Raw genomic sequence first — 126,702 nt, 5'->3', positions numbered from 1 at the left:
CATCATCACTCCAGTTATCAGGGCCAGATTAAGGGATTCTACTGTATTATGTGAAGTTGTTCTTTTTGTGGCACTAGGGGATGCTTTTTTAAACAGATCCTAATTAACTCAATGGGACCTTTATGCAGTGAATTTCAATTAGTTTCCATTTAACAGAAATTTTTGCTCTGTTGCTCAGCTACTTTTCCCACTATTTTTCCAGCTCTGACAGCAGTGTCTCTTGTACTGCCATGATGGGGCTACTCTGGTCTGATCGCTGAGCATTCCTCTAATTCTTATAGGTGGTACTCCATCACCAGCAACTTTCTACGAGGATTTATTGAGATCTCAATATTTTATACTGATTGTCATATATAGGCTTCTGACTTAGGTTATGGTCACATTAGTCAGGCTTTTGCATGCAGTTTTGGAAGCCAAAACCAAGAGTGAATGAAAAAAAGAGGAGAAGCAGTATCTGTCCTGTATACTTTCTCTCTTTTTATGATACACTGCTTAATTTGGCTTTCAAAACTGCATGCAGAAACCTGACCAAGCAACCGTACCTTTATGGATTTTTGCTTTCCTTTGGATCTTTACTGAAAGAAATAGGTTGAACGTGATAGACTGCCATTTTTTCCAGCCTTACTAACTACAACTATCTCCATACACATTAACTTTTTAGTAAATGCTATATCTCCAAACAAAAAGACTAAGGCCTCTTTCACACGGGCGTCGTGTGTGAGGGCCGGATAGGATGCGGGTGTGTTGCGGGAAAATGTGCGATCTTTTCCGCGCGAGTGCAAAGCGTTTTAAAGCGCTTTGCACGCGCGTAAGAAAAATCGGCATGTTTGGTAGCCAGACCCGAACCTGGACTTCTTCACAGAAGTTCGGGTTTGGGTTAGGTGTTGTGTATATTTTATTATTTTCCCTTATAACATGGTTATAAGGGAAATAATAGCATTCTTAATACAGAATGCTTAGTAAATTAGGGATGGAGGGGTTAAAAAAAATAAAAATAAAATTAAACTCACCTGATCCACTTGTTCCCGCAGCCAGTGGCGTGATAGGGGGGGGGGGGGGGGGGGGCGGTGCGCCCCGGAGTGCCGGCTCTGACGGGGGGGCTAGCAGGCCCAGAAGCAATGAGCGCTTCCATCAATACAGATGAAAGCTCTCATTGCTGAAGTGCTGACACCCGTGACCCAGTCCCGCATACTGCGGCGGGGCAGGGAGCGGAGCGCATAGTTCCCTGCCCCGCCGCGATCACCGCCATAGGCTTCAGGCCTAGTAGGCCTGAAGCCTATGCGGTAGTGAAATCCCGGCGCAGGCGCGCGTGATGACGTCATCGCGCGCGCCTGTGTCGGGACTCAGCAGCACAGTGCTGGGACTCTGCGAGCAATCGCAGGTAAGTATTTAGCTTTTAGGTTTTTTTTTTGTTATTTTTTCATTTATGTGCCAACTTTGGGGGACATGAGGGGGCCGGGGTGCACACAGGACAGAGGACATGTGGGGGGGAAATATGGTGGGATACTGTGTGGGGGCAAATTTTTATTTTATTTTATAATGTGCCAACTTTGGGGGACATGAGGGGGGTGCACACAGGAGGAAGTGGGGGGGGATATGGTGGGATACTGTGTGGCACAGTCGGGGGCAAATTATTATGGGAGGGATGGCAATGTGGGGGGCACTACTGTGTGGGGGCAGCGTAGGGGACACTACTGTGTGGGGGGCAGTGTGGGGGACACTACTGTATGGGGGCAGCGTGGGGGACACTACTGTGTGGGGGCAGCGTGTGGGACACTACTGTGTGGGGGCAGCGTGGGGGACACTACTGTGTGGGGGGCAGCGGGGGGGAATACTGTGTGGGGGGCAGTGTGGGGGCACTACTGTGTGGGGGCAGTGTGGGGGACACTACTGTGTTGGGGGCAGTGTGGGGGAAATTACTGTGTGGGGGGCAGTGTGGGGGACACTACTGTGTGGGGGACACTACTGTGTGGGGGCAGTGTGGGGGACACTACTGTGTGGGGAGCAGCGTGGGGGAAATTACTGTGTGGGGGCAGTGTGGGGGACACTACTGTGTGGGGGACACTACTGTATGGGAGAAGTGTGGGGGACACTACTGTATGGGGGCAGTGTGGGGGACACTACTGTATGGGGGCTGTGGGGGGGACCCTACTGTATGGGGGACACTACTGTGTGGGGGACACTACTGTGTGGGGGACACTACTGTATGGGGCAGTGTGGGGGACACTACTGTGTGGGGGCAGTGTGGGGGAAATTACTGTGTGGGGGGGCAGCGTGGGGACCTTTCTATTGGGGAGACACTGTAGGGGCCATTCTATTATTTCTGGGGACACTATACAGGGATTATTGCCTGGAGCACAATATAGGGTGTTATTATTACTGGGGGCACTCTAGGGGACATTATAGCTGCTGTAGACACTATAGGAACATTTGGGGTCATTTATCAAACTGGTGTAAAGTAGAACTGGCTTAGTTGCCCATAGCAGCCAATCAGATTCCACCTTTCATATTTACACCAGTTTGATAAAGCACCCCAATTATGTCTATTAGGGTCACTATTTTTTCAGCAGTATAGTACCTGGGGCATTGGGGGGCACAACGGGCACAGGTATTGGGAGTGGCAGCAGGATGACACTGTGGGGACACCAGGATGGGGAGGTTGATGAAAAAATTTAGAAATCTAATGTGTCTGTGTTACAAACTCTGTAGAGACGAGATGCGGCTGAAAGAATTTCTCATGGTGGTCTAACAGAGGCGAAGAGGAAAGAGAAGGTCTACATGATGTAAGAGATATGTGGTCAAGTATTGGAGGGGTGCCAGAGAAATGACCCGCCCTGGGTCCTAAACACCCTGGGCACGCCACTGGATGCGGGCAAAGTGGCGATAAAAGAATGTTTGCTTTCCTATATGGCCCATAGGAAAAAGAATATATCTAATCAGCTAGCTCAACACAGCCTCCTGCTGAGACAGACATATACTACTTCCACCTCCTCTCCTACATTAATGAATAAGAAGGCCTGGCAGGATGCTAAATCCCAATTTGAGATTTGATTGCATACAAAGGAGGACCCCTACCGCACTCAAAGGGAAGCCTAGTAATACAGGTTTGGAAATTGTTCTCTAGATTTGCACATGGCCCTTTTACTTCCACACCAATCCTAGCACTAAAAGCAGAAAGAGGCACCCTACATCATGACCCACAAAGGATAAATGATAATAAAGATGTATTATCCTGCTAGACTATTATAAACAACTATATTCTTATTCTATATCGACTACGAGGATGCTCCATACCTTTACCTACATTGACTAATGATCTGAGACAGTCTTTCAATGCCCCTATAACCATAGAAGATATACAGAAAGCCATTAGATGCCTGGCACTAAGCAAGGCGCCTGGACCAGATGGCTAGACGGACGAGTTCCACAAAATCCTGAATGAGCAACTTTTGCCCTTATTGGGAGATGGGAAGGAATTTTTGTTCCCTAAAATGAGGAAAATGAACTTTTACCTCATGAGGTTTTTGCCTTTTTCTGAACTGGAACTTTGCAGGATAACAGTCTGAACTGGATGGACGTTTATCTTTTGTTCAGCCTTACTATGGGGGAAGTTATCATAAGGGGAATATTTGAAGTCAGTTTTGCTTGAGTATGTGTTGGAGCACTTTATGCCACATTTATCAAATGTCACATATTGCTTGATAAATTTGTTTTATTCTTAAACTTAACACTTTTGTCTAGAAAAGCTACTCCAGTTTTCCTACTCTATCTGTAACGAGACGCCGGCTTCACGTTCGCGCTCCTCAGTGCCGCTGGCGCCCTGCGGCTAGTACGGAGTGAGGACGTGTGCTGCGTCCTCGTCTCCACAGCAATGGGGGGAGGGGAGGGCCCGGCCGCACTCACCTCCTTAGCGCGGTCGGCGTCCTCCACTCCCATGGCAACTGTAAGGAGTCCGAGCGCCGAGCTGAGCACTCGGCGCTTGGCTGGTTGCAGGGGAATGAGTCATGTGGCGCTGGTCACGTCACATGACTCCTCTTGCTGGGGAATGAGTCATGTGGTGCTGGCCACGTCACATGATTCCTCTTCCCCACTATATATACAGGCAACCTGCTGGCCACAGGTTGCCTGTGAATAAGGTTCTATTCAGTGTTCCTTAGGTTGATTCCGTGGCTTTTGACTCCCTACTCGGTTATCGTCTCCGTCCTTGCTTGCTCCTTGTGTCTGCTTCGCTTCTCCAGGTTTTTGACTTTGGCTTGTTTTTGACCCGTCTTTGCTTATCCTCTGGTACTGTAGTTATCTCCTGGTTCTGACTCGGCTTGTTGACCATTCTATGTTTGTCTGTCTTGTTTGTCCCTCCGAACTTACCAAGGCTAGGGAACGCTGCCCAGTTGTGCTCCGTTACCTAGAACGGATAGTACAGGTAGGCAGGGACAGGGGTGTGGGTGGAGTCAGTTGTGCATCATCCCCTCCCCCTCTTTGTGACACTACCTTCCTAATGGAGTGAGATTGCAACTTCTTTTGTGACTTTAAAGAAAAGTCTCAATGATAAATCTGGAGTGGAACTTATTAACATAGCTAACCACACCTACTTTTCCATCATCTACTTTAAAACCAGAGTAACTGGTGTAAAAATGCAAAAATTCACAAAATCTTGGGGCAAATGAGTGAAAAGGTCTTGAAAGCCCTATTTTGCACATTTTAGAATCCAGAATTCTGGAATGAAGGCATGATAAATCAGGGCCTATGTTGCTATGTTTTATGGTGGTACCTGCCTGAGCCATTAGGGATTTTTATTTATTTTAGTTCTTATGTCTGGAACATGGTCCTCTCCTATTGCCATTTTATGATATATTGCTAAACTGCTACTTGCATATTATGTTGTATTTTTTTTCTGTTTCTGAAAAATATAATAACCATTGGTTTACCTTGTTTGCCCCCCCCCCCCCCAAATCAGCTTCAATCAAGTATATTGGATCCAGGGCCTGGGACATAACTATCTTGTGAAAATCCAGTTCTCTAATCCTAAGAAATGTTTCATTTGAAACATGTGGTATTCCCTGTGTCATCACTACAAGATCAGACACTAGTGAGGAGGTGCTGAGCTGTGTTACTGGTGGAGAAGTGTTGCACCAAATGGAGCGGCCCTGCCCACGTTGTCCTGAAAACCTTAATAGCATAAAAATTTTGTATTTCTCAGGATTAGAAGATTTGATTTTGACAAGAAAGGTATAGTTATGTTTCAGAACAACAATTGTACTTGGTGGTATGCTTAGTTTAAAAAAAACAGTTTTGGAGGTGACTGACTCTCTTTAAACAATAATTACCAACCACCATCTTCTGAGAACCTTAGGCTGGTCCAAAACACTTTATGTAGCACTTTTAATTGATTTCAACTATTGTGCTATAGCTGTAGTCCAAAGAGGTATTTTGGCTTTTGTGCAATCTTGTGTCTACAGCTGTCACTTGATCAACAATCTAAAGTGCTATAAACCGTCTAAAAGGGAAAGTTTACTTTTGATGCGCTGCCACCTATATATTAGGGAAATGTAAACCTTATCTTACAAGATAGCAGTTGGTTATTATTTAAGGAGAAAGTTGAGGATAAGAGTGGCCTTTATTATTAGATAAGTGGCAGTCCGATTCCCAGCACCCCCAATGATTAGCTGTTTAAAGGGGCCGTGTCTCTCCGATTAGCACAGTCCCTTTCATTGCATACATCGGTTTAGAAAGATGCTGTTCATAGGCAGAATGCTGTACTTTTAGTAGCAGCTGTTTTACGTACTGCAGCTTTGTCGCATTCACTCTCAAACAGTGTAGAGGCTGCAGTGCTCATCTGAGCGCCATGGCTCCATCAAACATCTGATCAGCAGGGATGCTGAGATCTGGATCCGATCATATCTAATATTGATGGCCTATCATAAGAATAGGCCATCAATTTTAAAGGGCTGCATGGATAACTTTATGGAATTTACTGCCATATGACATTATGAATGGAACTTTAGTGTACTTATAGTACAAGTGGTCATCACGGATTTAACAATAGCATGGAATGAATGGAGCAGTTGGTACACATCAGCCAGCACACACATAAAAGACTATAAATTTAAGTATAGCTGATCTATAATTTGAACCTCAGCCACCTGAGCTGGAAAACCTCTTTACTGCCAAAAGATCCTGCAGCTGGGATTCCCCATAACCCCCTTTATGGCCAGGGCAAGGAATAATAATATTCTGTGTAGAGAAGGATTAGCAAGCATCTCTGGTCCCAATGTGACCATTACAGACCACCAGTCTCCTCAATAAAGAACAAAAACACATTAAAATATCACAACAAAGCATGAGGGGAATGAGGTAACTTAAGTCACATGGAGACAGATAGGAGTTCTTGACTGATTTATATCCTGAAAACCATAAGTAAAAACCTGGTCCAATTCAACCAAACAAAATTGAAAAAATCATCCAGAATAGTTACAGCTAGGGATGGGGTCAGTAACAGTCCACTAGACTTCATGGGTTCATGGCAATCATACTCTACACTTTCTTTTCAATTTTCTTTTTATTGATATTTAACATCATCAAGTAAAAAGACAACAGGCATCATACATGTAATGGTTACATAACAATCAATCAAATATGTAGTCTTGGTATTGATGTAGTGACCTAATGGTCGTTGATTCATGATAGCCGGGTCGTTAATTTTCCAGTTGCAATGTCCCATATTAACAATCCTTATGAGAACATAATCTAGAAATTGGTGGTCTGCATTGAACTCAAAAATCCAACATAAAAAAAAAAAAGAGAACCTGTATAGGAACTATGCGGTATGTACTGGGGAAGGTATATGGGAATGGAGGAGTTTGTTGTATTGGAGGAAATTTAATGGTCCCTCGTCTATGAAATTGTTTAGTTCGCCAAGGGGTTTATTTTCCATTTTCTATTATGTTGTCTCGTGGCGTGTTTAAAGTATGCAATCGATCTGGGGAATGGAGTTGCTGTTGTGCATTACAAAGCTTCGGAAGATCTCTCACTGTAGCTAACGGAGAAGGGGCAGGTAGGAGATGTGTTGCATGTGCTTTCCATAAGTGTGCTACGACGTGAGTTAGAGCATTCTTGAAAGTTAATGTGTCTAAGTAGTCAGCTGGTGCTACCAGTAAGGTCCTAAGAGGTATCGGAGAGTTCTTCGAGTGCTACATGTAATTTGTTTGTCGTGGGTGTAGTATATAAACAGGTCTGGTGTGCTCAGTCCACCTAACGATTTGGGGAGTGTCAGTGTGAAGAAACCTAGCCTGGGCTGTTTGTTTTTCCAAATATAGTTCGAGAACAAATAGATGACTGGAACAAATAGATGACTCTAGGCAGGATGAGCCCCTTTAGTAGGTTTTTCCTTCCAATCCAGGATATGAAGGGAGCAGACCAGGATTCTATTTCATGGAGAGAGGTTTGTAATAGTGGTAGGTAGTGGAGTTTGATCAAGTCGGACCAACGTGTGCTGAGTTTAATCCCTAAATACCTTATGTGGCTATTTGGCCATTTAAACGGGAACTGCCTTTCAAGGGTGTTCTTAAGGTCTTGAGAGATATTTATGCCTAATGCCTCTGATTTTTCTAGGTTTATTTTGAAGTTGGAGAGGGAGCCAAATGTGGTAAATGTGTCCAGCACGGCTGGTATCTCTTTTGTAGGATCAGTGAGAATCAGAAGAAGGTCATTAGCAAAGGCTGCCGCTTTGTGATCTACTGCATTTACTTTATAAACTGCTATGGCAGGATGTTGTCTTATGCTCTGAATCAGAGTTTCCATCACTAGGATGAATAGTGAAGATGATAGCCGGCAGCCTTGTCGTGTACCATTTAAGATGTCGAACGAGTCTGACAGCAGGCCATTGGCGCGAACTCTCGCGTAGGGACTGGAGTATAGTTGAGAGATGGGTTTGATGAAAGAGTTAGGGATCTTAAAATATTGCAACGTTTCAGTCATGAAGGTCCAGTCCACCCTGTCGAAGGCTTTCCCAGCGTCTGTGTCAAGGAAAAATAGAGGGGAGCGGGATATGTTAGCGTGTTGCATGAGATGAAGAAGTCTGATGGAATTGTCCTTGCCCTCTCTGACTTTTATAAAGCCGACCTGTTCTGAGGAGACAAGACTCGGTAACAGAAGACTCAGACACTGTGCTACAAGGCTGGCAAAAACTACTGCATAGTTCTGAATCTTTTCCCTCTTTGTGTATAAGGGAAATATGTGCTTCAAGTCTCGGTAATGCAGAGGCCTGCAGCACAGCGTTACAAAAGTGTAGGAGGTGGGGTTGGAGAATCTCTCGTAGAGACTTGTAGTATGAAATAGGGAGACCATCAGGACCCGGGCTCTTACCCGTTGGGCTCATTGACAGGATGGACTGGAGTTCGGATAGTGTGAAAGGTCTACTGACCTCTCTTTGCTGGTCCTCTGACAATGTTGGGAGGTGGAGAGAGGAGAGGAAGCTTTTGATCAGAGGATCTGGCACTCTGTAGGATTTTTTCTTTTATGCCAAAGTCCACCAATTTGCAGATTAAATCTCTGGGGGGTTCAGCGGGTTTGGGTTTCAGCCTCAAAGCTCGGTGTGCTCTTTCGATGATCAGTAACTGCTCTTCTGAGTCCTCTAGAAGGCTACTGCCTCCGAGTGGTTTATGACGGATGTCTGCATTTGTTCGCGCGTGTCAATTCTGTGGCCCAGGTGTTGGAGGTCTTGCTTAATCTCAGAGATGTCTTTTGCAATGGGGGCCAGGGATGAGGTGGGGAGGCGGGAGATAAATGATCTGGAGATTGGTTTGCTTTTTTCAAAGTGTTCGTCGCCATCATGTTCTGAGTCTGAAGCTCGAGTGCCCCTAGGCGACAGAACTTTGGATATTGCCATAGTGCTTTGTTTAGTCAGGTACTTATCCATATCAAAATGGGTAGATGAGGTAGTCATCTCTTGCTCTAGTCTAGGTGTTTTGCGGCCAATTTTCACCATAATGATCTCCTGAGTGTTAGGAGTATGCCTGAGGTCCCCCAATAATAGGGTGGAAGGTTCACATTATGTGGAGCCCTTAGGGTTCAAGGAGAAAAGGAATTTGGACAAGTCTCTTGTAAAGTATAAGAGGTATAGGCGAAGAGGGTAGGGGATCCGAAAAATTGTAGCGGTGCTCCTATTAGCGGATACAGTGCGATTGGCCTTGTGAGGCATGTGGTAGTTGTGAAGTCGGATAGGCCCCTTCAGCCTGACCTACAATTGGGGTCCAGTTGGTTATTGGGCCTGGTAAGTGATACAATCTCTGCCTTGTATTCAGGCTGGCGGTCTCTCCCACCCCCCCTGAGGTATTATAGCTCTGGGAACCGATGTTTTAAGGTCTGCTGCCTGCCTGGGAGCTGTGGGGCGCTCTCCCATCCACACTCAAGTGCTGCGGTATTATTATGGCATGGGGGTCTGCGCCTCAATATATTCCTCAGCGCCCGACTTGCAGGACTGCTGGTGTAGTGGGAGAAGAGTGGGTGCTGTACTGTAGGCTCCGGCACCACATGCGGTCAGTCTGTCTAACCTGGGGTCAAGCTGGCCTGCCGGCATCTGTAGAAGATCGAGTCCTGGCGCTGCAAACTAGGCCGGGCTTCTCCATCTTCACTGCCGTTGTGATGGTCGTCCGCCAAGCACCAGGCTCCAGCTGGTGGCACTTCCGCAGGGTCAGGATAGGTCCGAATTGAGTGGGACAGCTCCACCAAGTGAGTGCGTCCGGGCTCCGCCGAGAGCACAGGAGACCTCCGGCACTCGATGTCGGGGCCTCAGCCGGGTGATAGGCCGCAGCCGGGTCAGACGTCAAGACACTCCAAAACGGTTGATATAGGCTAGTCCCCTCTAATATACTAGGGCCTGGTAGAGAAGGATGGAGGTCTCTAGAGCACTGGATGGCGATGGATTAATATGCACTTGAAAGAGTTGGGTTTCCAGCAGCCAGCCACTAGCGCGCCAGGCTGACTCGACAATCATACTCTACACTTATCAAAGAAAGGGTGGGGAAGGCAGGAAGTTTTAGTCAACCAGGGCTTCGACAAGGGGTATGCAGCTAAATACAGCGATAGACCCCCCCCCCCTCCCAGTTCACAAGAGTGTCCTCTTGGTCTCCTTTGGGTCAGTGTATGTCTATTTACCTTTTATACATTTCTATGCATAGTGTACTTTATTTTATTTACATGCAAGCCTATGAGCGATGTATGCCATCTTATTACAGTATCTCACAAAAGTTAGTACACTCCTCACAATTTTTGAAAATTTTTTATTATATCTTTTCATGGGACAACACTGAAGTTATGACACTTTGATACAATGTGAAGTAGTCAGTGTACAGCTTGTATAACAGTGTAAATTTGGTGTGGGCTCAAAATAACTCAACACACAACCATTAATGTCTAAACCCCTGGCAACAAACATGAGTACACCGCTAAGTGAAAATGCCCAAGTTGTGCCCAATTAGCCATTTTCCCTCCCCGTTATCATGTGACTCGTTAGTATTACAAGGACTCAGGTGTGAATAGGGAGCAGGTGTGTAAAATTTGGTGACACTCTCAAACTGGTCACTGGAAGTTCAACATGGCACCTCATGGCAAAGAACTCTCTGAGAATCAGAAAAAAGCAATTGTTGCTCTACAGATGAAGATGGTCTAGGCCAGGGATGGGCAAACTGCGGCTCTCCAGCTGTTGTAAAACTACAACTTCCAGTATGCCCAGTCTGCCTACAACTATCAGCCTACAGCAGGGCATGATGGGATTTGTAGTTTTACAACAGCTGGAGAGCCGCAGTTTGCACGTCACTGGTCTAGGCTATAAGAAGATTGCCAACACTCTGAAACTGAGCTGCAAGACCAAGACCATACAGCGGTTTAACAAGACAGGTTCCACCGTATACTGTATATATACATTGGCATATTTCAGAGCATTTGATCTAGGTATACGTCAGAAAATCCTCCTAACATATACGTCTGACACAAGGTTCGTACGCCATCTGAACAGGGCCCAACATTGCACTGCAATGTTAGCAAACAAGGTTGGGGGGGGGGGGGGAATAGGCATAAGGGTCATGAAAATGAGATGTATCACCATAAAGGTGGCCTTACAATGTGGGGTTCCTCTATATTTGCTCTTGATTATATCCTGTAAAGTTATTACATTATGATGCCCATCCCTCTCCAACTAAAGTCCACTTACTGACTACTGTTAACTGGAGATGGTTGGTAATTTAGCATATCATGCCGATATTTAGAGTTATTCTCATATGCATAGCATATATTATCCAGTGAACTTTCATTACCACCCTTTTTGTTTCATGCTAATTTTCATAAATGCTCTCCTCTTTATTTAACTGGAGACCAGAGGAGTAGTTGCATCAATATATTATTTCAGATATTTGCCTTGTTATGTTTTGCTAGGTCCTGGTCTACAACACATTATACGTACAGTAGTTTTTGTAGACATGTTATTATTATTGTAGATTGCAGGCCCTCGAGGGCAGGGTTTTCTCTCTATCTCTACCAGTCCATCATTCATTAGGGCACACATAAGATGGCATTATACTGTAGTAGAAGAAAATGTAGTGGATGCAGCTTTACATACAATATGTAAAAAGGTTGTCCTCCTTGTCTGTAAACCTTCTAGGCTAGGACTACACAAAGATTTTGGATGCCACACACATCAAATGACCAAAGATCACAGTATAGCACTGCTAGCATAGTAAGTAATGAAGCTGAATGGAGTCGCACTGCCCCCTACAAGCTGCTATGACAGCTGAATTCTATTTGCCAGTCTCAATGCCAAGGTCGCCGAGTAGCATTAGCCTTTTGCATTCAGAAGCAGCAAAGAGATTCAAATACTAACTCTATCTTGGTCTTAGACAAGTTTGAAGCAAATCTAAGAGGGTGATGTGAGCCCTCAGAATTTTTCACTAGATAAAGTCATTTAATATTTGGCTGTGTACACATCATACTATATGAACATGTTAAGCAAACAAGCTAGTAAAGTTCCTGATGCATGCGGCCAACGTAGCCATAGGCGCCCATTCAACGAATAGGTCAAGAAAGTGTCTGTTTGGCCTAATTCAAGGTGGCATGTACACTGGTCTATGATAAGCAGAAACGCTGATGTTAAATATTGTTGAGCAAGTGGTGTTAAAAAAGTCGCAAACATGTAAGGATATAAAATTCCAAGCACACCTGTTCTTTTTAAATTTTATTATATTTAAGAAATATTTGAACACTGTTAGAGTCAGCATCAGCTATACCTTAAACCAATAAGGACATGTTAATTGCCAATAATACGTTAAATACTTGAGGTTTTGAGGTAAATTATGTTGAGGCTCTGACAAAACAGTAGATCAAGCAAAAAAAGAAAAAAATTCAGTTCATTGAATGACAATACAAGGCTTTATTTGAGAGACCACCGCTCATGGCACTTTACTTCACCGTCCTTATGCTCTCTTTTTCTTTACATATCCATTTGACATGTTTTGCCTGTATAAAAGAGGAGAAAACAGCATGTTAGTATGTATGTAAAAGATTTATAGAAGTGTAAACATATTATTCCAGTCACCATAAATTTATTAGATGGAGCCAGAGATGAGGAGACATCTTTTTCATTGCATACCTACCTTCCTTTCTGACAGATCTGACCATGTACAGTACATATCTGCTCAGGATATTACTTGCTTTAAATAATAATGATGAGAAATAACCTGTCTGGTTTTTAGGCAGTAAACATAGGACATTGCACTTCTGGCAAGCAAGGGGCCCCTAATACAGGTTTCATGAGTCTACGCCTACTGAGCAATATTACCTTATACTATATTACTTTTCTTAATAAAATAATAATATTCTTCAGCTCAATATACGTTTCTTTACAAGGGTTAAAGAAAATTGTACAACACAGTATATTTAAGTATATCATATCGTTTTACAGTCTTTTTTTTGTTTACACAACAGATATAGCCCTCACTTAAAACAAATGAATATTCACAGGGCAGTTCAAATGCACATCAGCACATACAAAAATTTAGGCAAAATCATTGCATCTACAATAAAAAAACTAAAAAGATTTTAGACTTCTACTCTCTAGGCAAAAAAAAAAAAGTGAAATACACAAAATTGCAAAACTTGAATGTACTTGAAAATGTCTCCACAGATACACAGAATTTGTTTCATGTACTTTACATCGACACACATCTTCCAAAACCATTCTTCAAATGCTTGTATCTTTGTTCGTGGCAGTGCAAAATAAATCAGTTGGTAGAGTACCAACAATCAGAAAAATGTCACGACCAATTTCTAACATATGGACGCTAGCAATATTAAAGGGCATGGCCGTCACTATCTGATAGGGGGTTGGACACCCCACAACCCTTGGGAATACTCAATTCTCCTCATTCCTGCTGGTTTGGAATCTATATGAGTTTGAGGTGTCTGGTGTTTGTATTGGTTTTGGACAAGATAATTTAGCACTCAGATACCAATAAAACGTAACTTTTAAACCATACGGTAAAAAAACAACAACAATATCACAGCCCAGGAACATAGGGGGAGTATTACCAAAACGTGTGCATAGGTTCCCCTAGGAACCAATCAGATTGATCCTTTTATTTTCCAAAGGAGCTCTAAAAAATGAAAGATTGAATCTGATTGCTTGCCATGGGCAACTAAGCCAGTTTCCCTTTTGACCAGTTTTGATAAATCTCCCCCCTTATGTCCAAACTCCTCTTATGCGTTTCAGACCGTACTCTTTTACAGTCTCCACCCCCAGCAGGCAACAGGTTATTTAACGCTTTCTAAGTCAGAGAAGCGCAGGTATGAGTTATCATGTGTTCTTGCATAAAATGCTTTGAGACATTTGAAAGGTTTCTCGTGGCTGTGCTCGTCATTCCTACTGATTCTTATAGGGAACAAGTTCAACAACCACCCCTTTTATCCACAGTTGGGATTGTGAGATCCATTAAGCTTGTTAATTTTTTTAATAGATTGTTGCTCCGCAGGGGTCCACAAGTTGACATACCGTACTTGTGTGTATTACGATATAAATGTACAAGATTCGTTTATTCATTTTCTTGGAACTCCTCTATGAACTCACAGCGCAATTGTAGGGGATAAAAATAGGGATTATGTATCTGATATTATGTTCACATATTTCAGACTGAACCTCTGTCTTCAATTGCAAGACCTGTAAATATTTTATCAAGAGTCACAAACTTGAATGGAAGCAGTATTATCAAAGACATCATTGTTTTGTGGTTTCTGTCTATTCCGATTTTCCATCTTGGAAGAAAAAAAGTGTTTTTTCACCATTAACAATCTTGTAAGTCTGTTAACATATTTAACAGTGTTATACAAACCAAAGTGATAAGTAAGGCTGGGTTCAGACCTGAGCGTTTTTGACGAGCGTTTTTTGCAATAGTAAACGCGCGTTTGCCGCGCGTTTGTGTGATTGACTGCAATGTCCTATGGCCACAAACGCGCGTCAAAACGCCCCAAAGAAGCTCAAGTACTTGTTTGAGCGTAGGGCGTTTTACAGCGCGTTTTTCAGCGCTGTAAAATGCTCAAGTGAGAACCAGGGCCATAGGGAAGCATTGGTTTTCATGTGTTGAGCGTTTTACAGCGCGTTTGAACGCGCTGTAAAACGCTCAAGTGTGAACACAGCCTAAGTGCAAACCATAGTATGTTTTTAGCACGGATTTTGGTGTATTCCTTTCCCACCTTGAAAACTCATCTACAATGTTGGTTTGATAACCTGAAAGGTTTCTCTTATTTCGAAGTGTTTTTTGTTTTTTTGTAGCAATATTAGAAGCCCCCAAAGAAGAAATGGTTCTTTAATTGTGTATCAAAATGTTGGAACTCTTCAGATGTAACAAGTTCATGGAAACATTGTAAAGATTTTATTTTAATTGTTGTATCATTCAGGAGCTGGCCCAAGTCCGAGCATCTACAAGAGGTGAGCTGAGGAACTAGTCTGTTGTTTGTATTTATCTAGGATGCCTGGGGTCTGTATTCATTTAAGGGTCTTCTCTGTGGTCTGTATTTGTCTATGGGGGTCTTCTCTGGGGTCTGTCTTTCTTTACAGAATTTGTACTAATTTAGAGAATCTGGTGTCTATATTTATCTAGAGAGTCAGGTCTGGATTTGTTTGCTCTGGAGACTATATTAGTTAAGGGGTCTGGTCAAGGGCTTGTATTCATTTTGGGATTAAATGAAGAGTGAACAATGTCGTATGACCTATTTGTAGATCAAATTTCATTGGTTGGGGTTGTGTCCTATAAAAATGGGTGAGGCATAAGGGAAAAAGACACTTGACACATTCATATGTTCCTTTTCAAGATCTTCTTTATGCCTTTTTTCAAAAGTTGGCAAGTATGATTAATCCAGATATTAAATGGGTATTTCCATGTTGTAAGGTTTCAGTACACTGCGTGCAGAATTATTAGGCAAATGAGTATTTTGACCACATCATCCTCTTTATGCATGTTGTCTTACTCCAAGCTGTATAGGCTCGAAAGCCTACTACCAATTAAGCATATTAGGTGATGTGCATCTCTGTAATGAGAAGGGGTGTGGTCTAATGACATCAACACCCTATATTAGGTGTGCATAATTATTAGGCAACTTCCTTTCCTTTGGCAAAATGGGTCAAAAGAAGGACTTGACAGGCTCAGAAAAGTCAAAAATAGTGAGATATCTTGCAGAGGGATGCAGCACTTTTAAAATTGCAAAGCTTCTGAAGCGTGATCATCGAACAATCAAGCGTTTCATTCAAAATAGTCAACAGGGTCGCAAGAAGCGTGTGGAAAAACCAAGGCGCAAAATAACTGCCCATGAACTGAGAAAAGTCAAGCGTGCAGCTGCCAAGATGCCACTTGCCACCAGTTTGGCCATATTTCAGAGCTGCAACATCACTGGAGTGCCCAAAAGCACAAGGTGTGCAATACTCAGAGACATGGCCAAGGTAAGAAAGGCTGAAAGACGACCACCACTGAACAAGACACACAAACTGAAACGTCAAGACTGGGCCAAGAAATATCTCAAGACTGATTTTTCTAAGGTTTTATGGACTGATGAAATGAGAGTGAGTCTTGATGGGCCAGATGGATGGGCCCGTGGCTGGATTGGTAAAGGGCAGAGAGCTCCAGTCCGACTCAGACGCCAGCAAGGTGGAGGTGGAGTACTGGTTTGGGCTGGTATCATCAAAGATAAGCTTGTGGGGCCTTTTCGGGTTGAGGATGGAGTCAAGCTCAACTCCCAGTCCTACTGCCAGTTTCTGGAAGACACCTTCTTCAAGCAGTGGTACAGGAAGAAGTCTGCATCCTTCAAGAAAAACATGATTTTCATGCAGGACAATGCTCCATCACACGCATCCAAGTACTCCACAGCGTGGCTGGCAAGAAAGGGTATAAAAGAAGAAAATCTAATGACATGGCCTCCTTGTTCACCTGATCTGAACCCCATTGAGAACCTGTGGTCCATCATCAAATGTGAGATTTACAAGGAGGGAAAACAGTACACCTCTCTGAACAGTGTCTGGGAGGCTGTGGTTGCTGCTGCACGCAATGTTGATGGTGAACAGATCAAAACACTGACAGAATCCATGGATGGCAGGCTTTTGAGTGTCCTTGCAAAGAAAGGTGGCTATATTGGTCACTGATTTGTTTTTGTTTTGTTTTTGAATGTCAGAAATGTATATTTGTGAATGTTGAGATGTTATATTGGTTTCACTGGTAAAAATAAATAATTGAAATGGGTATATATTTGTTTTTTGTTAAGTTGCTAATAATTATGCACAGTAATAGTCACCTGCACACACAGATATCCCCCTAAAATAGCTAAAACTAAAAACAAACTAAAAACTACTTCCAAAAATATTCAGCTTTGATATTAATGAGTTTTTTGGGTTCATTGAGAACATGGTTGTTGTTCAATAATAAAATTAATCCTCAAAAATACAACTTGCCTAATAATTCTGCACTCCCTGTATATTGCTAGCATATTCCATAACACTATGATCGGTGAGGGTCTGACTCCTAATATGCAGGAGAATGAAGGAACTAAGAGTCATGTGAATGAGGTTGTGTTGTAGTTCCCTTTGCAGCAGGTAGAGAGTGCTGCTATGCAGAAAATATCAGTGAAGGTTAAAGAGGACCTTTCACCGCTCCTGACATGCCTGGTTTACTAGCTTCATGCGTTCTCCATGTAATAACAATTCTGGAGCATCTATTCTTATGGCTCTATGTTGTGCCATTCCTTTATTATTTCTACTAGAAGTTATGAATGATTTGTTATTAGCCTTCAGTAAGGGTACAGAGGGGAGGGGGGGGGTGTACCTGAACAGACTGACTCTATCCAATCAGTGCTGCTATTTTCATAAAAAGCTATAATAAAAATAAAAAAACTTTTTAATAAGAATTAGCAGTTTTCCCCAAATCAAACCTAAAAGAAGGAAAAAAAATATTAATAAAAAGTCCTAAGTGTCAAGTAAAATTCATTGCAAAAATATTTTTATAGTCAAATAAAAAAGTTAGGGTCACTAAACCACCACGTGCACAAAATCACGAAAAATTGCCTGGACATTCAGGACTTTTTTAGGCCCGGTCATGAAAGGGTTAATAATACTATGGGGCACTAATGGAGGAACTAATAATACTGGGTGGAGGGGGAGCACTAATTTGGTATTTATCAGCCTGGTGGCACTGTGTGGGGATTTGATGTCCAGGGGGCAATATGGAAGACATTATGTATACAGATGGCACTGCCGGGTTTGGAATAAAAAAAAAAAAAAAGCCAATAGAATTCATCCGTTTTTAATGGCCGTTAAAAACATGCAAAACGACCATTACAAATGGACAGAAAATGGCTGCAAAAAGGCCACGAAAAACTGACAATGTGCATGTTTTTCATGGCCATTTTTTCTGTCGTGTGAATGTAGTCTAAGTAGTACTGCAGCCCCTCCATTTTAAGAATTGGTGGGTGTCTTTTTTCAACCGTACTAACAATGCAACTATGTAGATTTTCATCTATGCAATGTCCGTAGAAGGAGCACTTGTGTGCTACAAGAAAACAACTGGTAATTAAAGACACCCGGCCTAAACTGATTACTGTGTTAAATACAACTTCCATCTTGCATTCCCACTTACTGTCACAGGTGGTTGATGGCATCAAGACACTGACAATTCCATACAATATTTATACAGACATTTGTGGAAGAATACTGGAAACAAGTTATCTAGTTACAGTCTAGAGAACATATGGCTACGCTGTCCCTTACAATGATAAAAAAAAAAAAAAACATTCATAGGTTAATTTGCTTGTGAGACTGAGATGCTAATGGCTAGAATCTGTGTCTATCAATATGGAATATGTTGATGTTATATTATGACAGTAAATACATAATAACAACCAAACTAAGACCTCATGCACATGACCGTGTCCGTATGTCAGTCCGCAAACAGTGGATCCGTAAAATACAGACACCTTCTGTGAGCACTGTCACTGCGGAAAGAGGTGCTAAAATAATAACGTTATTGATACATAGAAGATAAAATAAAATAAAACGGGGTGATACATATTACCATCACTAATTGTGTACATGCAATAGATATTGAGGTCAACTACTACTGAACACATAGAGGACTTGCACCAAATAGGTCATATGTGTCAGATGGCCGTGGTAACCATGGGAAGGTAGTGAGAGTCAATTTGGACATTTCACTAGACTCCTCCAGACGAAACAAGAGAACAATAGTCACGGATGGTTATCACACCCATTATAATATAAAACATCTGTTGGATTTGTCCGTGCTGACTGTGACAAGGAGGGCTGGGGGTACTGGAGGGTAATTAGTTAATACTGAGAGCTAGTTAATAGCTTACTCGGTCTTTTAGAAAATTGCCTCCAAAAATTAACACACATATAGGGCAAACTGACACCTTGGTTATGATACCCAGTGTTCTAATTAGTGCAAAACCCCTGTACTGCCTCCTAACAAAAGAAATAATAACCTCTGCTAGCTAATAACCCCACATCAGCGTCCGGCTCGACGCGGTTTTTTATCACAAGGGTGACTCATCAGGAGCTTACTAGGCACGTGGTGGTGAGCTGAGAAGACGCCGCCACATTGAATGTATCTGGCAGCACGTCCGGCATTTGGGTGGCCATAAAGCCGCCAGCCGACTCGCTGGGTTTTAAAGAGGGAAGTAAGGGTGACATGTATGCCGGTCCGGAGAAGGGAGGGCAGGGCAAGCCAGCAGTTTACCTCCCACATGCCGATGTGTCACCAAGCTCCACAAAAAAGGGTAAAGAATAGGGAACACAAAAGGCAGGACCAACTGTAGAAAATAACAGGTATAATAGTGGATGGAACGGGATACAGTGATGGCTAGATACGCGCCTCGGAAGACACATTACCTAATATAATGATTGCAGATGCCCAGTGGGCCAGCCTCAGACTAAATAAATTCTAAAGCCGGTATCCTCATATATTGGCACCCACTAAAACTGGAAGCATGTGTGCCGACTGTATGTGTAAACAGATGGGCATCATTATTATTGTCAGCAAAAGACCCCAATTCTGGGGCACCATCCTCGCAACTGCCAGATAACATAAAAGCCGATCAATCACTGATCATTATAGAGGTATCCGGCTTTAAAGCAGAAATACTTGACAGTTAACACACGCAGATATACAGTGCGCATTCTGATAGTAGCGTCAATGCTGAATATTAATTGCAGTCATAGAATACCATTCTCATCTCCAGATGATGGCTGTAGTGATATTGTTATGAGCCCCAGAAAAGATACAATGGGGATAGCCATTCAGATGATACTGGCCATCCAGGTGATGGCTGTGGTGGTAATAGTTGTAAGCCTCTAAAAGAATAAAATGGGGACATAGATATGTGATGAACAAAGTCACACTGGAAGCAATTGTGTACATACTGTACGTCGGGAATCGGTGATAGGTCGATAGCTCTGATGCTCAAGGATAACTGACTGCTCAATTCAGAAAGCAAGATATTAAAAACTCAGAATGTCACCTGTGGTGTGATTGTCAACCCACCAACCGAAGGATGGTATATTTGTATTTTTTACACACCCCTAACGATTGTTCTGTGCATGTGGATTAATCAATAAACCAAGCATACGAGATGTAATCATTCAGTCCTTGGGGGCGTACCGTCCTCAGCCGGAAGGTCCATTGTGCTTCCTTTTTAAGGACCCTTTGGTCCAAATTGCGCCCTCTAGGGGACGGTCTTAGAACCTCTATGCCTTGAAATAGAATTGACCGTGCATCGTCCGAATGAAGGGAGTTAATATGACGTGTGATGGGAGTATCCGCTTTTTTGCGGACATCGTTTAGATGTTCTCCTATCCTACGTCGAAACTCTCGGATCGTCTTGCCCACATATTGAAGGCCACATGAATATGTGGCCAAGTAGACAAGACCCGAAGATTTGTAGTTAATGAAACTTCTGATTTTATATGATTTCGAAGTGGTAGTACTGACAAAATTGCTTCCTTGTTGGATCAAACCACAGGCCACGCAACTGCCACATCGGAATGTCCCCATCATGGGGTTCACCAACCAAGTGGTAGGATGAGGTGTCTGAAAGAAGCTTTGAACCAACCGGTCCTTTAAATTCCGACCCCTGCGGTATGTAATCCCGGGGGCATCGCCCACCAGATGGCCAACGTCCGAATCCATATGTAGAATGCCCCAATTCTTGGACAGGATGTTGTGTACTGCATTGTTTGCAGCATCAAAAGTTGCTATCAACCATACTTGTTCATTCTTTTGCTCTCTAATTCTTGGGTTGAGCAGTAATTTGCATGTACATGACAGGGAGTACTGATATGCCGAGGTTAGTATCCTTTGAGGGTAACCCAGTCGTAAAAACCTTTTTTCTAAATCAATAGACTTCAATTGGAAGTCAGAGATGGAGGAACAGTTATGACGGACCCGAATGTACTGTCCTTTAGGTATCCCCTTCTTTAGGGGAAATGGGTGGCAACTCTCCCAGTGCAGAAAGCTATTGGTTGCCGTGCTTTTCCGAAAAAGGCTTGGTGGATGTTACCATCACTAGGCTTTATTATTGGACCTAACAATAGTCCCCTTCAATGCTGCCCTGCCTGGCTGTTCCTTCAAACATTCATTGCACATTTATTGTAGTGGTGGGCAGGGCAACACTGAAGGGGACGCAGCACTCGCATGAGTGCTGCGGTTCTTCAAATGACTGATCAGGGGTGTGACAAGAGACGGACCGTAACCGATCTAATACTGATGACCTATCCTGAGGATAGGTCATCAATATCATGAAAGCTGACACCTATTTAGGCTATGATACTCCGAAGCGACTGGCACTATAAAAATGTACAGCCATGCTCCAACATGAAACACCTTGAGTCTGCTTGCTCCGTCTAAAGGCGGCCGGCAATAAGAAGATCAAATCACATGATGGAATGTCATGTGACATCATTGATTTGTCCTCTCTATACTGTCAAGTGACCACAGGCCTTAGGGGGCAAGAGGAGCCCAAACTAAACAAAACTTATCATAAGTACCGTAAGTAGCTTGTAGTATTAAGTAGTTATATTCATGGCTATACATTTCTATATGACTGCACAACCTCTTTAGGACACCTTCCATAGTGTAGGTATGTTTTATAATTTTTATTAGGGTGGTAAGGACCATCAAATTCAGAATATGCCTTTACATTATTTGTTATGATGCAGTTATCGTGCGATAAATAGCATACATATTTGGAGATTTGTTTTTTAGGGCCATTTTTCCCACGTTGGTGTTCTAGGGATAGCAAAAACAGGATGATATATTGTTGCAAATATATTTGTATGTAATACTTGATAAGATGTTTCCCATATTTAAATTGTTTGTATACTGTATATTGCTTGCTATATGGTTATTAGAGATGAGCGAATTTCATATTTTGAAATTCGTTGACGCTTTGTTTACTGTAAAAGGTGAATTGCGTTATGGATTCCGTTACCACGGACCATAACGCAATTCTGTGCTGGAATGCTTAACGTATTGCTTTTAGAGGCATTCTGTTATTCATTCTGTCATAATAGAAGTCTATGGGATGCAAAACGGATCCGTCCCATTTCCATTATGCAGGGGACTCCTCTGCTGCAGAACGGAAATGGGACGGATCCGTTTTGCAGCCCATAGACTTCTATTATGACGGAATGAATAACGGAAAAAAATTCACCTTTTACCATCAAACGAAGCGTCAACGAATTTCATAACCTGAAATTCGCTCATCTCTAATGGTTATATTTGTGACTGGTTATATTATCATATTGCCATATTTGTGACTATTTGATAATTGGAATTAATAAGATTTATAACTGCAAAATATGACTCAAGGGACTAGTATGGACAAGAATGTCCAAGACTGGACATATGAAAAGACGGCCTCAAAAGGAGTCTGTTCCATAGGATATAAATCAGCAAGTGACATATAGACTGGATTCATGTCGCACACTTGGCTATTTTTGAAAGTCCCTTAGAAATGAATGGAGAGTGCACAATGCAAGCATAGCCTCCGCACCATTAACTTCTCTGGAAGTGCAGGAAATAGCCAAGCCAGCACTCGTCATTTTTCGACACTCCCATAGAAATGAATGAAAGGCGGCCACGCATGCGCAGTGTGCTCCTGTTCACTTTGGGAGCTCCATTCTACAGATAAGTACAGGTCCCAGAGGTGGGACTTGCACCTATCTGACATTGGTGGCACATCCTAGCCAAAACTGGAGGTGAGACAACCCCTTTTACCATGCAGTGCCACTCAATCTAAGAGGCACATCAATTTGCCAACTGAAATTTAAGCCATCTCATAATCATTTATGTCACAAAACTGGTGTATGAGATAATATACACTCACCTAAAGAATTATTAGGAACACCATACTAATACGGTGTTGGACCCCCTTTTGCCTTCAGAACTGCCTTAATTCTACGTGGCATTGATTCAACAAGGTGCTGATAGCATTCTTTAGAAATGTTGGCCCATATTGATAGGATAGCATCTTGCAGTTGATGGAGATTTGAGGGATGCACATCCAGGGCACGAAGCTCCCGTTCCACCACATCCCAAAGATGCTCTATTGGGTTGAGATCTGGTGACTGTGGGGGCCATTTTAGTACAGTGAACTCATTGTCATGTTCAAGAAACCAATTTGAAATGATTTGAGCTTTGCGACATGGTGCATTATCCTGCTGGAAGTAGCCATCAGAGGATGGATACATGTTCTCATTCTGTTTACGCCAAATTCGGACTCTACCATTGTAATGTCTAAACAGAAATCGAGACTCATCAGACCAGGCAAGATTTTTCCAGTCTTCAACAGTCCAATTTTGGTGAGCTCGTGCAAATTGTAGCCTCTTTTTCCTATTTGTAGTGGAGATGAGTGGTACCCGGTGGGGTCTTCTGCTGTTGTAGCCCATCCGCCTCAAGGTTGTGCGTGTTGTGGCTTCACAAATGCTTTGCTGCATACCTCGGTTGTAACGAGTGGTTATTTCAGTCAACGTTGCTCTTCTATCAGCTTGAATCAGTCGGCCCATTCTCCTCTGACCTCTAGCATTCACAAGGCATTTTTGCCCACAGGACTGCCGCATACTGGATGTTTTTCCCTTTTCACACCATTCTTTGTAAACCCTAGAAATGGTTGTGCGTGAAAATCCCAGTAACTGAGCAGATTGTGAAATACTCAGACCGGCCCGTCTGGCACTAACAACCATGCCACGCTCAAAATTGCTAAAGTCACTTTTCTTTCCCATTCTGACATTCAGTTTGGAGTTCAGGAGATTGTCTTGACCAGGACCACCCCCCTAAATGCATTAAAGCAACTGCCATGTGATTGGTTGACTAGATAATTGCATTAATGAGAAATAGAACAGGTGTTCCTAATAATTCTTTAGGTGAGTGTATGTGCAGTGGCATATGGCCATGCCCACAGCAGACCCCCTGTTCGGAAAGTAGCAAGGATGGGGTAAAATTGCCACCTGTCCAGGTGCAGTAGTGTTATAAAACCTTGGTTCGGGACTTTAATATTCCCATAAGCCATGCATGTTATTATCAGAATTCACCTGCACATAAAGTACATTTATCAGAAATGTCAAACCTGTCTACCAAAATAAAATAAAAATGTCAGACGAGATATCCTTTTATCAGCAATTACATTTATCTTCCACATGCAGTTGAAATACAGACTTCTGTAGATACTGGGAATTCGGAACTCTTGAAGTCCCTACTATATATGCAGGACATAAGAGAGAAGAAGGAATACAGCAAAAAAAAAAAAAAAACATATCAGAGAGAAGCTTAGTTACTCAAACTGGAGGACCAAAGAGGCCTATGCTTTACACAGATAACCTACTGATTTCAATGAAGGCACGGTAATGCTTCATATTTCGGACCCGCGCCAAACTGATATTGATGACCTATCTTGAGGATAGGTCATCAATATTAAAAGCCTGGAAAACCCCTTTAACTCCAGTTTCAGCTGTAGGGAGTCATAATAAATGACCCCCAAAATGTGAGACACATAGATTATCTGCTTTCATGACATGACCCACCACCCACTGGTAAAACAGTTTTGTTCTTACTTGCTATTCATGGTATCCTTATGCCTTGGGGGTGTTTTGCTGTGATCCTTGACACCCATTTTCTGATCTTCAGAAACATCATATTCTCGGACATCATTAACTTCTTTAACCTGGCCCGTCAGCACTTTCCCAACAAACATTACAATGTACTGAGAAAAGAAAGAGAAATACTGTGGAAAAGTGGAAAATGCTGGTTAAAGACACTCACAGAAATCTCTGTAAGGCTACTTTCACATGGATCTGCAAAAACGCTTGCGTTACAATAATACAACCGCATGCATCCGTCATGAACGGATCCACTTGTATTATGTCTTCTATAGCTATGACGGATTCATCTTGAACACTATTAAAAGTCAATGGGGGGCGGATCTGTTTTCTATTGTGTCAGAGAAAACTGATCCATCCCTATTGACTTACATTGTGTGTCAGGACGGATCCAACTTGCTCCGCACCACATCGCGGACAGAAAAACACTCTGTCCACGAATGGGACGCAACCAAACAGAACGAAATGCATTTTGGTGCATTCCATTTCGTTCAGTTCAGTTTTGTCCCCATTGACAATGAATGGGGACAAAACGGAAGCGTTTTCATACGCTATTGAGATATCAATAGCGGAATTGAAAACGCAGATGTGAAAGTAGCCTAATCTAAAGCTGTTGGTAAAACATATTGGGGCCGATTTATTATTAAAAAGACACCAGTCTTTGGTACAATTTGTGCTTTGCAATACATTTATCAAGAGTTTTAGAAACTTTTCTAACCTCTTTCTGTCTTGTCCAACAAAAGAGCGTGGTTTATTAGGAAGGCGGAGTGGCTTAGTGTGAAACAGGGTGGGTAATAATTTTGGCACATTTTTGGAGTAAAACTAAGCCAACTCATAGATTGAGAAAAGCTGCAATAGAATTATCAGCCAGCCTCAGCCACTATGATAAATCCGGTGCAGTTTTAGACTGTCTAAGTTTATACTCTTATTCAGACCCATCCATTTCAATGGAGCTGCAAAAAATGCAGACAGCACACAGTGTGTTGTCTGCATCCGTATGTCCGTTCCGTGGCCCTGCAAAAAAAGTTAGAACATGTAGGACATTTCTACAAAAGTTTGAAAAAAAACCGGAGGAATGCACACTGCTGGAATCCGTGTTTTGCGAATCTGGCGTAAATCTGGCAGATATATACATGCACGTGAAAAGTAAATTTGTCTGATGTTAATACTGGAATTTGTATACTTAAAACAGTGCAAAGTTCAACAGTATTAGGCCTCATGCACACGACTGTAGTTCGGGTCCGCATCCGAGCCGCAGTTTTTGCGGCTCGGGTGCGGACCCATTCACTTCAATCGGGCCGCAAAAGATGCGGACAGCACTCCGTGTGCTGTCTGCATCCTTTGCTCCGTTCCGTGGCCCCGCAAAAAAAATATAGCATGTCCTATTCTTGTCCGTTTTGCGGACAAGAATAGGCATTTCTACAATGGGCCGCCCGCTCTGTCCCGCAAATTGCGGAAGGCACACGGACGGCTTCCGTTTTTTGCGGATCCGCGGTTTGTGGACAGCAAAAAACTGAACGGTTGTGTGCATGTAGCCTTAGTCAGGGGCGGACTGGGAACTTAAAGTAGAGCTGGAAAAAAAAACTAAAAGTAGCCCCATGTTTTAGGCGGGTCCAAAATGACAGAAGGTGGAGCAACAAAAGTAGGTAGGGCCAGCAATACTGTAGTGCAGGTCAAAACACCACTCCAGCAGAACCAAATACCACAGTGTAGCACAAAATACTGTTTCAGCAGAACCGGATACCACAGTACAGCACAACATATGCTCCAGCAGAACCAGATACCACAGTGCAGCACAACATATGCTCCAGCAGAACCGGAAACCACAGTGCAGCACAAAACACTGCCACCCGCGACACAGTATGAAACTGTATAATTGTTCTGAGGATGGCAATACAGTTGAATTCAGGAGGTCACCTGCGGCCACTGGCCAGGTGCATAAGTGCCTGATGCTCCTAGCAATAATGCTGAGAGCATTAGATCTTTAAATATCTGGCTGTCGGCCAAGAGGAAGGCTTGGACAGCGCTCTGGGTATCTGCCCACCGAAAAAGAAAATGACCTATTGTTTAAATCATGTTTTTATGCTAGACATATTTTAAAGGGAACCTGGATTTTGTGAACAGAGCTGAGGACATGGGTTGCTAGATGGCCGCTAGCACATCTAGAATACCCAGTCCCCATAGCTCTGTGTGCTTTTATTGTGTAAAAAAAAACGATTTGATACATATGCAAATTAACCTGAGATGAGTCCTGTCCCTGACTCATCTCACATACAGGACTCATCTCAGGTTAATTTGCATATGTATCAAATCGTTTTTTTTTTTTACACAATAAAAAATGAAAGCACACAGAGCTATCGCAACTGGGTATTGTGAATGTGCTAGCGGCCATCTAGCAACCCATGTCCTCAGCTGCAATGCTTCATTTCCCTGGTAGTCACACTGCAGAGGAAACAAACACCAGACTCTTCTACAAATTATCCTAAAAAAGGACTGTCCACAGTACACAACCCTGGAAATCTACTGTAATTCATTATTCCCAGTTGTTTACAGCTCATCGTGGTTTGTATATTTTTTTCCCTAGACATATGTCTTTTTTAAACCATTACGATTGGTAAAAGTACCATAATAATCAATCCAAATGAGATGGCCATGCATTTATGTGACTCTCTCCAGTGAAGTCTATGGGAGATGCTGGCTCGTCTGTCTATGTAATTCCTACAGACTTTAGTGGATAGGACCACATACATGCACAACCACCTCTCCTACATGTGGTTACAACAGGGAGTTAATAAACCACTGAGTTAAAAAGAGGTGCCAGCCCCTTCATAACTTCGGCGGATCCACCGCAGCTTCTAAATGTAAAAAAAAGCCTCCTAGCTGTCTTACATTTAGACCTTTTTCTACGCCCATCCTCTCCCCCACCATGCCCACTTTTTTAGACCTGGTGTGAGAAGGGTGAGATTGCATATTGTGGCACAACTAGCCTTTGTGCTGCAATCTAAACCTAAATACACCTATTAAATGGCCACTGCAGCCAATCACAGGCTGCAGCAGTGACCTGCTTCCCTTGCCAGTTGTTGCGATGCAAGGGGAGTAGGTCACCACTGCAGGTCTGTGATGTTGTTTTCAGCACTGCAAGGAGAGGAAGAGGTAGGGTTGACAGACATGGACTGCGGGTCAGCCACTCTAGGAGTTCTTTATTATAGATTATTCTTGGATAACGCCTTTAACTTAGCCCTGCTGTTATACAAATATGTATATGTAATAAGACTGATATAGATGCTGTTCAAAATTCATGTAAGCACTAAAGTCTACAATGTGTTCAATATTCTTCAGGAAAAAAATTTACACATAGGAGTTCTGGAAGAAGGTACAAGGAATCATCGTGGATGATAGGTACGTGTCACCGAGGTTCATCGCCTCGGTGGAGTAAGAGCCGGTTTTTATGTGTCAGCAGCAGTTGCTGTCTGACACTTTGGTACTTAGCATGGCTGTAATAGCTGATCCGGGACGGCTCTTACTGGGAGTAGTGAAAGTGCTGGGTGGGTGATTACTCCCCACGTTCCAGGCCGGGTTTTGCCAGGCATAAAAACCAGCCAGCACTGCCAGGTGGAGAGAATTACCTCCGTCTGACAGCGGAGCTCAGGAGGTCTGTGTGCTGGGATCTGAGGCCTGTGCTGGGCTGGAGAGCGGAGACCCGTGTGTCTGGGGAACAGGCCGTCTAAAGTTTTGTTTTTGGCATCATGTGTGAATAAACACTGAAGTTTGAATTACGAACTTGTATTTTGCCTCTGTACTGCGCCCGCTTATCCTAACTACCAGAGCGAATCCCCACAATTGGTGGAGGATGCGAGCATTAGCAGTGAGGCTGGCGTGAACGCCGAAATATTTTTTGGTTTGCATTTTTGGGCAAGGTGGTATGTCATACATCAAATCAGAGGTATTACAACCCGTGTCCCAAGACAAAATGGAGGCTGTTGTGAAGGCCCTCATGAAGGCTAATCTGCAGCAGCGAGAGACAAACCTGCAACAACGGGAGGCTAACAAGCAGCAGCAAGAGACCAACCAATTGCTGCTACAACACGTGATGGCTTTACAAACAGCAGGAGCAACCCCAAACGTCCACGATGCCCGGAAGGCAGTCCATGCGGCGATTTCTAAGATGATACCAATAAACGACATTGAAACCTACCTGGCGATGTACGAGAAAGTGGCAACAAGGGAGAAGCTACCCCGAGACCAGTGGGCTGAAGTCGTCGCTCCGTTCCTGGCATCCGATTCCCAGCGGGTGTATTTCGACTTGCCGGACGATCAAGCAGCCGACTACCAAAAAGTGAAGGGTGAGATTTTTGCAAGAATGGGGGTGAATGTGTTGGTCCGGGCCCAGCAGTGGGGGTTTAAGCCAGTGAGCCTGCAAGACCCTAGTATTATGACTTACTCCACCTTTTGCAAAAGTGGCTACAGCCTGAGGTGCTGAGTCCCATGGCTATGCTGGCTAGACTATTGGCTGATATGTTCTAGAGGGCTTTGCCACCCCCTCTCCAGCGATGGATCGGCCAGGTCTCTCCAGGTAATCCCATGAGATGGTCGACCTGGTGGAACACTATGAGGCTACCTAGATTCTACAGGGGGTTCTTTTGAGAGGGAGGCAGTTAAATCCCGTAAATCTCCACAATAGACCCGGCGACTTGTGTCAACCAAACCCGCCCGGATGTACCCCCTATGGATCCGGCTCCGATAGTCTGCTGGTGGTGTCGGGAGCCTGGCCATGTACGAGCTGACTTTCCACATCAGGTGGAACCCATGGACACGAACTATGGCTTCCATTAGTCGTTATATGCCAGGAAGCTGTGTGCAGCGGGTACCCCAGAAATGTTAAATCACTGGTGCCAGGTGGAAGTGGGAGACACTCCAGCGGAGCACCTGCTGGACTCAGGGAGTCTGGTGTCCCTAGTAAGGGCTCCCCTGGTACGGTCCGCTGAGTATACTGGCCGGAAAGTCGGGGTCATGTGCATTCATGGGGACTTAAAAGACTATCCCACCACCCTGGTGTCTCTAACCACGGGGGCCGGCAGGTGGATTCACAAAGTGGCAGTTGCTACAAACTTACACTATGAACTTATAATAAGGAGAGACTTCTTTCACGGCACTGTGGCCTGCTACGAAAGTGACTGATACCCATGAGACAGGGGTAACCCCAGCAGAGTGGCCTTCGGGGGAGGCCAGAACCCTGGGAACCCAAAGCCAAAGGGCCAGCGGTAGGGGTGACCACCACTTCGGTGGAAGAGGGGGAGACAACCCCACTGAGTGTAATGGTGGGAGATGTGGAGGATTTGCTGCCGGGGCCTGAGCTGGCAGACCTCAATGTCTCCGGGGATAATTTTGGTACTGCACAACACCGGGACCCCATCCTATCCTGAGCCTGGGAAAATGCATTAATAGTAGATGGTGAACCACAACAAGCTGGGGCAGACTCGGTGTTCCCCCTTTTTGTGGTTCAGCAGGATATGTTGTATCGGGTAAACCAGCTGCAGGGTGAACCCATTGAACAGTTGGTGGTGCCCCAGGCTTATCGCAAACTCGTGTTAGAGTTAGCCCACCAACATGTTCTCGGGGGTCATCTGGGAATGCAGAAAACACAGGACCGGATTCTACAACGATTTTACTGGCCCAGTGTGTTTAGGGAGGTGGACGAATTCTATAAGTCTTGCCCGACCTGCCAGGCAACTAGCCCCCAGCACCTTTTCCGTAGTCTCTTGGTACCTTTCCCGATCATCGAGGTACCGCTTGAGCGTATCGCTATGGACCTCGTAGGCCCAGTACCGAAGTCCACTAGAGGACACCAAAACATCTTAGTCGCCCTAGACTACGCCACTCGGTACCCGGAGGCGGTGCCACTGTGACATACAGCTAAACTGATAGCTAAGGAGCTAATGGAAATGTTCTCCCGAGTGGGGATACATAAAGAGGTTCTGACTGACCAGGGGACCCCTTTTATGTCCAAGGTGATGAGGGAACTCTGTAGGTTGCTGCACATAAAACAGACGGTCTGGTATTAAAGGTTTAACCAAACATTTAAAAATATGTTGAAAGGGGTGGTGGCTAAAGATGGGAAGGACTGGGACCTTCTTCTTCCCTATCTCATGTTCTCAGTGCGAGAGGTACCTCAGACCTCTTCTGGGTTCTCGCCCTTCGAACTGCTATATGGCAGACACCCTCGCGGTCTCTTGGATGTAGCCAAAGAGGCATGGGAACAACAGCCCACTCCGTATAAAAGTGTTATTGAGTACGTTAACCAGATGCAAGAACGGATAGAGACATTGTTGCCTCTTTTTAGGGAGCATATGAAGGCAGCTCAACAAGCACAGAGTCAGGTCTATAATCGGCAGGCTCAGGTCCGTATTTTTTACCCGGGTGATCGGGTTTTGGTTCTGATACCGACCATGGACAGTAAGTTCCTGGCTAGGTGGCAGGGGCCCTATGAGGTACTTGAGAAAGTTGGAGAGGTGAACTACAAGGTACACCAGCTAGGGCGGCGAAATGCGGAACAGACCTACCATGTTAATTTACTTAAGCCGTGGAAGGATAGGGAGACCTCTACCGAAGACAGCCCGAGTCCAGGTTTTCTAGGGGAAGAGGTTCCGGCCCCTTTTTCTGATGCAAGGGAAGCGGTTGCCGCCGTAAAAGTTGCTGACAGCCTCTCCTCTAAACAGGTAAGGAGGCCAGAGAGTTCATTAGTCGAAACACAGATGTGTTCTCGGACCTCCCTGGATGCACTACCACAATTCCGAATGACATTGTCACGGAACCTCAGGCCAAAATCTGGTTAAAACCATACCGGGTACCCGAGGCTCGGCGACAAGCCATCTCGGAGGAAGTGCAGTTAATGCTGCAACTAGATGTCATTGAGTAGTCTAAAAGTGAGTGGGCCAGTCCTATAGTATGAATACCCAAGCCAGACGGGACGTTTCGGTTCTGTAACGATTTTCGTAAACTGAACGAGATTACCAAATTCAATGCGTATCCCATGCCCCGGGTTGATGAGCTTATCGAGAGGTTAGGACAAGTCCGGTATTTTTCTGTTTTGGACCTCACGAAAGGGTACTGGCAGGTGCCCTTCACAGAGGCTGCCAAAGAGAAAACTGCCTTCATCACACCTGAAAGGCTGTATCAGTACAAGGTGCTACCCTTTGGTCTGCATGGTGCCCCCGTCACTTTTCAACGGCTTATGGACATTGTGCTGCGTCCACAACGTCGGTACACTTCGGCTTACCTGGACGATATTGTCATCCACAGTACCGACTGGGAAAGTCACCTACCCAAAGTGCAGGCTGTAGTGGACTCCCTTCGGAAAGCTGGCCTAACCGCTAACCCCAAAAAATGTGCGATAGAGTTAGAGGAAACTAAGTACCTGGGGTATGTCATTGGGCGCGGAGTCCTCAAACCCCAAGTGAACAAAATAGAGGCAATACGAAATTGGCCCCAACCTGTCACCACTAGGCAAGTAAAGTCACTTCTGGGAATTGTGGGCTATTACATGAGGTTTGTCCCCCACTTTGCTACAGTGGCCGCGCCATTGACAGGGCTCTTGAAGGGACACAAGTCAGTGATGGTTCGCTGGGATGATCGGGTGGAAGAGGCTTTCTCCGCTTTAAAGTTGGCCATTTGCGGGTCCCCGGTTTTGGTAATGGCCGACTTCAAAAAGGGAGGTTATAGTACAGACCGATGCCTCCGAAGAAGGAAGTCAACGGGGTGGAGCATCCCATTGTCTTCCTCAGCCGTAAGCTCACCCCAGCCGAGATCCAGTATAGTATAGTGGAGAGAGAGTGCCTGGCTATCAAGTGGGCACTCGAGTCTCTCCGCTATTATTTGTTGGGGAGAACATTCCGCCTGGTAACTGACCACTCCCCTGTTAAGTGGATGAGCCAGGCCAAAGAGAAAAATGCCTGAGTCACCAGGTGGTTCCTGTCCTTACAAAACTTTAAGTTCTTTGTAGAACACAGGGCAGGCCGGTTGCAGGGAAAAGCGGATGCCCTGTCCCGAGTATACTGTATGGCATGTGTTCACCCCCTCAGGGTTGAACAAAGGGGGGAGGTATGTAAGAAGGTACAAGAAATCATCGTGGATGATAGGTACGTGTCACCGAGGTTCATGGAGTAAGAGCCGGTTTTTATGTGTCAGCAGCAGTTGCTGTCTAACACTTTGGTACTTAGCATGGCTGTAATAGCTGATCCGGGACGGCTCTTACTGGGAGTAGTCAAAGTGCTGAGTGGGTGATTACTTGTCACGGAACCATGAACCAGACGTACAACAAGAGATAAGTGAAAATAAGAAGGCTTTATTGAAAATAAAGCTGTAAAGCAAAAGTCCAAACGGATGGTGAAACCGAGCAGAGTCTTTGCGAAGCCAGAGGTCAGGAACCAGAAGGGTAGTCAGACGAAGCCAGGATCAGGAACCAGCAGGGTAGTCAGACGAAGCCAGGATCAGGAACCAGCAGGGTAGTCAGACGAAGCCAGGATCAGGAACCAGAAGCAGCAGCAGTCTTAGAAGCATGTGAACACAAGAGGACCAAGCAAGGAACTGAAGCCACAGACCTCCTATATATATGAGCTAGGCATCCAGCTCCTCCCAGTGGGAAGGAGGAGCCGCAGGGTGGAAGGCTACAAGAAACCCAGAAACCAAGATGGCCGCCAGCACATGTCAAACGAAGGAGAACAGCAAGAAGGTAAGACCATGACAGTACCTCCCCCTCAAGGGCCCCTCCTCCGCGGAGCACAAAACGGTTTCTGAGGGAAGCGTGCGTGGAAGGTTCGGAGCAAGGCAGGAGCATGGACATCTGCGGAGGGAACCCAGGAACGCTCCTCTGGACCATAACCACGCCAATGGACCAAAAACTGCAACCGACCGCGGACCAGGCGTGAGTCCAGGATATTGCTCACCTCATATTCCTCACGATTGCCCACTTGGACCGGACGAGGCCGAGGAACCGAGGAAGTGAAACGATTACACACCAGTGGCTTCAACAGGGAGACATGAAACACGTTGGAGATCCGCATGCCAGGAGGAAGCGCAAGGGCATAGGCTACCGGGTTTACCCTGCGAAGCACTCGGAAGGGACCAACAAAGCGAGGCGCCAGCTTGGGAGTGGGCACTCGAAGGTTGAGGTTGCGGGTGGACAACCATACACGGTCTCCGACCTGGTAGGAAGGAGCAGGCGCTCGTCTGCGATCAGCCTGGAGTCTCTGGCGCTGCGCAGAGACCTCAAGGGACTTCTGGATCTGTACCCAAGAAGCACGTAGGACGGAAAGGTGATCCTCCACAGCCGGAATATCCTGGGGAGAGAATACCTCCGGTAACACGGCAGGTTGGAACCCATAATTGGCCATGAAGGGAGACGTCCCAGAGGAAGAGTTCACCGCCGTGTTCCTGGCAAACTCAGCCCAAGACAGGAGGTCAACCCAATTGTCTTGGTGATCGGAGACATAGCAACGAAGGAATTGCTCCAAGGCCTGATTGGATCGTTCTGCGGCCCCATTGGACTGAGGGTGGTAGGCCGAGAAGAAGGAGAGATGAATCCCCAACTGGGAGCAAAAGACGCGCCAGAACCTGGACACAAACTGACTCCCCCGATCCGACACAATCTCCTTGGGCAAACCGTGCAACCGGAAGACCTCCCTGGCAAAAATCGTGGCCAACTCTTGTGCAGAGGGTAACTTCTTGAGAGGAACACAGTGGCACATTTTGGAAAACCGATCCACAATCATGAGAATGACCGTATGGCTTCGGGATGCAGGGAGGTCCACAATGAAATCCATCCCCAGGTGTGACCATGGGCGCTCCCCGGTGGCTATGGGTTGCAGAAGGCCCAACGGAAGGTGCCGAGGGGACTTACTCTGGGCACAAACGGAGCATGCCGCTACATATGCGGCGATGTCGGAACGTAGGGAAGGCCACCAGAACAGACGTGAAACAGCCCAGGACAGCTGATTCTTTCCAGGATGCCCCGCGGTCTTGGAGTTATGGTAGGTTCGCAACAACCGAGTGCGCAACTCCTCAGGCACAAAACATCTGCCGTTGGGTCTCCCAGAGGGAGCACCAGATTGAGCCGCCAAAATCTGCTCACCCAGGGGAGAGGTCAGGCTGGTGCGAATGGCGGCCAGGATCTGATTCGGAGGTATGACCGAAGTCGGAATCGACTCCTCCCTGGACAGCTCGGAGTACTGCCGTGATAAGGCATCCGCCCTGATGTTCTTGGAACCAGGTAGGTAGGAGACCACGTAATTAAAACGTGACAAGAACAGAGCCCATCTGGCCTGACGTGGTGTCAATCTCTTGGCCTCAGAAAGGTAGGTCAGATTCTTGTGGTCCGTCAGGATGAGAACCGGAACCACCGAACCCTCGAGCAAGTGCCTCCATTCTTTAAGGGCCTGCACGATGGCCAATAACTCCCTGTCACCAATCTGATAGTTGCACTCCGCGGAAGACAGTTTCCGGGAGTAAAACCCACAAGGAAGCAGAGGACCCTCTGGTGTTCTACGCTGAGACAGAAGGGCGCCTACTCCCGTCTCAGACGCGTCCACCTCGAGGACAAAGGGCAACCCAGGGTTGGGATGCGACAGAATCGGAGCCGACACAAAGGCGGACTTTAGGGCCTCAAAAGCTCGGATGGCCTCGAGCGGCCAGACCTGGGAATTACTGCCCTTCCTGGTCAGATCCGTGAGAGGCTTGGCCAGCATGGAAAAGTCCCTGATGAACTTCCGATAATAATTGGCGGAGCCCAAAAAGCGCTGCAGGGAACGAAGACCACTGGGCTGGGGCCACTGTAAGACAGCCGAAACCTTCTCAGGATCCATGGAGAACCCCTCAGCGGAAATGATGTAACCTAAGAAGGTTACCTGGGATCGGTGAAATTCGCATTTCTCAAGCTTACCGAACAGCTTGTTCTCTCGTAACCGTTGCAACACTCGTCTGACATCCAGAATGTGGGCCTCCATGGATTCAGAATATACCAAGATGTCATCCAAATAGACCACCACACACTGCTGCAACAGGTCACGGAAAACATCGTTGATGAATTCCTGAAAGACTGCGGGCGCATTGCACAACCCAAAGGGCATAACTAAGGATTCGTAATGACCGGTCCTGGTGTTAAACGCGGTCTTCCACTCATCGCCCGCCTTGATCCTTACCAGGTTATATGCCGCCCTCAGGTCGAGTTTGGTAAAGACCGTGGCCCCTTTAAGGGGATCGAACAGCTCGGAAATCAAGGGTATCGGGTAAGCGTTCTTGATCGTGATGCGATTGAGACCCCTGTAATCGATGCAAGGCCTCAACTCACCGCCCTTCTTTTTCACAAAGAAAAATCCAGCCCCTGCCGGGGACGAAGATTTGCGAATGTGTCCGCGTGAAATCGCCTCCCTCACGTACTCCTCCATGGCCTCATTCTCCGCTACCGACAGTGGATAGACTTTGCCACGAGGAGGAACGGCACCAGATTGTAACTCTATGGCACAATCGTATGGGCGGTGCGGAGGTAGGGCAACCGCGCGCACCTTATCGAATACATCCCGGTACTCCTCGTATTCAGGAGGCAACAGAGAGTCCGAGGAAGTACACAGCAACTTGACAGACCCATGGATGCAACTAGCCCCACACTGCGGTGACCACGAGAGGATCTCGACCGATCTCCAATCGAAAGTCGGATTATGCTTCTGGAGCCAGGGGTACCCCAAGACCACCGAGTAGTGTGGAGACGAAATAACCTGGAGGCAGACCGACTCTCTGTGAACGGCACCAATGGCTATCCCCACTGGAAGGGTCTCATGAGTCACGTGTGGCGGCAGAAGGGGTCTGCCGTCTATCGCCTCAAGAGCCAGTGGGGAACCTCGAGCCTGCAGAGGAATGGAATTGGCGGCAGCGAACACACTATCAATGAACAAACCACCAGCACCAGAGTCCACCAACGCCTGGGTCGTCACCGAGCCCCCGACCCAGGAGAGGACAACAGTGATCAGTGGTTTGTCAACACGGGAAACCGGGGACGAGGAGACTCCACCCAAGATCTGCCCCCGACAGGATCTCAGGTACGAGCGTTTTCCCGGACGGTTCGGACATGCCAACCGAAAATGCCCACCGAGACCACAGTACATGCCTCGGCCCTCGCGTCTCCGGAGTGCCCTCTCCCCCTCGGACAGGCGAGCAAACCCCAGCTGCATGGGTTCACCCCCAGACAAGTCATCCCCAGGAGGCGTGGGAGGAGAGGGAGGCACGGGTGGGACAGCAAACGTAGGCACCAATCTGTTAGAAGACCTCCGCAGGTTCTCCTTAAAGGAAGGTCTCTCCCTGAGTCTGGTGTCAATCAAAATCAGGAAAGAAATAAGAGACTCGAGCTCAACTGGTAGGTCCTTAGCTGCAACCTCATCCTTCAAGGCATCCGAGAGACCATGAGAGAAAGCAGCGACCAGAGCCTCATTATTCCAGCCCACCTCTGCTGCCAGGGTACGAAACTCAATGGCGTATTCAGCTACGGATCGTGAACCCTGTCTGATGGACATAAGGAGCTTCGCAGCAGAGGCAGCACGAGCCGGCACATCGAATACCTTCCGAAGAGAAGCAACAAAACTGGAAAACTCGGCAACCACCGGATTGTTGTTCTCCCATAAAGGCTGGCCCAGGCCAAGGCCTTGTCCGAGAGCAGCGAGATCAAGAAGCCCACCTTTGATCTCTCAGTGGGAAAGGCATGTGGCAGCAACTCGAAATAAATGCCCACCTGGTTAAGGAAACCTCGGCACTGAGTTGGCTCTCCCCCAAAGCGCTGTGGAAGAGGGGCAGAACCGGTCATACCCCGAAACACAGCAGGCGCAACAACAGGTGTCGGGGTAGACTCTGGCGCAACAACCGGAGCGGCAGTAGGAGCGAGCCCAGGAGCGACAACCGACCCATCGGCAACGGGAGCGAAATGAGCCGTGCGTTCAAGCAGGGTTTGCAACGCCACAGCGAACCGACCCAACAGGTGATCCTGCTGATCAAGTCTGGCAACCAGCGTGGGTAGCGAGGATGGCCCTGTACCGTCAGAATTCATGGCTTGGTCCTAATGTCACGGAACCATGAACCAGACGTACAACAAGAGATAAGTGAAAATAAGAAGGCTTTATTGAAAATAAAGCTGTAAAGCAAAAGTCCAAACGGATGGTGAAACCGAGCAGAGTCTTTGCGAAGCCAGAGGTCAGGAACCAGAAGGGTAGTCAGACGAAGCCAGGATCAGGAACCAGCAGGGTAGTCAGACGAAGCCAGGATCAGGAACCAGCAGGGTAGTCAGACGAAGCCAGGATCAGGAACCAGAAGCAGCAGCAGTCTTAGAAGCATGTGAACACAAGAGGACCAAGCAAGGAACTGAAGCCACAGACCTCCTATATATATGAGCTAGGCATCCAGCTCCTCCCAGTGGGAAGGAGGAGCCGCAGGGTGGAAGGCTACAAGAAACCCAGAAACCAAGATGGCCGCCAGCACATGTCAAACGAAGGAGAACAGCAAGAAGGTAAGACCATGACATTACTCCCCACGTTCCAGGCCGGGTTTTGCCAGGCATAAAAACCAGCCAGAACTGCCAGGTGGAGAGGATTACCTCCTTCTGACAATGGAGATCAGGAGGTCTGTGTGCTGGGATCTGAGGCCTCTGCTGGGCTGGAGAGCGGAGACCCAAGTGTCAGGGGAACAGGCCGTCTAAAGCCTGTATTTGAACTTTCTGAGGCAGAACTGCCACCAAGGTGACTTTTGTTTTATTAACTTGCTATTGGGTGTGAAGTAAAACCAACACTGCAAAAGTGATGTTTTGTTTTGGCATCATGTATGAACAAACACTGAAGTTTGAATTATGAACTTGTATTTTGCCTCTGTACTGCGCCCGCTTATCCTAACTACCAGAGTGAATCCCTACAGTTCACAGAAAACTTTGGTACTGTACAAGTGGAAAACTTAAGTGAAAAGATTAATGTTACAGTTTGCACAGTCTGCGCACTACTACTTTAAAGCCACATACCAGATTCAGAATTCAAAGCTTGTAACCACATCACAGAATAGGCATTGTTCATGTAGGATGTACACAAAAAAGAAAAAACCCGTCCCGATGAATCACAGCATTGTTTCCAGCATTGGCAGTTCCAGTGAGTTCATGCATATACTGTATATTGTTGTGTACTGTCAATAGGCTATTAAAGCATGGTGAATGTGTTGTCACTGGTGCCATAAGAGTTGTAGATGTCAGTCAGCAATCACAGTCCTGTCCCACAGGAATGGAAGGTTTGTGGGAGGTCAACAAAGAACGTACAATAAGTAGTTTATTTCCAAAGACTTTATGTAGATAGAGAAATGTGTGTGTCTCAAATTGCACAAAAGCTATACCAAGTGACAAGGGTTGAACGACTTGTCTGAAAAGTCTTACAACGACTTGTCGTCCAGTCTTAATCCAGTACTACTTCACCGATAGACCAGTTTATGGTCTTCATCAATAAATGTGTGAAATGTACTACTGTAGTATATGTAGGTGGTAGACAGATAAAAATATAATAAAGTATGTTGAAAACAAATATCTTGATAAATAGTTACATTTTATATTAGTAAAACTATGGCAACCAGGCCAAACTGGGAATTCAACAGAACATATGTATTGGAAAGAAAACCCTTGTTATGTAAAAGAATACTTGCACTCCATGGGGAATATTTATCAAGCTATTTGCACCATAATTTGTAGCTTTCTCAGCTTCCTGCCACTTTTCTGAAATGGAGAGAAAAGGTGGTGAGGCTTAGTGGGAGTGAGCCTACTGCCGCCCACCGGATTTTCTATAACTTATCCCAGAAACAAAACAAACAGAGTGCCCGGGCACTTCCTAGTGAAGCACTGCCAATATCAATGATGGCTGACAATGTAATTGCACTTACCAGAACTAGAACAGGCTCTATCGTAGGGACGGGCTGCACCTCAATGGGGAAGGGGCAGCTGTGTTGGGGAGAAAGATGGCTAGAAGGTTGGAGGAGTGTTTAAACTAGGGACTGGGGGTAGGGAAATTACATTATAGGAGGGGAAGATAGTGCAGATAGAGACCGGGGGGCAAGGTAGTGGGACTGGGGGAGGAATGGAAGGAGGGACTAGAACAGTTCAGAAGGAAAGGTGTAGGGTAAAAAATATACATAAACCTCTCAAATGTATGTATACTAATGCCAGAAGCCTGACTAATAAAACTGGGGAACTGGAAGCAGTAATGTCTGAGGAGGACTATGACATAGTGGGAATAACAGAAACATGGCTGGATGATAGCTATGACTGGGCGGTTAATGTACAAGGCTACAGTCTATTTAGAAAGGATCGTCAAAACCGGAGGGGGGATGCCTTTATGTAAAGTCCTGTCTAAAGCCCACACTCCGGGAATATATAAGTGAGGGACATGAACATGTGGAGTCAGGGGCGTAGCTAGAAATAACTGGGCCCCATAGCAAAAAAAAATTATGGGCCCCCCCTCCCGGATCTCCCACTCCCACATACCTCTCGGACCTCCCACCCCAACATCCCCACACCACACTATTAAAGGGATTCTGTCATCAGATTTAACCCCTCTAACCTAAACATATGCTCATGTCCAGACTAATAAGAAGAATCCTAAGCTGGCCTTATTAAACCTCACTGTGGCCCTATTTGCCCAAAAAACAGGTTTTTATAACCTGTCAATCACTTACTTAAGGTGCCCAAGGGGAGGTCCGTTAATACAGGGTGCCTGGCCGCACCCCTTGCCGTCCGTTGCCCAGCGCCGCCTTCCCTGTCTTCAGCGCCGCCTTCTACAGCTCAGCGACGCCTCCGCAATCCTCCCCGTCCCTCTGCCAGATCCTGAGGTTTAATAAGGCCAGCTTAGGATTCTTTTTATTAGTCTGGACATGAGCATATGCTTAGGTTAGAGGGGTTAAATCTGACAGAATCCCTTTAAATAATGCAGCTGCCCCTCCCAGACTTGAGCAGGTATATGTGTGAATATGGATTAGGGAAGATGCTGAGATCTGGCTGTACCTCACTGTGAGGTACTGCCGGATCTCAGCATCTTCCCTATTCACACATATACCTGCTCAAGCCTGGCAGGCACAGCTGAATTATTTAAAAGTGTGGTGTGGTAATGGTTAATGGCATTTTGGCGAAGACACAGCCACCTAATCCTATCTGAGGGGTCTGTATTACTGGAGTTATTTCATCTGTGTGTGTGAGCTACCGCCGGATCTCAGCATCTTCCCTATTCACACATATACCTGCTCAAGCCTGGCAGGCGCAACTGCGCCCGCATTATTTAATAGTGTGGTGTGGTAATGGTTAATGGCATTGGCGAAGACACAGCCACCTAATCCTATCTGAGGGGTCACAGTAATAGGGACAAATTGTGCACCAACAGGAAAATAATTGGGGGAAGATGCAGGATGGGGAGTTTGTGTAGATGGGAAAAAGGTAGGAGATGCTGGAAAAGAGTGAAGTCAAATATATATGGCCAGCAAACTACAGATGTAAGTGATGGTTGGAAAAAGTCACAATGAATGTCTAGGCCATAACGAAAGAAAATGTCACAGAAACAGAATTTGAACTGTCAACTACACACTTCCCTATAAATCATCTTTAATAACATATAGTTTAGGATGCAGATGACATATTAAAAGAGTTGTTGCACCATATAGTTTAGGATGTGGATCATATATTAAAGGGGTTATCCAATTTCTCAAACAACTTCCCCCCCCCCCCCCCCCAATGTGCCGGACCCCTCACAGGTAATATACTTACCCCGCTCCTCGCGGGTGATGCTAGGGAGGCTCGTCCCCGTCCCCGTCTGCCATTGGCTGCTCCCCCCGACACAGGATGTTTTCATCTTTCTACAGGGAGAAGCAGCAGTGGCAGTGCGGGGACCAGGAGCGGGGTAAGTATATTACCTGTGAGGGGCCCGGTACATGGGGGAACTATTTATGATATTGGATAGCCCCTTTAAAGGGGTTGTCCTACCATAAGAGCTTTTCACCTATCCACAGGATAAGTTCTAAATATCTGACGGTGCCTCTCTATTCATTCTCTGTGGGACTGTTTGTGACAGAAGAGTACAGAGCTCTTTATATTTAGGGTGTGTTTCTAATGAAAACTCACATACTCACCAAAAACCAATAAATATTCATAAGTGTCAATAAGAATAGAAGGACGTTAAAGAAGAAATAAAAAGGGATGTCTGGATTAGATTCAAGACTGGAACAGCAAGTGACATAAAGGACCTTTATAGGAAACCAGTACAGTCGGAACCAGAACCTGAGGGAAGAGGAACATGAGAAGTTGTAGAAGTCTGTGCTCACCATTACAGTATAGGGTTTGGATAGATTATATGTCAGAGTAATTACCTACCAGCTTACACTGAACAAAACAGATCCAATATCTGTAATAATGGCGTTGATTTTGTGATATGTTCCACCTCGTGTCTTGAAGTAGATGTTGAGTTTGGTGAATTCCAGCAAAATGTCATTAAAATCATGAAGAAAAAGTACTACAATTCCAATGTTGTGATATCTGAAATGGAGAAATATATACATCTATTGAATAAAATGGAAGATGATATGGGTAGATTACTATTAGTTATTTGTAAAATAAAAAAACGTATATATACAGTACAGACCAAAAGTTTGGACACACCTTCTCATTCAAAGAGTTTTCTTTATTTTCATGACTATGAAGGCATCAAAACTATGAATTAACACATGTGGAATTATATACATAACAAACAAGTGTGAAACAACTGAAAATATGTCATATTCTAGGTTCTTCAAAGTAGCCACCTTTTGATTACTGCTTTGCACACTCTTGGCATTCTCTTGATGAGCTTCAAGAGGTAGTCACCTGAAATGGTCTTCCAACAGTCTTGAAGGAGTTCCCAGAGATGCTTAGCACTTGTTCGCCCTTTTGCCTTCACTCTGCGGTCCAGCTCACCCCAAACCATCTCGATTGGGTTCAGGTCCGGTGACTGTGGAGGCCAGGTCATCTGGCGCAGCACCCCATCACGCTCCTTCATGGTCAAATAGCCCTTACTTTCAAAGTTTTCCCAATTTTTCGGCTGACTGACTGACATTTCTTAAAGTAATGATGGCCACTCGTTTTTCTTTACTTAGCTGCTTTTTTCTTGCCATAATACAAATTCTAACAGTCTATTCAGTAGGACTATCAGCTGTGTATTTACCTGACTTCTCCTCAACGCAACTGATGGTCCCAACCCCATTTATAAGGCAAGAAATCCCACTTATTAAACCTGACAGGGCACACCTGTGAAGTGAAAACCATTTCAGGTGACTACCTCTTGAAGCTCATCAAGAGAATGCCAAGAGTGTGCAAAGCAGTAATCAAAGCAAAAGGTGGCTACTTTGAAGAACCTAGAATATGACATATTTTCAGTTGTTTCACACTTGTTTGTTATGTATATAATTCCACATGTGTTAATTCATAGTTTTGATGCCTTCAGTGTGAATCTACAAATTTCATAGTCATGAAAATAAAGAAAACTCTTTGAATGAGAAGGTGTGTCCAAACTTTTGGTCTGTACTGTATATATATATATATATATATATATATACGCCCCAAATTCCGGTTAACTACAGTTTCTTAAATGGGTCTTATGTAGAATCGGGGCCATGTTATTGTAGCTGGGGACTTTAAACCCTTCCAGACATGTGCCATACCTGTATGGAGCACGTCAGGTCTTTAAAGATGAAGCCCACTCTGAAGCGAGCACCATAGCTGCTGGATGCCTGCTGTTTAGCAGACTCCCAGAAGCAACGGCTGTGATAGGCGATAACGGCGATCATGGGTATTTAACCCCTTAGATGCCATGATCAAGTACGACCACCGCACCTAAGAGGCCAAAGGGCAACCCGGCACAGAGATCAAGGGAGCTGTACGGTTGCCAAGACAACCTTGGGCCCTCTGAAGGATCGGAGCCTTTGGAGCCTTGCCTGTGGCAGGGCTCCATGGGAACATAGTGATCCCCCATAAATTCTCCCCATCAATGTTAAAGGGGTTGTCTGGGTTCATGGCTGTACTCAGATATCGCCTCTTCTGTAATCACTTATTATGTATGAGAGGAGCATCGGAGCATTTCCTTTTTCCGATGCTCCCCTTTGATTCGCTGCATCATGCAGTGCGAGCCCCTGTTTGTTGTGAGCAGGTAACTTACTGTGCTTCATAACACTATGCTAGGCGGAGGCAGTTAACTCAGTGATGTCACGACATAGCTAGGCGGTGTATAGCGATGCCCTAGGCTCTTTTCGGGGTGGGTACTACTATGCAAAGTAGAATAGTACCCACCTCCTATAGAGACTATGGCAGCACTATACATCGACTATCTGTGCCGTTAATGTCACCGGGCTCACTGCTAGCAGGAAGCCTCTGCCTAGCACAGTGTTGTGAAGCCCAGTATGTCACTGGCTCACAACAAACAGCGACTTGCTCTGCGCAATGCAGTGAGGCAAAGGGGAACATCGGAGCAAGGAAATGCTCCGATGCTCCTCTCATACATATTAAGTTAATACAGAAGAGGTGATATCCGGGTTCAGCCCTGAACCGAACCCGGACAACCTCTTTAAATCTTTGCAGTCTATGTGAGAAGCAATCCAATGATCACATGTTAAAATCCCCTAGGAGTACTTAAAATAAGTGTCACAAAAAGTAGAAAGAAGTTTTTATTGATTTATTTATATTTTTTAAATATTTTTAAAAATCTAAAATTACAGCACAGGCTGTTGTCTCTAGAAGAAATCAGAAGGAAAATTTGGAATTTACTGTAAGAATATTTTACACTGACAACCAGGAAGTATCATCTTACAGTCTATAGCAGTGATGGAGAACCTTTTAGAGACCAAGTGACCAAACTGCACACGAAAACCCACGTATTTATCGCAAAGTGCCAACACAGCAATTTAGCATGAATACTAAAGGCCAATATAGTATAACTTCCATGTACTTTATTATTTAGCTATAATAGCCTGCCTACATTCAGTGAACTGCCTGTGCTGTTCATAGAGCGCCCTGCTGATGAATGACGGGAAAAGTCTAAGGCACGTTGGTACACCATAGAGTTTTTCCAGGGCATGGGTGCCCATAGAGAAGGCTCTGAGTGCCGTATCTGGCACCCGTGCCATAGATTCGCCATCACTGGTCTATAGTGTACACAAGGGTATTGTATTAAAGGGGGTATTGTATTAAATTAGCTGCTTAACTAGAGAAAGGTGAAGCTGGGTGTACACCTCAGATTAACTGATCTGCCAGGCTGTTCCAGCAGAGATAAGCCTACCGGAGTTCACTGGATCCGACCTAACCGGATACTGCTGTTCACCTCTGAACCTCATTGACTTTTACGGGATCCATCCGGTTTCCGGCATGAGTGCTGGGTTTCGGACAGCCAAAAACCGCTGCATGGACCATTTTTTGTTAATCCAAAACCCTGCACTCATACCAGACAGATCACCACTGGATCCCATTATACTCAGTGGGTTCCAGCAGTGAACAGCTGTATCCGGCTAGGTTCTCAGCCTGTCGGATCAGTTAAAAGGAGGCTTGAACCAATGCAGAGGATGAAAAAACTGTGAGGTCTAATTCATATTCAAAAGACAATAGTTTGACCTATCATCCAAAAGCTACAGATATAGAGGGTTTTCTAAAATAGTATTAACTTGCCTAACTTAATGGTTGACCACATGAAGATTCTGAATGCATCAATTGAATAGTCATAAGTTCTGACTATTTGAATAGTTTGGCTTGTTAGGATTTTCAACCATGCATGTGCAGGTGTCCCATTCCCAAATGAAAATGTTAACTTGGTTAAATTATAACTATCCCAAAAAAAGGATAGAGGCACATTCCCCAGAAAGGTATAGGCTGATTTCTCTATTGCATGGACAAATAAGCATTTTCACCAGTATACTGACTAAGCGGTTGAACTCTGTAATCAGATATCTCATTTCAGAGGAAGGACCATTTTGGCTTTAATAATTAAGGGATGCCACTCGGAGGATAATTGATCTTGTGGACTGGGCAGGAAGAGGGAGTAGCCCCAGTGCACTCTTAGGGTGGGTTCACACTAGCGTTAGGGATTCCGTTATGGCTTCCCGTTATAACATGGTTATAACGGAAAATAACGGAATCCATAAGACGGAAGGACGGATCCGTTCTTCTGCTCATAGACTTGTATAGTGACGGAATGCAAAACAGAAGCCTTTAAAAGGCATTCAGTTTGCTTTCCGTCCTAATAGAAGTCTATGGGAATCAAAACGGATCCGTCTGGGTCCCGTTATGCAAGACGGAAAACAAAGTCCTGTCGACAGGACTTTGTTTTTCGTCTTGCATAAAAGGACCCAGACGGATTCGTTATGCTTTCCCATAGACTTCTATTAGGACGGAAAGCAAACGGAATGCCTTTTAAAGGCTTCCGTTTTGCATTCTGTCTGGGCATTCCGTTATTTTCCATTATAACTATGTTATAACGGAAAGCCATAACGGAATCCATAACGCTAGTGTGAACCCACCCTTACCTTTACAAGCAGAGAAACTGTTTACCATGCACTGGGGCTTCCTCCGAGCAGTCTTAAAGAAATATGGTCTAGAAGAACCAATTATTAATGCAATTCTTACATTTTATTCTAGGCTCAATGACTTGGTGCGGTACAATGGGTTCATCTCTAATGCTTTTAAAATTTCAAATGGAACAAGGTAAGGCTTGTATCCTTGCAGTATTGGGAATAGCTGGACACTGCCAAATCTCCATTCATCATAATGGAATCCGGTGGGTTTACAGCATGAATGCCAGTTTTCTGCAGGAAAGCACTGAAAAGCATACCCGTCGGACCCCACTATATCAACTGGGATCTGGCGGTGCCCAGCTATGCCAGATACAGTAACTCTGGTAGTCTGCTCATCTGCAGGAATAGATTACTGGATTTAGGTGCAAAAGATGTGAACCTACCCTAACAGATAGAAAATGAAGAACTGTACTCACCGGAAAGCATATGAGAAAGAAATTAAAGTAAAAGTGACCACATGATGTATAATCATTACAATTGAGTCTTTTCTCCATGCGTCCATGTACAAAGTTGCATAAGTAGAGTGTGCATAAAAGCTGGCTTGGATGAGATACACAAGGGCGATTTCCTTGGGAACAGCTACTCCTGACTTCCAACCTAAACTCCACCAAAGAGAAAACGAAATTGTAAAAACGTTATCAGCAAATGAGTTGTAATTTACAGTGGGAAAATAATGCAAATAGAAAACCAGATAACACATTCATGTGACATAATTCATAAAGGTGCCATGCTTAAAGACTATGGAATTTAGTTTATTATTGCCTTTTACACAATTTGGGCTAAAAAGCATTTTTTCAATTGGTCGTTATTAAACATTTTCAACAGTTTTTGTTCTACAGCCTTCAGTTTCAAAGTATATCTGCAGACCATTTCTTTCTGCTTTACAGTTAATCTGTCAGGGAGCTACTCTGAAGGCTGAATGTGTAGCCCTTATCTCTAAACTCCTGACAGCTCATAGACACTTATTTAAGACATATTCTTACAGTCCCTAAAAGAAGTATTCATACCCCTTGAACTTTTCCACATTTTTTTCCACATTACAGTCACAAACTTAAATGTATTTTACTAGACTTTTATGTGATAGACTAACAAAAAGTAGCAAGTATGCATGAAGTAAAAAGAAAAAAAGAAAATGATACATCGTTTTTCAAAAGTTTTAATAAAAAAAAAATCTTCACATTGTGGCATGCATTTGTATTCAGCCCCCCTGAGTCAATACTTTGTTGGACCACCTTTCTCTGCAATTACAGCTGCAAATCTTTTGGGGTACTAGCTTTGCATATCTAGAGGCGGAACACACTTATTTATTCTACTCACTTATATAGCACTGACATATTCCACAGCGCTTTGCAGATATTATCATCACTCACTGTCCCCAATGGGGCTCACAATCTAAATTGCCTATCAGTAAGGCCCCTTTCACACGGGCGAGTATTCCGCGCGGATGCCATGCGTGAGTTGAACGCATTGCACCCGCACTGAATCCTGACCCATTCATTTCTATGGGGCTGTGCACACGAGCAGTGATTTTCACGCATCACTTGTGCGTTGCGTGAAAATCGCAGCATGCTCTATATTCTGCGTTTTTCACGCAACGCAGGCCCCATAGAATTGAATGGGGCTGCGTGAAAATCGCAAGCATCCGCAAGCAAGTGCGGATGCGGTGCGATTTTCACGCACGGTTGCTAGGAGACGATCGGGATGGGGACCCGATCATTATTATTTTCCCTTATAACATGGTTATAAGGGAAAATAATAGCATTCTGAATACAGAATGCATAGTAAAATAGCGCTGGAGGGGTTAAAATATATATTTTTTTATTTAACTCACCTTAATCCACTTGCTCGCGCAGCCCGGCATCTCTTCTGTCTTCATCTTAGTTGTGTGCAGGAAAAGGACCTGTGGTGACATCACTCCGGTCATCACATGATCCATCACCATGGTAAAAGATCATGTGACGGACCATGTGATGACCGGAGTGACGTCACCACAGGTCCTTTTCCTGCACACAGCTAAGATGAAGACAGAAGAGATGCCGGGCTGCGCGAGCAAGTGGATTAAGGTGAGTTAAATAAAAATTATTATTTTTTTAACCCCTCCAGCGGTATTTTACTATGCATTCTGTATTCAGAATGCTATTATTTTCCCTTATAACCATGTTATAAGGGAAAATAATACAATCTACAGAACACCGATCCCAAGCCCGAACTTCTGTGAAGAAGTTCGGGTTTGGGTACCAAACATGCGCGATTTTTTTCAAGCGAGTGAAAAACGCATTAAAATGTTTTGCACTCGCGCGGAAAAATCGTGCATGTTCCCGCAACGCACCCGCACCGCCCGTGTGAAAGAGGCCTAAGTCTTCAGAGTGTGGGAAGAAACCCACACAAACATGGGAGAACATACAAACTCCATGCAGATGTTGTACTTGGTTGGATTTGAACCCAGGACCCCAGCGCTGCAAGGCACCAGTGCTAACCACTGAGCCACTGTGCCCACACTTGGTTTCTAACTGGGGCTGAAGAGGATGTCGAAAAGGTTTACTGATGCCTCACAATAACCTAAGACATAGGGTGATTGTTGCTTACAATATATTCAAATTAGAGCTAAAAGTGACTTTTAGGGACCTGGCAACTAAGCAGATTTTAGAAAAATAACACATTATAAATATACTGTTACATGATCATATGCCTATTCATTAATTTTAACAACATGAAAGACCACACACCAAACTTATTTCATGAAAAGGAAGATGATTGTCACAGTTGATGAATTGTATATGTGTCAAAACATTGTAAATGGTGTAGACCTCATGAAAAGTGACTAGTGATATACTAGAAATTAAGCACTAGGACTCTCTGGGTGAATTTAACTTGAAAGCTCTATGAAAGAAGCAGTGGTAAACACATTCGGCTTTCTCAAATGTGTTTTCATAAATGCATATGACAATAAAAGCTCTAATATAGAATATTGAATTGCCCAAAAGGGGAATGGAGGAGGCTACTAAGAGGCACAGTATTTTCCAATATCTGTCCAGACATCAACCAGCGATTTGCTGTCTCCAAGAGACGCATATGACTAAACAAAGATTACACATGCTGCAAAAACCATGGGTAGGTTATTCTGTGCACTCAGCCTTCTCCGCATATTCTAGGGGAGTTAGCATACTAGTACATAAGAACATTAGATTTGAATGCTTCAAGGAATATATAGACGGGGAGGGTAGGTTTGCTTGTATACACTGTGCTATTAATGGTGTACAATTAGTGTTGGCGACAATATATATTCCACCGTCATATACGGTAGTCCCTCTGCGGATGGTTCTGGAGTTTATGGCAACGTTTCCTGACCTACCGACACTCATAGTTGGTGATTTCAACACTGTGATAAATGAAGACTTAGATAGATGCAGAGCGGTGCTGGGGGTGGGGGGTGTTGCAGAAACCTCTTTTGGTAGATTGTTAAGGGAGGTGGGACTATTGGATGTATGGAGAGAGACACATCCCAGTGATAAATGTTATTCCTGCTGCTCTTCCACATATATAACTCTCTCTAGATTGGATATGGGTCTAGTAAATGCCAGGATGTATTCTTATATGGGGAATGCAGAATACTTGCCTAGGTCGGTGTCTGACCATTCTCTGTTTAAGGTAGAACTGGTAAATATACCAGGGAATAAATGTTGGCGGCTTAATGCCTTCTGGCTCACTCTAATGGGAGATAATATGGAAGTGATTACACAGTTACAAGAATATTTTAAACAGAATGAGGGAACGGCATCTATACATACAGTATGGGAGGCTATGAAAGCCTTTCTTAGGGGACTCTTAATAAAATCGATATGTAGGATTAAATCCAAGTCTAAGGAAAAGGATATACAAACGCACGATAATATGCGAGCAATGGAGGAAGCATTTGCGTCTAATCCTTCCGTAGAAAATAGTAATAAACTGAGAATTGCACAGGAAGAATTTAGGTGCTATCTGCTTCAGCTATCAGAAAGAAAACGGGTCTTTTATAAACAGCAGTTCTTTGCAGAAGGGGAAAGGTCAGGGCATATGTTATCAATGATCTCCAAGGCACAGCGGGGCTCCTCGTGCATTACAGGATTGATAGACTCGGGGGGGAATACTTAGGAAAAACACTAGCCAGATCCTTATAATATTGGAAACGTTTTATGCGTCGCTATACGAGTCTAAAATAACGTGTTCTGATGTAGATATAGGAAATTTCTTGCGAGAAGCTGACTTTATCACGTGAAGACTGTGAGTCACTTGATGCCCCCATACAACTTGAAGAACTACAGGAAGCGGTGAGATCTATGGCAAACGATAAAGCACCAGGGTTGGACTGTCTCCCTGTGGAGATTTATAAGAATTTCGCGGACACACTTCTACCTGAATTGCTTAAAGTACCGTATTTAATTATTCCCTTGAAAAAGGTAATTTACCTGCCTCCATGCAGGAAGCATTAATTGTAGTTATACCCAAACCAGGCAAGGACCCACAGTTGCCGGACTCTTAACGACCCATATCGCTGCTATCGGTAGATGTTAAAATACTTGCAAAGGTCTTGGCCATGCGTCTTTCCAAATTAATATTGTCCATCGTACATTCGGATCAGACGGGATTTATGCCCCAAAAATCCACGGCGATAAATATTAGGAGGGTGTTTGCTAGCCTACAGGTACCAGGCAGATAATATGGGAGACAGGGCGATCTTCTCTTTAGACGCGGCCAAGGCCTTCGATAGCATAGAGTGGAGATTCTTGTGGAGGACATTGGATCATATGGGATTTGGACAGACATTCATCTCGTGGGTAAAGGTTCTTTACTCTAGCCCTAAAGCGTGTATCAGGGCGAATGGAGGTGTGTCTGCGAAATTTCAACTCCGAAGGGGCACCCGTCAGGGATGTCTCCTGTCGCCGATGCTGTTTGCATTGGCAATAGAACCACTTGCGGCCACGATTCGTAAAGCCCATGACATACAAGGATTCAGATATGGTGGAGTACATAACAAAGTGGCTCTGTATGCAGATGACACACTGCTGTTTTTAGGAGACACTGAACAATCTTTGTCCGCAGCGATGAAGGTCATTGATAAGTTTGGCCAACTTTCCGGTTTGACAATTAACTGGTATTAATGCTGATAGATAATCAACCCAAATCGCAAGTGTTGGTAGAGAGTCGGATTCCCTGTGAGGAGAGGATTAAATATCTGGGTATACATATCTCACCCAACATTAGAGAATTTAAAGATATGAATCTTGTTCCACTGTTGAATAAATTTAGGGATAAATCTAAAGCCTGGTGCAAATTATATCTATCTGTAGTGGGGAGGGCGAATTTGATAAAAATGATAATGATGCCGCAGCTCTTATATATTCTGCATAATTCTCCAGTCTGGTTACCTAGGGACAAATTTGGGAAAATGAATACAATATTCAGAGAATTAATTTGGCGTAGGGGGTCAACCCAGAATAAAATTAGAAACATTGCAGTGCGGAAGGGGGCTTGGCGATACCGAACCCCTGGATATATTATTTAGCTGCTCAGTGTCAACACTTCAAGGGCTGGCTAGACCCTGAGTCTACGGACATGACTAGCCAGATTTTGAGGTCAGAGTTGCAAGGACAGGATATTATGATATTACTGGAGGAAGCGGACATAAGAACTGAACGGCTATCTAGCTCTCTGCGACGTGCAATGTATACAGTATGGAACAAGGTAAAACAACTTAGAGGGATCAGTGGACTTACGTTGAATACCCCTCTATGGGGAAACCCGACGATGCCATAATTTAGCTCCCTGGAAGGGTTTGAGGATTGGAGGAGAAAGGGGGTGTTGCGTGTGGAACATTTATTAGAAGGGGGGGGGGTTTTCGAACATTTAATACTTTGCGAGACATATTTGGTATTCCCAAAGCACACTTTTATAAGTATCTGCAAATAAGACATGCATATGACACTATGATTAAAAATGGCTCCATGATACCACAACGCGATATGGCGCTTCAACTTACTCTCTCTAGAGGAGAGAAGAAAGGGTTAATTTCCGCACTGTATGGACTTCTGTTGGATAAACAACTAGAATTCCACCCGCTATCCAGAATGCGTAGATGGGAGCGAGATATAGGTGAGATCTCAAAAGATCAATGGGAAGACATATTGGAAGCAATACCTCTATCATCTTTAAGTGAGGGAGGGAAACTCTCGCAATTATTCATAGTCTATAGAGTGTACAAGACGCCAATATTTTTATACCGTCTAGGGTATAGATCAGATGCTATGTGCCCGAGGTGTTCAGTAGACTCTGCAGTTATGTTATGGCAATGCACATATGTTATGGCAATGTATAGCATTATCACGGTTCTGGGAAAAAGTGCTGGAAAGCGTAGAAAACGCGTACAGGGTACAAATACCAAAGGACCCGAAGGTCTGTATCTTGGAATATACTACAGAACTGACCACTGATAATGTAATTTAGATAGCGATAGGGCGTCTTTTAAATGTGGCGAGAAAGTTGGTGGCGCAACATTGGATACAAGCTGAGCCGCCGAGGTTTAATGAATATATAACCAAGGTTAATACCATGCTCTCATATGAAAGGATTATCTTCCAGAAAAGAGGATGTCCCGCCAAATTTGATAAATTGTGGGAACCTTGGAGGGAATACGTAACTTCTACAATGAATGATAGATAGAACAACCGGCACTGGAATGGGGGGGGGGGGGGGGATGGGGGGAGGTTGAACAATTATATTGTAAATTTGTGTATTAGTGATATTGAACAGCAAGGGATGATCTATGCCATTAATATGTGCATTGCCTTAATTGTAAATTGAAAATTGAATAATGTAATGTTTATCAAAATGTTCAATAAAAAAGATCTGAGACAAGAAGTGGAAGCTGTTCTTCTTCCACTAACCTTTGTTGCAAAATATAAATATCAGAGTGCCACTGTTGTCTCTACTCACAAATCTGGCAGCCTCTTAAAAGACCCTGAGTACGCAACATGTGTCCCTGATGAGCTGCTACTGCCTGAGCTCGAAATAACACATACTCCCTGCTGTGGTGGTCTGGTGCATGATGTAATCATTGACCACTTCACACTGCTTATACAGATGGTCCAGCATATGCAGGTTGGAATTACAGCGAGTTGGAAAGTTGTAGATCAAGCAGTGTAAAAGGCAAACCATTCTGTCACTGCAGTCCAGGATGGCATTCTTAGCCATATAAGAATGGCTGGAATATGCAGACACTCTCCTGAACATAGTCAGCATCTTCTGTAAGGCACCAAATGTTTTTAAAAAAACGTTACACTCACAAATCTATCACATGTGCCATACAAGGCATGTGTTATATTCCTCAAATGCAGTGTAGCCATGATGCTTTTGCCATTGTCTCTGACTACGCTACCCAGTTGTAGTGGTCAGGGGGATCCAAAGAAAAATGTGCTGCTTGATGCAGAACAGCAACTGATCCGCTGTGTGGCCTCTCTTGCCCAGGTTCATCGGGTATAAAACAGCATGGCAACGTTACAATTCATATATGAAAGGAGGGAGGGGGAGTGGGAGTACCTCTCTCCCCTGTTGCTGTTTGGGGTGGGAGGATGTCCATTGAGGAGAAGGTGGATTAGAAACTGGAGTCAGAACCAAAACTACCAAACCAAGGAGGTGTCAGAAGCATGGATTTGTTGCGGGGGTGCATCATCGTCACAGCAAACACCTGCCCCAGTGGGCTATGGAAGACATGTACTGTCCCTGGAGTAATTGCTGCTGTATGGATCAATGGTTGTGAACACCTTGCTACACAGTGACAATTCCAAGGAGCAACCCATGTTCTACACCACGTAAGAGTACAAGGCAGAGACAGCTTTTTTTTTTTTTAAATAATGGTGGCTAGGTATCCTTTATTGAGGCTAAATGCATTCTCCACTGTCTTTTATTGTCACTGGTTTAGAGGGAGCGGAGGGCTTCTGTAAGCAATCCAGCTCTACACATGAACTGTAACTAACTGCTGTGGTTCTTAGGACAGCCTTTTGCTCTACATCCAGAATCGGCGCTAGGTCCAATCCCACCTGTTAACTCTCCGATTGCCGGAGACTGTGACTGTGGCGTGATCAAAGATGATTTCCCCCTCTGATTGGGTCCCAGTGATCTGATTGGAGAATGGGCAAGCATGTTGCAGTCAGACCTGGGACCTAGAAAGCACTCCAGTACTCTAGGTTCAGTAATCGTACTATTATGGGCACACTAGTGTTGCCCTAGCCATAGTCTCTGCTATAGAGATACAGAGCATAATATATTAGCATACAGGAGCATAGCAAAACATTCTAAGTATAAAATAATTTTGTAAGACTGAAATTCTTTAATGGGATTATAAAAATATATTAAAACAATTGAATAAATTTAAAAAAAGCTTGCACAAATAATAAAAAAACACGCCGTTATTTTTCATAAAATACATTTTATTGCACATACTTTATACAAGAGCAAAAAAAACACTTATTAGGTATCCACACAACAACAAAAAAAAACTGAACAACTAATTTAACAGGTTATTCAGTGTGAAATATGTACATAAAGTAAAAAACGAAATGTCAAAAACAGCAATTTATAAGTACCCTCAAACATAACCAAAATCCAATGTCTCATGCATAAAACTAGACCTTATACAGCCATGTCGATGAAAAAAACAAAACAGTTATGATTGCTTAAACACTGAGAAAAATTAGCAGTTTTTTAAGGAGCGAAAGGCAGTGGAATCGATGTAGGGCATGAAGGATTTCTGCCGCAGTTCTTCACTTCAGAGGCTGCAGACCAACTGAGCAAGCGCAGAGACCTGTCTGTCATCTTGCACCGTCGCCAAATCTCCTTGTCTCAGTGCTTGCTCACTTGGAATCTGTGCTGTTTAAAGCACAGCAGGAGATCCACTGAGCAAGCACTGATACCGGGAGACATGGAGCAGGTGCGAGAAGACAGGTCTCAGCACTTGCTCACTTGGAATAGGCGCTGCTTGGAGGGCAGCCGCCAGCAGGAGATCCACTGAGCAAGCTCCAAAATCAAGAGACATAGCGCAGGCGCAAGCAGACTGCCCTGTCAATCCAGGGGAAGGGGAAAGAACTGAAGCTGAAGGGGTGTAACAAACTGGTGCCCCAAGGGCTCTAGCCAGTCCCTCGGTGCTCCGATTAGGCCATTTACATATGAATAAAAATACAGTTTTCTTAGCAATGGGGCAATGGACAGTGTATCATTTTTATTTGCATGATCAACCCTACCAGGGTGTATGTCTGGTTTAATAGGGTTGATCATGCTGACAGATGTTATTTGTGCGTATAGATTCTCTTTCTTTTGGTTTTTTGAAGCCTGATAAAGTTTTTCTATAACCCAAAACATTACAAAACATTACAAAAATATATACACTGTCAGTTATCAGCTGCACCATATTGCGTCTTTCAGACGTGAGTGTCCAGTGCGGAAAACACACTCTGTGTGGGAGCCTGATTTCCCGTTAAGGACACTGCTGGTTTCACAGGATCGCACTGGCATTATAATGATTTATAATATTTATGCCTCTCCCTGACCTTGCATCTACTAAATTATACTGATAGCATTAAAGGGGTTATCCAATTTCTCAAACCCCCACCCATGTGTCGGGCCCCTCACAGGTAATATACTTACCCCACTTCCGCCGCTGCTCCTGGTCCCTGCACCGTCGCTGCTGCTTCTCCCTGTACACGGATAAAAACATCTGGTGTCGGGGGAAGCAGCCAATGGCAGGCAGGGACGGTGACGAGCCTCCCTAGCATCGCGGGTGATGCTAGGGAGGCTCGTCCCAGTCCACGCCTGCCTTTGGCTGCTCCCCCCAACACCGGATGTTTTCATCCGTGTACAGGCGAAGAAGCAGCAGTGGCGGTGTGGGGACCAGGAGCGGCTCAGGGAGCGGGGTAAGAATATTACCTCTGAGGGGCCCGACACATGTGTTTTTTTTATTTTTTTATTGGATAACTCCGTTAAGTCAGTATAAGGCCTCTTGCACACGACCGTATGGCTTTTTCAGTATTTTGCGGACCGCAAAAAATATGGATGACATCCGTGTGCATTCTGTTTTTTGTGGAACGGAACAGCTGGCCCCTGATAGAACAGCACTATCCTTGTACGTTATGCGGACAATAATAGGACATGTTCTATCTTTGAACGGAAAAACGGAAATACGGAAACGGAATGCATACGGAGTACATTTTTTTTTTTGTGGAACCATTGAAATGAATGGTTCCGTATATACACTGTATACGCAACGCAAAAAACGGCGCGCAAATGGAAAAAAAAATGGTTGTGTGAAAGAGGTCTAATTCTGTAGAAGCAAGGTCATGCAGAAAAAACAGCATTATAAGGGGTTGGTTCACACGACCGTATGTCGTTTTGCGGGCCGTTTTTCCCGGATCTGTTTTTCCTTCAGTAATGTTTCCGGTTCCGTATGTGTTCCGTTTTTTTTGTGCGGACCCATTGCCTTGAATGGAGCCACGGAACATGATTTGCGGGCAATAAGGCTCCATTCACACGTCCGTGTGTGTTTTGTGGATCCGCAAAACACAGACACCGGCAATGTGCGTTCCGCACTTTGCGGACCGCACATCGCCGGCACTTAATAGAAAATGCCTAATCTTGTCCGCAATTGCGGACAAGAATAGGACATGTTCCATTTTTTTCGGGAACGGAATTGCGGACCCGGAAGTGTGGATCCGCAGTTCCGGATCCGGGAAGCACATAGTGCGGCCCCCATAGAAATGAATGGGTCCGCAATTCCGTTCCGCAAAATGCGGAACAGAATTGTGGACGTGTGAATGGAGCCTTATAGGACATGTTCTATATTTGAACGGAACAGAAAAACAGAAATATGGAAACGGAATGCATACGGAGTACATTCAGTTTTTTTGCAGAACCATTGAAATGAATAGTTCTGTATACGGACCGTATGCGGAACGCAAAAACGACCCGTATACGGAACGCAAAACACGTTTGTGTGAACTAGCCCTAAATCATTATAAGGGATCGTTCACATGAACGTGTGCTGCCCGTTGCCGTATTGCGTACCGCATCCGCGGATCCGAAATACACGGGCACCGTTCCGTGTACATTCCGCATCACGGATGCGGACCCAATCACTTCAATGGGTCCGCAAATCCGGACATGCGGAACACTACAGAAGCACTACGGAGTGCTTCTTGGGGTTCCGTTCCGTGCCTCCGCCCTGCAAAAAAATAGAACATGCTCTATCTTTTTGCGGAACTGAGGGATCGCGGACCCATTCAAGTGAATGGGTCCACGATACCCATGCGGCTGCCCCACAGACGGTGCCCGTGCATTGCGGACCGCAAGGCGGACCCTAAGGCTGTGCAATCCTGTGAAATCAGCGGGAAATCAGACTCCTACAAGGAACATGTTTTCCACACTGGACACTCTCATCTGAAAGAGGCCATACACTCAGTAAAGTCTATGTGAAGGATCGGAACTCCTCGAGGGCTGTTGCATTTCTTGTGAAGGAATCACCTACCACTGCATGATCACTGGTGAACTCTTCTACGAAGGGTGTCAAATGATATTTGAAACTATTCAAGGCAACACCTTTTCTGCCAAGAGCACAGGTCTGACAGCTGTCCAGCCATTCACACAATGCTTTTGATACAAGAATGACGTGAACGATGAGTCACAGTTGACTTGCGGCATATCACGGTGAGTTTCTATCTTTTAAGTGCCAGATGTCATGGACACTTGACCACAACAGCCGTGCTGCGTGGGAAAGAGGATTCTTAAATGGAACATGTCACCATGAAAATGCAATATAAGATAAAGGCTGCTTGTTATAGAGCAGGAGATTGATAGATAGCTTAATGGGAAAAGATTTAGTATAACTTGGAGTTAATTCATGTAAGTTCCTATCAATGATTGTCAGCCTTCCCTATAAGACTGTACATGCAGAGATAGCTATCAATCACTGATAGGACCACCTCCTTGACCTCAAATCCCAGAATGAGCACTGGTATCAATGAATAAATGAATCTTTTCCCATAAAACTATATTCGATCTGCTCAGCTCCTCCTGCTTTACACTATATGCAACGTGACATGTTCCCTTATCTTCCAGCTTCATTAAACATGACCACTCAACAGAAAATCAAGACATTTTGAGAAAGGAGCCAATTCTAGAAATAATGAGAACTGAGAGAATATCCACAGCACTAAAACATTTGAGGCAAATAAGGTCTGATTTATTAATCACAGAGTGTGACAGGCAAAAGTGATATAATATCCAATAATATAATTCATATTTAATCCAGAATAACTGAACATCCCTCACCTTTATCATATCTCTATGTGGAAGTTACACTGTGGTATGACATCATAGTGAAGTATAGTGTAGCATAGTGAAGAGGGTAAGGTATACTATACATTATTACATAAATCCTCTGCTCTACTTTTGGGTAGTGTAACTTTTGGTGAGAGATCATTGACTGGTAGACATTCCTCTATGACACACTCGGTACACATTTTGCCCTGTTGACAAACTTTGAGGGCGGTCGCATTATTGGACTGAGAGAAGCAGGATGGTCGTTTCGACACAATGCCCGCCATCTAGGTTGTTCTGACCTGGCTGTTAGGAGGTGCTTGAAGCAGTGGTTACGTGAGGACACACACGTGACGAACAGGCTCCGGACGTCCCAGACAGACCACCAGTAGAGAAGATAATTTGTAGCCACTGACAAGCATGAGCAGCTCCCACAATTTCATTGTCCATAATCCTGACAAAGGTGGCACCTTCAGTACACAACCCTGTCTTTGGCCAGACCATTTCCAGGTGCTTCGCAGAAGGAAATTTGGTGTCATGACACTCATTACTTGTCTTAACATTGACAGCCTGTCGTAATGTTGTGAATGAGAAACCTGGACTGCTATGGACCAGAACCATATCATCTTTAGTGACAAATCCAGGTTCTGTTTGGGATCTGACGACAGTCAGGTTCCAGTATGGAGGCCTCATGGTGAGCATTTTCATCCTCCCTTTGCTGTGGAGCGGCACATGGCCGCTACCGCTGGTTTGATGATCACATACGACAGTTGGTCTCCCCTAATAGTGATACAAAGGACACTAACAGCTAAGCGATATGCGCAGGACATCCTGCATCCATGTGTTGCCTCTCACGACAGGGCTTCCAACTAGCATTTTTTCAGCAGGATAATGCTCGTCCACACATAACAAGGGTTTCGCAGGAATGTTTCCTTAGCCTGTCCGGTCGCCAGATTTATCACCAAATTAGCATTTATGGGACCTGCTGGGACACCAGCTTCAGCATCCTACGAGTGTGCAGGATCTACAAGCCCAGCTGCAACATCTGTGGGCAAAAGTTCCACAGGATACCATAAGGAACCTCTATGTCCAACGACCAACCATATCCCATCTTGTATCCAGGCTAGAGGTGGCCCAACAAGGTACTAGATCCTCCTTTCAATTGTACAGGTTTCCCCAATAAACATATCCTCACTCTCTAATATTGTAATTACTTTCGCCCCTTAAGACGCATTCCCCCCCCCCCCAAAAAAAAGTGGGGGGAAATGCCCCAGAGTCTTATGAGGCGAATAATGGAAGCGCTCATTAGTACCAGGGGACCGGGAAGCAGTAAAGGCTCTGTACTCACCACTTTCTGGTCTTCGGCTATCAGCTGTGCTGTGGCTGTGCACAGCTTGAGGGAGCTCTTTGACCTCACACTGTGTGCGCGGTTCAATACACAGCTGGTGGCAGCAAGAGCAGGAGGGAACGTTGGAGGAGAGGACCGGCGGCTTCCAGAGCAGGAGAGGTAAGTGCTTTTTTACTTTATATGTTGAGAGGCAAATGGGGGCTGATGAGAAGCATTTGGGGGCTGATGAGAAGCATATGGGGGCTGATGAGAGGCATATGGCGGCTGATGAGAGGCATGGGGCTCTAATCTGAGGTCTGATTGGGGGTCATTCACATTGGGGTTTGAGCTGAGGTCTGATTGAGGGTCTGATCTGAGGTCTTATTGGGGTCTTATTAACATTGGGGGTCTGATTGGGGCTGTCAGCTGAGGTCTTATTAACATTGGGGGTCTGACCTGAGGTCTAATGAAAAATATTTTTTTTCTTATTGTCCTCCTCTAAAACCTAGTTGCATCTTATAGGTCGGTGTGTCTTATAGGGCAAAATATACGGTACATATATCATCATTACATTCACACATAGAAAGTTTCATTAAATTCCAACAACTCCTTCTTGGTGCATTATTTTTTTGTCAATGAGTATATATAAAAGATGTTGTGGTTCAGTTGGTATGCTGTGGCATATGAGAATATACGTCTATATACAGACAAATATATATATATACAAAACATGAACATGAAATACAACTATGAAGTCCTTGAATGACATACAGCTACTTTAACGGCTCATATAGCTTTCAGTGGTGTAATGATCACAGTCGCAGGGGATACAACTGTGACCAGACCTGGAACTGAAGTGGGGCCCGTGCCACTGCTGGCAGACTGCACTTCTCAGAAAGCCGCCAGATGGCCTTTCGCTCACATACACACCACTTCGCTGGAGTCGTGCTAATCAGCCAGTAGTGATGGAGGGTGTCAGTTGACCTTCAATATGTGCTGCCTCTCGCCTCTTGAGGGTACTGTATTTTCTGGCTATGAGGTGCTGGTCTGGTCAAGCAGTGTGACTGTTCTCTTCAGAAATCTACTGATGCGGCAGCCTTCAGGAATACTTATCTCTGATCTGTGAAGCCTATATTAAACTGAGCGAATGTCATACTGAATGTAGTTAAGGCCTCATGAACACGGACGTTTTTTTTTGTGGTCTGCAAAAACAGGTTCCGTAGTTCCGTGATCCGTGTCCGCTTTTTCTTCCGTGGGTCTTCCTTGATTTTTGGAGGATCCACGGACATGAAGGAAAAAGTCGTTTTGGTGTCCGCCTGGCCGTGCGGACCCAAACGGATCCGTCCTGACTTACAATGCAAGTCAATGGGGACGGATCCGTTTGACGTTGACACAATATGGTGCAATTGCAAACGGATCCGTCCCCCATTGACTTTCAATGTAAAGTCAGGAGTCCCTATTGTACCATCAGATCGGAGTTTTCTCCAATCCGATGGTATATTTTACCTTGAAGCGTCCCCATCACCATGGGAACGCCTCTATGTTAGAATATACCATTGGATTTGAGTTAGATCGTGAAACTCAGATCCGACAGTATATTCTAACACAGAGGCGTTCCCATAGTGATGGGGACGCTTCAAGTTAGAATATACTGAGAACTGTGTAATAACTGCCCCCTGCTGCCTGGCAGCACCCGATCTCTTACAGGGGGCTGTGATCCGCACAATTAACCCCTCAGGTGCCACACCTGAGGGGTTAATTGTGCATATCATAGCCCCCTGTAAGAGATCAGGTGCTGCCAGGCAGGAGGTGGCAGACCCCTTCCCTCCCCAGTTTTAAATTCATTGGTGGCCAGTGCGACCCCCCTCCCTCCCCTGTATTTAACTCATTGGTGGCCAGTGCGGCCCCCCCTCCCTCCCCTGTATTTAACTCATTGGTGGTCAGTGCGGCCCCCCTCCCTCCCTCCCTCCCCTCTTACAGGGGGCTATGATCCGCACAATTAACCCCTCAGGTGCGGCACCTGAGGGGTTAATTGTGCGTATCATAGCCCCCTGTAAGAGATCAGGTGCTGCCAGGCAGGAGGGGGCAGACCCCCTCCCTCCCGTTTTAAATTCCTTGGTGGCCAGTGCGGCACCCCCTCCCTCCCCTGTATTTAACTCATTGGTGGCCAGTGCGGCCCCCCTCCCTCCCCAGTATTATAATTAAGATCACCTTCCCCCATCATTGGTGGCAGCGGAGAGTTCCGATCGGAGTCCCAGTTTATTCGCTGGGGCTACGATCGATTACCATGGCAGCCAAGACGATACTGCAGTCCTGGCTGCCATGGTTACTTAGCAATAGAAGCATTATACTTACCTGCGATGTCTGTGACCGGCCAGGCGCTCCTCCTCTGGTAAGTGACAGGTCTGTGCGGCGCATTGCTTATAGCACAGACCTGTCACTTACCAGTAGGAGGAGCGCCCGGCCGGTCACAGACATCGCAGGTAAGTATAATGCTTCTAAAATTGCTAAGTAACCATGGCAGCCAGGACTGCAGTAGCGTCTTGGCTGCCATGGTAACCGATCGGAGCCCCAGCGATTAAACTGGGACTCCGATCGGAACTCTCCGCTGCCACCAATGATGGGGGAAGGTGATTTTAATTAGGGGGGGGGAGAGGGGAGGCCTCACTGGCCACCAATGATGGGGGAAGGTGATTTTAATTAGGGGGGGGGAGAGGGGAGGCCGCACTGGCCATCAATGATGGGGGAAGGTGATTTTAATTAGGGGGGGGGGAGAGGGGAGGCCGCACTCGCCACCAATGAATATAATACTGGGGAGGGAGGGGGGCCGCACTGGCCACCAATGAGTTAAATACAGGGGAGGGAGGGGGGCCGCACTGGCCACCATTGAGTTAAATACAGGGGAGGGAGGGGGGTCGCATTGGCCACCAATGAATTTAAAACTGGGGAGGGAAGGGGTCTGCCACCTCCTGCCTGGCAGCACCTGATCTCTTACAGGGGGCTATGATATGCACAATTAACCCTTCAGGTGCGGCACCTGAGGGGTTAATTGTGCGGATCACAGCCCCCTGTAAGAGATCGGGTGCTGCCAGGCAGCAGGGGGCAGTCATGTACACAGTTCGTAGTATATTCTAACTTGAAGCGTCCCCATCACTATGGGAACGCCTCTGTGTTAAAATATACTGTCGGATCTGAGTTTTCACGAAGTGAAAACTCAGATCTAAAAAGCTTTTATGCAGATGGATCAGTGGATCCGTCTGTGTGAAAGTAGCCTACGGACACGGATGACGGACGCGGATGACAATCTTGTGTGCATCCGTGTTTTTTCATGGACCCATTGAATTGAATGGGTCCATGAACCGTTGTCCGTCCAAAAAATAGGACAGGTCATATTTTTTTGACGGACAGGAAACACGGATGCGGATGAAAAACGGTGCATTTTCCGAGTTTTCAACTGACCCATTGAAAGTCAATGGGTCCGCAGAAAAACACGGAAAACGGAACAACGGACACAGATGCACACAACGGTTGTGTGCATGAGGCCTAATGCAAATGAAATTGAACGAGCCTCACGAGATGTAATAAGTATGAGCAATTAAAGAGAACCTTTCACCGGTTTTGACTTTTCAAAATCAGTAGAGCATGTTTACTAGATTTGATAGGGCAAATTTTTTTTTCAGATACGCTGCTCCGTTGCGCCTCCTGTTCTGTTTTGGCACCCTGTATACTAATCAATAGCATCGGTACAGGGAGGAGGAGATGGCAGTGTTTCTCAGGGCGCGTCTTCTTCTCCCTGGCAGTCCGCTGTCATCGCCATGTTCTGACCCCCATAATTTTTTTATAATTATGTCTACAGAGATGTGTGAAGGCTCATTTTTTGCAGGACGATCTGTAATTTTTGCTAATACCATTTTGGGGTGTGTTTGACTCTTTGATCACTTTTTATTCAATTTCTTTAGGAAGTAGTGTTTTTATTGTTTTTTTTGTTACGCCATTCACCGTATGGGATACGTTTTTTTTATATTTTAACAGCACGGATGTTTTTGCACGTGGCGATTTCCATGATGTTATTTTTTTATTGTTTATTATTATATTGGGGTAAGAGGGGTAATTAAAAAAAAAACTAAAACTTTTTTTGGTCCCATTTTGGACCCCAACTTGCAATTATCAAACGGAATTTGGTCCATTATCCTATACAGAAATAGGTATATTATAGTTCAGTGCTGCCACCTGCTGGCCTGAACTGTAATATACAAGTAATGAGCCTGGAAGCCTAGTACAGGCTCATTACGTGCATAGAACGCTTTCACCAATCTCTGCCGGGGAAAAGCGCTCCTGCCCTGTCAGACTCCATGGTTATCTTAGGTGTTAAATGTCCGCAGTTGGCATTAACGCAAATCGCTGACATTAGCCACGAGTGTCTGCTGTATGAAACAGTAGGCACCCGGCAATTATGGCACTAGTTCCGCTTCGGAGCGGGAGCCGTCTTTAAAGACCCGACATCTGCCGTATATGTATGGCGGATGTCGGGAAAGGGTTAAAGTTTTTTTCTGGAGCTCCATTTTGATGACTTATAATTCTCAGGATAGAGCATCAATATCAAAATGTGGTAGGGGTCTGTGTGAGGGCTTTGGCCTCCTTTTAGTTTACCAGTGCTGTACATTGTATAGTGGTTGTGCTTGGTATTGCAGCTCAGCCCCATTCACTTCAAAGGGACTGAGCTGTGTCTAGGCCATGTGACCTATGAATGCGACGTCACTGACCTAGGAGGAGGCCACAACACCCACCAAGTGCCTTGGCCTCTTTAAACAGCTGATTGGTGGGATTCCAGAAGTCAGAGCCCCGCCAATCTGATATTGAAGATTATTCTAAGGATAGGTTATCAAAATCAAACGTCTGGAAAACCCCTTTAATAAACATGGAGGGAGGCACTTGCAGTACAGTGGATTTGCAGTACGTCTTCTGTACCGCCAATCCACAGCCTTCTGCAGTAAAATACATTGGGATAGAGTTTTAACCCTGTCCCATATAGCAGAAAAATTCATTTGGAGCATGCTACAAGTTTTCAAATCCACTGAATTCTCATTTTGAATGTGGAAAAGCCACAGATCTACCCCACTGATCTACCTTTCAATGCATAGAGTGACAATCTGTGGCAAAGTATAATTCTTCTGGAGTAGGAGGGGAAGGGGAGCCCAGTCCAAAGTCTGCCTGTATCAGGTCGCTGATGAGGCCTTCCAGTACACCGAGATAAAATGGACCATACTGCTGCTCTTTGATATTTTTTTTTCCAGAAATTGTACAACCCCTTTAAGTGACTGCTGCAAATGCGCTGGGTTCTAACTTTCTGATGAGGAGAGCCGGGGAGGGGGATGATATGATGTCATACCATGTGACTTCAGCGCTGTAGTAGTAAGCTCCCGCCACTACAATGTTGATAGTGCTGTGTAGCTTTGGCGTCAACTTCCGGTGACACAGCTATACCGAACATCTGATCGGCGAGGGTGGAGGGTGTTGGAACCCCAGATGATCTAGATGTAAACTCATCCTTGCCTGTCACATGCCAAGGTTTATAAATCAGACATTATGGGGTAGATGTATCAAAACTGGTGTAAAGTAGAACTGGCTTAGTTGCCCATAGCAACCAATCAGATTCCACCTTTCATTTTTTACAGCTCCTTTGAAAAATGAAAGGTGGAATGTGATTGGTTGCTATGGGCAACTAATCTAGTTTTTCTTTACACCAGTTTGATAAATCTCCCCCTATGTGCATCAAATTTGCCGTGGACATTGGGGCCCTTTTAGTCCAGCTGCCTCTCGCCGTGCGCTGCCGCACCGCTGCCGGAACTCCGCTCCCATTATAGTCAATGGAGACGGAACGGCAGTCCGGGGGCACACGTGAACTAGCGGCAGGCCGGATCTGACAGGCTGTTCACCTGCCGGAACAGCCTGCAGGAGTCCCCTGCCGCTAGTGTGAAACTAGCCTTAGCTCGCCATTATTTTGGAGTAAAAAAACAGGCACATTGGCAAAGTCTGTCCTCAATTTGCACCTCATTTATTATCCCTAATTAAATCTGGTTTGTCATTGATTTAAAGGGTATTCTTTTTTTATTTGCTAGTTTATTAGAACTAGGCATGTATACCTGAGTTAGTCTGTCAATGATTGTCAAAAGATCTGTAATTACCTAATAACAGCTTTCATTAAAGGGAACCTGTCACCTCCAAAACACATAAAACCGACATCATTACCTTACAGTAGCCCCCAGTGTGTTCGCAATTATGTTTTTCATTCTTACATCGGTTGCTGCATACTGTAAAAAAAACGCATTTTTAATCACCCTTCTCGCTATCTTCAGAGTCAGCTTGAAGTCAAGGAGGCAACGGCCTCAGCGTCAGCGTGATCACTGGCTTCAGGCGCAGAAGAACGCAAGCCAGTGGTCACGCTTCACCCCTGACCTCACCAGCATCAGGTATTACACTATTTAGGCACATTATCCAGGGGCACAAATATTATATTACCTCAAAAGAAACGCCGGGCGCACGCGCACACTTTAAATGGCCTGTGCATGCGCAGTGAGAACAAAGCTGCTGGCTGACTGCGGGAGCCGGAGACAGGATCGCACAGTAACATGGAGCGCATAGGGCATGCGCAAGACTTGCGCGATCCCAGCCTCTAGGCAGGATGTCAATCAAAGTGAAGAGGACGGGTAAGGGGCGGGCTTATTTTTACTTGAAGCAAGGAGGCCGTTGTCTCCTTGACTTCAAGCTGACTCTGAAGATAGCGAGAAGGGTGATTAAAAATGTGTTTTTTTTACAGTATGCAGCAACCGAGAACCTCAGAGAACTGCGGGGGAGCCATCTTGAGAAGGTCCTCATATTGTAAATGTTTAAACAGACGTAACTAAGGGAAAAACCCAAGGAAAACAGTGGTTTGTGAAGAAACTAAATATTGCTTTATGCATAATGCTGCTGCAGCAGTAACTTATGCTAAAATAGATATTTTTGATGAAAACATGACAGTTACCCTTTAAGGCCTCTTGCACACGATCGTATGCCCTATGAGATATACGGTCCGTGAGCAGGCCATATGTCCCGGAGCGGCATTGATCGTGCGCACGGGAGCGCATAGCATCATAGATTACAATGATGCTGTGCACGTCGGGCCGCCCGCGGGGCTATTGTCCCGCACTCATAATCTATGATGCTGTGTGCTCCCGTGCGCACGATCAATGCCGCTCCGGGACATATGGCCATATATCTCGGAGGGCATACGGTCGTGTGCAAGAGGCCTAAGTCTGACATCTAGACATATTCAAATTCACTAATACTGGTCTAAATAGTATGCACATGAAAATGTAGTGAAAGTGAGCTAAATTTTGTCGTACATCTCCATGAAAGTAGGCAAATTGTGGCACAACTCACCACTCGAGACAGAGGCAGAAAAGTACGCCAGCCCTGGAGTGGGGTAGAAATTAGACTGTTTTTATGACAAAATCTTGCTCAAAGTAAGGGCGCATTCACACGAGCGCGCCGTGTTTTGCGGTCCGCAATTTGTGGAACGGAAAGGGCAGCCCATTATAGAAATGCTTATTCTTGTCCGCGATTGCGGAAGTCTTGTTCACAGACCGTGGCCCAGCCGCATGGGGATCACGGACCCATACACTTGAATGGGTCCGTGATCCGTCCGCTCCCCAAAGAGAGAATGTTCTATCTTTTTGCGGTGCGGAGGCTTGGAACGGAACACCTGGAAGCACTCCGTAGTGCTTACGTAGTGTTCCGTTCCGTGCTTCGGTTCCGCATCTCCGGATTTGCGGACCCATTGAAATGAATGCGGATCCGCAATACGGCAACAGGCAGCACACGTTCGTGTGAATGAGCCCTAAGGCCTCATGCACACAAACTTATTTTCATTCCGTGTCTGTTCCATTTTTTTTTGCGGACCGTATACAGAACCATTCATTTCAATGGGTCTGCAAAAATAACGGAAGGTACTCCGTGTGCATTCCGTTTCCATATGTCCGTATTTCCGTTCCGCAACAAAATAGAACATGTCCTATTATTGTCCGCATTACGGACAAGGATAGGACTGTTCTATTAGGGGCAAGCTGTTCCGTTCCGCAAAATACGGAATGCACACGGTCATTCGTTTTTGCGGACCACAAAATACATACGGTCGTGCATGAAGCCTAACTCCCTGGATCAACGACCCCTCTCTAGTAGCTATAGCCTGTAATATTATTACACCCCAGAAATACATCCAGGCCCCTCTTGAACTCTTTTAATAATATGCACTTACATACCATGGAACGTAGAAGGGGGGTCATGAAAGTAGTTATGTTCAGTGAAGAAAAGGAGGTATGAACAGTAAGACCACGAGCAACTGTAGAAGAGGAGTTTCCACACACTCTCTGGGACCTTTTCTGCTTCTCTTGGCCGCAGGTGACACCATTTACTAAATGGCTGTAGGGGAAGGCAGAAATCTTGTTAATGCATTTAATATGAACGGACGTCATGGAATATTTATGTGTCCATAAGTCTGCTGGATGAACCTGTGGGGTTATGTAGCACATCTGAGGTTTCTGAAAGCTCTAAATGCATTCAGTCTAGAACTATACAAATAAGCATACATAATGACGGAAAGCAGAAAACAAGCTCAGAACTACAGATCATTTTGTTTGTGCCAAGTAATTAAGCTTTATACCCAAAAGATTTGGGGGGAGATTTATCAAAACTGGTGTAAAGGAAAACTGGTTTAGTTGTCCACAGCAACCAATCAGATCCCACCTTTCATTTTTCACAGCTCCTCTTGAAAATGAAAGTTGGGATCTGACTGATTGCTACGGACAACTAAACCAGTTTTCCTTTATACCAGCTTCGATAAATCTCCCCCTTGGTGCAGAAGTCCTCTGAGAGCATGGTAAATGTATGAAGACCACATTCATACATGTACGTTACAAACTCCACATATCAAAATCTGTGACTGAAAGAACATAAGATGGAAATCCAGGGAGCCTCTGGTGTCTTCGGTCTGTTAGCTATGTTTAGGATTGGAGGTAATCATACCTCTTGTATCCCTCAGCAGTTTCCCTGTGCTGCTCTATGACCTAGGTCTAAAATTAGGATTTAGCTACTAGGAGATATAAACATGGAACACAGCACTGACGGTCAATACAAAAGCTCATCGTGAGCTTTCTTCACATTTTATAATGTGTTAGAGGCCATGGTAGATCATGCAAACATTTGCCTGTTTCACATATAAACCTATAGATGGTGTACGCTTTAGACAGGCTGTTTAGACCTACACCAGATATATCACAGGTTCTCAGGTTGGATGATAAACCTAGTTGCAGGGATAGACGCTTCTCTGACTGTATGCCAACTATTGGCTGGCTTAGTTTGCAAACTGAATTTTTCACTAGAACTGGACCCATATTAACCCCTTCAACCCCGGACCTGTTTTCACCTTCCTGCCCAGGCCATTTTTTTGCAAATCTGACCAGTGTCACTTTATGTGGTGATAACTTTAAAACGCTTTTACTTATACAGGCCATTCTGAGATTGTTTTCTCATCACATATTGTACTTCATGACAGTCGTAAAAATAAGTAAAAAAAAACAAAACATTTTTATTCATAAAAAAATACCAAATTAACCCAAAATTTTGAAAAATTAGCAAATTTGCAAATTTCAATTTCTCTACTTTTATAATAGATAGTAATACCTTCAAAAATAGTAATTACTTTACATTCCCCATATGTCTACTTCATGTTTGGATCATTTTGAAAATGACATTTTATTTTTTGGGGACGTTAGAAGGCTTAGAAGTATGGAAGCAAATCTTGAAATTTTTCGGAAAATTTCCAAAACCCACTTTTAACGCTGGGTTCACACCTGAGCGTTTTACAGAGCGTTCCTACGCGCTGTAAAACGCTCAACAGGCAAGAACCAATGATCCCCTATGGGCATGGTTCTCACCTGAGTGTTTTACAGCGCGTACGAACGCGCTGCAAAATGCCCTACGCCCCAAGAAGTACAGGAGCTTCTTTGGGGTGTATGGTCGCGCGTTCCCGTACATAGACTTCCGGGAACGCGCGACAATGGGCGTTGATTGTTGCCGGAGCCGCGTCTGTAAACGCCCGATAAAATCGCGCATACAGAGCGCTCCTTCGGTACGCTCAGGTCTGAACCCAGCGTTAAGGACCAGTTCAGGTCTGAAGTCACTTTGTGAGGCTTATATAATAGAAACCACCCAAAAATGACCGTATTTTAGAAACTACACCCCTCAAACTTTCTTAACCCTTTAGGTGTTCCACAAGAATTGATGGAAAATGGAGATGAAATTTCAGAATTTAACTTTTTTGGCAGATTTTACATTTTAATCCATTTTTTCCAGTAGCAAAGCAAGGGTTAACAGCCAAATAAAACTCAATATTTATTACCCTGATTCTGTAGTTTACAGAAACACCCCACATGTGATCGTAAACTGCTGTATGGGCACACGACAGGGCGCAGAAGGAAAGGAACGCCATATGGTTTTTGAAGGCAAATTTAGCTGAACTGGTTTTTAGATGCCATGTCCCATTTGAAACCCCCCTGATGCACCCCTACAGTAGGAACTCAAAAAAGTGACAACATTTTGGAAACTACGGGATAATGTGCCAGTTTTATTGGTACTATTTTGGGGTACATATGATTTTTTATTGCTCTATATTACGTTTTTTGTGAGGCAAGGTAACAAAAAAATAGATGTTTTGGCACCATTTTTATTTTTAATTTTTACAGCGTTTAACCGAGGGATTAGGTCATGTGATTTTTTTATAGAGCAGATCGTTACGCACGTGGCAATACCTAATATGTATACTTTTTTAATTTTTTTCACTTTAGCACAATAATAGCAGTTTTGAAGCAAAAAAAAATCATATTTTTGTGTCTCATAGTCTGAGAGCCATAGCTTTTTATTTTTTGACCAATTCTCTCAGGTAGGGTCTCATTTTTTTGCGGGATGAGGTGACGGTCTGATTGGTACTATTTTGGGGGGCATTTACGCCTTTTTGGTCACTTGCTGTTGCAATTTTTGTGATGTAATGTGACAAAAATGGCCTTTTTTTTACACAGTTTTTATTTTTATTTTTTACGGTGTTCACCTGAGTCGTTAGGTCTTGTGATATTTTTATAGAGCTGTTTGTGACGGACGTGGCGATACCTAATATGTATACTTTTTTTTATTTTTTTCACTGTAGCACAATAATAGCAGTTTTGACACCAAAAAAATGATGTTTTAGTGTCTCCATGTTCTGAGAGCTAGTTTTTTTATTTTTTGGGCGATTGTCTTAGGTAGGGGCTTATTTTTTGCGGGATAAGGTGACTGTTTTATTGATACAATTTTGGGGGGCATACGCCTTTTTGATCGCTTGGTGTTGCACTTTTTGTGATGTAAGGTGACAAAAATTGCTTTTTTTTTAACACAGTTTTATTTTTTTTATGGTGTTTATCGGACAGAGTGGATCATGTGATATATTTATAGAGCCGGTCATTACGGATGCGGCAATACATAATATATGTGGGTTTTGTTTTTTCTTTCTGTTTTTTCTTATAAAATAAGGGGAAAGGGGCGTTTTTTTTTCTTTTTTACTTTTTTTATTAATTTTATTACTTTATTAATTTTATTAAAAACACTTTTTTTTTACTTTTTTTACTTTACTTTATTTATGACATTCACTTTTGGGGGTCTGACCCCCTCTGCAATGCATTACAATACATCTGTATTGTAATGCATTGCCTGTTAGTGTATGACACTGAGTCATACACTCACAGGTTGCCTAGGAGACCCAGCCTGAGACTGGATCTCCTCGGCTCCCGTAGAAGGCAGTTCCCGATGCCGTGCAAGGCATTGGGCAGCCTCTGCACGGCATCGTGCTGCCTTGTGTCGCATCGGGTCTCCGCCACAGCAGGGACCCTCACCCGACACAAACCTCTTCTATGTCGCGGTCAGCGCGGACCGCGGCATAGAAGGGGTTAATCCGCCGGCATTGGCTTTTACAGCGATGCCGGCGGATACAGCAGGGGCCCGGCTACCACGGACTGCCGGGCCCCTGCAGTGATCGCGCGCGCACCACTCCGGTGCCCGCGCGATCACTATGATGTACTATTTCGTCAAATTGCGGGAACTCAGTGGTTCCCATGACGTAACAGTACGTCAAAGGTCGGGAAGGGGTTAACCATATAAAAACATTTAAAGGGCACTTGTCCGCAGATTTGTACCTATGAAACTGGGTGACCTGTTACATGTGTGCTTGGCAGCTGAGGGCATCTGTGTTGGTCCCATGGCCATATGTGCCCGCATTGCTGAGAAAAATGATGTTTTATTGTATGCAAATGAGCCTCTAGGAGCAATGGGGACATTGATGTTACACCTAGAGACTCTGCTCTCTCAGCAACTGCCACGGCCTCTCCACGTTGATTGACAGGACCAGGCAGAGTAAACGTGATCACGCCTGGCCTTGACTTCTCCTAAAGTCTCACGCTTTAGTATCTGACACAGGCACAGTACCAAAAAAGAGGATGGCCGGCAGTTCAGTTCTGTACTGCAAGCCTCTTTCTTGTACCGCACCAGTGCCCGATACTGAAGTGTAAGACTTTAGGAGAAGTCAGGGCCAGGCGCAATCACGTTTACACTGCCTGATCCTGTCTATGAAAGTGTAGAGGGGGTGGCAGTTGCAGAGACTATAGGTTTAATGGCAATGCCATCATTGTTCCTAGAGGCTCATTTGCATTTACTGTATTAAAACATCCTTTTTCTCAGCAATGGGGCACATATGATCATGGGACCAACACAGATGTATTCAGCATACATGCAACATGTCAGCCAGTTTCATAGGTATAAATCTGCTGACAATTGCCTTTAAGCGTGGGGGTTTGGGGTTTAGGGAACCTACTTACTGCTGGAATTCCCATCTGTTCTTGCACCATAGTTCTCTGGATTCCTTTGTTCACCCTTGTATGAAATACTGATGACATTCGCATATGGCCAACGGTAGCCTGATGACATTACTATAGATGTCACAATGCTGGCATAATATACCGTATTTTTCGCCCCATAAGACTCAGTTTTTCTTCCACCAAAGTGGGGGGAAAATGTCCCTGCGTCTTATGGGTGAATACTAATGAGCACTTCCATTATGGAAGAGTTCATTAGTATTAGAGGAACGGGAAGCGGTGAAGGCTCTGTACTCACCGCTTCCTGGTACTCGGCTGTCAGCTGTGCTGTGGCTGCACACAGCGTGAGGGCACTCTGGGACCTCACGCTGTGCACGCCGGTTCACAGCACAGTCGACAGAGGAGGAGGAAGAAGAGCCCTGGAGCAGAGGAGCGGCGTCCAGAGCAGGAGAGGTAAGTGTATTTTTTATTTTATGTCATCTGATGCTGGGGGCTGATCAAAAGAGGCAATGGGGGCTGATATGAGGCTGGGGGCTGATCAAATGAGGCATGAGGGGCTGATTTGAGGATGGAGGCTGATCTGAGGCATGGGGATCTGATCTGAGGCATGGGGGTCTGATCTGAGGCATGGGGGTCCCATCTGAGGTCTGAATGGGGGGCCTTATTTATATTGGGGCTCTTATCTGAGGTCTGATTGGAGTCATTCACATTGGGGTCTGAGCTGAGGTCTGATTGTGGGTCTGATCTGAGGTCTTAACATTGGGGGTCTGATCTGAGGGTCTTATTAACATGTGGGTCTGATTGGGGCTGTGAGCTGAGGTCTGATTAACATTGGGTTCTGATTGGTGGTCTGATCTGAGCTCTAATAAAAAATATTTTTTTCTTATTGTCCTTCTCTAAAATGCGTCTTATAGGGCGAAAAATAGACTGATTTGTGCCACTTTGCAGCTAGGGGTGCACCTAGCGTTTCTGCTGCCTGAGGCAAAAATTGCCTTTCCCGTGCCAAATTCTTAATATAACCACTCTATCCAGGCTTAAGGGGCCATACCCATTAGTCTAAAGTTGATTAAAGTGATCAAATTATTTCAACCAAAACTAACATTTGTTCATTGAAATTTAACAACAAACAATAATTTGAGCCAACTGATGGCAGACCGCTACTATAGTTGGAAAAGAAGTTGACCGTGTTTAATACTTTCGTTCGACAGACTTAATATCTTTCGTTCAAAGTGTGCCCCCTATAGTGCCAGTATGTATTATGTCCCCTGTGGTACAATGCCCCCGTAATGCCCCTTGTATTATAATGCACCCTATAGTGTCCTGTATTATATGTATGTATTATGCTCCCCTGTAGTGCTTCAGCCTGTAATAACCCCCCTGTAGTGGTCCAGCCTGTAATGCCCTCTCTCCAACCATTGTGCTCTAGTCTGTAATGCCCTCTATAGTGCTCCAGCCTGCAATGCTGCCCTGTAGTGCTCCAGCCTCTAATGCTCCCCTGTAGTGCTCCAGCCTCTAATGCTCCCCTGTAGTGCTCCAGCCTGTAATGCCCTCTATAGTGTTCCAGCCTGTAATGCCCTCCTTGTAGTGCTCCTGCCTATAATGCCCCTATATATATATATATATATATCAAAATACTTACTTGACTGCAACTCTTAGCACGCCTCTTCCAGCATGTAGCCTAAGTTGCCTCCTCCCAGCCGAGGCGGTCGCGATGACATCACCACAACCTCCAGCACCAGGTCTCAGGCAGTGCGATGACATGATCATGGACGCTTGCGTCTGGACACAGGTGTTTGTGACCACGTCATTGTGCCATCTGAGACCCCGCACATGAAAGTCGCAATGATGTCATCGTTTTCTCCTGCACCATGATACTACCTCATAGGCTTCAGGCTTAATGGCCGATGAGCAGGGCCGTTGCTAGGTTAAAACATTCGGGGCCTGGTGGTGCGCAATGTGTATGCGCAGTTGATCGAATCTTCGATTCACTTCCTGAGTCGGCTCTCGGCTGACTCGGGCTGACAAGCAAGTGAACCGAAGTTCAGGAGCCGGATAGGTAATAAGTGTTACATCAGTGGTGACCTGACGACTAGAACAGGAAGGGGGAACTGGGGGCACTGATTTGGGCATTATACTGAGTAGGGGGCACTTCTGGAGGTGTTCTGTTATATGGAGGGGTGCTTAGGGGCATTATACTGAGTAGGGGGCACTTCTGGAGGCGTTCTATTGTATGGAGGGCACTTTAGGGCATTATACTGCTGCAACCTGGTCATTAGACTCAGTGTATTGTTCTGGTGACACAAAGAATCATTTGATTCTTTTAAAGGGGTTGTCCGGGTTCAGAGCTGAACCTGGACATACCTCTATTTTCACCCAGGCAGCCCCCCTAACTTGAGTATCGGAGCAGTTCATGCTCCGATGCTCTCCTTTGCCCTGCGCAGGGCAAAGGCATTTTCAGGAGTTCTGGTGACGAACCAGGCTCTCCATGGGGCTGCCAGGAAGCGCGGTGATGTCACCGGCACTGATGGGCGGGCTTTAGCGCTGCCCTAGCCAGTAAAACAGCTAGGGCAGCGCTACAGCATGCCCATCAGAGCCGGTGACGTCACCGAACACACTGCTGGGCGGAAGCTTCCGCCCGGCACTGTATTATTGTATACAAAGGAGCCCTTGCCCTGCGTGATCTAGCGCAGGGCAAGGGAAAACATCGGAGCATGAGATGCTCCGATGCTAACACCAGGGGGGCTGCCTGGGTGAAAATATGGGTATGTCCGGGTTCAGCTCTGAACCCGGACAACCCCTTTAAGGGTACTTTCACACTAGAGGCAGGACGGATCCGACAGGATGTTCACCCTGTCGGATCTGTCCTGCCGCTATTTCACCATGCCACGGGACTGCCGCTCCGTCCCGATTGACTATAATGGGGACGGGGCGGAGCTCCAGCGCAGCACGGCAGTGCACGGCGAGAGGCCGCCGGACTAAAAGTACTGCATGTCCGACTTTTTAGTCCGGCGGCTGTTATGGATGTTATGTTGGTGCACCACTTCCTGTTTCCTGTTTTCCTGCATTTGACGCAAGCAATAGCAGCATCATGGCGGCTAACAGCATTCCGCTGCCTAAGCCAATGAGGGTAAGCGGCAAGGTTTGTGATAACCGGGACACCTTCAAAACTGAGTTGGATGACTACTGCCTCGCCACAGGGTTAAAGGAGAAGCCTGCAGCAGTGGACAAAATGAAACTGGTGCCCAAAACACCCCTTCAGCCTAGCAGCACTATATTAAAGCTGTATTCAGGGAAAATCATGGAATCATTGGGACTTTTCCAAACAAAATCCAGCATACGAGATTGTGTGCACAAATTGCACTTTGAGATTGTGGAAGCTGATCAGAAACCGCTATTATCTGGTTCAACATGTGAGTGCCTGGGACTGCTGCAGTTCACTATTCCTGCTGAGCTGCACTATGTTGATGATCAGCCAGCGAAATCTCTGACGAGGCCGCTGACAAAACAGCAAATTCTTCATGCCTACAGTGATGTATTTGAGGGTCCGGTAGTATCTGTTCCAGGGGAGGAGCGCTTTGAACTTGACCCTGCTATTCAACCAGTTAAATGTGCCCCACGGAATGTACCAATAGCTATTAAGCCACAGGTCAAAGCACAACTGGACAAGCATGAAGCTGAGGGACATCTAACCTCAGTATCAGAACCCACGGATTGGATAACCAACATGGTGGTTATCAGAAAGCCTGAACAGATCAGAATTTGTATCGATCCCAAGTTTCTGAATATGGCCCTGAAGCGGTCACACTACCTAATGCCTACGCTCAATGACATTCTGTACAAACTTCTAAAAGTGCGTATTTTCACACTAGTCGATGCAAGATATGCCTTTTTACAGTGCAAACTAGATGAAAAAAGCAGTTACATGACCACTTTCTGGACTCCTTGGCAGTGCCATCTTAAGAGCATTATAGGCCCCCGGGCAATACAGTGCACTGGGGCCCTGTCTACACAATCACGCACTAGAATAAAAATGCAAATTATCAATAAGGCGATATTTATTGGGCATTTCCTCTTGTGGATTTTCCCCAGCAGTAGGATCAGGTAATGATACCATTGGTATTTCTGCTGGAATTGGAGTGCATGTAGATGTGGATGCTACATCTGGAGGAGCAGAACTACTGGCTGACGTTGCACCTGGATTGAGCCAAGATGTTAGTTTTGGAAGTTTGCACATTTTCTCTTTCTCCTCTGCAGCCTTTTTCCTCTTCTGTGCTCCACTCAAAACATTACGTTTCATTTCTGCACTAAAGGTTATTTTCACCAACACGTAATAAACTTTATTTTTCCTCACCTTTTTTACACTTCCTCGAACGAGTGGCAACTCTAAGATTGCTATATAAGGGGGACACATAAGATATTACAGTCAAAACTTGAGGGGCACTAATAACTTAAAGTGGATGTAAACCCAAACATTTTTTTTTTTTGTGATGTCACAATGTAGAGTACCCAGGCAGTACACACGCCACTCCAACATTAATACCCACCAGCACCAGCAGTACCCACACCAGCATTACCCACCAGCACCAGAGTGTGTGTACATTTATATATATATCTATATTTATTTCGTTTTTTTAGTTGTATGATTAAAGTGGATGTAAACCCCCAAGTATGCAGTATAGCACCCTATAGTATACAGCACCACACAGTATGCAGTATAGCACCCTATAGTATACAGCACCACACAGTATGCAGTATAGCACCCTATAGTATACAGCACCACACAGTATGCAGTATAGCACCCTATAGTATACAGCACCACACAGTATGCAGTATAGCACCCTATAGTATACAGCACCACACAGTATGCAGTATAGCACCCTATAGTATACAGCACCACACAGTATGCAGTATAGCACCCTATAGTATACAGCACCACACAGTATGCAGTATAGCACCCTATAGTATACAGCACCACACAGTATGCAGTATAGCACCCTATAGTATACAGCACCACACAGTATGCAGTATAGCACCCTATAGTATACAGCACCACACAGTATGCAGTATAGCACCCTATAGTATACAGCACCACACAGTATGCAGTATAGCACCCTATAGTATACAGCACCACACAGTATGCAGTATAGCACCCTATAGTATACAGCACCACACAGTATGCAGTATAGCACCCTATAGTATACAGCACCACACAGTATGCAGTATAGCACCCTATAGTATACAGCACCACACAGTATGCAGTTTAGCACCCCACACTATACAGTACCCCACAGTATATAGTAGAGCAGTATAGACCCCCACACTATACAGCACCTCACTGTATACAGCACCCCAAACTATACACGATACAGCCCCCCACACTATACAGTACAGCACTCTACACTATACCGCACCCACAGTATACAGCCCCCCACACTATACAGTACAGCAGTATAGCACTCCCCCCACTATACAGCCCCCCCCCACACTATACAGGCCCCCCACACTATACAGGCCCCCCACACTATACAGCCCACCACACAGTATACAGGCCACCCCCCCCCACACACACAGTATACAGCCCACCACACAATATACAGCCCATTACACAATATATAGCCCACCACACAATATACAGCCCACCACACAGTATACAGGCCCCCACACAGTATACAGCCCCCCACACAGTACACAGCACCCCACTATACAGTAGTTTACAGTATATTAAAATAACAACCCCATGTCACCTTTTTCTGATGTAATCTTTACACAGAAAAGCTCCACAGTTAACTTCTGCAACACTCCTGATAGGACCTGTGATGACTTCATAGCCATGTGACCAGTAATTGCTAGGTTACTGGTCACATGGTAATGATGTCATTAAGGTCCTAGATCAAAACTCATTAAGGTCCTAGAATTAAGATCATTAACACAGTACGATCATGATGCCTGTGTAGCCGACAGCCTGACACCCGGGGCAGTAGCTAGCAGGGCTCAAGAGGCAGCTGCCTTGGGCCCCCCCAGGAGCAACTGGGCCCAGGGCAGCTGCCCCTTTTGCCCCTTGGTAAAGACGGCCCTGGCGGCAACGCTGCTAAATGACGGTTGGGAAGTTGGCTGGTGGGTTCACTGGGCAGGCGGGCCCCCAGGCAAGTGGGGCCCCCGGGCAACTGCCCAGCGTGCCCATTCGAAAAGACGGCCCTGCTCCTTGGGGAAGAAAGAGATGGCTTAAACTTCCATTTGGGGTTTCCGTGGCACCAGAGGTCTACCAGCGTAAACAACATGAACTATTGAGTGGGCTTCGTGGAATTGAGCCAATAGCTAATTACATTCTTATAGTTGGTTGTGGTAACACTGATGAAGAAGCTGAGCGGGACCATGACGAAAAGTTAATAGCACTACTAGATCATTTCAGACTGGTGATGCTGAGGCTTAGCGTGAAGAAATTGCAGTTCAAGGTGCAAGAAGTCCATTTCCATGGGCATATCCTGTCTTCACAAGGCTTAAAAGCTGACCCGGACAAGATTAAAGCCATTGTGGACATGCCACAGCCTGCTGATGCCAAAGCAGTACAGAGATTTATTGCCTTTGTTACATATCTAGCAAAATTCCTGCCACATTTATCTGAGGTGTGTGAGCCGTTAAGACGACTTGTGGACAGAGATGCGGTTTGGCACTGGCTTCCCAAACATGACCAGGCGGTAGAGGATATCAAACGCTTGGTCACCTCTGCACCAGTGTTGAAATACTATGATGTCACTAAGCCTGTTGCCATACAAAGTGACTCTAGCAAAAATGGCCTGGGTTGTTGTCTTTTGCAGGAAGGTCAACCAGTTGAATATGCATCCAGAGCTCTTTCACCAGCTGAGCGAAACTATGCTCAGATTGAGAAGGAATGTCTAAGTATTGTATTTGCATGCCAACGCTTCTATCATTTTCTCTAGGGGCGGGACTCCATTACAGCTGAGACTGACCACAAACCTCTGATAGCCATATTCAAGAAGCCCCTTTTGTGTGCTCCCAAGCGTTTGCAGAGCATAATGCTTACAATGCAGCATTACAACCTCAATGTTGTCTACAAGCCAGGAAGTGAAATGTATATCAGCGATGCTTTGAGCAGAGTTATGTTGGATAATGTGGCACCTGGAGGTGAGCACGAGCATCAAACAATTTGTCAGCTGCAACAGGAACAAATTTTCTTTGCCGACATCAATCAAGCCGACTATCTTAATGTCACTGCTCAGCGTCTGCAGCAACTCGTACAACACACTGACGGTGACACAATGTTACAAGCTATGAAATCTGTTGTCTTGAGTGGATGGCCAGATGATTAAGTAGCAATTCCTGCAACTCTACGCGAATATTGGTCCTTCAGCTTACAAAATGGTATCTTGTACAAAGGCCCAAGGGTCATAGTGCCTAAATCGCTGAGAGCGGAGATGTTATCACGAATGAGAGAAGTTATACAAACCTAATGGAGAAGATGATGACAGAGAAGATCTACATCAGAGGAGACGTCACCTGGAGGCCCTGGATGTGACAGGTATGTGCTGCTGTATAGCAAGTACAGCAAAATGCGGTGTGTGGGGGGAGGTTGGAGAGTTAGAGAACTGGGCCATATTCATTGGGGCTTGGGCCCTGGATCTTTTGAGACTCTAGCAACGCCCCTGCTGATAAGGTTGAGTGGTGGGGATGGCAGCCATAGGCTTCCATGCTCCTCCGCAAACTGCCATGTCCTCTGCCAGACTACCGGATTACCTTAGACGAGATGTGAACCTACCCTTACCAATACCCTGATGCTCCTGTTCGGAGACTTTCTTGGTCCCCTGCCGGTGTCACGAGGGTATCGAGAACCACGCCTGACTCCGTTATACCCGGGGTCAGGAAGTCGCAGCGGTTGGCTGCACGCTCTATTTATGGTAGCTTTCTGGGTTTGCTTTGCAAACCCTTTTGGCTCACTCAGGGATCCGTAGCTCCTTCTCCTCAGCTGTTCCTTGTCCAGCACTCCCAAACCTCCTTATATTCCTCTCTCACACTTCTCTGGTTGCCAGAGATAGAACTTCCTGCCTGGACATCTATTCTGACCTTCTGGAGCTGTGTTGCTGCGTTCTCTGGTAGTTGGTCCAGAACGCTACCCTCCGAATCCCTGTTGGACCTTTGTGGTCTATTGTGATCGCCCACCTGGGTGTATGTGTTTGTCTGTTTTGTCTGTCCTCTCCCTGGCGTTTCCCTCTTAGTGATAGTGGTGCGGACTAGCGATCCCACCGGCCCGTTCACTATCTAAGGCTCATTTTAGGGAAAGCCAGGGTTTAGGCACGTGATCGCCGCACGGGTGAGGAACCCGTCTAGGGACGTCAGGGCAGTCAGGTGCCAGCCGCAAGGTGAGTTAGGGGTCACCACCTTTCCCTCTCCCTTGGGCAGGGCTTTCCCTTTTATCCTCCCTGTGCGTGACGTCGGTCATTACAGCCGGTCTCTGTACTTTCTGATGATGCAGAAATGTAATAACTTCTTTTGTTATCCCCTATCTTAACTAATTTGCTGATAAATAGGAAAGCAGTAAACTCATCGCTTATTTTACTCCGGGAACCCTCTTCCAAGTTTACATGACTAAACACATTCAAGTGCCCTTCACTTCCCACATTACAACAAAAATTTATTCTAGCTTTCATGGGTCAGTGTGAACTCCCCAAATCATTGTCGTAGGTAAAGATTTCAGACAGCGTGTGCAAAGGAAGTTTAGGGTTATGTCATTCACAAGACTAATGGCCCATTGTTCCAAATGTAAACTGTAAAGTGTTAGCTTGTTAAATAGGTTACAGATCAGTAGCCAATGTCACTGCTGAATATAGAACCTGATGACATCTGACAATCTGTCACATTGTAGATGACGTCATATCTGCAGGTGGCATATTAGAGCAGGAGGAGCTGACTAAATTTATTATGGTTTTATGGGAAAAGATTCTGTAAAACTTGTAAATTATTGACTGAAATCACTGCTCGTTCTGAGCTTGGGAGTCCAGTGGGCAGTCCAACTTAATGATTGACAGCTTACTCTGCATACACAGTCAAACAAGGAAGGCAGTAAACCAAAGATTAGGACCGCCCACTAGACTCCTAAGAGTCCTAAAAAGAACTGGGATATACTGTGTTCCCTCAGTGTGAACTGTCTGTGCCAACTAACCAGTTTTGCTTTGGGCTAAACCCTAAGGGTGTTATTCTGGTAATCATCGTTTGATCCCTGTTCAGGGATCTGGCCTACACTGCAGGGAAGCAACCTCCTGCGATAGTCCCAGTGTAGTTGGCAGCTTACCCACATGGGGTCAGGGACTCTAGTGTAAGCACCAGGAGCTCAGGATACAGAAAATTCACCAAAAATGCAGGAAAACTGCAGGTATAGTTTGAACAATCACCAAAATAGAAAGCAGGGGGGCGTGGCTAACGGCCGACATGAGCGCACGCACTTAAAGTCTGCTCCGTACCCCGTACTGAATCCTGCAACATCCTGACATACTGGCCGCTCCGAACATTGAGTGGCAGGTGCAGAAGAGGAGGAGAAGACCTGGGAAGTCAATGATGGGCCCCAGCAAGGCGCAATTAGCGGCTGAAAAGCTTAAAGAATACGTGAGGCAAGAGGCCCAAAATGGCGCCGCCGCTCCTGCTACACCGCGAGCGGCGGTTACGCGAGGTCAAGCAGCGCAGCAGACAGATGCGGAGGGCTCGGGGGAGCCAAAGGTAACCCTAAAAACTGTCTCTCATCAGCTCCTGACAGCAATCTCCACCTGCCAGACATCGCTTACCTGCAAAATAGAGGAAGTGAAGGTGGATTTGGGACTGCTGAGGCAAGATGTGCAGCAGCTCAGGGAGCATGTGCGTCATACAGAAGACAGGGTCTCGGCTCTAGAAGATCTTACAAGGCCACTTGCAAGCAGAGTGCATTATGTGGAGAGGTCTGTGAGCTTATGGCAGCAAAAGTGCGATGATCTTGAGAACAGAGCCTGACGTAACAAGGTCAGGATCCTGGGGCTACCAGAGAGAGCGGAGGGCTCAGATCCGGCTACTTTTCTGGAACTTTGGTTCAAGACACAATTTCCTGAAGCGCCATTTTCTGGCTCCTACGCCGTTGAAAGAGCGCACCGGGTTCCCGCCAGACCTCCCCCTCCAGGAGCTCCCCCAAGGCCCCTATTGGCGCGAATGCTTAATTGGAAAGACAGGGATCTTATCCTGAGCCCAGCAAGGAATAACCGGGACATCAAACATGAAAGTGCGAATATATCGCTGTTTCCCGATTTTTCAGCTGAGCTGCAAAAGAAAAGAGCCACCTTCATCTTTGTTAAGCGTCGACTCCGTGATCTAAACCTGCAATACGCCATGGCCTATCCGGCACGTCTTCGGGTGATAGATGGAGAGAAGACGGTCTTCTTTGTGGATACTAAGGAGGCGGAAGAGTGGATTTCCAAGAGGCCAAGTCGTCCAGGACCTCGCTGATACTTTTACCACCGCAGATGCTGCAAGTATCCTGTTCACACTAATACACTTGCCTGCTAGATGCGTTCCGCTGACTTAACATCATTGTCCGGGACTAGGGAGGAATTCCCTCATCTTATACTGGAGACGTGATTGAGCTCGCAGTACTTCACGTTAATGGAGACGCCATTACCCCTTTCTTCTCTTTCATCCTCCCCCTCATTGCCTCATCCCTTCTTCCTCCCTCCTCTATCCCTTTTCTCCTTTCTATTATCGTTACATGTGCATGCATTAAGCAGTATTATCCCATTGTTACGGGGCCGAGCAGACACCTGCATAGGTTTAACATCATATTGCACTATGCAGGTCTCCGGTAACTCAGCCATAGTACAGGATGGCAGTGATGTCATCATTTACTGGTTCACTCAATTATTTGTTACTCTACAGTTAAGTTATATACTGTTTATTCTGTTAAAGGCATGGTACACTAATCACAATATTGCAGCGCAGAGGGTATGCAAGAGAAGGTCTGAGGAAATGGGTCCTTATTTGCCTGAGAATGGAGGGTTGATCTGTTTGGAGAAAAAGCTGATGAAATACAAATGGCAGATTTAAATGTTGTATCTTGGAATGTAAGGGGACTGGGTAGCCCTAGGAAAAGGATTGCTGTATTCTCTCATCTCCGACAGTACAATCCCCACATCTTGGGGCTGCAGGAAACCCACCTGACGCCAGAAACAGGGAATAGAATCAAGAAGCCATGGGTCCAGTGGTCTCTGAATGCGTTTGGATCAACGCACTCCAGAGGGGTAGCTATACTTGTTCACAAGAACATTAGATGGGAAGTCCAGCAATCGGTGGTGGATCCTGAGGGGCAGTATATTCTTGTGTATGCATTCATCAATTGTGCTCCATATGTTGTGGTCAATATATATAATCCCCCCCCCCCCCCCCCCCCCGCCACTATAGCCATATTCCAGGTGGTGTTGAGCTTTGCTGTGCAATATCCCAATGCTAAACTCCTTTGCATGGGGGATTTTAATCTAGTGATGCATGAAGACATGGATAGATTTCACTCAGTGGGGAGAGAGGGTGGATACACTCAGCAAGACACTAACCTATCTAGAATGATTAAAGAACTTGGATGGCTAGATATGTGGAGACTGCGGCCTCCACTTCAGAGGGAGTACTCCTGCTTCACTCCAGCCAGGGGCGCACTGTCCAGAATTGATCAGTATACACAGATCTCAAAGATATTAGGTATGGGTCACAGGGGCCCTCGGAGCATGCACCGGTTTTTGCTCAACTTAGACTTTATGATGGTATCAAACAGAGTGTCAAAATGCGTGTTCATCCATTCTGGTTGTCTCTTATGACCACGAATTATAGAATTCCTGTTCAGCTTCAGATATTTCTGGAAGTGCAGGATGAGATGACGGACGATTTGTTACTCTGGGAGACATTGAAAGCCTACTTGAGGGGATTCCTCAAATCTTCTATATCCTATATCAAAAGAGATTCGGCACGCAAAGAACTGGAACTACATGCGAATTGCAAGGAGGCAGAGAACTCGTTCAGGTCTAATCCCTCTGAGGTGACTGGCAGGACTGGATGCTTAAGGGAAGGCTTTATATGTTGCATCTCAGGGAAAAGAGTGAGCGTAAATTATTCTTTCTAAAGCAGCAATCCATTGAGTCGGGTAATCAGGCGGGTAAATTACTTGCTCACATTGTGCGTAGTAATAGTATGTCCCCTCCGGTCATCAGAATAAAGAACTCTGAGGGCGCGGTGGTAGAATCAGTCGGCGATATACTGGAATGCTTTAAGGGGTTCTACCAAGATCTCTACAAGCCGGCGGCTCAATACACCACTCAAAAGTTAGGGCTTTATTTAGCGCAGGTAGCACACCCCCAGCTTAGCGATGAGGACAGGAACGTACTAGAGGCCGATATTTCACTAGACTAAATTCAAATGGCAATAAAGGAGCTGCCAGCGGGCAAAGCGCCTGGCCCGGACGGAATTCCGGTAGAAGTGTACACTAAATATGCTGACGTATTGGGGCCCTAACTTCTTAAACTATATTTAGCTTCTCAGCAAAGGCATAGGCTACCAGAATCTATGTATGATGCTACTATAGTGGTGATCCTGAAGCCAGATAAAGACCCTTTGGAGTGTGGGTCTTCTAGACCGATCTCGCTCCTGAACCTAGATTCTAAAATACTCACAAGACTACTGGCTACTAGATTAAACAAGGTAATCACCACTATAGTGCATAAAGATCAGTCAGGATTTATACCTGGTAGGTTGACATCTGATAACATCAGGAGAGCGGAGGCCATCGCGCAGATAGGTGTGACAAGGGACAAGCACTGGGCTCTGGCTTCGCTGGACACAGCCAAAGCCTTTGATTCAGTGGAGTGGGTGCACTTAATAGAAGTGCTGCAGAGTTTTGGATTTGGCCCTAAATTCGTCAAGTGGGTGGAGATACTATACCAAATTCCCAAAGCTAATATACTGGTGAACGGGTCGCTCTCAGAGTCCTTCAAACTTCATAGAGGCACTAGGCAAGGATGCCCCCTGTCGCCGCTCTTGTTCGCCATAGCGATAGAACATCTTGCCCTAAGAATCAGGCAGGACCAGGTCTTTAAAGGGGTGTGCATGGGAGACAGAACAGATAAAGTTGGATTATACGCGGATGATCTCCTTTTTATGGATGAACCTGACACTACGCTCCCCAGAGCGATTGACAAAATAGAAAGGTTCGGGGAATACTCGGGTTTGCACATAAATTGGATGAAATCAGCAATTATGCCCCTATGGACACATTCGTGGCCTTGCAATACTGTAACTTGCCGGTTGCAGACCACTTCAAGTATCTGGGAATTGTGATCACCAGGGACCCACAATTGGCGTATTCATTAAATATAGCACCCCTGGAACCCCTGTTCGTCGATAAATTCTGAATATGGAAGACCCTACCGTTATCAACTATGGGGAGATTAAATCTGGTCAAAATGATCCTCTTACCCAAAGGGCTATACCTCCTAGCGCATGCATGCACACCGGTATCACAGGGATTCTTTGGTCGCATCCATTCACTGGTAGCTAATTTCATTTGGGGGGAGTCTAGACGGAAACTTTCCCTTAATGTTCTGCAGAGATCCAAGCTAGAGGGTGGTGCCGCCCTGCCCGATTTCTTCCTATACTATTTAGCTGGTCAGCTGAAATTCTTAACCCCCTGGATTCTAACGTCAGAATTGCCAAATGCGGATTATCTCAGGGAATATTTAAGCATGTGCTCCCTGTGGCCAGTGCTGGAAGGATCACGTTCTGTTCCTATGCGCTTGCTCCCTATACACAAATTGGCTCACCAGGTATGGAGTGCTGCCAAGATGCAATCATTTAAGGATCTCCCGGATGATATACCAATATGGGATAACCCTATGTTTGCCCATCTGAAAGAATTGGAGGGAGTGAATCTGTGGAAGGCCCACGGGGTTCTTACCCTGAGAGACCTATATGTTGGGGGCACTCTATGTTCCTTTTTGCAGATGCAGGAGAAATTTTAACTACCTCGCAACTTTTTCTTTAGGTATCTGCAACTGAGGCACGCGTTAACAGTTCAATTCGGGGCAGGAGGTCGGAAAATTTCAAAATACCCCCTAATAGGTGTTCTAAGATCACAGGGTCCGAGAGGTATCATCTCTGTGCTTTATACGCATCTGCTCAACAACCGAATGCTGATGAACCCTCTTGCTGTTGAGGGAAGGTGGAGGATCTCAATACCTTCTCTAACGGCTGATGACTGGAATGAAGCCCTGATGGCTCCAGTAAAGGTCTCTCCATCAATTAATAACAGGCTGATTCAGCTGTTTATTCTGCACAGAAGTTACCTAACGCCCACTAGACTACACAAAATGGGCAGGATATCACACAATAGATGCCATAGGTGCTCGCAGGATCGTGCTGACTTCTGGCACCTCATGTGGGATTGCACGTACTTAAAAGGCTTCTGGAATGCAGTAATAGAGGTGCTGACAACTATGGTTCCCACTGCAGTGCCGTTATGCCCCAAAATTTGTGTTCTGGGGATATTAGATGAAGAGGTTTGGGGGCATCACCACAGGGTATTCTTGAGTGAGACTTTATTCTTTGCTAGAAAAGCCATTGCTCTGAGGTGGATGGCTGATAGAGCACCCACACTAGGTCAATGGAAATCATTGGTCAATCACGCTGTAAGTATGGAATTTTTTTTATTTATTCACAGAAAATGTCCACAAAAGTTTCACAAGGTATGGGGAGAGTGGTGCTCATCTCCTTTGACATTGCACAATGCATGTATGTATTCGGTGGCCGATATCATCCATATGCCTGCTGTATGATAATATGTGGATTTCGGGCTCTAGATTAATGCCTCAATACTCCCGCTGTTTCCTTATGTCTGATCGAGAAAAGATTCCTCTTTAGAACTGATGCAAGATTCTTGAGTTATATTATGATGTCAATGTATCCCCTGCGTGGGATTTACCCCTGCTTTGTCCTGATGTAACATGCCTTACTTGTTAAACCTCAATAAAACGAGTTAAAAAAAAATAATATAGAAAGCAGGTTTCTGAGATCCAGACAGCACACTTGAAGCATAAATAGTGGGAGACACAGGATAAACAGGCAGGCACGGTGATAATAAAGATACAGATGAGGCAAGTACACAAGATACTTGGCAGGAACACAGATGAGCAGTGGCGTGCCTAGGGTGTTTGGCACCCGGGGCGGGTCTTTTCTCTGGCACCCCCCCCCCCCACCCCCCAATACTTGGCCACATACCTCTTACATCCAGGGACATCTCCTGTCATGTAGACCTTCTCTTTCCTCTTCTCCTCCGTTACACCGCCATGACAAATTCTTTCAGCCGCATCTCGTTTCTACAGAGTTTGTAACACAGACACGTTAGATTTCTCAGTTCTTCCATCAACCTCCCCATCCTGGTGTCCCCACAGTGTCATCCTGCTGCCATCCCCAATACTATGCCAGTTGTGCTCCCCAATGCCCCAGGTACTTTACTGCTGAAAAAATAGTGACATAATTGGGGTAATTTATCAAACTGGTGTAAAGTAGAACTGGATTTCCAAAAGAGCTGTCAAAAATGAAAGGTGGAATCTGATTGGCTGCTATGCAACTAAGCCAGTTCTAGTTTACACCAGTTTGATAAATTACCCCAAATGTCCCTGTAGTGTCCACAGTAGTTATAATGTCTCCTAGAGTGCCCCCAGTAATAATAACACCCTATATTGTGCTCCAGGCAATAATCCCTGTATAGTGTCCCCAGAAAAAATAGAATTGCCCCTACAGTGCGTCCCCAATAGCAATGCCCCCCATGCTGCCCCCATATAGCAATTTCCCCCACACTGCCCCCACACAGCAGTTTCCCCCACACTGCCCCATACAGTAATTTGCCCCACACTGCCCCCATACAGTATTGTCCCCCACACAGTAGTTTCCCCTACACTGCCCCCACACAGTAGTTTCCCCCCACACTGCCCCCATACAGTATTGTCCCCCACACAGTAGTTTCCCCCACACTGCCCCCCACACAGTAGTTTCCCCCACACTGCCCCCATACAGTAGTGTCCTACACACAGTAGTAATTGCTCCCACACTGCCCCCCACACAGTAGTATTTCCCACATTGCCCATATAGTAATTTGCCCCCCACATAGTAATCCCTCCCATAATTATTGCCCCACATAGTAATCCCTCCCATAATAATTTGCCCCCACACAGTTTCCCACCATATCTTTCCCCCACATGTCCACCTGTGTGCACCCACCTATGTCCCTCAAAGTTGGCACATAAAATAAATAATTTGCCCCCACACAGTATCCCATCATATTTTCCCCCCATATGTCCTCCTGTGTGTACCCCCCATGTCCCCCAAAGTTGGCACATAAAAAAAAAAATATGTGCTCCCACACAGTATCCCCCCATATGTCCTCCTGTGTGCATCCCCCTCATGTCCCCCAAAGTTGGCACATAAAATAAAAAAAATAAAAAATAAAAGCTAAATACTCACCTGCACTTGCTCGCAGAGTCCCGGCACTGTGCTGCTGAGTCCCGGCACAGGAGCGTGCAATGACGTCATTGCGCGCACCTGCGCTGGGATTTCACTACCGTATAGGCCTCAGGCCTACTAGGCCTGAATCCTATGGCGGTGATCGGCGGCGGGGCAGGGAACTATGCGCTCCCCTCCCGTGCCCCGCAGCAGTATGTGGGCGTCAGCGCTTCAGCAATGAGTGCTTCCATCTGTATTGATGGAAGCGCTCATTGCTTTTGGGCCTGGCAGTGGCACCCCTGTACCCCCCCTAATTAATATCTTCTGATATCTATCTCTATAATTCATTGAAGTATAATATATTCCTTTTTATGTAATCTATCCTAGGTGGGTGGTCGTAGTGTGTGCCTGACACCCATCACATGATCAGGTCAGGTGATTGTGGGTCTAGCGCATGCGCGTATGCCTTATGCCGGGCACTGTGTTTTCTGGCGTCCGCTTTGCTGGGTGTGGCTCCGTCTGTTGTTGGAGGCGTCACCGGCGCATATGCGGGGTGATGCAGATGGTGATGGACCATGTGATGAATGCAGTGACATCACCAAAGGTCCTTTTCTCCCACGTCCTCAAAGAAGAAGAAAGAAGAGAATCCGGGCTGCGCGAACAAGTGGATGAGGTGAGTTTAATTTGTAATTATTTTTTTTAACCCCTCCATCCCTAATTTACTTAGCATTCTGTATTAAAGGGATACTGTCACCTCATTTTAGGTTATAGAGATGCGGACATGCACGGCTAGATCGCCGCTAGCATGTCCGCAATATACCTGTCCTATAGGGCTGTGCCCTTTTAGGCCTCCTGCACACGGCCGTTTTTTTTTCCCGTTTACTGGCCGTTTTTTGCGTTCCGTATACGGAACCATTCATTTCAATGGTTCCGCAAATAAAACGGAATGTACTCCGTATGCATTCCGTTTCCGTATTTCCGTTTTTCCGTTCCGTTTTAACATAGAACATGTCCTATTATTGCCCGCAAATCACGGTCCGTGGCTCCATTCAAGTCAATGGGTCCGCAAAAAAAACGGAACACATACGGAAATGCATCCGTATGTCTTCCGTTTCCGTTCCGTTTTTTGCTGAACCATCTATTGAAAATGTTATGCCCAGCCCAATTTTATCTATGTAATTACTGTATACTGTATATGCCATACGGAAAAACGGAACGGAAAAACGGAACAGAAACGGAAACACAATGGAAACAAAAAACGGAACAACGGATCCGTGAAAAACGGACCGCAAAACACTGAAAAAGCCATACGGTCGTGTGCAATAGGCCTTATTTAGTTAAAAAAATTTTTTTAGAGATATGTAAATGAGCTTTGTAAGGAGCCCAAGGGGCTGTACGAACCTTCCTGGTGCCCAGCCACGCCCGCCTGTGAAGGAGCCCAGCACCGCCTGCGTCCTCTTAATCTCCTACTTTCAGTTAGATTGCCGTAATCTTGCGATGCGCGAGCTCGCGCATGTGCAGTGCCGGTATAGTGTTCCTTCCCTGGGCTGGCATGGTAAAAGATCATGTGACGTACCATGTGAGGACCGGAGTGACGTCATCACAGGTCCTTCAACAAAGGAGATACAAGGAGATGCCGGGCTACGCGAGCAAGTGGATAAGGGTGAGTTAAATGATTTCTTATTTTTTTTTAACCCCTCCAGTGCTATTTTACTTTGCATTCTGTATTCAGAATGCTATTACTTTCCCTTATAACCATGTTATAAGGGAAAATAATAATGATCGGGTCTCCATCACGATCGTCTCCTAGCAACCGTGCGTGAAAATCGCACCGCATCCGCACTTGCTTGCGGATGCTTGCGATTTTCCCGCAACCCCATTCACTTCTATGGGGCCTGCGTTGCGTGAAAAACGCAGAATATAGAACATGCTGCGATTTTCACGCAACGCATAAGTGATGCGTGAAAATCACCGCTCATGTGAACAGCCCCATAGAAATGAATGGGTCCGGATTCAGTGCGGGTGCAATGCGTTCACCTCCCGCATTGCACCCGCGCGGAAAACTCGCCCGTGTGAAAGGGGCTTAAGAGTTACATAGCATCATAAATCAATCAGTTCTATGGAGGTCAATACAGGAGATTCCACAGACACATGCTGCGAGTTCAATGCATTGAACTTGCTCATGTGAAACCAGCCTTAGGGTGCCTTCACATGCAGGATATTTCTGAGACAGAAAATCAGTTCCATTCTTCTAAATGTCGCTTGCAGAAATCCATGTGCTTCCTGCGGACAGTAAGCATCTGGATTTCTGCAAGCCCCATTCACATGAATGGAACTGGCTCTCAGTTTCAGAAATGTTCTGCAACAAATCTACCGCATGTGAAGGCACCCTAAGGTTACCTGCATGTTTTTCCCGTGCAGAATAAACTTTGCATAGTACAGTACCAGCAAAGTGTATGAGATTACACAAATCTTAAGTACACTTTGTGGATGTTTCCTGTGTGGAAATTGACCTGCCGTGTGGATTTCCAAATCTATAGCATGTCAATTATGTTTGTGGTTTTAGCTACGGGTTTCACCCTTTTCCAATGAGGGGTCAGATCTGCGACAAAACCGCACCAAATCCACACCAAAAGCCACAAATACAAATTGCAGATTTCAGTGCGGATATGCTGTAGAAACGCACATGGAAATTTGTGCGGATCTTATGTGCGATCACCCAGTAGTGCCTCCTATAGTGTACCCACTCACCTGAGTCCTGTTCCACGCAGCAGTCTGTGGTACACGCTGTGGTCTGAGACCTTCCTTCCAGTACAGGTGGTTACGATGACGTTATTGCGATGCCTGAGACCTGCCTCTGGCAGTTGCAATGGTGTCATCGCTTCCTGATCACCTGCGCTATTTTACTGCTGAATAGGCTTCAAGGCTTGGGGCCGAGTACCTGACCTGACCTGGGAGTGTCAGATTGCTATGTAACTGGCAGGCAGACATTTCACACAATGCTCATTCATACAAACAGGCAAGCAACACCTTGCAGTGTTATCTGCTCTGGCTAAAAGAGGGGGATCCAGACAGGGGGCCCCCTCTCTGCTGTTCATGCACTAAAATAATGAATATGGATTGGGGTTATCCAGGTGGGACAACCAAGCTAAGGTGACCTACTATATTGCATTAGGATATAATTCTTAGGCTGGGTTCACATTTTTGCCATCCGTTTAACATACACAAAAAAGGCATAGCAATAGCATTTATTATGTAGAGGAAGGTAATAAAAGGAACATGTACTGTGATTATCCATATTGCTCCTTTGCTGGCTGGATTCATTTTTCCATCACATTATACACTTCTTGTTTCCATGGTTACGACCACCCTGCAATCCATCAGTGGTTGCCGTGCTTGTACACTGTAGGAAAAAGCACCAGCCTATGTGTTTTCCCACAGTTCTGACCACCAGAGAGGCCGGAGTTTTCTCCTATAGTGTGCAAGCACGACCAACACTGTTGGATTGAAGGGTGGTCGTAACCATGGAAACGAGGAGTGTATAATGTGAGAAGTAAGCAATATGGATAATAACAATATGTTAGTAAGTGTCTTGTATTACCTTCCTCTACATAGAAAAATGCTATTTGCTAAAGTGAGATAACCCCTTTAATGGATACTTCCGATGTTTTTTTACTGGAACCTGCAGGATACAAAAGCGTGGTGTCCTGCGCTTTTGTATCCTTTTTTTTTTGTAATGTGAACCCACCCTTAAGGCACTTGTATTCACAAGCTATTTTGCTGGTGACATGTATGCATGATGTATTTGACTGCCATTCCCAGAAATCTTGTGCTACGCATAGACACGATGTTAGTTACATACAGACAAATCCGTGTGCCACCACTGTGTAGCATGCGGTTGCTATGGGTGACTGTCCCGCAGCTGCAACCATTTAGTTCTCAGTTAAAATTCATCTCCACCCCCTGTGATTTTGGCTGGAGGTGAAAGTTTTGTTCTGCTTCTGTGCTGTATGTAGGAAGAAGGCAGGAATTCACATTTGTCTATGTGAGGACAAGGGAGAATAGTCAGGCCTTGGTTTTACCAGACTGGATAAGAACAATGGGGGTCATTTACAAAGGCCGGCGTTTTATGCAGGTCTTTGTTTCCCCTCGGCCCTGCCAGAGGATTTGGCTAATTTATAATGAAGCGTGCGCCTCATCATTAGGTGCACCTCTGGCAGTCCATGAGCTTAGAGTAAACACTACCACAGGCCCAAGCTGTATTGTAGACTGGGTGTTAAAAAAGGCGCAAAGGGGGCTGCGACTTTTCTTTTACGCCTGACACAGGTGTAGTGCACTTCATAAATGACCCTCAATGACATTAGAAATATTAGGCCCTGTTTTTCTAGTCAGGAATGGTAGACGTAAAAGAGATGCAGTGTATTGTCTGTCAGGCCTGTGCTCTAATATACAAGAGATCATGGGCCACATACAGAGCACAACATTTACCAGACCTGCGCAAAATCACCTCAGAGTCACCACTTAGAAGGCACCCGGAAAGACAGAATGGCGCTATGATCCTTCATATTCTTGCATCTGCTAGAGCTTTCTAGTCCAATCCAACAATCTACAGCCAACAGAACTTAACAAGATCTCAAAATGGATCCATTATTTACTTTTTTTTAATAAAATATGTGCTAGTGTAAATGGGGCCTATTGTTCTGCTCCCTGCCATTATGGTTTGCTCTGTTTGGTGTCCATTGCTTTTTGACACCAGAGGCAAGAAGAGACAGGAAGTCTTGGAGGGGAACAATATTTTTTTTCTGGTCATTACCTGTAAGACGGCATGATGGCTAAAGGTACCTTTAGGCTGAGTTCACACGGGCGAGTATTCCGCGCGGGTGCAATGCGGGAGGTGAACGCATTGCACCCGCACTGAATCTGGACCCATTCATTTTTATGGGGCTGTGCACATGGGCGGTGATTTTCACGCATCACTTATGCGTTGCGTGAAAATTGCAGCATGCTCTATATTGTGCGTTTTCCACGCAACGCAGGCCCCATAGAAGTGAATGGGGCTGCGTGAAAATCGTAAGCATCCGCAAGCAAGTGCGGATGCGGTGCGATTTTCACGCACGGTTGCTAGGAGACGATCGGGATGGAGACCCGATCATTATTATTTTCCCTTATAACATGGTTATAAGGGAAAATAATAGCATTCTGAATACAGAATGCATAGTAAAATAGGGCTGGAGGGGTTAAAAAAAATATTAAAAAAATTAAACTCACCTTAGTCCACTTGATCGCGGAGCCCGACTTCTCTTCTGTCTCCTTCTTTGCTGATTGCAGGAAAAGGACCTGTGGTGACGTCACTCCGGTCATCACATGATCCATCACATGATCTTTTACCATGGTGATGGGTCATGTGATGGACCATGTGATGACCGGAGTGACACCGATCCCAAGCCCGAACTTCTGTGAAGATGTTCGGGTTTAGGTACCAAACATGCGCAATTTTTCTCACGCGAGTGCAAAACGCATTACAATCGCGCATGTTCCCGCAACGCACCCGCACCTTTTCCCGCAACGCCCGTGTGAACTCAGCCTTACACCACGGATACCCAACCTACGGCCTTACAGCTGTTGCAAAACTACAATTCCCAGCATTCTTGGACAGCCTACAGCTATTAGGTCATGCTGGGAGTTGTAGTTTTGCATCAGCCGGAGGGCCGCAGGTAGAGCATCCCTGATTTACACATACCGATTATCTTGTCAATTTTCATTCAATCGTGCGAAACTGCACGATTATCGTCCCGTGTCAAAGCTGTAAACGAGAAAGCAGCGAATTCTTGCTGGTCCGATCGTTTGTATAGGCACAAAAATCATCTTTGGTCGTTAAAGATTTTTTTGGTGTAAACAGCAATTGTTTATTGCACGCACAATGTTGACGATTCCACCATAGCACGCCACTTTTTGACGTACGAGCAAACATTTACAATTTTAAGTTTTCGCCCGCAAGTTCTCTTGCCATTTGTTCCTTTATCAACCAATCGTAGTATGTGGGAAGGAAGAAAGGGGACGTTACATAAAATCACTTAGCGTAAATGCTGCAGTCTATTTTTTACCAATGATGGATAATGCGATAGCAACTATATTGTTTCGAATGATAATCTTCAAGTCTAAAAGGTCATTGCTGAATCGTTCACTGCACCCATAAAAGACTCGTTTGCCGCTCGTACCAATAATCACTTCATGAAAAGGTACCTTAAAGGGCTTGTCTGGGGAGGGGGTGGAATTCATTACAAATCATTATAGTTGAGGCTGGGCAGAGACACACAGCATTATAAATTATAATGCCGTGAGGTCCAGTCAAAGGAGCAGTGTCCACTATGGGAATTCACGCTCCCACATGGAACGCGTTTCATGCAGCGAAAATGCTCGTCTGAATATGCCCTATATCACCATCTGTGGATGGGAGTGGAGGGAATTGTTGGGTATTTATTAAGAAGAAAATCGCTAGGGATTGGTAGCAAGTAGTGTTGCTCGAGCATCGCAATGCTCGGCACATTGCAGTGTTCGGCCGAATACCGCATGTGCTCGAGCACGATGCTCGAGTCTCCTCCCCGCACGTTTGTTGGCTGCTACGCAGCCAATAAACGTGCAGGTAAGTACTGCCACTCACTGCAATGCCGTAGCCATTATAAAGCACCCAATGACATGTGGTTCGGCTCAGTGTTAGGGCTCATGCACACGACAGTATTTTGCGTTTAGTATACTGGCCGTTTTTTGAGTTCAGTATGCGGTACATATACTGAAACATTCATTTCAATGGTTCAGCAAAAAAAACTGAAGTGTCTCCGTGTGCATTCCGTTTCAGTATTTCCGTACCGTGAAAAGATAGAACATGTCCTATTCTTGTCCGCAAATCACGGTGCTTGGCTCCATTCAAGTCAATGGGTCCGCAAAAAAATGGAACACATACGGAAATGCATCCGTATATCTTCGGTATCCGTTCCGTTTTTAGTGAACCATCTATTGAAAATGTTATGCCCAGCCCAATTTTTTCTATGTAATTACTGTATACTGTATATGGCATACGGAAAAACAGAACGGAAAAACGGAAACACAACGGAAACAAAAAACGGAACAACGGATACGTAAAAAACGGACCGCGAAACACTGAAAAAGCCATACTGTCGTGTGCATGAGCCCTTAGTCAGGGAAAGCTGTGCTGTAGAAGGGACAGATAGTGTAAGGCCTCTTTCACATGGGTGTGTCTGGATTAGGTCTGGATGCATTCCGGTGCATTGCGGCAAACCCGCACGAGTAGGAACGCAATTGCAGTCAGTTTTGACTGCGATTGCGTTCCGATGTTCAGTTTTTATCGTGCGGGTGCAATGTTTTTTGCACGCGCGTGATAAAAAACCGACTGTGGTACCCAGACCCGAACTTCTTCACAGAAGTTCAGGTTTGGGTTAGTTGTAGTGTAGATTGTATTATTTCCCCTTATAACATGGTTATAAGGGAAAATAATAGCATTCTAAATACAGAATGCATAGTAAAATAGGGCTGGAGGGGTTAAAAAAAATTAAAATAAAATTTAACTCACCTTAATCCACTTGTTTTCGCAGCCCGGCTTCTCTTCGGTCTTCATCTGTGAGCAATAGGACCTTTGATGACGTCACTGCGTTCATCACATGGTCCATCACATGATCCATCACCATGGTGATGGATCATGTGATGAGCATAGTGACGTCATCAAAGGTCCTATTGCTCACAGATGAAGACAGAAGAGATGCCGGCTGCGCAAACAAGTGGATTAAGGTGAGTTAAATATATATATTTTTTTTAACCCCTCCAGCCATATTTTACTATGCATTCTGTATTCAGAATGCTATTATTTTCCCTTATAACCATGTTATAAGGGGAAATAATAATTATCGGGTCCCCATCCCAATCGTCACCTAGCAACCGTGCGTGAAAATCGCACCGCATCTGCACTTGCTTGCGGATGCTTGCGATTTTCACGCAACCCCATTCATTTCTATGGGGCCTGCGTTACGTGAAAAACGCACAAAGAGGAGCATGATGCCGATTTTCACGCAACGCACAGGTGATGCGTGAAAATCACCGCTCGTGTGCACAGCCCCATAGAAATGAATGGGTCAGGATTCAGTGCGGGTGCAATGCGTTCAACTCACGCATTGCACCCGCGCGGAATACTCGCCCGTGTGAAAGGGGCCTAAGGAATTGATTCAATTGAATTTGATTTTTTTGTTAGGCAGGGTTGGTGTTAGAGACCTAAAAGTCCTTTAAAGGACTATTGTGTCTGGCAGCAATATATATTTTTAGCGCAACCTGCGCTAAATTACATGCAATTGTAGAGACCCAAAAGTCCTTTTAAGGACTATTGTTGTATCTGGCAGCAATATATATTATTAGCGCAACCTGCGCTAAATTGCGTGCAATTGTTAGAGACCCAAAAGTACTTTTAAGGACTATTGTTGTATCTGGCAGCAATATATAATTTTAGCGCAACCTGCGCTCAATAGCTTGCAATTGTTTGGCCGCTGCAGACAGCGCCATTATCTGTGCTACATCTCCTGTGTAACGTGTGCGCAGCCTAAAATATCTGTGACATCCAGTGTACTTTTTCCATAGACGCAGTGGACCGCGACATTATCTGCGCTACATCTCCTGTTTAACGTGTGCGCATAGTAAAAATAGCTGTGACATCCAGTGTACTTTTTCCGTAGACGCTGCGGACAGCGACATTATCTGCGCTACATCTCCTGTTTAACGTGTGCGCATACTAAAACTATCTGTGACATCCAGAGTACTTTTTCTGTAGACAGTGTCCGCTGCGGACAGTTACATTGCCTGCACTACATCTCCTGTATAACATTTGTGCATCCTAAAAATATATGTGACCTCCAGTGTACTTTTTCCGTAGACACTGCGGACAGTGACATTACCTGCGCTACATCTCGTGTATAACGTTTCCGCATCCCAAATATCTGCGACATTGACTGTAATCTTTTCTTAGCCGCTGGTGACAGCAGCGCCATTACCTGTGGTACCTCTCCTGTATAACGTTTCCGCATCCCAAATATCAGTGACATTGACTGTAATTTTTTCTTAGCCACTGGTAACATCTCCTGTATAACATTAGCTGCTGGTGACAGCAGCGACATTTCCTGCACTACATCTCCTGTATAATGTTAGCCGCTGGTGACAGCAGCGACATTACCTGCGCTACATCTCCTGTATAACGTTAGCCGCTGGTGACAGCAGTGACATTACCTGTGCTACATCTCCTGTATAACGTTTGCGCATCCCAAATAGCTGTGACATTCCCTGTAATTTTTTATTAGCCGCTGCTGACAGCGACATTACCTGTGCTACATCTCCTGTATAACGTTTGCACATCCTAAATATCAGTGACATTCAGTTTAATTTATTTGCGCATACACTTACAAAACCTGCGCTACTGTACGTGTGACATACTTTAAAGCATATATACCATTTAATATGCAGAAGGTGAGCAGTAAGGGACGGGGGTAGTGGCCGTTCTGCTGATGGTGCACGCAGAGGCCGTGGCGCTGGGCGCGGTGAAACTGTGCCTGCTGCCAGAGCACAAGACACACACTCATCCACGATACCTTGCTTCATGTCCCAGTTTGCAGGACGGTGCAGGACACCACTCTCGAAGTCAGACCAGTGCGACATGACCTGTAGGTGACCTATTTACGTAGGTGACCTATTTATTGTTGTCCGTCTTGTTTGTCTGGTAGGGGCATATTTTCCCCACTTTGGGTTCTTAATTGTCCTAATAAACTTTAGGTTTTAGCACGTTACTGACCCTTATTTTTTCACAATTCTCTTGTTAAAGAGCAGTACACCCCGGAAGGGTGCCTTCGCACCTTCTCCCCTCAGGGACCACCTATTTCATTTATTTTCTCAGACCAGTGCGACCAGGTGGTCGGTTGGATTGCAGCAGATAATGCTTCCAGTCGGTTAAGCACCACCGTGTCTTCCACAAAGTCCAGTCTCAGTAGCCAAGAGTCTGGTCAACAGAATCCTCAACCTGATCCTTCTTGCTCCCACCATGGAGAGTCTTGCCAAACAAGTGATCCCACATTTGAATATTCCGAGGAGCTCTTTTCATCGCCATTCCTTGATTTGGGCCGCTTGCCAAGCCCGCTTGAAGAGGGACATGAGGAGATCGTGTGCACTGATGCCCAAACGCTTGAGCATCCACAGTTACAAGAAGATGACGGTGGGAAACGGCAATTAGTGTTTCACGAGGTGGATGAGGATGATGAGACACATTTGCCAATAAGTCAACGGCAATTAGTGTCTCAAGAGGTTGATGATGAGGATGAGACATAGTTGTCAAAAAGTGAGGTTGTTGTTAGGTCAACAAGTCAGGAGGATGACCAGAGTTAGGTAGTGGAAGAGGAGGTGGTGGACGATGAAATCACTGACCCAACCTGGGAAGGTGGTAAGCCGAGCGAGGACAGCTGTACAAAGGGGGAGGGCACCACAATAGGCTGGAAGAGGCAGTGGGTGGCAAAAGGGAGAAGGGGGGCCACACCAAACAGGCCCGCAACTGTTCCCTGGAGCACCCCCTTGCAGCAATCTCCCCCCAAGGGGTAGGTGTTCCGCAGTCCGGCGCTTTTTTGAGGAAAGTGCGGACGATAAAATAATTGCCATTTGCAACCTGTGCCGTACCAAAATGAGCATGGGTGTGAACACTAGCAACCTCACCACCACCAGCATGATCCGCCACATGGCATCAAAGCACCCTAATAGGTGGGCCGAACGCCTGGGTCCACAATCAGTGTCTGCGGGTCACACCACTGCCTCCTCTTCCCCTGTGTTGCGTACTGGCCAATCCCCCATCCAATATGCAGGCCCAGATGGCTGCCAGGACCTTCACAAGCACCATCAGCTAGCATATCCACTTCTGTGTCCCAGCGCAGCGTACATATGTCCATACCCCAGGCCTTAGAACGAAAGTGCTAATTCCCAGCCACCCACCCACAGACCATAGCACTAAATGCGCACCTTTCTAAATTGCTGGCCCTTGAAATGTTGATATTTAGGCTTGTGGACACTGAGGTTTTCTGCAGCCTGATGGCGGCGGCCGTCCCTCATTACTCAGTCCGCAGCAGCCACTATTTTTCCCGGTGTGCCGTCCCCGCCTTACACCAGCATGTGTCCCGTAACATCACCTGGATAAAACTGAGGAGCCATAGCATAGGTAGCAGGGGATGAGACAGCTGGTTTCTTCCAGAATGAAGGAACCTGCGTCTCCCTGAGGCCTAGAAACAACACACTCCAGATATTAAGAAACAGCGAAGGCAACAAGTACTTAGCTTAGAGATGTATGGAGAAGCAGGAGATCCAAGACAAGCCAGCACTAGCAACTCCAAGCAGAAACTATCAACCGCATGGTCAGCAGTAGGAGGCGGATCTAAATAGAGCCTCATCACTGATAACAAGCGGCACCTGAGGAGAGGTGAGATCCGCCAAACAACAACATACATAGAGGAAAACAGAGAGACCTGTCAAATAGCCTCACATGCAGCAAGTCTATCCAATCTTCTCACCTCTCTCACAGGAGGGACCGTGACAATACCCCCCCCCCCCCTTCTACGGGTGGCCTCTGGACCCACTGGACTGACTTTATCAGGATGCGCCCTGTGAAAGACCCTAACAAGGCGACTGGCATTCACGTCGGTCGTAGGAACCCACATTCTTTTCTCTGGACCATAACCCTTCCAGTGCACGTGGTACTGAAGAGATCCACGAAGAATACGTGAGTTCACTATCCTGGCAATCTGAAACTCAAGATTACCATCCACCATGACAGGAGGTGGTGGCAGGGAGGACGGTTCAGCAGGTTCAACATATCTTTTCAGCAATGACTTTTGAAACACATTATGAATCTTCAAAGCCTGCGGAAGCTCAAGACGAAAAGCAACCGAATTAATAATGGCAGAGATCTTGTATGGCCGAATAAACCTTGGCCCCAACTTCCAAGAGGGTACCTTCAACTTATTGTTTCTTGTGGACAGCCACACAGAATCGCCCACTCTCAGGTCCGGACCACTCACATGTCTCTTGTCAGCCATACGTTTATACTTTTTGCCCATTTTATTTAAATTGTTTTGAATCTTCCGCCAAATAGATGACAACGAAGAGGAGAATCTTTCCTCTTCAGGTATACCAGACGTCTCAGTACCAGAAAATGTACCAAACTGCGGATGGAACCCATATGCACCAAAAAACGGCGACTTATCAGTGGACTTCTGTCTACAGTTATTTATGGCAAACTCGGCCAATGACAAAAATGAAGACCACTCCTCTTGATTCTCAGAGACAAAACATCTCAAACTAGAAAAGCTACAATTTCTGGGGAAATTGTGTGAAGTGTTCTTGCCTCCATCAATAGTCTACAACTGGAGTGGGCGGAGTGGCTTGAGTAACTGTGGAAAGGTTGGACTGGGCAGAGTAACTTTATGGAGTGTGCAGAGTAACTGTGTGGAGTGTTTGGAGTGAGTAAAGATAGTAAACATTACACTAACCAATTGATTGATCAAATTTAAAAAGTGAACATGGCAAGCTTGATAGAGTGAGAAATGCATTTCAACTTTTATTTATTTATATAGCACATTTAATTGCAATGTTATTGCCCAAAGTGCTTCACAGTTACAGTACATTAAAACATACATTTATAAAAACATTAGCAGCCGATTTTTTTTATAGGTGGGCTTGAAAATAAGGGAGTGGTGGCAGTTTAAAAATGATGTCCTGATTTAGAATGTCCTGAACATTCCGTCATTCATTCCTATGCGACCAATTTCACCACAAAAACGCCGATATTTTGTGAACCATTCGGTGAAACGTTTAACAAAGTAATAGCACACCAATCGGGAACAATCCGCACGTTTCGGTATATTACTGTCTATGTAGTGTAAAAACTGTGGGAGGAGTTAGGGTGGTAAATTTGGCTATAATAAGAATATACAGTGCTGCCCATAATTATTCATACCCCTGTCAAATTTTTACTTAAAGTTACTTTTATTCAACCAGCAAGTAATTTTTTGACGGGAAATGACATACAGTACAGACCAAAAGTTTGGACACACCTTCTCATTCAAAGAGTTTTCTTTATTTTCATGACTATGAAGGCATCAAAACTATGAATTAACACATATGGAATTATATACATAACAAACAAGTGTGAAACAACTGAAAATATGTCATATTCTAGGTTCTTCAAAGTAGCCACCTTTTGATTTGATTACTGCTTTGCACACTCTTGATGAGCTTCAAGAGGTAGTCCCCTGAAATGGTTTTCACTTCACAGGTGTGCCCTGTCAGGTTTAATAAGTGGGATTTCTTGCCTTATAAATGGGGTTGGGACCATCAGTTGCGTTGAGGAGAAGTCAGGTGGATACACAGCTGATAGTCCTACTGAATAGACTGTTAGAATTGGTATTATGGCAAGGAAAAAGCAGCTAAGTAAAGAAAAATTAGTGGCCATCATTACTTTAAGAAATGAAGGTCAGTCAGTCAGCCGAAAAACTGGGAAAACTTTGAAAGTAAGGGCTATTTGACCATGAAGGAGAGTGATGGGGTGCTGCGCCAGATTACCTGGCCTCCACAGTCACCGGACCTGAACCCAATCGAGATGGTTTGGGGTGAGCTGGACCGCAGAGTGAAGGCAAAAGGGCCAACAAGTGCTAAGCATCTCTGGGAACTCCTTCAAGACTGTTGGAAGACCATTTCAGGGGACTACCTCTTGAAGCTCATCAAGAGAATGCCAAGAGTGTGCAAAGCAGAAATCAAAGCAAAAGGTAGCTACTTTGAAGAACCTAGAATATGACATATTTTCAGTTGTTTCACACTTGTTTGTTATGTATATAATTCCACATGTGTTAATTCATAGTTTTGATGCCTTCATAGTCATGAAAATAAAGAAAACTCTTTGAATGAGAAGGTGTGTCCAAACTTTTGGTCTGTACTGTAGGTGTCTCCCAAAAGATAATAAGACGATGTACAAGAGGCATTATTGTGGGAAAAAAAACATTTCTTAGCTTTTATTTACATTTGAGCAAAAAGTGTCCAGTCCAAAATTATTCATACCCTTCTTAATAATCAATAGAAAAGCCTTTATTGGCTATTACAGCAATCAAACGCTTCCTATAATTGCAGACCAGCTTTTTGCATGTCTCCACAGGTATTTTTGCCCATTCATCTTTAGCAATGAACTCCAAATCTTTCCGATTGGAGGGTCGTCTTGCCATCACCCTGATCTTTAGCTCCCTCCACAGATTCTTAATTGGATTCAAGTCTGGACTCTGGCTGGGCCACTCCAAAACGTTAATGTTGTTGTCTGCTAACCATTTCTTCACCACTTTTGCTGTGTGTTTTGGGTCATTGTTATGCTGAAATGTCCACTGGTGCCCAAAGCCAAGTTTCTCTGCAGACTGCCTGATGTTGTCGTTGAGAATCCTCATGTATTGCTCTTTTTTCATGGTGCCGTTTACTCTGATTAGGTTCCCTGATCCATTGGCTGAAAAACACCGCCAAAGCATTAGGTTCCCACCATCATGTTTGACAGTGGGGACGGTGTTCTTTGGGTTGAATGCTTCCCCTTTTTTATGCCAAATGAAGAAAACATCATTGTGACCAAACAATTAAATTTTTGTTTTATCTGACCATAACACAGAAGATCAGAAGTCTTCTTCTTTGTCCAGATAAGCTTTTGCAAAGGCCAGGCAAGCTGTCATGTGCCTTATCTGGAGAAGTTGAACCCCGCAGTGTGCAGTGTCCGTTGGATTGTCTGCCTTGAGACATTGCCACCAGCAGAGCCTAGATTCACCAGGATGGCCTTGGTGGTGATCCTTGGATTCTTTTTCACCTTTCTAACTATCCTCGTGGCCAGCACAGGTGTCACTTTTGGCTTCCGACCATGTCCTCTGAGATTTTTCACAGTGTGGAACATTTTGTATTTTTTGCTCAAATGTAAATAAAAGCTGAGAAATGTTTTTTTTTCCACAATGTCTCTTGTACATCGTCTTATTATCTTTTGGGAGACACCTATGTCATTTCCCGTCAAAAAATTACTTGCTGGTTGAATAAAAGTAACTTTAAGTCAAAATTTGCCAGGGGTATGAATAATTATGGGCAGCACTGTATATGTGAGATAACAGTAAGTGGTCTTGCCATGCAAGAACACTTAATAAGTCTCCAGATTCTGGTTAGTGCGCTCATTCTGCCCGTTCGACTGAGGATGAAAGGCCGAAGAGAAGGACCTGGAGGACAGGAATCGGGTGTCTCTCCCTGGGCCTCCAACACCTCTGCCTCAAGTTCAGGATAAAGGGTGGATACAACCACCCCATCAGCCAATATCGGAGCAGGATCCTCCGAATCCCCCCCCCCTCGGAAAGCTACGCAACAAGGCATCCGCCTTGACGTTTTTAATCCCAGGACGATAAGTGACAATGAAATTAAATCTAGTAAAAAAAAACGACTTTCTGGCCTGCCTTGGGTTCAGACGTTTAGCCGACTGCACGTAGGCCAGATTTTTGTGATCAGTAATTACCGTAACGGGATGAATCGCTCCTTCCAACCAATGACTCCACTCTTCAAAAGCCAATTTAATGGCCAACAACTCTCTATTACCTACATCATAATTTCTTTCGGCAGATGACAGTTTTTTAGAGAAAAAAGCACAAGGGCGCCATTTGCTAGGAAAAGAACCCTGCGACAAGACTGCTCCAACCCCTACCTCTGATGCGTTAACTTCCACAATAAATGGTTGTGACACATCCGGTTGCACCAGAATAGGAGCAGAAGCAAAACATTCCTTTATTGCTGAAAAAGCATGCAATGTTTCTTCAGACCAGACTGATAAATCTGCACTTTTCTTAGTCATATCAGTTAATGGTTTAACTACAGTTGAGTAATTCAATATAAATTTATGGTAGTAGTTGGTGAACCACAAAAAAATCGCATGAGTGTCTTCAGATCTTCGGGTCGATCCCAGTCCAACACAGCACGGACTTTTTCCGGATCCATACGAAAACCTGAAGGTGAGAGTAGGTACCCCAGGAATTGCACTTCAGGGACCTCAAATACACAGTTCTCCATTTTGGCACACAATTTATTCTCTCTTAGGATCTGTAAGACATGTCTCACGTGATCCTTATGTGTCTCCATATCAGGGGAATAAATTTAAATATCATCTAGATAAACCACCACAAACCTGCCCACCAGATGATGAAAGATGTCATTGATGAAGTGTTGAAAAACCGCAGGAGCATTGGTCAAACCAAAAGGCATGACCAGAATCTCAAAATGACCCTCAGGAGTATTAAAGGCCGTTTTTCATTCATCCCCTTTCTTGAATCTTATCAGAATATATGCCCCCCCTCAAATCCAACTTAGAGAACACCATGGCGCTGACAATATAGGATCAAAGGAAGGGGATAGGGATCACGGATAGTGATGTGATTAAGCTTGCGGAAGTCCAAACATGGCCTAAGAGTTCCATAATTTTTTTTAACAAAGAAGAACCCCGCCGCCATTGGTGATTTTGATGGTCTAATATGACCTTTACCCAAACTCTCGGTGATATACTCTCGCATGGCTACTCTTTCAGGTTCACAAAGATTATACAACCGAGACTTTGGCAATCTAGCTTTGGGAATAAGGTTGACGGGGCAATCATACTCCCGATGAGGAGGCAACTCCTGGTCTTCAGAAAAATCCAAAAGGAAAGGAGGTAACATTTTAGTAGTTACAACAGAAAGCAACGTGCTAAAAAAGCTGTCAAGGCAGAAATCACTCCAAACGAGAATCTGTCTCGCTTGCCAATCGATAGTAGGGTTATGATTGGTTAACCATGGTAAACCTAACACCAGAGGAGCAGGCAAATTCTCCAGCACAAAACATGAAATGGATTCAATATGAGAATCTCCCACCTTTAAGCGAATGTCCTGCACCATTTGAGACAGACACTTTTGAGAGAGAGGGGCAGAATCAATCGCAAACACAGAAATATTTTTGTCTAATGAGCTTGTTGTCAAACCATGCATACGGACAAACTAGCCATCCACTGGGGTTTCTTCCCATGCGGGGATTGCACTGCGTGCAAATATATGTTAAGAACAGACAAATTTACCAACACAGGTGGGGAGAGGGAGTACAAAATTGTGCACCACATCTCATGTAAAACTGAGGCCGTGGTCTATCGTGCTGAGTGCCCTTGTGGCCTGATCTATATCGGGATGACTACGAGGGCACTCAGGACGAGAGTCCTTGAGCACATTCGGGATATCAAAGCGGCTGCCGAGATGGTTGAACCTGATAAAATTAGAAAATTAAAACCAGTGGCGAAACATTTCAGGGAGGTTCATAACTGCAATCCTAGGGGCATCTCCTTTAAAGGGATAGACCGGGTACGTTTGGGAATTAGGGGGGGCAATGTTAAACGATGTCTCCTCCAAAAGGAAACAAAATGGATGGTCTTGCTCAATACTGTGACTCCTCATGGATTAAATGAGGCCTTGAGTTTCAAGTCCTTTATTTAGGTTAGCGCATGTACTGAATTTTTTCAGTGATTTTAACAGTTCTTGTATTTATCTAGTTTTTCGTGTGGCCATGACGATGTCTGAAGTACTATAAGAGAGGAGAGAGATGGTGTGGATACAAGTTGTCAACAAGGAACGGGATATAAGACACATTATGGGCATGGAAGATGGACCATCTCACTTGCATTGGAATGGACTTCCACATATGGGACCTATACATTCTTGATTTTTTATTTATTATTTATTTCCATTTATTTATTTATTTCCTTTATTTATGGGTGTTTTGCTATATATGGGTTGTAGGTGTTCATGTTTTTGCAGCTATTAATGATCCAGCCCGAGCTATTATATAGGAGTTGAGGGATCTTGTTTATATTAGGTGTATAATAACTCCACCCTAACGGTGGGTGAGCACTATGACACTGACGATTGCCGGTGCCAATATTTCAGTTGTTGGAGAGCTATTGCGATGAGGCTAGGGATTTAGCAATCGTGATGGTATTATCATTATATAACTCACATCTATCACCCTGTCCAAATAGTGAACGGTTTGACACTATCAGGGTTTATAATTATTATATATATTGTATAGTATACACTTTGCACTTTATTTTGTTAGTTTTTGAATAATTATACAATCATGTTCCATATGTGGCATATGTGTTTTGACATAATCATGTTCCAGATGTAATATATGTGTTATTAACTTGTGTGATCATGCTCGATACCTCTTCCATATGCATGTTTGATGATCCTATTGTGGAATGCCGCTATTCTATGGTATTTTGCTGTGGGACACGTTTTCTGGATATGTATGAAGTTCATTTATTACGGTATATTATATTTTTTCGTTCTCTATTTACTTTTGGTGTGGATGTTGATAGTGTCGTCGCGTGGTGGGGGCATACATGTATCATTGTTGTACCTCTGCACTATTGCATATATACATCACTTCTGTACCTCTACACTATTGATATTCTCATGACCCTATATGATATTTTGTGTCATGAATTTGTTTTTCATTTATTTATGGAACATATGTGGTGGGAATATTGTAAGATTTTGGCAAGTTATGAGGTGGGTGGTGTATGTTGTCCCCCACCACGCGAAGGATGATGTATGGTATTGATATGGATAATAATGATTGATGTATGTTTTGATATGAATGACAATGATGTACAGGGAGTGCAGAATTATTAGGCAAGTTGTATTTTTGAGGATTAATTTTATTATTGAACAACAACCATGTTCTCAATGAACCCAAAAAACTCATTAATATCAAAGCTGAATATTTTTGGAAGTAGTTTTTAGTTTGTTTTTAGTTTTAGCTATTTTAGGGGGCTATCTGTGTGTGCAGGTGACTATTACTGTGCATAATTATTAGGCAACTTAACAAAAAACAAATATATACCCATTTCAATTATTTATTTTTACCAGTGAAACCAATATAACATCTCAACATTCACAAATATACATTTCTGACATTCAAAAACAAAACAAAAACAAATCAGTGACCAATATAGCCACCTTTCTTTGCAAGGACACTCAAAAGCCTGCCATCCATGGATTCTGTCAGTGTTTTGATCTGTTCACCATCAACATTGCGTGCAGCAGCAACCACAGCCTCCCAGACACTGTTCAGAGAGGTGTACTGTTTTCCCTCCTTGTAAATCTCACATTTGATGATGGACCACAGGTTCTCAATGGGGTTCAGATCAGGTGAACAAGGAGGCCATGTCATTAGATTTTCTTCTTTTATACCCTTTCTTGCCAGCCACGCTGTGGAGTACTTGGACGCGTGTGATGGAGCATTGTCCTGCATGAAAATCATGTTTTTCTTGAAGGATGCAGACTTCTTCCTGTACCACTGCTTGAAGAAGGTGTCTTCCAGAAACTGGCAGTAGGACTGGGAGTTGAGCTTGTGGGGCCTTTTCGGGTTGAGGATGGAGTCAAGCTCATCTTTGATGATACCAGCCCAAACCAGTACTCCACCTCCACCTTGCTGGCGTCTGAGTCGGACTGGAGCTCTCTGCCCTTTACCAATCCAGCCACGGGTCCATCCATCTGGCCCATCAAGATTCACTCTCATTTCATCAGTCCATAAAACCTTAGAAAAATCAGTCTTGAGATATTTCTTGGCCCAGTCTTGACGTTTCAGCTTGTGTGTCTTGTTCAGTGGTGGTCGTCTTTCAGCCTTTCTTACCTTGGCCATGTCTCTGAGTATTGCACACCTTGTGCTTTTGGGCACTCCAGTGATGTTGCAGCTCTGAAATATGGCCAAACTGGTGGCAAGTGGCATCTTGGCAGCTGCACGCTTGACTTTTCTCAGTTCATGGGCAGTTATTTTGCGCCTTGGTTTTTCCACACGCTTCTTGCGACCCTGTTGACTATTTTGAATGAAACGCTTGATTGTTCGATGATCACGCTTCAGAAGCTTTGCAATTTTAAGAGTGCTGCATCCCTCTGCAAGATATCTCACTATTTTTGACTTTTCTGAGCCTGTCAAGTCCTTCTTTTGACCCATTTTGCCAAAGGAAAGGAAGTTGCCTAATAATTATGCACACCTAATATAGGGTGTTGATGTCATTAGACCACACCCCTTCTCATTACAGAGATGCACATCACCTAATATGCTTAATTGGTAGTAGGCTTTCGAGCCTATACAGCTTGGAGTAAGACAACATGCATAAAGAGGATGATGTGGTCAAAATACTCATTTGCCTAATAATTCTGCACGCAGTGTATACTATTAGGCATATCTCCGATGTGTATTGTATTTATATATCTAACTGTACACTGGTTGAGGTACTGCCTATTTATGATATCCACTTTTGTATTTGCATTTATAGTTTTTCAAATATATTGTTTTATGTGATCATGTCTCTCTCCGGACAATGAGAGTAATATATATATATATGTACTCAGATGCATTTGAGTCGTCATGTGATACCCCCTGTGTAGTCTTAGTCCTTCTTTTTGACCTTATTTTGTTCTGTATGGCTGATACAACGCTGTGCCTTGATGCGCTGTGCGCGGGGTCACGTGGGGACGCCGCTACGTTTCCTTGGGAGGCGGGCTGGAACGCATGGCTTGCGTTCCACCCCTCCTCCTGATGAATGCGGCGCCGCCATGTTTGACTCGGCGTGCATCACCGGGCAATAGCGCTCAATAGTAGGTATCAGCTGCTGCATTTTATTATATCACGCCTGAGGCTACATGGGGGGTATAAATAGGAGCTTATGGCCACACTCACATTACCTCCTGACGAAGCTGAGGCGAAACGCGCGTCGGGGTCCTTTGCCTGTCCTGTGCCTGCTGTCTCTGCCCTCCACCATGTCTCAGGGTATGTTGTGATCTGTGATTTTTCATCTTACACTTCAGGTTGAGTCCCTCTGCTTACAGCTCTTTAGTTGATCTTATTTATGGGGTCTCTTTTACCTGCAGTACCCTATATGGGCAATCTATGATATACTTATATATTTTTTGTCCATGTCTACATCTGTGACATATTAGGATCCATACGTCTCATCCTGCAGCCACACATCTAGGTGATGATTACAGACTAGATTACCGCATTGGGTGTATATTTATATTCCCTACTTTTCTGTCCCATCACCACATTGTGTATCCAATACATGCCCTACATGTGTTCCATCTTGTGGTGGGTTATAGAGACACAGGCCCGGGGGACTGCGGCATCCGGAGTTTTTTCCGCTGACTCTCTAAAATTCATCACTTTTTTGTTATTTGTTATATTTTTATTATTATGTACTATTTACTATTATGAAATAAAATATACTTTTATATACTGGGCATTCAATTGTTGTTTGTGGAACGACTTTTTAGGTTTATATAGCCATCCACTAAGTTAACCCCTGCCCCACTGTCAATAAATACTTCCATTTCCACAGTTTTGGAATCTAGTGCCACCTTGGCAGGCAGGAGAAATCGGGTACTACCGGTAAAAGACAAAAGTACATTCTCAACTTCCTCATCCACACTACCACGAGTGAGAGGAGGACTAGACATATTGACTCTGGATTTGCGTGAAATGCCAAGGCGTCCTTCAGGTTCTCAGACAGTCCTTGACTAAATTGACTACGGAGAGCTGGGTCATTCCACTCCATATCAGTTGCCCAGATCAGAGCAATAGGACTCAGCTGAACGCTCTCTATGCCGCAAGCAACGCAACTTAGATTCGGCCAGGGAAACCCGATCTGGGTCATCGTAGATAAGTCCCAGAGCTCTGAAAAATTCATCTACCGACCGGAGGGATTGTGAACCAGTCGGCAAAGAGAAAGACTGAGCGTCACCTTTCAGCAACAAAATAATAATCCCCACTCTCTGACTCTCGTCCCCAGAAGAGCTAGCATGCAGTCTGAAATATAATTTGCATGATTTCCTGAACCGAACAAAGTTGTCACTTCCCCCAGAAAACCTATCCGGGAGAGCAACTTTCGGTTCAGGGCAGGCCTGGTTCCCGATGCCGGAACCTACTGCCTGTGGTCTCTGAAACTGTGCAACAGCCGTGCGGAGGTCAGCCACCTCCAAAGACAGCCCCTGCCTACGATCGACCAGTGCAGAAACAATATCCATAGCTGCACTGATAAAACAAAGGATAACAGTTTAGGCGGTTGATAATGTCACAGGGAAGGGAATACACACCACAATACACCACCACAACACCAAATACACACCACAACGAATAGACAACAATCTAGGCCTCAAAAGCTAAGGAAGAGGGATCGTGACCTCCTAGTAATCCCCGGGCCTTTCCCTAACTCCTGCCAGTATGAGCAGATCCTGATGGTGGAAATACTCATACACCGGATACCTAAAGCCCTGCTAAAACTGACGAGTCCTAGGATAGGTAGCAGGGGATGAGGCAGCTGGTTCCTGCGTCTCCCTGAGGCCTAGAAACAACACACTCCAGATAATAAGAAACAGCGAAGGCAACAAGTACTTAGCTTTTGGCCAGGGACGCTACATTTCTCTGATAGAACACTGGGTGAACATTGTGGAGGCCGGGAGCGAGTCGTACCCTGGGATGGCACAGGTGCTACCGACGCCAAGTATTGCGGGTCCTACTTCCATCAGGATTTCCGCCACCACCTACATTAGTGGCTGCAACACCCCCTTCTCCTCCTCCACCTCCTCCTCCACTTCCACCTCTGGGTAATAACTCAGTGTAGATCGCGAGTTATTACCCAGCTTTCCCAGTGTCAGATTTTATCACTGAGTTATTACCCAGCTTTCCCAGTGTCAGATATCATCCTAGTGTAGATCGCGAATATTCTAATCTAAGGCTACACTAATAAGCTTGTCATAAGACTTAGTCTAATATTCTTGTCAGAAGACTATGAAACCAATAGATGACGCTATTGAGTCATGAACAGCGCCCTCTATTGGTTTTATAGTCTTCTGACAAGAATATTTGTCTTGTCATAAGACTGTGAAACCAATAGAGGGCGCTGTTCATAACTCAATAGCGCCCTCTATTGGTTTCATAGTCTTCTGACAAGAATATTTGTCTTGTCATAAGACTGTGAAACCAATAGAGGGCGCTGTTCATAACTCAATAGCGCCCTCTATTGGTTTCATAGTCTTCTGACAAGAATAAGACTGTGAAACCAATAGAGGGCGCTGTTCATAACTCAATAGCGCCCTCTTTTGGTTTCATAGTCTTCTGACAAGAATATTTGTCTTGTCATAAGACTGTGAAACCAATAGAGGGTGCTGTTCATAACTCAATAGCACCATCTATTGGTTTTCATAATCTTATGACAGCTGAAAAACAAGGCAGATTCTGCTCATTTGCATGTCTTTCCCATATGCCCATGTTTCTGTAAATTCGTTTTTACATGACAAAACTGTATAGAAAGGTTATTGAATATTATGTTAGGACAATCAGAAAACTGAAAAATGATATTGATCTAGGTGTGCAGGTCCACCCAAGCCATCCAACAGATGCAAAATAACTTTGAGGTTTACTGGTTCTCAGTCAGATGAGAGCTGGTTTGGAATATCTTATAGTGCACAAGGCTGCCATTGTAAGGTATGCTGTCTGTTATCTGTCTCATGGATAGATGGATGGCTTGTACATACCTGGCTTTTGGCATATAGTCTTTGTGTGGTTGTCTATTGTATGTCGTACATAATAGGAGTCTAAGATGCATCCAGCTATCCTCTTAATGCTGTTGCCAAACCTTTTTGATGGGGTTTCTATCAATTTCTAACCTTTTTTTATGAACCAGACACCCTCTTCTCTTCCGAGCAGGGGGTGCCTGGGGTTCTTCCATTGTATTAAATTGTATTCGAGCACCCGAATTATTCAGCTGAGCACTCGGATCTTCCGAGCATAGCAATGCTCGAGCCGAACAGCAGTTCGGCCGAGCATGCTTGCTCATCACTACTTCTCATTCCTGTGGTGGAGAGGACTAGCAAAATGGTGCAATACCAGAAGGTCCTTGTGGAAAAATTGCTCCCAAAATTTCCAGTGAACAACTCTGGCAGCAGAGTACGAGACGAGGGAACACACAGCAGTTCCAACAGAGGCAAGGCAACACTCTCCAAGGCCTGGGACAGTTTCATGACACCCCGCCAGCAACCTCACCCTGATGCGTGGCCTAGTGTCACAATGATCCCTCTGTGCCTTACAACTATTGGGTGTCCAAGCTGGACACGTGGCACGAACTGGCGCTCTACGCTTTGGAGGTGCTGGCCTGCCCTGCCACCAGCGTTTTGTCAGAGCAGGTATTTAGTGTTGCTGGGGGCATAATAACTGATAAGCGCATCCAACTGTCAACTGAAAATGCTGACAGGTAGACTCATATAAAAATGAATAAGGACTGGATTGCCCCTGACTTCTCTACTCCACCAGAGGAAAGGAGCTGAACATAAAGGCACTTATGGTGTATTGAATACACTGTATTCCCATGCACCCCTTCCACCACAAAAAAGGGTATATGATTAAATCTTCCTTTTCTCGTCCACCTCCATCATATCAACGTGCTTATTAGGCTGTCCTCACTCCTAATGTTTTAGAGGGTCAGCTCAGCAGTAGGCCCTCAACCATAATTTTTTCGATTGTCAGCTCAGCAGCAGGCCCTCGCCCATAATATTTTCTATGGTCAGATCCGCAGCAGGCCCTCAACCTTAATTTTTTCCATGGTCAGATCAGCAGCAAGCACTCGCCCCTAATGTTTTAGAGTCAGCTCACCAGCAGAACCTCAACCATAATTTTTTCGATGGTCAGCTCAGCAGCAGGCCCTCAACCATAATTTTTTCGATGGTCAGCTCAGCAGCAGGCCCTCAACCTTAATTTTTTCCATGGTCAGATCAGCAGCACGCACTCGCCCCTAATGTTTTAGAGAGTCAGTTCGGCAGCAGACCCTCACCCCTAATGTTTTAGATGGTCAGCTCAGCAGCAGGCCCTCGCCCATAATCTTTTAGATGGTCAGCTCGGCAGCAGGCCCTCGCAACTAATGTTTTAGATGGTCAGCTCGGCAGCAGGTCCTCGCCCATAATGTTTTAGATGGTCAGCTTGGCAGCAGGCCCTCGCCCATAATGTTTTAGATGGTCAGCTCAGTAGCATGACTTCGCCCATAATGTTTTAGATGGTCAGCTCGGCAGCAGGCCCTAGCCCATGTTTTAGATGGTCAGCTCGGCAGCAGGTGCTCGTCCCTAAATTTGTTTTAGATGGTCAGCTCGGCAGCAGGTCCTCACCCCTAATGTTTTAGATCAGGCATCCTCAAACTGCGGCCCTCCAGCTGTTTCAAAACTACAACTCCCAGCATGCCCAAACAGCCTACAGGTATCAGCCTACAGCAGGGCATTGTGGGAGTTGTAGTTTTACAACAGCTGGAGGGCCACAGTTTGAGGATGCCTGTTTTAGATGGTCAGCTCAGCAGCAGGCCCTCGCCCCTAATGTTTTAGAGGTAACCATGTGTGTATTAGAAGGTTAGTCAGATCCCTCCTACATGGGGACAGTGCATGTCCTGATAACTTTGGATTAGGACTAGGTGCCAATAGATGTTTGTGTGCAATAATGTGAACAATGCCACAAGTTCTGGCCACTTTATAGATCAAAGACTCCACTTTTATATGACAAAGGTGGAATTAGTGACCCGCTGGTGTACCTATAGGTAAGTAATACGTACTTTACTAGCGGTAGTGTAGGTAGTACCACCTAACTCCTTCTAACAACTACTATGCAGGTATACAGGTGAGACATATACAATTTTCTATACTATGAGAGTGTGAAGAAGGAGAATAGCAACTATTGTGCTGGAATATGCGCCCCTTGCTCCTCTTCTCTAGGCACATGCCCACAGTTCATAAAATGTCACTTACATGGAAGATCCATCTAGTAGTTGCCATGCGTATGCCAGTCCATGCCAGGGCGCAAAAGATAACACACAATAACTCCATCCAGGTGAAACAGGCATGAGCCCGAAATGTGTCCCATGATGATGCCAAGCCACAGCCTTTGCATTCTTTCAGGGCTCCAATGAATTGTCTACTACTCTGAAGGAGAAGGTCCACATACCCCAGAGAAGATGGAATCTGCCCATCCTGCCCCATGGCTGTCATAAGAATGGTGGTCTCCTTCTAAATACCAGTACAGCACCTCCTAATAGGCTTGACAGGTTAACGTGCAGACCATGGAGTCCATGAAGATTTCCCCTTGCATGCAGGATAGATGGTTGGCACTGACATCAGGGGTAGTAAATGATGTTCTGGTGTGCCCCTTCCTTATCTTCTGCGCATCTGTAAGAGGGGGCACTGATGCCAGCAGCTATGGGAGGGTGGGAAGGAAGCTGAGCAGCAGCAGCCCCCGAATCTTCTTGCCGTAGCTGGATAGGAGGGGGCAGCTGGTGCAGTGAATCTCCCTCACCCTGATTGGTAGGATCCAGTGTAGCAGGGCAGGATCTAGAAGGGAGGAGAGCGATCAGATCCAGTACAAGTCATGTGAGCAGGCAGGCAGGCTGGGCACCGGAGAGGATGGTGCATGCAGGTCTGTGGAGATCCGCACAGTGCCAGCCTCTCTATGTATATTCACGGCACGTTTGAATGGAAGGAGGGCAGAAAAGGGACGAGTGTCCCCCAGCCAATCAGGAGGCGCGGGGACAGAGCCCGAGTGATGTCAGATCCTTCAGTCATGGCATGGGCAGCCACCATGGAGTGGACTGGCATCACATGCGGAGTCCCGTCCTCACATGATACAGCGGTCCCCACCTGCTGTTCTCATTTAACCACTTCTCTACCCAGAGTATGTCATCCCATAAGGGAGCGTTCACACCTGCAGTTTTTGCAACATCAGGAATGGAGATAAAGGAAGGGGAAGAATATCAGAAACATTCTACTGCCTCCTTTATTCTGGATCCACTCCAAATTGTGGCTTCAAAAACAGCAGGTGGATTGACATAAGGTGGTTTTATACTGCTTTTTTGCAGCAATTTTGCAAAAAAATCCAACCTATGTAAATACACCCTGATGCGATTTTTATGTACGTGGGTGTACGATATTTGGCGTGCAACCAAAGAATGCGGAGTAGCATTGCAGCCATTGAACTGAATGGCATCGCAGCGTGAATCGCAAATTGCTGCTGGATTTTTTTCCACTTCTGGGTCGTGGTTGTGGCAATTTGTAAGTCGCACCACAACCCCATTCGCTACCCACAATCTTTGATTGTACAGTGGGTGTAACGGTCAGAATTGCCGTGTAGCGCCATCCTAAAACATATCAGGTTGTGATTTTGGGACAGATAGGGCGTTATAGTTTGTACCTTATTTCTTGGAAGTAAACTGGAAATAATGACAAAAAGTTGCAGTTTTTTTCCCCACCAGAAAAGAAAAAATACTTCTCAATAGCGACTACAGCATCTGTGGGGTTTGACAGAGGGAGGGTGCACCCTCTGCTTTCCAATTGAAGCCCCAGCATCAAAATCATGGGGCTCCGATCAGTAGCCATGACAGCTTGGGAATTTGTAAAGGCTCCCAGCGCTGTTGTAGCGAGTTGCCTTAAAAGTGGTGACCAAGGCACATTCTGACAGGCAGCTAGGGAAAATCCCATAGACTGCAGTAGTGTTCTATTGCAGTCTATGGGACAAGTGATCTGAAGATCACATGTTCAAGTCCCCTAAGGAGACTAAAAAGAACAAAAGTAAAAAAAAAAATGTTTATTTCTAAAAATAAAGAAACTAAAAAAATAAACATAACATGAACTATAACATATAACAGTAGTTAACGTGTGCAGGAAAAAAATAGCCAGTGTGCTGTTCTTTGGTCATGCCCAAAAAAAAAATTTGAACAAGAACAAAAAGTGATATGTACCCCAAAATGGTGCCAATAAAAAACACAGCTCACATCGCTTTGTGGACGGAAAAATAGGAAAAATAAGTTATGGCTATCAGAGTATGGCGATGCAAAGAAAAAAATAAATAAAGTTTTTTTATTTTTAGTAGTAGTAAAACATAATAAATACTATATAAATTTGGGATCGCCATAATCGTACCACACTGCAGAATAAGGCTTCCATGTCATTTGTAGTGCACAGTGAACTCTGTAAACACAAAACTAAAAAAAACTATGGTGGAATTGGTTGTTTTTTTTTTTTTCAGTTTCACCCCACAAAGAATTTTTTTCCCGTTTCCCAATACAAGCTATGGTAGATTAAATGGCTCCATTAAACAATAAAACTTGTCCCACAAAAAATAAGCCTTCATATGTGAATAGAAAATTCTAAAAAGTTATGGCTCTTGGAAGGTGGGGAGGTAAAACGAAAATTATCCCTGCCCTTAAAGTGGTTGTGTCACATCAGCAAAAGGAGATTTTTTGTGAAACTCACCTGTAAAATCTTTTTCGCGACTTTTCCATTTGGTGACACAGACCATGACCATGGGTATAGCTTAGAGGTATTAGTAGGAGGAACACTATGCAAATACAAAAGAGCTCCTCCTCCTCGGGCTATACCCCCCGACTCCACCAGGAGGAACTCAGGCGTTGCAAAAGCAGTAGGAGAAGGAGCAAGAAAAAATTATGGAAACCATCGGACCAAGCCATAAGGTCCGACCACAAACAGAAAAACTGAACTGAAGACCCCTCCTGCAACAGATCCACGTCTGAGAACCACGCACGGCGAGGTCACTCTGGGGCGATGAGAACGGTCGGAATCCCTTCCGCCCCGATCTTGCGTATGTAGTAGAGAAAGCGGAGGGAAGACATAGAGGAGACAGAAGTCCTGCCATGGAGACACCAGCGCGTCCACCCCGTACGCCTTCGAATCCCGGGAGCGAGCCAGGAACACCGGGAGCTTGTTGTTGAGCCTGGATGCCATCAAGTGCACATCTGGACAGCCCCACATCTCCGAATACATCTGGATCCAGAGACCACTCACCCTGATCCACCTTGATGCCGCTTAGAAAGTCCGCTGTCCAGTTGTCCACTCCTTGGAATGTAAACTGCTGACAACACCGGAACGTGTAACTCCGCCCACGTCAGAATTCTCGTCACCTCCTGCACCACCATCCGGCTGCGGGTCCCGTCCTGATGGTTGATGTAGACCACAGTCGTGGCACTGTCCGATTGGATCCTCAACGGGAGGCCCGCAAGGAGAGGAGTCCAATGGGAGAGGGAGTGGAAAATTGCCCTCAGCTCCAGAATATTGATCGAAAGGCAAGATTCTGCCGCCGACCAAACCCCCTGAACCATGCGAGACTGGAGAAAGCCGCCCAAACCCAGGAGGCTGGCATCGGTGGTGACGATCGTCCAGGAGAATGGGAGAAAAGATCTCCCTGACCTCAGGTTCATCGGGGACAGCCACCACGGGAGAGCTGCCCGAACCCGCTGAGACCAGCAGATGCTATCGTCCAGACCCCGAAAGGTCTTGTCCCAGAGGGAAAGGATCTCCTGTTGCCACAGGCGAGTGTGAAAACTGGGCATATGGAACGGCCTCGAAAGAGGCTACCATAAGACCCAGGACCCGCATGCATTCCCGTATGGAGAGGCACGTGGAGCGCAGTATATGCGACACTGCCCCCTGGATCTGGGAGGACATGAAGGCTGGCAGGAATACTCTGGCGGCCTAGGTGTCCAAAATCATCCCCAGGAAGGAGAGCTTCTGGGACGGGAAGAGGCAGGAGTTTGGGAAATTTATCAGCCAGCCCAACTGTTCCAGAGTCTGAACAGCAATCTGGACGCTGTCCACAGCCTGCGGTAGAGAGGTGGCCTTTATCAGGATTTCGTCCAACTAGGGCAGCAAAGGAATGCCCCTGGTACGAAGAAGCACCATGAGCGGTCCGTGACCTTGGTAAGGACCCGAGGGGTGGTCGCTAACCCGAAGGAAGGGCGACAAACTGACAGTGTCGACCCCCAATGGCGAAGCGCAGAAATCGTTGGTGGGATTCCGCGATCGGGACATGCAGATATGCTTAGGAGCAGCAGGGCGGGCTGACTGGGCCCTCTAGCGCCAGGAAGGCCAGTTTGAAGGAGGGCCTTTTTGCGGACGACCTGAGACCCCCGGCGGAGGAAGCAGGCGACGGCCTACCAGACGAGAAAACGGCAAAAGGCATGCAGAGATGAACTCGTCTAGCTGATCCCCATAAGGTCTGGAAAACCCAAAGGGGAGATTAGCGAGGGAACGCTTAGTGGAGGCGTCGGCGTCCCACACCTTTAATCAGACCTCTCTGCGCTGAATGACAGAGATGGCTAACATGCGGGCAAAGAGGGAAACAATGTCCCTAGAAGCTTCGCAAAGAAACCTAGAAGCCTGAGACATCTGGAGAACCAAATCCAGTGTGTCAGTAGACGCATCTTGTTCCGCCAGTTCTTGGTGGTGGCGCTATAACCACACCGAGAGAGCACTGGCCACCCCTGTTGAGTCAAAGGCAGGTCGCAGGGACGCGCCTGCCAGTGAAAAATGGACCTGGAAAGAGAGTCTATGCGCCTGTCTACAGCGTCCTGCAAAGAGGAACTGTCTAAGACAGGTAGAGCCGTATAATTGGCTAGTCCGGCCACTGGGGGATCCACCTTAGGGGGAGGAGACACCTCTCCTCGCCGTCAGCAGGGAAAGGATAAAGAGTATTCATGCGCTTGGTGGTCGAGAACCTTATTAGGACGGCCCCAGGCCCTGGATATGACCGCAGAAAATCTCTCATGGACCGGGAATGCGGTAGTCTCTGACTCCCTGGACGGAAAAAGGGGGGAACACCTGACCAGTGGAAGGAGGAGAATCCCCTTGGAGAATAAAGGTGTCTCGGACAGTCGCCACTAAGTCAGCCACCATGGTGGAGAGCTTAGGCGAGGGGTCCCGCTCCATGACCTGGTCAGAGCCGGACAATTCCCCTTCAGACTTGCGCTCCCTAAGGGGGAGGGGAGAGTCGTCCGAACGCGCCTCTAGGTGAGGGGGGGAGAGACGGAGTCATCCGAGGAGGGATGCTGCCGCTCATGCTCCCTGACAGTAGTCGGGCGTCTTCTGTGGAAAAACCCCAGAGAGGTGGTTGGCGTCACAGGATCTGAAAATGCCGTCCGAGCCGGATAATTCTCCTTCGGACTTACTCTCCCTAGGGAGGGGGGAGAGTAGTCCGAAAGCGCCACCGGCGAGGGGGGGGGGGGGGGTTGGGGGGTAGACGGAGTCATCCGAGGTGGGATGCTGCCGCTCACGCTGCCTCTTCATGGTTAGGCGCCCACTGTGGGAACCACTGAGAGGAGATGGAGTGATTAGCGCCACAGGAGTAAAGGACATGGCTGCCTTGGCGACTAAGACCAATACAGCGGCTGCGCTGGACATGGCAGATGCCCAAGCGGGGACCGCAGGCTCCCAGGAACGGGGGAGGGAGGTCTTTGGAAACCCAGATGGGAAAAGTTTCTCCTAGGATTTGAACTCACAACCTTTAACATCAGAGGCAAGGCATTTACTCACACAGCAATGAGCTGTATTACCGCTGTCTCCGCAGAGAGGCAGGATAGCGTCATGCAGAGGGAGGACTGGGCTGAGCAAGAGACGGAGGAGATCCTGTCCAGGGGCAGGGCACAAGACACAGGCAACAGAAAAAAGGTTGAATGGCACACCTGACAGGACCCCGGTGGGGCCTGAGAAATGGCTATGGCAGACTAAGGAGAAGACCTATCTCCACACCTGCTTTAGCTTAGCAGCCAGGTCTGATAAAGCCCATCTGTATCTGTCACAGGCCAGGAGTGGATTAGGCACAAACTCATGACCTTTACACAGCAAAATCAAGTCATTACCCATACAGCAAGCAAGCTGTCTTAATGGCTGACAAGTTCTGAAATGTCCCACACTCAGATATGCGACACTGTGCAGCAGAAGAGGACCTCCGGCGGCTTGTTCCGCCATTTGAGAGGAGCAGGGGAAATCGTGCGAGAGTTCGGAGCTGCACGCCGAACACAGCGAGAGGAAGCGCCAGAGCGGAACAGAGGCTCCGCCCCCCGGCCGTGTCATAATGGCGCGAAAAGAACGCGCGCGCCGTATGAAAAAAGGACCCGTCGCCACCAGGGCCCCTTCACATGTATCGGGGGCTAATGTCCCTGGATGTAGAAGGAAAAACCGCCGAACTCTGTGGTGCGTCCCTGCTCTGGAGGAAAAAGAGCGATGCCGGCAAGTGCCGCGCATAGCATGCCAGATGCCTTTGAGCCTGCCTTGAAGGCAGGCAATATGTGCCCCTAATAATTTCAGTGCTCTGGTGGAGGGTGGCAGCAGGTGACCCAGTGGCTGGTGGGATACCGAAGCTGCAGGTCGAGCCCGGATACACTTTCTTCTTTGGGGGGCAATGGAGGCAGCCAGGCAGCGTCCCAAAGACGGCGGCGGGCACTCCACGGGGGACCAGGAAGGCGCCATGCCGACCTGTGTCCCCATCTAGAAAGAAAATAACAAACCGGAGTAGAGATAGTAATCGTGTCAACCTCCTTCACTGGACACTAAGCAAAGACTGAGTTCCTCCTGGTGGAGTCGGGAGGTATAGCCCGAGGAGGAGGAGCTCTTTTGTATTTGCATAGTGTCCCTCCTACTAATACCTCTAAGCTATACCCATGGTCATGGTCTGTGTCCCCCAATGGATAAAAGTACGAGAAATTACATTTATTATGTAGAGAAAAATAATACAAGGCACTTACTAATGTGTTGTGATTGTCCATATTGCTTCTTTCAGCTGCCTATGCAGCCTATGTGCGCTCCTGCGGTCAGCAGAGAGTCCAGTGCTTTTGTCTTATAGTGTGCAAGCTTGGCCACCACTGCTGGATTGCAGGGTGGTCATAACCATGGAAACGAGCAGCGTATAATGTGATGGAAAAATGAATCCAGCCAGCAAAGGAGACACTATGGACAGTCACAATACATTAGTAAGTGCCTTGTATTAAAGGGATTATGAAAAAAAATATATAGCACTGTAAATCTGATGGACAGCAATATACAGTCAGGTCCATAAATATCGGGACATCGACACAATTGTAAAATTTTTGGCTCTATACACCAGCACAATGGATTTGAAATGAAACAAACAAGATGTGCTTTAACTGCAGACTGTCAGCTTTAATTTGAGGGTATTTACATCCAAATCAGGTGAACGGTGTAGGACTTACAACAGTTTGCATATATGCCTACCACTTGTTAAGGGACCGAAAGTAATAGGACAATTGGCTTCTCAGCTGTTCCATGGCCAGGTGTGTGTTATTCCCTCATTATCCCAATTACAATGAGCAGATAAAAGGTCCAGAGTTCATTTCAAGTATGCTATTTGCATTTGGAATCTGTTGCTGTCAACTCTCAAGATGAGATCGAAAGATCTATCAGTAAAGCAAGCCATCATTAGGCTGGAAAAACAAAACAAACCCATCAGAGTGATAGCAAAAACATTAGGCGTGGCCAAAACAACTGTTTGGAACATTCTTAAAAAGAAGGAACGCACTGGTGAGCTCAGCAACACCAAAAGACCTGGAAGACCATGGAAAACAACTGTGGTGGATGACCGAATAATTATTTCCCTGGTGAAGAAAACACCCTTCAAAACCGTTGGCCAGATCAAGAAAACCCTCCAGGAGGTAGGTGTATGTGTGTCAAAGTCAACCATCAAGAGAAGACTTCACCAGAGTGAATACAGAGGGTTCACCACAAGATGTAAACCATTGGTGAGCCTCAAAAACAGGAAGGCCAGATTAGAGTTTGCCAAACGACATCTAAAAAAGCCTTCACAGTTCTGGAACAACATCCTATGGACAGATGAGACCAAGATCAACTTGTACCAGAGTGATGGGAATAGAAGAGTATGGAGAAGGAAAGGAACTGCTCATGATCCTAAGCATACCACCTCATCAGTGAAGCATGGTGGTGGTAGTGTCATGGCGTGGGCATGTATGGCTGCCAATGAAACTGGTTCTCTTGTATTTATTGATGATGTGACTGCTGACAAAAGCAGCAGGATGAATTCTGAAGTGTTTCGGGCAATATTATCTGCTCATATACAGCCAAATGCTTCAGAACTCATTGGACGGCGCTTCACAGTGCAGATGGACAATGACCCAAAGCATACTGCAAAAGCAACCAAAGAGTTTTTTAAGGGAAAGAAGTGTTATGCACTTGCCAAGTCAATCACCTGACCTGAACGATTGAGCATGCATTTCACTTGCTGAAGACAAAACTGAAGGGAAAATGCCCCAAGAACAAGCAGGAACTGAAGACAGTTGCAGTAGAGGCCTGGCAGAGCATCACCAGGGATGAAACCCAGCGTCTGGTGATGTCTATGCATTCCAGACTTCAGGCTGTAATTGACTGCAAAGGATTTGCAACCAAGTATTAAAAAGTTAAAGTTTGATTTATGATTATTATTCTGTCCCATTACTTTTGGTCCCTTAACAAGTGTGAGGCCATATGCAAACTGTTGTAATTCCTGCACCGTTCACCTGATTTGATGTAAATACCCTCAATTAAAGCTGACAGTCTGCAGTTAAAGCACATCTTGTTTGTTTCATTTCAAATCCATTGTGGTGGTGTATAGAGCCAAAAATGTTAGAATTGTGTTGATGTCCCAATATCTATGGACCTGACTGTATAACCAAGCTAAGCAAGTATTAGGCAAAAAATATATATATTTCTTCATTCCCCTGGTTCTCTTCTTACCCTTTGTTTACCTGCAATAATGACAATCTCTACCCCTCCCCCTGCTCTGCAAAGGAAGTGAATACAAGTGCTGCCCTGAGTGACATGTCTACCTGCTGGGAGACTCAGCAGCATGTTGTATTTGTAGGACTACAAGTCCCAGCTGTACAATGACTGCTGATACACACAGGATCTTCCCCCTACCTGTGCTTGTGCAATGCTCTGCAGAACTCTTCTAGTCTGTCAGCTCCTGTGCCCAGCTCACTGCCTGCAGCTACTCAGTAAAGCCTTCAGCCCTGAGTCTGTGCTGCTGAAAGGGTTAAAGTTTTCCCTGAAGAATCCAGGGAGAGAGCAGACGGCAGTGCAGGAGGCGTGGCCAGCACAGTGATGTCTGGTGTACAGACACACATCTGATCTCTCAGGCTTGTGCATGAAACTTCATCAGAGCAGGGAGAGAAGCTGACATCACAGGTCATGTGAACCTCAGTGAAATGTGAAAAAGCAGCAACTGCAGATAAAGTGCATGGTAAAGCCTTTACATTTGATTAGTTATAAACATACAAATAACAAAAAAATAACTTGGACAACCCCTTTAACTTTCTCTACATGATAAATGCCATTTGCTGAAGGGAGACATCCCCTTTATTTCTTGTAAATCTCCATATATTCACACCTTCGACGGATATTCCCAGTGTATGCAGCCATCAGGGTAGCTGGACTCATGGAAACAGCTGAGTATAATGTGCTATACTGTTTCTGTAACTACTATAGAAGCTAATGGGAGCTACTGAAACAGCTAGCTTCTATGGGACAGTTATTCCATGAATAATTAACATTAATTATTACAATAAATGGCTGATATGTAAATGCCCCTTTAAGAAAGCTCTGGAAACAAAACATTTTTTACAAGTGTGCTATTATAATTGGTTATGACTTACCAAAGGATTTGTCAGGATCCCACTCTATCAGCCAGAGCATAGAGCATTGCACAAACAATCCAGGGGCATAGCTATATGGGAAGCGGCTGCTTTGGGGTCCACCCAGGAGGAGGACTGACAGATTTCATTGTCAGGGCCCCTCAACAGTATTATAAAATGACATTATATTCAGAGACACTGTAAGAAGTTGGTGGGGAAGGGTTCAAAAATTTGCTATGGGCCCCAGTCATTTCTAAGTACGCCACTGAAACAATCCATTGATTTCAACTGGATCTGTGTAATGCTTGATGTCCCCTCTGGTGGCACTACAGGAAAACAAAACTCTAAGGATGCCTGTACATGAATAAGGGTGAATGCACAAAATTTCCATGCAGATTCCACACGGCGGATCAATTTCCGCACACACAAAACATATGCAAAGTGTACATGAGATTTGTTTACTGTCATACACTTTGCTGGTACTGTACTACGCTGCAGTTTTTGCACACAGGAAACCGCACTTACGGGTGATGTTTATTAACCACTTAAGGACCACAGGTTTATACCCTCTAGTGACCAGGCCCTTTTTTACAAATCGGCACTCCACAACTTTAACGGTTTATTGCTCGGTCATGCAACTTGGCACCCGAATGAATTTTACCTCCTTTTCTTCTCACTAATAGAGCTTTTATTTTGTGGTATTTCATTGCTGCTGACATTTTTACTTTTTTTGTTATTAATCGAAATTGACCGAAATTTTTGCAAAAAAATGACATTTTTCACTTTCGGTTGTAAAATCTTTGAAATAAAACTACATTTCTATATAATTTTTTCTCTAAATTTATTGTTCAACATGTCTTTGATAAAAAAAATGCAATAAGTGTATATTTATTGGTTTGCGCAAAAGATATATAGCGTTTACAAACTATGGTACAAAAATGTGAATTTCCGCATTTTGAAGCAGCTCTGACTTTCTGAGCACCTGTCATGTTTCTTGAGGTGCTAGAATGCCCAGACAGTAGAAACACCCCACAAGTGACCCCATTTTGGAAAGAAGACACCCCAAGGTATTCCGTGAGGGGCATGGCGAGTTCATAGAAATTTTTTTTTTTTTGACACAAGTTAGCGGAATTATTTTTTTTTTTTCTTACAAAGTCTCATATTCCACTAACTTTTGTCAAAAAATAAAATTTTACATGAACTCACCATGCCCCTCACGGAATACCTTGGGGTGTCTTCTTTCCGAAATGGGGTCACATGTGGGGTATTTATACTGCCCTGGCATTTTAGGGGCCCTAAAGCGTGAGAAGTAGTTTGGAATTCAAATGCGGAAAAAATGCCCTGTGAAATCCAAAAGGTGCTCTTTAGAATTGAGCCCCTTTGCGCACCTTGGCTGCAAAAAAGTGTCACATATGTGGTATCTCCGTACTCAGGAGAAGTAGGGCAATGTGTTTTGGGGTGTATTTTTACATATACCCAGGCTGGGTGAGAGAAATATCTCTCTAAAAGTCAACTTTTCCCATTTTTTCAGACGAGAAAACGGCAAAAGGCATGCAGAGATGAACTCGTCTAGCTGATCCCCATAAGGTCTGGAAAACCCAAAGGGGAGATTAGCGAGGGAACGCTTAGTGGAGGCGTCGGCGTCCCACACCTTTAA

At 45.3% G+C, this 126,702-nt stretch overlaps 1 protein-coding gene and 1 long non-coding RNA gene across 2 annotated transcripts; both read right to left on the bottom strand.

Moving 5' to 3' along the window:
- Positions 1 to 12,294: 12,294 nt before the first annotated feature.
- Positions 12,295 to 116,036, bottom strand: CERS1 (ceramide synthase 1). The gene is made up of 7 exons (XM_040420370.1): positions 115,372 to 116,036; positions 68,291 to 68,450; positions 46,738 to 46,918; positions 42,105 to 42,266; positions 41,864 to 42,011; positions 24,647 to 24,795; positions 12,295 to 12,504 (listed from the first exon to the last, which is right to left on the bottom strand). The coding sequence occupies exons 1-7, from the start codon at positions 115,609 to 115,611 to the stop codon at positions 12,462 to 12,464; spliced, it is 1,083 nt and encodes a 360-aa protein (XP_040276304.1). The 5' UTR covers positions 115,612 to 116,036; the 3' UTR covers positions 12,295 to 12,461.
- Positions 17,508 to 23,638, bottom strand: LOC120991589. Its single transcript, XR_005776729.1, has 3 exons — positions 23,627 to 23,638; positions 22,065 to 22,070; positions 17,508 to 17,636 (listed from the first exon to the last, which is right to left on the bottom strand). It is a non-coding gene; the product is annotated as an uncharacterized LOC120991589 (long non-coding RNA).
- Positions 116,037 to 126,702: the final 10,666 nt, after the last annotated feature.

The sequence above is a fragment of the Bufo bufo genome, chromosome 2 (assembly GCF_905171765.1).
Source record: "Bufo bufo chromosome 2, aBufBuf1.1, whole genome shotgun sequence".
Classification (NCBI taxonomy): Eukaryota; Metazoa; Chordata; class Amphibia; order Anura; family Bufonidae; genus Bufo; species Bufo bufo.
This window is presented reverse-complemented; position numbering and strand designations above follow the sequence as displayed.

Bases quoted from the DNA above. Each gene is read 5' to 3' on its own strand.
- CERS1 (XM_040420370.1), bottom strand. From the start codon at position 115,611: ATGACAGCCATGGGGCAGGATGGGCAGATTCCATCTTCTCTGGGGTAT. The intron at 46,919-68,290 runs GTATGTAAGTGC...GGTGGAGTTTAG, and splicing joins CCCCCCTTCTACGTTCCATG to GTTGGAAGTCAGGAGTAGCT. The intron at 42,012-42,104 runs GTAGGTAATTAC...CTCTTCCCTCAG, and splicing joins GTTTTGTTCAGTGTAAGCTG to GTTCTGGTTCCGACTGTACT.